This window comes from Arvicola amphibius, chromosome 9, assembly GCF_903992535.2.
Source record: "Arvicola amphibius chromosome 9, mArvAmp1.2, whole genome shotgun sequence".
Lineage (NCBI taxonomy): Eukaryota > Metazoa > Chordata > Mammalia > Rodentia > Cricetidae > Arvicola > Arvicola amphibius.
Genome location: NC_052055.2, coordinates 116,738,900 through 116,881,138, shown reverse-complemented (window position 1 = coordinate 116,881,138; position 142,239 = coordinate 116,738,900). Strand labels below are relative to the sequence as shown.

The 142,239-nt window shown below is 51.0% G+C and overlaps 1 protein-coding gene across 4 annotated transcripts; it reads left to right on the top strand.

Moving 5' to 3' along the window:
* The first annotated feature begins 80,105 nt into the window (after window positions 1-80,105).
* Col18a1 (collagen type XVIII alpha 1 chain) lies at window positions 80,106-141,053 on the top strand. 4 transcript variants are annotated; one of them, XM_038341170.1, is made up of 41 exons: window positions 80,106-81,837; window positions 99,349-99,893; window positions 106,936-107,022; window positions 108,965-109,021; window positions 110,677-110,806; window positions 114,726-114,796; window positions 115,055-115,240; window positions 116,318-116,344; window positions 117,088-117,150; window positions 117,254-117,331; window positions 117,587-117,640; window positions 117,790-117,948; window positions 118,389-118,451; window positions 119,215-119,241; window positions 120,879-121,010; window positions 121,542-121,604; window positions 122,445-122,471; window positions 123,624-123,659; window positions 124,184-124,255; window positions 124,534-124,569; window positions 124,829-124,918; window positions 125,837-125,866; window positions 125,968-125,994; window positions 126,306-126,368; window positions 126,608-126,682; window positions 127,551-127,577; window positions 127,769-127,822; window positions 128,178-128,252; window positions 129,410-129,478; window positions 129,877-129,919; window positions 130,407-130,469; window positions 133,336-133,379; window positions 133,712-133,840; window positions 134,306-134,450; window positions 134,532-134,605; window positions 134,866-134,994; window positions 136,154-136,186; window positions 137,175-137,420; window positions 138,002-138,199; window positions 138,701-138,816; window positions 139,815-141,053. In XM_038341170.1, the coding sequence occupies exons 1-41, from the start codon at window positions 80,397-80,399 to the stop codon at window positions 140,026-140,028; spliced, it is 5,298 nt and encodes a 1,765-aa protein (XP_038197098.1). In that variant the 5' UTR covers window positions 80,106-80,396; the 3' UTR covers window positions 140,029-141,053. The 4 variants fall into 4 exon arrangements, with proteins under 4 accessions (XP_038197098.1, XP_038197097.1, XP_038197100.1 ...); XM_038341169.1 differs by having other exon boundaries at window positions 80,107-81,837; window positions 134,863-134,994; XM_038341172.1 differs by having other exon boundaries at window positions 80,116-81,093.
* Window positions 141,054-142,239: the final 1,186 nt, after the last annotated feature.

The following is a 142,239-nucleotide window of genomic DNA, read 5'->3' as shown; positions in this document are numbered from 1 at the left end:
GGTCTTGTCCAGGCTCGTTCACATCCAGGGCTGGTTGGCTGGTGACTCACATGGCAGCATGCACTCCTTCTCCTCCCTCAGACTAGCCTGGGCATGTTCTGATGGCAATGGCACAGGCAGGGGAGGGAGCAGGTTAGCTGCTGGTCTTCCTCAAAGCCTGGAGGTTTGCTGACATCATTTCAAAATAGAACCACACAGCTTGGTCAACATGAATAAGAGGAATCAAATTCCGCAAAGGTGGGATTCGGGGAGTAGGTCCCAGTCCTCATTCCCAGCTTGCCGCTGAGAATGTGCACCCCCACGCCCAGGGCCAGGCGTCAGAGACATAGTGCTTGGTTGCTGCCCTGTTGGTTGTGGAGCAGCTCTGTCTCTTCAGCACCAGACCACATCCCCTCAAAGCGACGTCTAGCGAGCATTCCACTTAATAGGGAAGCAGGTTCCACTCTCATCATCCCCTCCTACAGACACTGACAGCAGAAGCTCTGGTGATCCCTGTCTGGAATCTCCGGTTAGGGGGCATGCATTCCAGAGAGCCCACCATCGGTGGCTCCTCCCCTGGAGATGCCTGGGACCACACCTACTGGCTATTTAAGACCTGGCCCATAGCTCTGCCACGTGTGTTCTCTTTTCCTGCCTTCTTGAGAGTCTCCCAGGGCTGCTCTGCTTTGCACTGCCCTATTTATTAAATTTGGATTTATCAATTTGGTATGGTTTGACTTACTGCATCAGCAGCCGAGGAACCCAGGAACCAAAGACCTACCAATTCCCATGTGAGGGGGTTGCCTCTTGGCAATCTGTGAGGTTGTGGCTGCTGAGAATTTGACCCCAGGGTCAGAATCAAAAGTTTGAGAGAGATGGGTGCCTACCACCTCCAGGTCTGTGTTCACTGTCCCACATAACCTGAGTGGTCTGTGGGCAAAAAACCTTGGCGTGAGATTTTGTTGTGGACATTCCCCACAGGCATCTCTCTGATGGATGAAGGACTAAAGGAGGAAGAGTCATTCTGAACGAACTAGATCCTCATGTCAAAGCCAGAGGAGCCATTTGATTCAGTAGGTAACCAGGGAAGGACCCAGGTTCCCCAGGCAAGGGTATTATCAACTCCTGCTCCTCTTCCTGAAGGACCCCTGGATTAGGCCATCCTCCTCCTGGTCATGCTCCAACCCCTCTGCAGATGAGACCTGGCCAAGCCCCTATCTTTCCGCTGATAATCCATGGTTAGCACCCTACCCTCTCGCTGAGGGTCCCTGCTCATGTTCTCACCTACCTATTGGGGCCATTGGTCAGGTTCTCTTTCTGGCTGTCCGAACATTGGTGCATTAGGTGCAATAGTCTGAAACAGAAAGGTACCTCAGTGGGTCTGCCTTGGGGGGATTTGAGGGCCCCTTCCCACCCTCCAGGCTGCCATGGAGAGCAATGACGTCAGCAATAGGGAGGGGAGGGTCTTACCCACAGACCTCATCCAGCACCCACTTCCCAGTCACACTCCCACAGTCGCCTCCCCCTCCCCCAGGAGCCTGACCTCTCTAGCACTAGTCTAGGGCTTCCCTGCTGTTTATCGCTCTCGATGAAGATGGTCTGTAAGGCCCAGTATCAGAACTTCTTTGGGGTTTCACTTACTGTCTGGAAAGCACCCACGCACATCATAAAATTTAAGTTAACTCTGTCTGCCCTTGTCAATCCGACTTTTGTGAGTTTAACTTGTGGACCTCTGCAATAGAACGCAAAAAGGCAGAGGCCACGCTCTTTACTATGCAAGGGTCCTAAACAGCTGTGCCAGCTTGGAAAGCCCACCTTGGCCCCACACCGTGTAACAGGATTGACTAATGCCATGGGTGTGTGTGTGTGTGTGTGTGTGTGTGTGTGTGTGGTGAGGGGGGTGTCAATATGACAGTCTTGTATTTTTTTAAAAGCATAGCTAAAATATGTGGTACTGGCTTTGTACAGAGCCTTTTCCTTGGAGCTGAGAGTGGAGAATCAGACTCCAGATTCCCACTTTACCAGACCCTCCAGGGTCAGAGAAAAGAACTCAACGTCACAAAAACTCAGGACCGTCCTGGTTTTCCAGGGATCTACAGTGAGCCTAAGTTCTGAGACTTTCGGGAGAGTGAAGAGCGGTTCCTCCTCTCGTCACCAGTATGTGTGTTTATTATTGTAGTCTTCCTCAGACATATGTTGGAGCTGGTGTTTATTTGTTGAAGGAAAGCACACATTAAAACATTTGCTTTGCTACAAAATAAAAGCGGCGTTTCCAGGAGGCCCCCCACCAATGTCTGCACAGTGGTAAAGCAATGAGGGGCCTCCCCTTACCCTCTAGGACATGGATCTCTGGAGGAAGCCCCCAAGCTGCTCTCCTGACTTCATAAATAAACCAAATCCTAAAGCTAACCTCCTGCTGAACCTCTACAGCCAGCCACGAAGAGAATCTCAAACCCAGGCTCAGCCATTTGTCTAGGCTGGGAAGTTGGTTTGGATGTATATGCTCACACTCTGTGCTACGCACAACAACAGCAGGCAGCTGCTGGGTCTCACTTCTCCACGCCCTCTGTCCATGACAGCAGGACTGGGGTCTCAGGCCCAAGGCATTTAAAGTCGGCTACCTACCAGGTGTTTTCCCTCCCCTTCCTTCCTCTAGGTAGGGGCTAGAGCAGCGGCTCCTTCAGCAGCCAGGACACCTCTCCTTTCTTAGCAACACTCATGGAAGGGAACCGCCTGGCTCACTGTACAGCCTGTGGCAGTTTGAGTGAAAACAGCCCTCATAGGCTCACGGGGAGTGGAATTGTTATGAGGTGTGGCCATGATGTCTCTTCACAGTAATAGAACAGTGGCTATGACAGATTCCATCTATCTCAGACTCTCCTGTCCATTCACCCACCTATACCTGTCTGTCTATGCTCGCTCTCCCCGCCACACACACTGACACTTGTTCATATACACGTTCCTTTTTTATAGCTGTTGTACCACCATGTGAGAACTAGCAGATGTTCCCCCCAGCATGTCCAGCCTGTAGCCCATGGACCACATTGACCCAGGTCAGTTAGGAATATAGCTGAACACAAAATTGTAAACTTAAAACATCATGAATTTTAAAAACACGTTGTATGGTCTGTTCATTGTAGGTGGAAGTTTCCTGTCTCAGAGGCACTCAGTCTCAAATACCCAGCAGCCACTTCTCAAATTACCACACAGAGGCTTAATCTTACTTATAAATGTTTGACCAATAGCTCAGGCTTATTATTAACTAGCTCTTACATCTTAAACTAACCCATAATTCTTTTTTTTTTTTTTTTTTTTTGAGACAGTGTTTCTCTGTAGCTTTTGGAGCCTGTCCTGGAATTAGCTCTTGTAGACCAGACAGGCCTCGAACTCACAGATATCTGCCTGCCTCTACCTCCCAAGTGCTGGGATTAAAGGCGTGCGCCACCACTGCCCAACCAACCCATAATTCTTATCTATGTTTAGCTGTGTGGCTTGGTACTTTTTCTCAGTAAAACATTCTCATCTTCCTCTGCGTCTGGCTTGCGACTCCGTTTCTGCCTTTCCTCTTCCAGAATTCTCCTAGTTTGATTGCCCTACCTGTACTTCCCGCCGGTACTGGCCAATATTTTATTAAACCAATACAAGTTGCAAATCTTCACAGTGTACAGGAGCACCATCTCATAGCATCTTCCTCTGGGAAGACCATCACTAGCAGATCAACCAGCTCTCTAGTGGAACCCCACCCTGACTGCACCAAGCCTTCAGTGGCTCTCTGCAGGGCCTGGGCAACAATATTCATCCCACAAGAATGAGTTCTTAGAAGGCCACAGTTATCCACTGACCTGCTTATTCTGCCTTGCAGGGAGAGGGCCATTCCTTTGATGGCATAAAACCTAGGTCCTAGTACTCCTAGAACTGAATTATGGGAGGCCCACTTAACCAGGATACAGGGGTTAGCATGGGCCCCTGAAGTAGAGAATGTAACTCAGGGTGATGGCCACAGTGGTGAAATCTGAGACACTCCAGAAATGGATTCTTCACTGAGTCTGAGCTTTGCCCTCAAGGTGAGGCCAACTCAGACAGTCTCACATTCTGAAAGCCCTCAGGGGCTAGTGGAACACATAATTAAATGTTTAGGACTTCCCTGTGGCCCTCATCCTGCCCTCCCTAGAATCTGTTGGAAGCCTCTTACAAGTGAGAATTCTCACATATTAGATTAGCACCATTTGCTATGATGATGCTAATACAGCAATAGCATTCCTTATGTAGAAAAAGATTTCTTATTAAAATAGCAATGATCTAGGCCTAAGTCCTGAATGGGTAGCATCTGGGTAGGACACCATCCCTCCCCAGACACTTTCTGGGAATGTCACAAACAAGACTGTTCACTTGTTTACATTGGAGATATCCTAGCTTCCTGAACTCCTAAGATCTAGGGTTTGAATTTAGCGATTGTAATCATGTCAGGTGCCTTCGGGAAAGATCCTGTAAGGATCTCACTTAAATTCCTTAGAAACCCTTGAAGATAATAACTTTAATTCCTATGTGTGACTACAGTGGAGGGCGGGGGAGATGGCTCAGTCAGTAAACGTGTGTGCCATGCAAATATGAGGTCCTGGGTCCGATTCCCCAGAACCAGTGTAAAACAAAACAAAAAACTGGGCAGGAGGATGCGCACCTGTAATCCCAGCACGGAGGAGGTAGAGACGGGAGAATCCCTGGGGCTCAATGGTCAGCCGGTGGAGCCAATTGGTGGGGGAGCTCTCGGTTCAATGAGAGACCCTGTCCCAAAAAACAAGGTGGAAAGAACTCGAGGAAGACAGTAAATGTCTCTCTCTCTCTCTCTCTCTCTCTCTCTCTCTTACACACACACACACACACACACACACACACACACACACGTATAAAGTTCTAAATAACTCTGCTTCATGCTGAAATTCTTTTCTGCGTGGAAGCCAAAAGTCTGGGTTTGATGTTAGTAGAACTCTCTGTACAGAACCCCTCAGGCTGCTTGGGTGACAGCGTTGAGCTGTCCCTCATCCCTGCCATCGCTGGCAAGACGAGCAATCTGCATCTAGCACAGTGGACATTCTGAGAGTTAGGGCAGCTATCAGCAGTTCTAAGAGGGAAAACATTTTAGTGAAGTAAAAAGTCAAATAGTGGTGCTGACATACTCACTGAAATGACGTCTCTGACTGGATGCGAGCCACGCCAACAAGAGCACAGCCACCCGTGATGTGGGTGTCGGGAAGCTGCACTAGGGGAGCAAAGGGGAACCAGGGATGCTGGAAGAAGCTGAAAGCGATGCCAGTCACTTAGATGAGTGGCAGTTGCCAGGTGTGGACAAACAGAGCTCCTGTGAGTCCCGCAAAGGCTTGCCTGCTTTTTGTTTGTTTACCTATAGCTCTTAATTGACTTAATCCTCTGCCTTCATTTTTTTTTTCTAACCAAATGTGCTTTCTTAGGAATGAGAAAACAGACTTAAGTTTTGAGGCATCAGTACCTCTAAAAAGAAGAGGGTTCTGCCTTTGCAGCTTGGCCAGAGCCCCATCTCCTGCAGGGAGGAGTCTTTAGTGGCCCCATCTGTTCTCCACAAGTTCTGTTTCCCATACTCCAGAAGCAGAGACAGGGTACAGAAATCAGCAGGGAGGCTGGCAACCAGGCTCTGTCCCTTTGGAGTTTGGTGACCTGGTCAAGCCACAGTGGCAGGACGAGTGCAGGTCCCCTCACTCTGTGTAGTGCGGTTGACCTTGTAGACCATCTCCGTGTCCTGCAACCTTCTAAGCCTTAGAATCTAAGGGCTTGTGACCATCTCTTTGTGTCTAGGAAAGAGAAGGGTGAGAGATGAGGCTGGAGGTAGGAAGGGGTGGAGACGGGGCGCCGTTGGACGGACAGAGATGGGACATGCTTGGATGGACAGAGACGCTGCTGGACCTGAACTGTGAGGAGAAGGGATGAGTGGAGCTAGCACAGGTGCAGGGGCAGGGGGCTGGTGAGAGCCTGGGGTGACGTGTCAGCTAGTTTTGTTTCAACCAGACACAGCTAGAGTCATTTTCGAAGAGGGGAGTTCAATGGCTAAAATGCCCTCACCTGATGACTCCAAAGCAAGAGTGTGGTTCATTTATTTGATTGACGCGGGTGTGGGAGGGCCGATCTTACTGTGGGCTGGTGGTCCTGGGTGTTGTTAGAAAGCAGACTGAGCAAGCCTGTCAGCAGCACCCGTCCTCGGCCTCTGCATCAGCTCCTGCCTGCAGGTTCCTGCCCTGTGTGAGTTCCTGCCCTGACTTCCCTCAGTGATGGACTGTACTGTGGAACTGGAAGCTGAAATAAGCCCTTCCCTCCCTAATTTGTTTTTGGTCATGGTTTATCACAGCAATAGAAACCCTAATACAGGGCAAAAACTTTCAGCTGTCCCTGTCCGGGGGTTAGGAAGGTGCGAGACACAAGGTCTTGTTTTCTGCTGCCTTGTGCCCTTCCAGTTCCAGGAAGGTGACCCCTGACAAGTCACAGAAGAAAAGAATAGGCATGGTGGCCTCTCTACAGCCCTCCAGGGCTGCTTTAAGTCCGTGCTCTTGGAAGACCTGGGATTAGATTCTACCCATAGTTGAATGCCTTCGCAGCAGCCAGGAGGGCAGTGTGCCTGCCTCTTCACAGACAGCTGAATCCTGCTCAATTGGATAGCAAGGTCTGTGACCAAGGGACCTTGCAGCCCATCCATGTAGTCTCAGATGGAGAGAAACTTCACTTTCTACATATCACACACACACACACACACACACACACACACACACACACACGCCACACCACACACTTCCGCATTTCAACCCCAGATTTTATCTATTCCCATGTCTGCCAGAGCTGAACTGGGCATCAAGTAGGGGAAGGGCAGAGACTGAGGTGGAAGAGTGGGCAGCCCGTGCTGTGTTCTGAGAAACCACATTCTAAGTGTCCAGACTCCAGCCACCCCCACCCCCACCTGGGTTCCCAGCTATGTCAGGAATCCAGCCCTTGTGCAGCCCACCAGCATGGGGTGGCTGCCATGGCAACGGGCATGCAGGGTCAGGCGCATCCCTCCATTGTGAATTCCCCAGCCAGCAAGCCAGGGCTGGACAGAGCTGCTCAAGTGTCCAAGAAGGTGGGTGGTCCCTGGCTCCAGGGCTCTTCCCCCTACCTGTTCTGTGCTCATGGGTTCCTGCGGGGAAGAGCTTTACCTACGCAGCTACAAACGTGGTTTGTAGCTGCAAGTCTCTATGAATGCCACAATCTCCACACCAACTCAAACTTCAAGAGCGCCAGACTATGTAGGTCTCTGTTCTGTGAGGTCCCACACAGTAACATAGCACTATTAGCTCACAAAAGTCACAGTGACCTTGAAGAAATCCTGGCTACTTAAAAATGATCTATCCCCAGGGACAGTGGATGATTCATCCGGGGACAAATCACGCCTTTGTTTCTCATTTAAAGATAGCATTTAGCATTGGGCAATGAGGGGATGCTTGGAACCAGCCCCATTAACTCAGGGTTTATGAGATGGGAGCAACATACCTGTAACTTGAAGATAAAAGCTATCTAGTGTTACGCCCAAATCCGTGTAGTCCCCCCACCCAAAAGCCAACAAGGAGACCGAGTCCCGCATGAAAAAGCAAAGAGACTTTATTTTAAAAAAGTTTGCAAACTCGGTCTCTCAGGATGTCTAACGTATTGGAATAAACGGAGAGCCCTAAGCTCAGTTAGAGTTGGTTTTTTATAGTAGTAGAGGTAGGGATGAGGGGTTTCTGAGGTTCAGGACTCCTGATTGGCTGACATTTGTCTAGGGGTGTCCTGGTGAGTATGCTAGCAGGTGATCCTATCTACAGCAGTTGGAATGTTAGACATTTCCTTTGCATGGTCTGTTCTTGGGTGGTGCTCAGGTAATCTCAGTTTGTGGTTCTTCCTGCAGCCAGGTATTGCTTCAGGGTAAACTATTGAGACTCGGGCCTCTATATTGATGGCTGAGTCCTACTCTGGCAGGTGATAATGGTTGGAAATAAAAAACTTCCTATGGGTGATCTGTTTATATTTATCTTATCATGGCTGGCTCCTTCCTCTAGAAAACACTGACCTGACTAGAGGTGGCTGGCTCTCTTCTCCCTGCCCTTCAGTTCTGGGCTATGGACTCAGCACTAGGGCCATTCCCTAAAGAATTAAATTCTACTGCGTCTCTGAATGGTCAGAAGGGTTCAGTTTACCTCACATATAGCAGGAATAATAAAAACTCAGAAACAGATATTGGGGTTCTCAAAAAAGTAAAACAGCCAGCCACTGGCTCTTACCTCTACCTCAGTCTGAAATGGCGATCCTGCCTCCAGGAATCTCAGAATGGGACTGTGACTGAGAGCTGTCTCCTCCCGTTTTATAATCCTCTCTAGGGCTGCACCACTGGGATTAAAGGCATACACTGCCTGGTTTCTATGGCAAACTAGTGTGGCTACTGGGATTAAAGGTGTGTGCCACCACTGCCTGGTCCGTCTGGCTGATCAGGGTGGCTGTTTTACTCTCTGATCTTCAGCAAGCTTTATTTATGAAAATACAAATGAAATCTCACTATACTCACAGCCTGCTGCACAGCACCTGGGGACCCTGTGGCAGCAGAAGAGACGGACAACCTTGCTTTCCCACAATCCTCTGGTCTCTCTGAAGTTTCCTTTAAAATACAGTCAAGTTTCAATGACCACAGTCTCATATTTGTGCATTCCCATTCTGGATAAAATTTACTTTGCAAAGCAAAATTTACTTGCAAACTGCAAAGTCAATTGCTGTAGCATTGTTATGGTTATTCATAGACAAAGGTCTCTGGGCAATGAAGCATGCGAACCCACACTCTTGGCTAGGGCCACAGGCAGTACTCTGCCTCCTTGTATGTGTGAGACAGTTTGTGGTGTGCCAATGCGTGTGACTGTGTGTATAAGTGTGTGGCTGTGTGTGTGAGAGAAAGACTGGGAGTGTGTAAATGTGACTGTAGACACCCTCACCATGACAGTTCCCCAGGGACTCCCCCAATGGCTGTATTGACACTTCAGCCCTGGGGGCACATTTGGACACATTAAGGCTCCTGCTGAGCTGGAAGCTTCCTCAGTAAAGCTGTTGCTCATTTATCAAACTTCTACTGAACAAGAAAGGAAACGGAGACAGCAAAGTCCTGGCAGTCCCTGACTCACGTATAGCCAACAAAGAGGAGAGAAGTCAGGTGGTGCCTGGCTAAGCTCTGACCTCCTTCCCTTGCCTGTTTGGAGATGGTGCCTGTCTCGGGGTAGTGATGGGTGGTAAGACATTGTTGCCACACTCCTTCTCCTGACTTGGATTTTGGACATGGTCTAAGCTCCCAAAAAGAGGGAAGCCCAGATCTCCAACCCTGCTCATGGAATGCTAGCTGCTTGCACCAGAACCTCACTGCTCTGAGAAGAGCTCCCAATTCCAGCATGATACCCTAAAAGGAGCGTTTCCCTAGAACTCTTGTCTAGGCATTTCCAGGCCAGATATCAGAGACAGACCCTGCTCGGGAACATCTGTACAGTCCCCAAAGATCTGGTGGCTTGAGGTCGTAGCTTTCTCCAGCTCTGAGGAATTCACAAGCTATTTTGGACACTGTCTTTTCCAGGATGGCCGAGATAGACCAGCGGGACTTCTAGAGTGGGGAGGAAGCTGGACCCAGGCTGTAGCCAGGAGATGGAGCCCAGGATTCCCTCCACAGGAGATAGCTCTCTTCCTTCCAAGCGTAGGTTCTCAGCCTCCAGGCTGGCCTGCTACAGGCCCTGAGAGGATTACTCCCTCCGCCTGTCCACATAGGGAAGCCATGTATATTTTTTTACTTTATTTTCTGTTCTCTTAAATGATGTGACAAGAGACCAAGGTGCCAATGAGACTCTGGTTGTGGCCTGCATTGACTTTGATTCCAGCCAAGTTGCTGCCTCCCAATCAGGGACACCCTTGGCTATTCTCACCTCACCCACTTGCTCTCCCCAACTGACTTGCATGGCTCTGGTGGGTTTGCATTGTGGCGTCTTCAGTGGAATAGAAGGGGCCATGGGCTTCTGCTGCTTTTGATTGCTGGCCTTCCCTTTTCTCCCTTTCTCATGGAGGTGTGGAGTCCTCACGGCTGCTGCTTTGTGTTGATGGCTGTATACTGCCTCAACAGTGCCGCTAGGTCCAAAGCGCTGGTGTGAATTCTTCCCTGGATCTCATGCGTGTGAATCGTGGTGCCATGGACAAATGCATACACACCAAGGAGTCCAGTTGTAGCTCCTAGGGTTCAAACTAATGGGGCAGTCTCCAAACTGCTCCCAAAGTAAAGGTTCATCTTTCTCAACTGGGCCCAAAGCTGTGCATTACTCCCTTCTGTTTTGTGGTCTCCAGTTGCCCTTGCTTGTGGCTGATCTCCATCCCCTGCTTCCATCGGCAACCATGTGAGTTTCCTGTTCTGTTTTCCCACTTTTCTGAGATGCCTGCCAGCTTGCCGGCCACTTGTAGATGTCCCCTACACAACCTCCTGACCTGACTTTGAGTGTTAAACATTTCTCCCTGTTGACAATTTTCTCGCAAAGGACAAACATCCTCCAATTAAACCTTTCTTTCCCGCTTCCACAGCCACCCCCTGTCCTCTGCAACCCCCTGGGCCCAGGACTAGGATAGACTGGACTCTTGAGGGGTTCATCACAGGTTGGCTCTGGGCAGAGCCTGGAGCAGGATGAGGGGGATGCGATCGTGGGCTTCCTGGAGGACAGCTGTTCTTGCAGGACTCCTAGGCAGTGTGCTCCGGAGCTGCACATGCTGTGTGGGGCTCTTTAAATCCTGCACCGGCCTTTACATAACGTCCCTTTTAACTTCCCCATAAACATCCTCCTGTGTCCTCTGCTTCTTGCTGGGACCCTGATCTAAACCTCATGTGCTGTGTTTATGAACATTTTGCCCCTCCCAAACTCAAAGGGAGAGTCACTTGTGTTTCCCCCTTGGAATTTGTCTTTCATTTCTGACATTGAACTTGATCTCCTACAGTGGCGTTCACTTTTCCATACAATGCCCACCCCTTTCCTAGCTCCATCCTATCCGTTCCCCTCACCCACTGATAGACAGTCCGCGCCACCCATACACAAGCCGCCTCAGTTCTCTTCCCCACTCAGGCACCCACTTGTCTAACCAGTCCATCTTACATCACCCTGGTTGTACGATTTTGTGATGATCCCCTCGTATGGGCTTCAGTTCCTTTTCTCATCGCTATAACAAAAGCCATGACAAAGGCAACCTTAGGAAGGAAGGGTTTATTTGTCCAGTTTGAGGGTATACCATAGTGAGGAAGACATGATGTCAGGTCCATGAGGCAGCTGGTCACATTGCATCCAATCAGGAAACAGAAAGACATAAAAGTTGGGACTTAGTTCACAGTCTCCTTTTTCTTCAGTCTGGGACCTCAGTCCATGGAATGATGCTACCCACATGTAGGATAAGTCTTTCTACCTCGAGGAACTCAATTTAGAAACTCCCTCACAAGCATGCTCAGAGGTTTGTCTCCAGTTGATTCTAGAACCTTCTTGGAAAGTTGACAATCAGTATCAACCATTATAATGTATTACATTACAATGTAATAGGAAGATTTCCCTCCCTACCTCAGAAGTGTTGGCTATCCTTGGTCCTTCACTTTCCATGTATGGTTTAGAAAACTTCCATCAAATTCCGTGAAATTTGGGCTGGAAGTACACTAGATCTATGTAATTATTTTGGGAGAATTGAACTTATCACAGTTACCCTATCCATGAACACGGTACACCGCTTCATTTATGTCTTTGACCTGGTTAGATTTAATCCCATGATTTTGTTGTCATTGTTAAGGCTGTGGTGAAAGGTTTGTCTTCTTGCTATGTGTGTTGTGAGAGAACATGCAGGTGGGGTGGTCATTTTGCCTTTGTTTTTAAGGGGATCCCCATAAAGCCTGAAGACATCCTTAAGAGTAGCCTAGACCAGAAGTTCTCAACCTCTGGGTCTCAACCCCCACAAGGGTTGCATATCAGATACCCTGCATATCAGATATTTACATTATGATTCCTAACAGTAGCAAAATCACAGTTATGAAGTAGCAATGAAATTATTTTATGGTTATTTTATGTTGAAATGCCTTCCAGTCACACATGATATTTTAACATTCTGGTTTACTCCTTCCTTTTTTTTTTTGGTTTTTCGAGACAGCGTTTCTTTTTTTTAAATATTTATTTATTATGTACACAATATTCTGTCTGTGTGTATGCCTGCAGGCCAGAAGATGGCACCAGACCCCATTACAGATGGTTGTGAGCCACCATGTGGTTGCTAGGAATTGAACTCAGGACCTTTGGAAGAGCAGGCAATGCTCTTAACCTCTGCGCCATCTCTTCAGCCCCAAGACAGCATTTCTCTATAGCTTTGGAGCCTGTCCTGGAACTCAGTCTTGTAGACCAGGCTGGTCTTGAACTCACAGAGATTCACCTGCCTCTGCCTCCCAAGTGCTGGGGTTAAAGGCATGCACTGCAACCACCGCCCAGCCTACTTACTCCCTACTCTTGAGAGCTAAGAAGTGTTTCTAAAACTCCAGTGTCTGGAGGCTGGACAACCTGCCTTACTTCCTGTCTGAGTCCAGGTTCTTTATGCCCAAAGTTGGGTGGAAGGCTCAGAAGTGACCTGGAGACTGGCTCAGGGCACGCTTGTCCGAGGCTGTACATTGTTCCCCTTGTCCGAGGCTGTACATTGTTCCCGTCTCCTGCTCCCCTACCCCCTGTGCTTGGATGCCAGCTCACCAGGCTGACCCACCATGGGAATCACACATAGCTGGGTCCTACTGCAGACTCTGATGACCACCTGGGACATGTGTGTCTGAAAGCAGCCGCCACAGGTGACACTGAAGTTTCAGAATCAACCCCTGGCTTCCATCTCTCACAGACCAGCCCACCTTGCTGGTGTGGGGCCAAGCCTCCTACCTCACAAGTTGTACCTGTTGAGGATATGGGCCACACTTGCGTGTGTGGCTGAAGATCCATGGCCTCCTGGCTGGCTTGAGGAAGAACATGGAGTGGGAGTTTCAGGAATAAGAAGGTCAATTAGCTACTTTGTAACAGTTTCCTCCAAGATGGAAACATTGTATCTTTCGGGGAAGCCTCTTAAATAGGACGTTAACCCAAAATAGCTTCTGGAAGTCCCTGAAACTGACCAGCTTCTCTAGGCCCTGCCTCCCTGTCAAGAAATCTATACAAGCTGGAGTCAGCAGATGGATACACCAACTTGAGTCTGTGACCCTGTTCAGGCTCTTTCTGCAAGGGGGAAACATGTCTGGTGGCTTTAGCACATCTGGAGGCTAGATGCCCTGGCTGCCCACTGAACTTCAGGCAGAAACTGACCCTATAGTGGGGTCCTCTTAGGAGACACTCCTGGATGAGGCCAGTTTGATGTAGTACAGAGTAAACTAGAATCTCTGAGGTGTCAGGAATGGGGAGGAGCTCCATCTGTGCTCAGCCTTTGCCTCAAACGTCACACAAGCCCTAGGCACACTTCAGACTGCCTCTGTCCAAGTCCATAGGCAAGCGCTGGGAGGGTAGAACTGACAGCTTGTGTAAGGAGAGATGGCTCAGAGGTTAAGAGTACTGGCTACTTTTCCAGAGGTCCTGAGTTCAATTCCCAGCAATCACGTGGTGGCTCACAATCTGGTGTGCAGGTATACATACAGAGCACTCCTATACATAAAGTATAAATAAAGCTTTAAAATTAAAAAAAAGAATTTCCATTCTGGAAGTTCCTGTAACTAGAACAAGAGAGCCAGGGCTATAGTCAGTGGTAGAGTGCTTACTTAGTATGTGCAAGACCCTACACAGTAAAATAAACAAGAAAACAAACACAAGGAAAGAGCAGGAAAATACTAATTACGACTCTGTCCTGTAATGTCCCTGGTGCAGGTCACATACTGCTCATCCATCCTGTTGCCACTTCCGTGTATTTCCAGGTGTCCTTACTGACAGAGAGAACACCTTCCCTGCTTATAAGCTCGCAGGCCTCTTCCGTATTTAAAGCCCTTGCTAGTTCCACCAGAATTGAACTCAGACCTTTGTTGTTGTTGTTTTGTGACAGGGTTTCTCTGTGTAACAGTCCTGATTGTCCTGGAACTTTCTTTGTAGACCAGGCTGCCCTTGAACTCGCTGAGATCCACCTGCCTCTGCCTCCCAAGTGCTGGGATTACAGGCGTGTGCCACCACCACCAAGCAAACTCAGACTTCTTGGCAGCAATCACGGATACTGCAGAACCGGACTCTGCTTCAGTCACAAGCTGTGCAGACTCCACTTGCCTCATTCTTGGTCCTGGGCAGGTCTCCAGCCATAGGTACATAGAACCATGTGAGAGCTAGCAGGGGCTGTACTTCCTAGGTCAGAACCTGACCCATTTGTCACAGTTGCTAGACACTGTCAACCTCCGCACTGGCTGTCGTTGTATGTGTGTGCTGTGTTCATGCATGTGGGTATATGCATGGAAGTAAATATATATGTACACAGGTGTGCACGTGGGAGCCAGAGGACAACGTTGTCATTTCTCAGCCGTTCACATCATTTTTGGAGACAGTCTTTCACTGACCTAAAACTTGTCATGTCCACTAAGCTGGCTGGCCACCGAGCAACAGGGATCTGTTTATTTTGCTTGTGTGACACTAGGATTATAAGCACACACCACCACATCCAAGTTTTTGATTTTTTTTAAAAACATGGTTCTGGGTATTGAACTTTGGTCCTTGTGCTTGCAGAGTAACACTTCATGGACTGAACTAGATCCCTAAATTCTCTAGAGTAACTTTTAAAAATGCTTCTTTACTCCCAAGGATATCCCAGCTTAGATGGGAAATTACATCTCAATGTAACCATGCCACCCCTTGCCCTTCCATTGGGAACTCACTGTATGTAGATCCCTTTGGTCAGACCCTAAGGGCCACTCTGGGTAGACAGTCACCATCACCAGTGACTTCTCTAAGGGCCTGACAGAGGATTTTTGTAGGAGCTACCTCCTAAAACCCATAGCAAGTAACTAGCCACATTACTACTCCAGCAAAAGTCCAGGGGCTCAGTTCCCCCCACTCCTTTTACCAGGACAGGGGACTGTCCAGAAGGAAGCTCCACCCTAAGCCCCCTCCCCATCTCTCTCCAAACCCTGCTGCATCTCAGAAAGCCCTTCAAGTGATGACCCCTCCCCCAGAGTTGCTCAAGACCACTCCCACAGGGTATTTAGACTGCCCAGCAGGAAACATGTGTAGCTTTCAGACTTCCTTTCCAGTCTTCTCTGGTGGTGGTGGTGGTGGGGAGGTCTGGAAACCTACCCAGGAGCGTTGTATCCATTAAAACTGGGTTTTTTCGAATTTGGTTTAATTTGGTCTGATTTGGATTGTTGCATGGGCGGAAAGTCTTATGGGGTACAGAAACTTTTCAGGGACCATGCCCCAAGACTAGATAGTAGGAAGGTGGACGGGTGCAGACCTTCCAAACACTGTTTGTCTGGTGCCTCTCAGGTGGGGCCTGCATCTCTCTGCTATTGTGTGCTTCGTAGTCCAGCACATGCAGCAGAGCTGCCGGCTTCTGGAGGGTTCTGTTGTCCATCTATACACTCACCTCTGGGTACAATAGCTGGTGCTCAGCTCCGAGTTAGATCTGGGAAAATAAACTTCAGGCTCTGAAAGGACTCTTCAATAGTTATGTCGTGTAACATACGGGGCCTGAGAGAGTGACAGGCCACATCCGCTGAAAGGCCATGCCTAGCCAGGTCAGGTTTGGCCAAGGCCATGTGGCCTGGCCTGAGCTCTCCTTGGGCTAGCCCCTGACTTTGTGTTTCCCTCTTCCTCATTCACAGAAACCCCTAGAGGGAGGCAGGGCTGAGGGCTGGGCAGAAAACAGGAAAGGGGGAAGCAGATGCGGAGGCAGGGTGGAGCTGGAGGAAAGAGGGAACAATGTGAGAGGGGAGGGGGTGGGGAGGAAGGGGAGGAAGGGGATGAGGTGCAGACAGGGCTGAGCAGCCTCAGAGCACAATGAACTATACAACAATGCAGCCCTGGGTTAGGGAGGGCACCTGGGCAGCTCCCTAGGCTCAGCTCACTGAGTCCTGGACTTCCCAGTCCCTTGTTTATCTCACCATATAGCCCCTTCCTGTACCCCCAGGTCTCTCCTTGAGCTGGGGTGGAAACAAGAGCATTCCAATGTCTCCAGGGCTCTCTGAGGACAGAGGGAGTTTTGTCTGCATGGCCTGTCTTCCACTCAGAACTTTGCTAGAGAGTTCAGTTTCATGGGAGAATTTATTCGCGTTTGTCTTTCTGGTCTTAATCATTGTTTTCTCGTTTGCTTGTTGTAATGTACTTCATGTGTCCAGGAGTGTTGTTACTGTCCATATGTGTAATTTAAAGAACAATAACATAAAAATCACCCCCAAACACAATGCAACAACAGTATAGGTTGTTCCAGATGCTCACTGTAGATGAGGTTTCCTGACAGAGAACCTATCTTTGAACACGCAGGCAGAGGGGTGGAGAGTGAGGTGAGGCAGAGAGGAGCCACCAAGGGGCGGCATGCTGGATATTCTGCTGTCTTAACTTAACCTAGATTCAGATATCTCTTTCATAGGCCATGCTGGAGAGCCAAGCTGGGAGCATCTGTAGACCTGGTAGACCATTCTAAAGACATCTGTGGATGAGACTGAAAACATTTAGTAGAAACATCTGGTAGACCAGTATGGGACATCTGGTAGACCACTCTGGAGCCATCTGGTAGACCATTCTTGAAGCATCTGGGAGGCTACTGTGTAAACATCTGGTAGACCACTCTGGAGCCATCTGGTAGACCATGCTCGAGAGCTGTAGTTGACTACTCTGGAGACATCTGGTAGATCACATTGGAGCCATCCGATAGGCCACTCTGGAGACATCTTGTAGACTTCATTGATGCCATCTAGTATACCAGGCTGGAGATATCTAGTAGACCTCTCTAGAGCCATCTGGTAGACCAGGACCTTTTAAACTTTTCCACTTACAACCTCTTCTCATCTGAAACATTTATGTAATGCTGGTTGTGTGGGTATGTCTGTATGTATAACAGACATACAAATCAAACATTTATTGTTAATATATCTTAAAAATGTTTACAACAATTATTTGCTACACATAAAATTTTATAGTATATTAACATGAAGTCAAATTTGTATATCAATGAGATAGATGTGCTTGCTTATATTTACATGAAGAATTAAATTTGGGCTGAATATTTAATATTTTGGAACATAACATCTTTAACCTTTTTCAGAGTTGATTTATATTTTGATTTTATAATTGTCAGTGCTAGGAAGGTCATTTTATATACACATACAGAACAAAATGGCCTAAGTATTCTTAGGGCTCTTTGAGAAGTTGTTGGACATTCTGTCTTGAATTGAATTTGATTTCTTCACCCTTCTTTTGCTTCTCCCCTTCCTCTTTGTTGATGTTTACTAAATGTATAGATGGCTACCACTGTAGAGGACATTATACCTCAATGTATAGGTGAGATATACCTTTTGTGTGCATGTGTGTGCTCGTGTTCACATGTACACATGGTATACATGTTTGATATAGTTCTGGAGGACATAGCTATCTTAAATACTTAATTGGGGGAATTTCCCAGTTTACTATGATCCACAATAATGCCTTTCAATACATTTGACCATTACATAGTGAAAATTTGTGTCCATGGAATCACAGAATACGAACTCTTTTAGCATCTGTGCTATGGTGGTATTTGTGTGCCTCGCCCACCCTACTGTGTGTTACCATCTTCACGTTGAAGCTCTTTACTTGTGGATTTGACACAGCTTTTGCACTGTGCTGTGGATGGGCTTTGGACTCTGATGACCAGTTCTGTTGTGAACATTCTTGTCCATGTCTTTAGGGGATATGTATAGCTATGTCTGTTGGATGTGTTCCCAAGGGAAGGATTGGCATCCTTCACTTTGCTCGATATAGCCAGTTTTCCAAAGAAGTTCTACTAATTTACACCCCTACTAGCAGGAAGTCAACTTTCCAGATGTCTTTTCTGAGACTTGACACCATCTGCACTGTTCTTTTCGACAGTTCTACCAGTAAGTAAGAAAGAGATGCATCCATCTCTCATCTCTGTGGGCAGGGTTTGGTTTGGGTTTAGCTTTCTCACTCTGTTGCCATAGAAATCTGATGAAGACAGAACTTTAGTTTCTAGTGCTTTAATCATTGGTGCTCATGGCAAAAGTGATTCCTGTGTGCCTCACTGTTCCTGGAACTGCAGGTCTCAGCATGCTCTGGAAACGCCTGGAGGTGATGCCATGGATACGGGCGCCTGGATGCATGGCCTGCACACAAACTGGCTCCTTCCTGGAAATCATTGCTGCCTCAGAGCTGCACTCAGGGTGTGGGGTTCTGAGTGGTGTCATCGTCCATACAGGGCTTGCTCCTCACATCTGAGCTGATACTGGTAGAACAGGAAATTCTGGGTATCTCTTTGAAGATAAATTGATTATGTTTATGTAGATTTGTCTCTGGATTAACCCCCCTCTTTCTTTTCTTCTTCTTCTTCTTCTTCTTCTTCTTCTTCTTCTTCTTCTTCTTCTTCTTCTTCTTCTTCTTCTTCTTCTTCCTCCTCCTCCTCCTCCTCCTCCTCCTCCTCCTCCTCCTTCTTCTTTCTTTCTTTCCTTTTTTTTGTTTCTTTGAGACAGGGTTTCTCTATGCAGCCCTGGTTCTCCTGGAACTCGTTCTATAGACCCAGGCTGGCCTCGAGCTCACAGAGACCTACTTGCCTCTACCTCTTGAGTACTGGAATTAAAGGCATGCGCCATCACTGCCTGACATAGTTTACTATTTTAATCTCTTATAGTCACTGGTATTTCTACCCCTCTTCCAATACTTCTCTGTTTTGGTTATTATGGTAAATTATAAAGTATAATTTTATAGTGAAATATTGAAAAAAATTGAACACATTTCTCAACATGTTTGTTGTTGTTGCTGTTGTTGTTGTTGCTGTTGCTGCTGCTGTTGTTGATGATGTTGGCGGTGTTGTTGCTGCTGCTGTTGTTTCCCAATAACATAAGCTCCTCTTAGTCCCTTGTATTTTTGTATAAGCAGCATGCTGGCAGTTACAAAGCAAATTTGCTTGAGCATGACATGGGTTTGTATTAATTTCCACATCAATTTATGGGAAAACAGAATTTTAACAGCTTTTCAATCTTCTGACTTAAACACATGCTATAACTATGTTTTTATTTACAGCTTCTTCAATATCAGTAATGTTTTATAGGTTTTCGGCGCAGAGATCTTAGACATATTAAGTTTATCTCTGGATGGCTTGTGTTTGTTAGCTTCAGCTGTCAACTTCACACAAACCTGGAGTCATCTGGGAAGCCGAAACCTTAACTGAAGGGCAGCCTCAATCAACTGGGGCCCAAGGCCATGTGTCTGAGGCATTTTCTGTATTGCTCATTGATGAAGGAAGGCCAACCCCAGTGTAGGTGGGGCCATCCCTAGGCAGGAGGTCCTGGGCCATATAAAAAAGTTAACTACACGTTACTGAAGCAAGCCAGTACTCAGTGTTCCTCCACAGCTCCGTTATGGTGCTTACCACAGCAACAGATAAACAACTAGGTTAGTGTTTTTATTCTTTTGGGTATGTATAGCTTTAAACAAAACAAAACAAAAAACTTGTCTTTTTACATCCTTTAATCCCTTAGCAACCACCATTCAGCTCTCTGCTTCTCTGGCTGGGTTCAGCTAGATTCCATGTGTAAATCAGGTAATACAGCGTGTGTCATCTGTGCCTGGCTTATTTCACTGCGTACAATGTCCTCCACACTCCGCTCTGCTGTCTCCTTTTTCAGTGGCAGACTGGTATTTTCTTGGGTTGTACCAAATATATCTTCTTTACCCGCTCATCTGTTGGTAGACACATGGATTGACTTCCTTTAATTACAAATGGTGCTGCAGTGGACACGGGAATTCGGATGTCTCCTTGGCACACCAATTCCATTTCCTTTGCATAAGTATCCAGACATTGGATTGCTGAGTTATATGTTGGCTCTGTTTTTACTTCTCTGAGACATTGCCATGCTGTCCTTCAGTGGTTGTGCCAATAACATTTACACCAGTGGTGTGCAAGAACTCCCTTCCTCCCAATATCCTTGCTTGTACTGCCTTTCATCTTCGTGACAGTGGTCTTCCTTGTAGGTGTGAGGTGACATCTGATTACATGTTCCTGATGTTTAGTGTTGCTGGACACGTCTTCGAAGGCCTGTGGGTCACTTGTTGCATCTTCTGTTGAGAGCTGGCCTCTGAATCCCATGCCCATTTCTGGGGTGGGCTACTTGTTTCTTCGCTCTGGTGTTGTCAGACTTCTTGTCTACCTTGGGTTCTCACCCCTTATCAGATGTACACTTGGCAGGCTTTTTCTCCATCTCTGCACCTGTCTCTTCACTTTGCTGATTGTTTCCTTTGCTCAGCAAGAACCCTTTAGCTTGATATAATTTGTCCAGAAAAATGATAGTCCAAACCCAAGTATGGAGCTTTGTACGGATCCATGCCCAGCTTTGCCCAGACTCAAGGATGGAGCTCAGTTTTCTGGTAGTTCAATATTTTAAGGACCTACATGTAATTCTCAATCCAGTCTGAACTGACTTTTACAGATAGTGTATCTAAGGTCTAGCTGACTTCATTCTTTTGTACAAAGATACAGTTTTCCCCCACGTTACTTGTTAAAGGGATTGTCCTTTTCTTACCAAGTGGTCTTGGAGCCTTCATTAAAAAAAAAAGTCATCATAAATGTGTGGATTTATTTCTGAGCCCACTGCTCCGGTTTATTCCAAGTATCATGGTACTGAGATTTCTACAGTGTTATAATGTACTTTTGAGTCAGGCAGCGTGATGTCTACAGCTTTGTTCCTATTCAGGATTGCCTTGGCTCTTTGGGGTCTTCTGAGGTTTCCTATGAATTTTAGGTGTTTTTTTTTCCTTCCTAGTTCTATTTTTAAAAATGCTCTTGAAGTTTTGATGGGGATTGTCTTGCACCTGCAGACCACTATGGGTGCTATGGGAACCTTCAGAATATTAATTTTCCTACTAGATAATCACAGGCTATTTTCCATTTGTTTGTATCTTCAGTGTCTTTTATCCCTGATTCCCAGTCATCAGCAGCTAGCTCTTTTGCCTCCTCATTAAAATTTCCTCCTAAGAATTTTATTTGTGAGGATGCTACTACAGGTGGAATTTTCTTCATTTTTTGGGTGGCTTTGTTGATTTTATATCCCTTTAATAAGGAGAATTTTGGTGAAGACCTTGGAGGTTTCTAAATATGAGCTTAGGTCATCTGAAAACAAGTTATTTAGTTTCTTGCTTTCCTTTTTCTCAATTTGTGTGACTTTTTTTCCTCTTTTATCTAATACTTCTCAAAATACGATTTTGAATTTTTTTATTGTCATCAAGGACTCTATTTGTTTACTTATTTATTTATTCTTGCCCTTACATTTTCAATTGGTATAACTTATACTGAGCTTACCCTCAAATAGCCTTTGTCCACATAGTGTGAGGATCCAGGACAATGTTTTCCTAGCTCATTCCTCCTGACATCATTACCTTATGTTTTGCTAGCACATACACTATCAACATAGAATGGTACCATTGAGTTTCTTTTAAACAGCTATCATTTGCAGCAATTAAAATGCATCAGAAGTGGGGCATAGTGGTACATGTCTTTAGTTCAAACATTTGGGAGGCAGTGACGGGTGAACACTGTGAGTTCAAGGCCAGCTGGGTCTACTTAGTAAGGTCAAGATAACCAAGGCTACATAGTGAGACTCTGTCTCAAAAAACAGCAAACAAACAAACAAACAAAAACAAAACAAATACAATGTATCATAAATAAGTTTCATTTTATTATTGTTGCATCTCATACTCATCAGTCTTTCCAGAGCTAATGCTACCTGATACAGTCTTTCAGCCGAAGTTCATCATTGGTCATTTCTAATAAAGCATGAGCTACACAGCTCTTGTTTGTCTGGATTTGTCTGTCTATTTTTAATATTTAAAAAGATATTTTCAGTGAACAAATGAGCCAAGCCCAGTGGCACAGGTCTGTAATCTATCTCCTCTGGAAGTTGAGGCAAGGGGTTTGCAGGTTCAAGGTTTGCCAGGACTACAGGGTTCAAGACCAGCATGGGTAGCTTAGCTGAGGCCTCATCTCAAAACAGAAAGACAGGCAGAAAGAGAAGCCATGAGATAGAGAAGGAAAAGGGATGGCCGGGAGAGGGTGTACTGTGTTGTGTTAGAGTACTTTCCCAGCGTGTGTAAGGTCATAGAGTTGATCCCCAGTACCATGCAATAAAGTAATTTTAAAAAGAACTCTGAGTCAGTACCTTCTGTTAGCGACACAATGGTGCTGCTCTGCTGTGATGAACTGATTGCTTCTGGGGGACCCTGGTGTGGGTCCCTGTTTCTCTCAGGTATCCCTATGTCTTTCTGATTGCCAGCAGTGGTTAAACGACATCAGTCAATTTGATGGAGACTCTGGGATGGTGAGCAGAGCACTTGTGTGTGACGGCAGAGTTCTTGGACTGATGACTATGGCTTATGGACATCACTTGAGAAAAGGCTTTTCCTGGACACGATTGCCTCTGCCAGTGGTGAAGTCAGGAAGCTATACAAGCTCTTTTTCCTCAGCCTGTGCCTCTGTGCCTGCTACCATTGCCCATGGACACCAGGTTCCAGCTTCTTCAGCCTTCCAACATGTGGTCATACTAGGAGATTCCAGCGTTCATACTAGGGGGTCCCAGCGTTCATACTAGGGGGTCCCGGCGTTCATACTAGGGGGTCCCAGCATTCATACTAGGGGGTTCCGGCGTTCATACTAGGGGGTCCCGGCGTTCATACTAGGGGGTCCCAGGGGCGCTTCCAGGCTTTCATCCTTGAATAAGTCCCGGGTTCTCACAGTGAGCAGCTACTAGGTTCTCTGGCTCTTCTGCATTATGGCCAACGTTGGACTATCCAGCCTCCAACTGTGTAAGCTGAGCTGATGGTTCCTGATTAGCATCTGTATAGATACATATGTATACACACAGACCCACGCACACAGGTTCTGTTCCTCTACAGAAATCTGACAAACTTTCTCTGGTTTGTTTTTCTTCTCTAGTTTGAATACAATATGCATGACTTCCTTTTTCTGTTTTATTATGTTTGTTTTAATTTTTTGGCATTTGTTCTAGTAAATGTTTTCTAAACTTCTTCAATTTATGGTTTTGTGTCTGTCATTAATTTTAAAATTCTCAAACACTATTTCTTCAAATATTTCTTCTCCTCCCCCTGCACGTGGGTGGACTTGTTGGAAGCTGTCCTCTATCATGGGAGAAAACTTGCATCATCCCCAGTCTCTGTGTGTGTGTGTGTGTGTGTGTGTGTGTGTGTGTGTGTATGTGTATGTGTGGGTGTGTGTATGTATGTATGTGTGTGTGCATGTGTCTGTATGTGTGTGTATGTTCTGTGTGTATGCGTGTGTATGTACATGTGTGTATATGTGTGGGGTGTGTATATGTGTGTGTGTCTGTGTGTATATGTATGTGTGTGCACGTGTGTGTATGTGTGTGTATGTGTGGGTGCATGTGTGTGTATGTGTGTATGCGTGTGTATGTGTGTGTGGATATGGGTGTAAAGGTGGGCAGCCCCTGAGGAGCTGGCTTCATAATCATTGCTTCTCCCACTCAGAGGTCTAGTTGACTGCTGAACTTGCCGGAGCCACGCCTCAATCCTTACATGGTGGTTTCCATTTTGGGTGCTGTATTTCTGTCCCTTCAAGGGAGTATATTATTTTAAGCAAAAGTTTAAAAATATCTTCCAACTCATTAATTATGGGATGGCTAAGTCAGGTACACTGGTTTCCTGCCAGCCGTTTAAGAGCTGGGATACTCTATGAATTTTTAAAAAAACAAAGACATACATACAAAATGAACAAACAAACAAGCTTTAGGACCATGGGTATTTTTTCTTCTGTTTTCTTTTTCTGAAACTTCATGAAACAACTGTATGTTTCTAGAAGAACACATATCTCAAGAACGATCTGGATAGTAAGGACCATATCAGGTAGGGAAAGAGAGCAGAGAAGGGGGCAGGCCCAGAGACCATTAGCCCCAGCAGCAACATTTGGGCTTTTAACAGGAAACTGTAACTATGGTCAATCTATGCCTTCAGGTAGCCCACAGTTGGCCTGGGGTAAAAGGGTGGCACGAGGCAGTACACACATAGCAAAGATGCAGGTTACCAGGAAGGGACAAGGCGAGTGGGGCAGGGGCACAGGCCAGCCCTGTCTCTTAGGTTCTACAAATGGCTGCAGCGAGAGGCACACTGGGACTCCTGCCTCAGCGGGACACAGCTTTCCTGGCCTCCTAAGACACAGCTTTGGCTGGCCTCACCCTAAGCACAGCTGTGGGCACTGAAGACCGTGGGCCCAGAGCAAGGACATCTGCACACAGGGCCAGGGAGGAGGGAGAGCCAGAGCATGGGGCAGGAGAGAGGAGGCCTGGGTCCCAGAGCCTAACTGGCTGCAGGTGGGATCTGGGTCTACTCTGGTGGTGAAAGCTGGTGAGAGGCAGACAGTGAGGGAGGGCGGGAATGAAGGTCATGTGAAAGCCAAGGGGCAGAAGGAACAGAAAAGTGAATGTGGCTGGAAATCTTTAATATTGCTCTGAGAGTCAGCAAACCCAGATTTTGTGGAGAGAGAGAGATGGTGTGTCTGGTTGTATGTGTCTATGGTGTCTTTGTGTGTAATATTGTGTCTCTGTAATACTGTGGTGTGAATACTTGGGATAGTTTTTTTTTAACATTTGTTTTATTGGAATAAAGGAAAACTATGGTTGGGATGGAACAAAAAATAAAAAAAATTTATTTTATCAGTATTTATGTGTATATATCTATGATGTGTGTGGGCGCCCTCAGAGGTCAGCTGTTGTTACAGGCAATTAGGAGCTGCCCAACATGGGTGCTGAGAACCCCCCAACTGACCTCCTGGAAGAACAAGTGCTCTTAACCACCAAGCCCTTTCTCCAGGGCTTGAGCTGCTTGGGATAGCTTTGAGCTGAGTGGTCCTCCCAGCTCTAGGGAGGCACCCTGTGGACTGGAGTGAGGTCCATCAGGCCATTACCCACTGGTCAACCTTCCTGATTCTGCGACCCTTTAATACAGTTCCTCACGTTGTGGTGACCCCCCCAACCATAAAATTACTTTCATTACTACATAACTAAATTTTGCTACTTTCATGAATCATATGTAATGATCTGATATGCCAAATATCTGATATGCAACCCCCGTGAAAGGGTCATTGGACCCCAAAGGGGGTCCCAACCCATGGGTTGAGAACCATTGCCATTAACTGAGTTACACCCATGAGGAGAGCATGAGAAGAAGACCAGACACGGATTTCTCTGCTAATGGTTCATGGCAGCTGCCCATCTGGCAGGAGAGTCAGAAGCCACTTGGAATTCCTTGTTTCTGAGCACCAGCAAAGATATGAATGCTTCCCTTGGAGGCTCAGCCCTGTGGGAACAGAAGCCTTAGGTCTTTGTGTGGCATCCTCTGTGAGGCCCCTTGCTTCAGGAAAGTAAACAAACGGGGGGCCCGGCACATGGCGTAAGACGTGGTTACTCCAAACCTTTGCAACTGTGGACCGTAGAAAAGCAAAGTCTGAAGTTGTGCAGCTGCCCCGCTCCAAGACCACTGCTTCTCACTGCAGACCCTCTTCCCGTGAATGGTCCAGCCCCATACTTCATGTGCTGTTGGACAGGGCTTCTTCCACGGCAGCATCTTCAATTAAGGTCTCCTCCTGGGGATATGATGCTTTGCTTTGGGAGTGTCCTATTGTCCACTCACAGTGACCAAATTCTGCCATGATGCATCCACGCACAGCTCGGGAGGTTCAGCTGCCCAGCCCAGGGATGCTTGTCAATGACCGCACATTGCTGAGCCCTGGCACAGTGAGAAGGGCTAGCGGGCTGTCACCCTCAGGCGCATAGGTCCGAAGTCTTCACCCAACAGCTATATTGCCTTCCTATGGAACTATATACCAGGACCAGGCCAGGAACAGAGCTGAGGGGCAGACATAAAGGGGCCAGATGACCCTACAGGATGATCCTGTAGCATCACAAAGCAGTGGAGGTGTGGCTATGTAAGGAAGTAAAAAACATGGTCAAAGGACAGCTCACACGGTCACCAGTGCCGTGCGGAGATGGACTGTCATAGAGCCAAGGGACATAGTCCATCCAGCAGGGGCCAGAGCACAGGAATTCTCTGCTGCTCTCAGGAGGGTGCCTGTAGCCTGACAGGAGCAGCCTCACTGTGTGCTCAGGTCTGAGGACTCCAGGGTGGGGCGTGGCTGAGACTAGACTTCTGATATACACTTGTGCTTTATCCAACTCCCCAGCCCATTCTGTGGTGTCCCCCTTCCTGGTGAAAATTTACTTTGGTGGTCATTGTAATTTGAATCTTACATGTTTGCCCAAAAAGCCATGTGTTGAAGGTTTGATCCCAAGCCTCTGTGCCTTTGGGAGGTAGAGGAAAATGAAGGGCCTGGTGGAGAATTAAGTCATGGGGCATGCTGTTGGAGCGACTGTTTGGACCCCCACTCTTCCCAGTTTCTATCTCTCTGCTTTATGACCATGAGGTGGGCAGTCTCCTCTGCCATAGACTTCCTGTCACGATGTTCTGCCTGGCCTAAGGCCCCAAGGTGACTGGGCCAACCATAGTCTGAATTCTAAGAAATTACAAGCCTAAACAAGACTTCCTTCCTTATAAGTTGATGTTTTTCACGTATTTTGCGACAGCAGCAGGAAGCTGACTCACATGTGGTCCACATCCAACTCCACGGTGCCTCTCTGGACACAGGAGGAGCAGCAGAACCTGCGCCTGATCCCATTGTGCTAGGATAACCAGGCACCATGCTGAGGACTCATCTCCCTCCCTCCCTCCCTCCCTCCCTCCCTCCCTCCCTCCCTCCCTCCCTCCCTCCCTCTCTCTGTCCCTTCATCCGTCTCTCCCTCCCTCCCTCCCTCCCTCCCTCCCTCCCTCTGTCCCTTCCTCTCTCCCTCTCTCCCTCTCCCTCCCTCCCTCCCTCCCCCCCCCTCTGTCTGTGCCTCTCAGGATCAACTAACGGCAGGAGGTTGAGCCCTGCCCCCTGAGCAAATCCCATGTTTACGTGAAAGAGGAGGGCACGCAGCATTAACTGAGAATTCCCTAAGTGCACATCTGTATTTTCATCACCCATTCCCCCTTCTGTAGCAGTTACTTCTTCCTTGTGTTTATGAAGGGAACAAAACTCTAATAGGAGAAAACTGTGACTATTATGGGAATGATGGGGACACTGTGAGGACCCGAGGGTAGGATAGTGTAGAATGTGTTTAGCATCCAGCGTTGCATCCCAGCACCATGCTGACATCTGAGAGCTCGTCTTGGTGCTTTCCCTTGTCTGCCACCCTGTTTATCACTCAGGCCCTTTTTTATAGAATCATCTTCCCTGTGTCTGGGGAAGACAACCAGGCTTGGGGTCTCCTGCTACTCCCTGTCCACCCCCACCAAATTCCCCCCAAATGAACTCATCTTTGCCCAGAGGTGTCCAACAGAGGAAGGAGGCCATCAGCAAACTCTGAAGCCCAAGGGTGACTGGGACTAGCATGGCCCCCATCCTTTTCCGGGGTTCCCCTGAGAAACTGCAGACAGCCTGGGGGGCTCCATCCTGCCACCTGCAGAGACCTGCTCTTTTGGACACATGGTTGAGCTCTCACCAGCTGTCCTGGTGGAAGTAGACGGGCCTGGGAGGTGGGCAGAAGAGCCAAGAGCCCCCTCCTCACCCTGCGTGCCTCAGACTCCTCACCTGGAGCATGGCTTCCAGATAGATAAACACGTTAATAAAGAGAGACAGGATCACTGAGATCCAGGACTTGCTCCTGCATGTATGCATACATGAATGCATGCCAACCAACATACATGCACATACTGTGTGTAACTGTGGAGACACACACACAGGGACTTGGGATACTCGGAAACACGAAGACCTGTCAGGCGCAGCCGGTGCCTAGATTTATCCTCCCCTGAAATAGTTTTGAAAATGAATGCGGGACCATTAATCATCAATCTGTAACACTGCAGATCACAATTCTCTAGCTTGCCGGCTTCCTCTCTGTGCCCTTTTCACCTGGACGGGGACTCCAGGTTTGAAGGCAGATGAAGTGGGGATGTGGGCCAGGTGGATGGGCGAGACCAGGCAGGCCCTGGGTCCGGGGCAGGATCCGGCCTTTGAAGCCTGAGGATGATGTGAGAGGATCAGAATCCCAAGCAGGCCTCGGGCTGCAGCTGCAGAGCAGCGGGCAGGGGGAGGGCAGAGCCAGGCTGGGTCAGGAGGTAATAATGGGAAGGCTAGGAAGGGAGACCTGAGAGGGGCCTGGGAGGTTTAGGAGGGCCTGGGGTGGAGCTCAGGAGTGCTAGGGAGGGACTTGGTCTCTGGTCTACAACAACAAAAAGGAATCACTTCAGGTGTTACAGGCTGGGGGTTGGGCTGTGAGAGGGGCTGGGGAGTCAGGCTGTGGCTCTTCTCTGTGGTCCAGAGGAGTCAGGCCAGGAAGGACAGTGGGGGATGGGCAAAGATGAGGTCCAGGAGTTTGGGGGAATGTGGCTAGGTTAGTGGGAATGGCTTTCTGGAATCTCAATTTGTTGTGTGATGGATGTGAGTTTCTTTGGTTTTGTTAAAGGCCTTGCTGGGAGGGTCATGCTGTCCAGTTGCTGGAGGAAGGAGGTAGGTAGGGCGTCAGGAGTGCCAAACTGGTGGGAAAGAAACAGGGTCGTGTGTGTGTGTGTGTGTGTGTGTGTGTGTGTGTGCGCGTGCACGCGCGTGCATGCGTATGAGTCCTTGAAAGTGCTTCCTCGTCTCCGTCTCTGGGTGTACCAAGTGTGGGGGTGGAGGTGGGGGCAGGGGTCACCCCTGGGCATGGCAGGCTTCATAACACCTGTATACCTGCAGGAGATGGGTAAGGAGTGACCAGTGTCTCTCTCCAGTGGCCACTGGGGGTAGATGTCTTTCTTCAAATAGCCTGCCTTCCTGGCAGTCCACCTCACGGACTGAGCATATGTCCTGCAATAGACTGGAATTAATGAATGTGAGTTGTCTCTACACTTTGCTCGGGATTTGAGCCTGGATCTCACATGTAGCCTCTGGCAACTTCGCGAGGCAGCTTGGTATGAGGAAGAACACTCATTGAACACATTGAGGAGAGGGAAAGAGTGCCATTCAGGGGCTACTAGAAGCTGGAATAGATACCTGTCCTTGTCCACCCTGCTTGTCCCTAGATTCCCAATCCACCGGACCACTCACCGGGCTCTTCCTGGCCCAGCCCAGCGCCCCGCGCCCCGCCCATTGAGCTGTCTCCGCCCCGCCCCGCCTCGGCCCGCCCCTGCTCGTCCCTGCCCGCCCCTGCTCTAGCCGGCAGCAGCGGTCGGAGCGCTGTGGGCAAGCGGCTCACCGAGGCTCTGGGCGCAACATCAGGGGGGCGCAGACCGCCAGGCTTGCGGAGATGGCGCCCAGGTTCGGGCTGCTGGCGGGTGCAGGGCTAAAGGGTGCGAGGGGGTGGGGGACGCCCGGGGTCCGCTAACCTGTGGTTGTTGTCCACAGGTGGCACAGGCTCCGGAGGCGGCACCTTCTGGACGTGCTCACTAGTTTGGTCTTGCTGGTGGTGGTACGCGTGGCCTGGGCAAAGCCAGGTAAGCTCGGGTGGAAAAATAACTCGGTGCCCCAGTGCCCGCCGGTGTCCCGTGCCCTTTGTGCAGGTCTCTGGCTTATGCTGGCGATAGCCACCTTTTACTCTGCGCTTTCGGCAGGGAGGCAGCAGGGACCGAGTCCCTGCCTATACGCAGGTGGCGGGTGCTGGCTGGAGCGCGCAGGAGTCTCGCGGTGCCCGCACTTTCAGCTCTGTGCCGCTCACTTATGCTAGCCATTCATTCTCTAGGCTTCGGGCGCCTGGGGTTCCCGGGGTGCGGTTGGGCCAGGGTGGTGCGAGATGTCCGCCTCTGGAGTCCCTCGTGGAATGACCAGACTTAAGCGGCTCTGGGGAGAAGTTTGTGCGCTTCGCCAGTGGCGCGCTGCCTGCGGCCAGTAAGGAGCGGAGGCATCCGCCAGTGGCCCACCTCGCCATCGTCGCCCTCCCTGGCCTCATTCTCAGCAATGCTTGAGCTAGCGGCTGCCGCGGGGTCCTTCCAGATTCTCAGGAGGGACCGTGGGCGGGATTTGTCACGGCTGAGAAAGACCGAAGAAGATCGTTAAGTGCATGGCGTCATCTTTTGAGTTTCCAACCTGCTGAGGCAAAACTGCGCGCGTTTGCCCAGGGCCGGACTTCGGTGGCTGGCTAGTCTTTGTGCGCCGCTGCTGCGCAAGGCCCCTGTTCCCCGCGCCTGCGGTGGTGTCGGGTTGCTCGCGGTCCTCTTTGATGCTGCTGAGCGCCAAGCGCAGCCAGACCGGCAACAATACTCCTAAACCCACGGAAACGTTGCCTTCTCCGCTGTCCCATGTGCGCAACCTAACCAGCAGCTGGCTGCTCTTCTGCTCAGCATGCATGCCCACAAAACCCCTGAGTAGGGGGCTGGTGCAATGCCAGACTGCCAGGCTGGAAACCCCCGCGCTTTATCACAAAGGCGCCCGCGGGTGACCTCCCCAAAGAACCAAATCGGTACTCGGCGTACTCTCTGGTTAGCGGTGTCACCTGCGGTGGTCACCGGCCTCTTGTCACGGTATCAAGAAGGATAAAAGAGGAAAAGAGGAGGGGAATCACTCTGGGAGGGAAAAATGACTTGGTTCATTGCCTCTGTGGCTTAGTCACTTCTGGCTAAATAGCAGTCCAGGATCTTTTAAACAGCAGATCTGAAAAACACCTGTTGGTTGGTAGCAGCTAATTCTTCATTTATTTGTATTAACTACGGCCAGGCCGTTCTTACTGACCACATGGCACTTGGGGCTATTAATCAAATGAAGGCCTGTCAGGGGCTGCAGACAGGGATTTGTAAGCTTGGGGCCTCTTCTGTAACCACTGATGACGAAGGAAAGATGCTGGAGAAACCAGCACACCCCTGCCCCCAGCTAGACTTGATTTCAAGCTTAGAAAACAAAGGTGTGATGGGTTTTAATTTTAGCCTTTGGGTGGAACAAACCTGTGTGTCTGTAAGCTTTGGTGAGATCTAAGGATAATGCTTGGGGAAGGTGGCGCGTCTCTGGCGCTGTGGCTGTTGTTAGAGTTTTCAGTCTTGTACCCCCCGGGCAGGAAGGTCCCTTTAGAGATGTCCAAGGAATGCGGACTTCTGTGTCCTGGAGGTTGAGCCAAAAGCTGCTCAGCGGGAGGGGGGGTTGTGTTCTTGCACCGCCCCCTCCCCCAACAGGGCCAGGGCTCCTCATCCTTGTGGGGGCTGAGTCCCCTGAACCAAGATAACTAGTGAGCTTTAAGTTATTGGGGGAAGAGCTAATAAGCCTGAAATCCGGATGGCAAGGTGCACAATTTGCTTGGGATATGTAGAAATTGCCCCCACCTACCTGGAGGCCTCGCTGTGTCTCCCAGTGTCTAAGCTGAGCAAAGCCCTCTTCTGTTTTTTCACTAGTCCTGTGGTCCTGTGATTCTGTGGTTCAGATGCTCAGATGGTTCAGAAACAGCAGATTGTACATTTACCCTTAAACTACCTTTGGTGTTGGAGCTGCCACACCACCTGTGTTTCCTAGGGTATATAGGGTCCCCATCTGTCTGCAGTTTCTTCTCTTGTGGACTTACATATGTGCCATTTGGTTATGGACTTTTGGGAGGGGTCTGTGAGGAAAGAGGACATGCCAAGGGGCATCTAGGGGATGCTCACAGCCAGTCACACTGGAGCTATCTTTATACTTGCTTGTCCCCAGCTTTTCAGGTGCTTGACTCCTCCACCAGATTCCAAGACATCCCACTGTCCAGGGGTGTTTGCTAGCGCACTGCAGTGCCCAGCAGTGCCCTTGAGCATTCCCACTGTAGGTCTGCAGAAACAGAGCACCTGGGCACTGGTAACACTAGGCTTTAAGTTAGTGGGAAAGGGCTCTCGTTCAGGCTCACCCACTGGGGAGTCTTCAGGATTCAGATGCAAAGTCCTCAAGATAGTTTTGAATTTCAGCAAAACTTGTTTTTCAGGGTACTCTTGTTTTCCTTCAAGGGAAGGAGGACTGAGAGAGGGGAAGCCCTCTTCAAGGAAACCTAGAAGGAGTGAGCCAACCTCCCCAGAGTGCAGGCTAATCAGGCCAGAGTGCTGCCTCTCTCTCCACTGTTCCACTTGGAAAATGTACTATACAGAATGAATATTCATACATATGTGTGCTCAGGGCTCCAGTGCCCATAAGTTCATACATAAATGTATATGCAGAAATGTACAAACAGATAGCATACATGTTCACACAATGCAAACCACACATGCACTCATACACATAAATTCATTTACATTTGTGCCATGCCCACATGTGCATTCATACATAAATGTGCACATGAACTGGGCAGTGGTGCCTCTTACTTTTAATTCTAGCACTCAGGAGGCAGAGACAGGAGGATCTCTGTGAGTTTGAGGCCAGCCTGGTCTATAAAGCGAGTTCCAGGACAGTCAGAGCTGTCCTGTTTCAAACCCCCGCCCCAAAAATGCACATGAACAGGCACACATTCCCACAATCACACACAAATACACACCATACCTACACACACACACACACACATGCAAGCCCCCCCCCCCGCCAATACAACTTCATCCACAAAGGGAAACACAATATACACTCATGCATGGAAGATCATGGGGCATGCCAGAACAGTATGCACACGCATGCATACATGCACACACACATATTCTGTGTTCATGTAAAGTGCTGAGTTCTGTCCCCATCTGGGGTGGGTTCCCTGGGTCAGAGTCCTGTGTGATTTCATGGTGTGAGGACCATTACTCCATGAACATCTCTTGGACCAGAGATGTAGACTCAGGGCTCAGAGCTTTATGTGAGGCTCTCTGTTAGGGGTAAAGCTTCAGTTTTTCAGTAAGAGAAGAAACAGGCAGCAACAGTAGTGTCTATCTCAAGGGTGAACCTGGTACTCTAAAATGGAATGGTGTTTCCTGGCTGCCACCAGATAGACCTACTGCATAGGGCCTAGCAGAAATTCCCAAGATTGGATGCTAGAGTGTGTGTGTGTATGAGCATGTGTGTGTGTGTGTGTGTGTGTGTGTATGCATGTTTATGAGCATGTGTGTATTTGTGTGTATGCGTGTGAGCATGTGTATACACGTGTGTGCATACATGTATATGCACACGTATGGGTATAGTGTGTGAGCATGTGTGTGAGCATATGTGTATTGTGTGTATGTGCGTGAGCATATACGTGTACGCATGTGTGTGCATGCATGTGTATGAGCATGTGTGTGCACACGCGTGTATGTATACTTGTATGTGAGTATGTGTGAACATGTGTGTGTATTTGTGAGCAAGTGTGTATGTGTGTGCACGTGCACATGTATGTGTGAGCATATGTGTGTGCATGCGTATATATATGTGTGAGCATGTGTGTGTGTGAAACACTAGGAAAATAAAAATATATTTGGTATGCTATGAAGTTTAAAAATTTGGTACACTTTAAAACATAAGTGGGATGGCTAGATAATAGAACAGTTTGGGGGTACCTAGCATGCACCCCATGGCCTGAACGGCCCTGTTCCTCTGGCCAGGCCAGCTTCTTCTCTAGATCTATCTCCCACCCTAGTGTTTCAGGGCTTGGGATTCAGCTTTGGTCAGGCCTGGATTCCTCTCCTGGAGCTGTCTTAGCCAGCTCCCTGGCACTGTAGTGAGGTCATGCAGGTCTGTTTTCTGAGGCAGCAGAAGATGGGGCAAGCTTTGTGCTGTGTGTCAGATGGTATGGTGGCTGTCGCCTATCCTTGAAACATGGATTCCCCATCCCTCACAAGAGAGAAGAAAGAGCTCCTTGCTACATGTCCTGGGCAGCTGAGGACCCTTGGTCCTCATTCACACTGCTCTGTGTCTTCCTATGATTCAGCGTGTCTCCCCATCTCACTGTATGGCTGTTTTCACGACATACAATGTATCTGTGCAACTTACACTGTGTCCCTCCTGGGATAGGCAGCCCCTTTAGGCAGGGACCCTAGATTTTTTTTTTTGTCTGTAGCACTAGCATGTGCGGGATGGGGATGTGGGAGTCAGGTTGCTGGCTGAGAGATGCATGTCAGGTTGGTGGGTCTGTGCTCGTGTGGGGTGGCTTTTGATCACAGATGCGCTGAGTCAGGTCAGCTTCAGGCTGCAGACGCATGTCTAGTCCTTGCCTGTGGGAGCATATCTTCTCCCTGGCTCTTCCACATGGACAAGCCTAAGCAGAGTATCCTGGCTGCTGTAGTCAGAACCCTAGTGTGGAGAAGCAGTCCACAAGCCTATACATCTCTCTGGAATTCCATGCTGGCAGATGGGGGTCACTACCAGGCTGATCCCCTGTGGATAGTTTGTATGTGTGGGGGAGGTGTTATAATTGGTCAGGTCAGGGGTACCTAGCATCAGGCTATGGCAGTCCTCAGCTATCCCCAGCTTCCAGAAGGTCAGGATGTTCTGGAGGTGTATGCAAGAAGTGCTGGGGTCAGCTAGTTAGCAGCACTGGCCATGGTTAGAAGGTGCTAGATAAACAAAAGGCTCAGAGATGCTACAAGAAGATGAGATTAGGCTACCTGTGGAGGGGGATCAGTAGTAGGTTAGGTTTAAATTCCTTCCTCCCCACCCAGATAGGGTTTCTCTGCATAATAGCCAGGGCTGTCTTGAAGCTCATTTTGTAGAACAGGCTGGACTCGAGCTCACAGTGATTCACCTGAAAGTGCTAGGATTAAAGGCATGTACCACCATACCCTGCTAAGGTTTAAATTCTGCAGGTAGCGTCACATTGTTCATCTACCCATCCTTCTATCTATCCATCCATCTACTTATCCATCTGTCTATCCATCCATCCTATCCATCCACCCACCCATCCACCCACCCATTCATCCATCCACCCACCCACCCATCCATCCATCCACCCATCCATCCACCAACCCACCCACCCATCCATCCACCCACCCACCCATCCATCCATCTACCCACCCACCCATCCATTCATCCATCCATCCACCCACCCATCCATCCATCCACCAACCCACCCACCCACCCACCCATCGATCCACCCACCCATCGATCCACCCACCCACCCATCCATCCATCCACCCACCCACCCATCCATCCACCAACCCACCCACCCATCCACCCATCGATCCACCCACCCACCCACTCATCCACCCACCCACCCACCCATCCATCCATCCATCCACCCATCCATCCATCCATCCATCCATCCACCCACCTACCCATCCATCCACCCACCCACCCACCCCCCCACCCACCCACCCACCCACCCATCCACCCACCCATCCACCCATCCACCCATCCATCTATCCATTCATCCATCCATCCATCCATCATCTATTCATTAATTTTGGTTTAGAACCACTCACTGTTTTTGTTTGGTTTTTGAGTAGCTTCTTAGTTAGCAGCCGCCTATTTCAAAGCTGAGCTTAGATGTCTTTGAAACAGTATCAGATTTCTGTAGCAGGGTCCCCAGCTTCAAAAAGCCTGCCAGCACAAGCCATTCACTATGAGCAGGAGCAGTGACGGGAAAGCCAAGTGAGAGCTTGCCTTGGGGTCATGATAGTTAGCCTTCCACTCGGCCTCCACGTGGAGGGCTCAGGAAGAAGAGGGGGTTTAGTGCCCAGGGATGTGACACTGTGAAATCCTGCAGACCGGAATCCAGATGCTTCATGCCTCTAGGACAAAGGCAGCCCTTTCCATGTATCAACTAGAGAATACCTTCTGGGAAGTCACTGCCTGCACTTGGATGGCTGTGCTGCTCTGCTCTGGTGGGGGTGGGGAGGGCTGGGGGTGGGGGTGGTTGTGTATTGATGGTGTTTACCCTCCTACTGAGAGCTTGGATGGATGAGGGGAGAAAGTGCAAGTCTTCCAGGGCCTTTGGTAGACAAAGCCCCAACCCGTTCAGATGGCCCCATGCAGGTTGGGGCCTTGGGAGGAAGGGGTCAGCTGAAGTAGTCCTGCCTTCTCCTAAGGCCCCTCATCCTAGGTAAGCCAGATGTCTTCATGGGAACAGCACCTGTGATTTCTAAGGTGGCTAAAGAGGCCAGCCAGCAGAGTGGCTGCCAGCATTAGAGGGCAACCTTAGTGGTTTCCCTTCACCTCTGGCTCGTCCACACCTGGAGACGTGGGGCAGAGAGGCCACACTGGTCACCTGGCAGGTACCTTAGGGTAAGTGCCAATCCACTGCTGTCCCATTCAGCCATTGATTTTTCTCTTGTGTGGGTTTCTGAATGCCTCAATTGCCTGCTCTGAGAGACAGAAGGAAGGTAGACAGCGTGCTTGCGTTTGCAGACGGCAGGAGTCTGGGGGCTGAGGGAAGAGTGAGTGGTGACGCCGGGGAGCAGGGCCTTCTCTTATCTCTGTGGAGGCAGAGTGCCAGGGGCCTGGGTTCCATCCAGCTCCGTGTTCTCACGGTCCTTATCTTGGATGCTTCCAGTCAGAGCTGGGGCTGGGTGTGGGGGCTGTGGTTGGGCCTTCAGAGAGGTAGGGCCCTTCCAGCTGGGTAGAGCTGATTTTCCTCAGGTCATGCCAAAGCTAGCTACTGGCACTTCAAAAACATTGCTAATTTTATTTTAGCAAACATTTTGAAATTATGCTATTTTAACCATTGTACCACCGCCTTCCTCTCTCGGGGGTATTTCTTTGTGTCTGTTTGTGGCAGTAACTCTGCATGCCACACTTGTGTGTTGGCCTGCTTGGTGGTCAGCCTATAATGCATACATAGCATTTGTCATGACTTCTAACTCATCCCTGGTGGTGGAAGCCTAGACCGGCAGACTCTTTTGAAGGATGGATTCAGCTCAGGGAGGTCGTCTTGAGCGGGTTTGCTCATTTTGCTCATCTACAGGTAAAGGACTACATGAAGCTAGGTGCCTGTTCTGGAAAACATTGAGTGAAGCCAGATACCCACACAGGGGGCTGGGCACTGATGTAGGAGAGATGTACAGTGTGTGTCTATTGCTTTCTGCTGGAGCCCAGTGTGTGTCTATTGCTTTCTGCTGGAGCCCAGTTCTTGTAGCAAACCCTTGTAGAGTCAGCGATCCCAGGGATTACATCTGGCAGGAAGCCTGGCCATCAGCTGTGCCCTCATACGCGGAGGATGATATGGTGGCTCTGTTCCCAGTGTTGCGTGACATTACGTGGCTTCTTGACCCTTTGAGTGGGCTGTGATGGTTCACTTGCCACGAGGCAATGTGGAATCTGTGGCCTACCCTAAAGAAAGTACGGTGGTGGCACACACCTTTAATCCTAGCACTTGGGAGGCAGAGGCAGGCGGGGATCTCTGTAAATTCAAGGCCAGCCTGGTCCACAGAGTTCCAGGATGTCCTGACAGTCCTTGGCTGGCTTCAGAGGACCCATAATGCCCTGTGGGGGTCTTGTCCTAGTTGTCAGGCAGTGCCTTAGAAAAATTGGCATCCACGAGAGTAGGAGGTGTGTCTCTTACCCAACTGTCCGTTGGACCTGCTACTGTTACACATCACATTAGGAAAAACAGCCACTTCTGCTTCCCAGAGTTCTTCCTAGACGACCCGAGGTACCTGGCGTCATGACATTTACTTTACATTTCCTTTTAGAGAGATTCTAGGGCCACCTGCCTGCATCTACTCACCAGGCATTTTTCTAGGGCTGGCATAATTTAAGAGAAGGTGCCGAGAATTCACAGAGCCATCAGGAGACTCCTGTGGGCTGGTACTTCTTCTTAGCGGAGGTTTCTATCCAGAGCTTGAGTTCTGGACTCAGGCGCTATCTGAGGAATGAAGAAAAAAAAAAAAAAAAACCCTCAGCTTCCTTTCCCTCGTCACCTTAGCTTTTCATTCAGGAACTGAACCTTTGATTAATCCCTGTCTGTGCAAGCCTGGGGTCCAGCCCTGCCTGTGGATCTGGGTAAAGCCAAGGCCTCTGTCGTCCAGAGCGTCCCTTTGCCTTCTCACTGTGAGGTGGCCCTGGTTCCTTTATGGCCACCTCCTTCCTCTGCAGAAACATCTGTGTCTAGCCTATGCCCGAGGGTCTGTGAAGGCAGGTGACGAGGACATTTCCAAGTAGGCAAAGGGTTCTAGATGAGACAAGGAGGTCCAGGACAGGGTCCTGTGAACAGTGAGGTGTCCCCCATGCTGGGAGAATTCAGAGCGGAGAGCCCACAGCCTCACTTGTATGTCTTCAGGAGCTACCACCGTTCTCTGAGCCACTGACCCTTGGAGGAGGAGGAGGAGGGATTATATTGAGCCCAATGGTCTCTGAGCCCAGACTTCAATCCCCCGCCACATGACCCCCTCTCTGCTTGTCCCTGTCTCTCTTTCACTTCCAGCTACGCATTAAGACTACATCTTGCTGGTGGGGTCTTAGGTCACCTGCTCTTGAGAGGCAGCATTAGTGATGACTTCTGGTTCCTTCTGGGTCCTTGGAGAGCAGCCCTGTCTCCTGGAGCACCCCCTTCCTCAGGCTCACCACAACTTAATTATTTTCTTGATGAAATGACTCTTTACCCCAAAGGGAAAGCAACCCAGTGGAGTGCCAGGGGAGATTTGTAACTGAAGAGAAGACCACCCACCCATTCTGCATCTCCCTCTCCTGTCGTTGTTGCAAGTGGGAGAGGGGAGATGCCGGTCCTTTAGACCGACAGGCCAGGCTTGAACCCTGGTCCTGATGCTGGCCTAGGCCTGGCCCTTTGTGGACAGCTCCCCGGTTAGTAGTCGGGTCTGTGCCACAGCCAGTCGACTAGTGAGGAGAGACACCAGACTCTAAGGATGGGAGACTCATCCGTCATGTATATTAGGTTGAATAATGAGTGTCCCCCAAAGTGGTCTTCATCCTCATCTGCAGACTGTTTTGAACTTCCAAGTTCAAAAGCACATTGCACCTGGGCTTAGAGTGAGGATTTTGAGGTGGGAAGATGACCAGCCTTTGTGGTTGATGAGATTGCAGGGTGGGCACCTGAGGTAGGTGTTTGAGGACACACAATTCAGAGAATGCTGTGCCGCTGACCTTGAATACAGAGGCAGCAGGTAGGTGACATACCTGCCTCTTGACACCTTCTGGGGAAGTTGGAGTGGTCTGCCTTAGAGTCTGGAGACCCCCAACTCTGCCAGTGCCTTGATTTTCTGTGTATGACCTCCAGAACTGTAATAGAATACATTTGTGTTGTGTGTTGCTTACTGTGGGCGTTTGTTCGCGTAACCCTTGGAAACAGATGTGGAAGCTCATTGGCTCGCTGAAGGGGAGGAAGTAGCAACCTCAGTGGAATAAGGTGTCTGCCATGGTGTGAGGACCTCTCAAGTGTTTTAAGGTCTGGTTCTTTCCCAAGCAGGACGCTATGGAGGGTGTCTAAGGTCCCCAGGGTAGGATGCTGCTTGTTCCTTTCAGCATAGCTAGGGACTAGCATAGCACTTGAGCCTGAAGGTGCTCCACCAACTAGCTGAGGATGAGCCCCCACCCTGAGGACACTCCCTGACCTTCAGCGGACTTTTCGTTGGCAGGTCTCCCCAGCATAGCCTGCACAGCAACCTCTAGAGCTGCTGTACCTCAGGGCTTGTGCTTAAAGCCAGTTGGCCAAAGTGGGAGAATGAAGGACGACTGCCCCTGAGCAGAAACCCCCTTTCAGGGAGTGGCTGCTGGGCTGCCGGGAACTGATGACCACGAACGCTTTCCCTGCTGTCCCTGAGATATAGTGGGAGTTCAGCTAGACAGGACTCACAAGCTCGGGCTTTGCAGAGTGGGTCAGTCTATCCCAAGTCAGACAGACAACTGCCTGGGACAATGAGATACTTAGTATAAAAGCTAGCTCCTTTCCAGTCTGCCTATCAGTCTGGTACCTTCAACCCCTGGAGAGCAGCTCATGCCAGCCTCGGAGATGTAATGGCAGTGGGACTGGCAACATTTTCCAAAAGGAAAGCAGATGGCTGTGTGCCCAGCAGGCTATCAGTACTCCATCAGCTTATCTGTGGACCAGCGGCTGCCAGTCTCTGGTTTTCTGAACACTGCCCGGGCCTCAGCTGTGTTGATTGATTCATATGTCCTCAGTTATCCAGAATTAACCTGACAAACCCTTAGTCCATTGCAAAGACACGGTGGCAGATGTGGATCTAGGAACTGGACCTTATTCCTTATGAAAGTGACCAAATTGCACCTACCACCTCGCAAGTGGGCTTCTGGAAGTTTTAAATTACGTCTTTCATTTGCATTGAACCAAGTTGGCTGTGTCAGGCTCTCCTGGGGTCTGCAGTGATGAGTCAGCCATGTTGGCCTGGACTCAAAAGTCAACCAGTGCTGGCAACTCTCCTGGGGGCCACGAGCGGCTGAGGACTGAGCCACATGCAAACTTCGGAATAGGAATGCTGTCCTGCTTGGGTGTCAGGGAAATAAGCACAAGGCTTGAGGCTATGGCCTGAGGACAGCGGGGCTTTTTCTCTTCAAATGCAGGAATCAAGGGTGAAGATGCCGAGCAGTGTGTATTAGATTGAGGTGCTGATGCTGAGCTCCAAATGTCTTACCTGCTAGCCTCCTAACATCCCATCACTTCCCTCTCTGCCTTCAAATATATCCCCTCCAATCCCTACCAGGTTCCCATGATCCTCCTCTCTAGCCTTCCCAGCACCCCCATTCTTTCCTGGCCCTGTCCTTCCGTCATCCCCATCCCTTCTCTTCAAGCCCCCCCCCCCCCAGTGTCCCCATCCTTCTCTAGGGCCCCTAATGGCTTCACCTGTCTTTCCAAGCCTCCTAGTACCCACCCTTCCCTCTATCCTGTGGCCAGCCCATCTCAGCAGGTGTTACATTCAAGCCAAATTTGTTTCTGAATGTCAATTATTTCGCAACAGTTAATAGTTGAATTATAATGCCATAGCCAGCCCCTCCTCACATTGTGGCCTATTTGCCCCCCAGCCCCTTCTGAGACTCCATTTCCTCCTTTTGCTTTTCATTGTCCTGGTCGGCCAGCATTCCTTCTGAGATAAGATGAAAGATACAATTCTTTCTTGTGCTTTATCTCTTGAGTTCTCAGCCGCTCCATTTGACCTTTGCCCTCTAGTTTCAGTGAAGGGTTCCAGCCGTTTTCTTTCCTGTCAGGGACTGATTGCTCTGTGAAGGATGCTGCTGAGATGGAGAGGCCCATTGCTCCACACCTCTCAGCTGCCTTCCTTACCCTGCACACACGCTCATCTCTGTCCCCCTGGGCTGTGTCCTGACTCACTCAGACCTGACCAAAATGTCACCAAATGGCATCATCTAGTCTCTGGGCCACTTTAACCTCTCCTCACGGGGAGCTGTTGCAGTCTGGGCTCCCTTGAGACCTTCATTGGGGCTCCCCATCCCTTGTCAGCAATCACCTGGGGTTTGGTTTGTTCATTTGATTGAGACAGGGTTTCTCTGTGTAGCCCTAGATATCCTGAAACTCGCACTCACTATAGACTGGGCTGGCCTTGAACTCAAGAGATCTCCCTGCCTCTGCCTCCACCTCCTGGGTGCTGGGATCAAGGGCATGTGCCACCACTCCCAGTTCACCTGAGGTTCTTTACTTTCCTCTTTGGAGCTGTCCCAGAGCAAAGCTCTACAGACCTGGCTTGCCTGCCTGCCTGCCTGCTGCCCTGTGGCTGGGCAGTTTGTGTTTCTGCTGTCACTGTGGCTCTTGGAGGGCCCCCCAGCCTTTGTTTAACATGGCCTATGCCCACTTCTGATTCCTCCCACACTTAAGGGATATGTAAAACACCTGACATCCCACGCTGAACCTGTTATTAGTGACCACACAGCCTGAACACCATTAATCTGATCTCAGTCAGCAAGGCTGTTGTTTGGACTGATTTTTCTGTGTCGGGCAGAACTAGGCCCCTTCCATGAGGAATCCTATGCTAAGCCTCTCCCAGACCTGCCCCCTATGACTCTTCCTCAGTACTTCCCACCCTCCACCCCAAGCTTTTCCTGTAAGTCTTGGTGACCTCCGTGTTGGCTGATGAGTCCTGCTCCTGAACCAGTGACACCCAGTTGTGTCCTTGGCTGCACTTGGCCACACAGGCCAAGAGCATCAAATGACATGGTTTCCCACATTAATACTTGTGTGTTTGTCATTGTCACACGAGGCCTGCAGCTACATAATAAACGAATGGAAGAAACACAACACATGTACCACGGAAAGGAGACCACCCACCAGCACTGAACCTGTTTGTTGGCCATTCTGTATGTCACCTTCTTTCATGAAAAAGGAAAGAAGTGACCGAGGTGTGTCTGCAGTTATGGGACTTGTGTCTGACTGACCATTCGGAGATCTGTGGTCTCAGTCTCTTCTGGCCCTGTGCATGACCTCAGACGACAAGTACTAGTGACCATGTGTTTCCTCCTGGGCTCTGTTATCTGCTTAGAAATGTGAGTTTTGGTAGGACCAATGCCTATTTGAACAATTCACCTTCTCTTCTACCTCAGGGATCCTCACATCCTTAACATGGCCCACAGGAGGTGGTGCAAACTCCATGTGGTGCCTAGAGTCCAAGCTAGAGATCACTTCCTGAGGCATTTGTATGCACAGTTGATATTGAATAGTTAATATTTAAAGTATATATATATAATATATGTTTTTGCAGACATGGTTTTTTCTGTGTTAACAGTCCTAGCTGTCTTGAAACTAGCTCTTGTAGACCAGGTTGGCCTCAAACTCACAGATATTCTCCTGCCTCTGCCTTCCAAGTACTAGGATTAAAGGCATGTGCACCACTGCCTGGGCTTTTAAAGATGTATTTTGAATAAAATACTTGGAACAGGATTTCACGTCTCAACCATGCATGAACTCTATGACAGAGCAGCCCTAAGTGGCCTGCTGCTGTCCAGCCATCTCCCAGTCTCCCTGCAGAGCTGCCAGCTTTGTCAGGGAAGGCCAGGCTGCAGAGGCGCATTTGGCACAGATACTCCCTAGTGGGCACTGGACCAGCAATCTTCTGGTCCTTTTCTCCTGACACTGGGAGACACTGGTACCTCCTGCTGAGCGGATTGCTTACCTGTGACTTACTCATTCCTCTCTCATATCCCATATCCTCCTCTGCCTCTTTCCATCCATGACTCTGTTTTCCTTGGCTCGTGGCTATCTAGGCTCAGCACCATCACCTCCCAGGAGAACCAGTGTATCTCTAAGACTGGTTCCCTATTAACACTGGCTCTCTTCTGCAAACCCTCTGCATAGCCCCTCCCCCTGTGCATCCTCTCTGTGTAGCCCCCTCCCCTGTGCATCCCCTCTGTGTGGCCCCTCCCCTATGAGTCCCCTCCATGTAGTCCCTCCCCTGTGCATCCCCTCTGGCATCCTCTCTGTGTGGCTCCTCTCCTGTGCATCCCCTCTGCGTGGCCCCTCCCCCCCTGTGCATTCCCCTCTGTATAGCCCCTCCCCTGTGCATTCCCCTCTGTGTGGCCCCCTCTCCTGTGCATTCCTCTCTGTGTTTGCGTGCCCCTCCTTATGGCCTGCCACTTCTGGAATGGCCAAGGACTCCACCTTTTTGGATACCTACAGAGGGGCTTTGTGTTGCACAGACCACACTAAGGCCTCCTGGACCGCTCACAGAGCCAGGGAGGGATGAGACGTAACTGCTCTCCACGGAAGTTAGTAGCCAAGGCCGTGGTCTTTTGGGCTTTGGCTTTAGCCTAAGACAGGGGGGGGGTTGGGTTGCCACTAAATTGGCTTCGTTCTGTCCTTAAGAGATGGGCAGGTGGGAAGCTGGATTGCCTAGGCACTCTCCTGTTCTCTCAGAGATAGGTCAGACAGCTTCTGGATCCCTGGAAGGCCAGTGCTCTGGTTTGTGACAGGTATACAGAGTGCCCAGCAGGCTGTTCTCTACCCGTCTGCTGAGCCTAAGGTCCTCTTGGTGGCCTGCTCCATTCTTAGGGCAGAGAACAGTGAACTGAGTTCACGTGAGCACTCTCCCTGGGGCCACTGGGTGCCTGGCTGAGGCCGCCCTTCCCTGTTCTTGTCGCGTGGTGGAAGCTGGGTTCTAAGTTGGACTTGGTATTTTCCACCAGGTGCACGTGCTTCTTAGCAGGTTTACTGGACATTTCAAATGAAGGCCAGCAGCACAGGCTGATAGAGGAAAACCCTCCTCAGAGTCTCAGTGAGCTTGTGCTTGTAGGAGGAGCTGTCACCAGATTGCACCCTGGCCTCAAAGACTTGATCCCTCTGTCTCAGCCGCTGAGTGACTCGTGTGTGCTCTGCTGTGCTCTGTTCCAGCGTTAGTTTCTTCTTTGAGACAGTGTAGCTTAACGTGGCCTTGAACTCACCCTTCCCTACCCCTGCCTGAGCACAGGGACGACCAGCTCGCATTGCCATGCCTGACTGAGCCACCAGTATCCAGATGGAGTCTGTTTAATCACATCCGTAACCACATTCTTATTATGGGCCTGGCTGCTGGTCCCAGGTAGGTCTGACTCAGATGCTCAGATGAGCTGTTTCGATCCATGTATGGGCACACAGGAGCTGGAATCAACTTCTGGAGGACCATGAACAGGCAGAGGTATGTCCTGTTCCCCCCCCCCCCCCCCCCCCCGACCTCATGTTAGGAATAACTTCTCATGTGCTTGAGCAGCTGTGGAAGAGCAAGGCTTCTCTTTTTCAGAGCTAGCCTTGGCTCCATAGCCCACGCGACAGTCGCCAGCTGAGGTAATGCTGTCCTAGGCTGGTAGCTGGAGAATCCCTGCCTGAGTGGCCTCGGGCGCCTGTTGGACATGTTTGTAGTGTGAGGTGGGATACCTGGTCATTAGCTCCAGTGCCTATTTGCCCAGCAGGACTGTGGGCAGCACAGGGTTAACAGACAGGCTCCCTGCAGGCGAGCCCAGTGCTGGGAGACCACGATTACCAGTTCTTTCTTCTTCAGCTCTTTCTGTGCTAATTGAAGACGTGACATTCCGGGGGATGAAAGCCTCTTTGTGTGGAGCCGGCAGGCAGCTGGGCTCACAGCCCTAGGTCGGCCTCGGACAGCAGCCCCCAGAGCAGGTAGCACATGGCCCTGGCTGAGGAATGTCCCCACGAGGCTCCAAAAAACAACTTCCTCTTTTATTCCCGCTATCAGCTCACAGTGCCTGCCGATTTGGGTCCCAATTGTAGGTGGAGAACCCGGGGAAAGGTTGTGCCGTCTAGACACTAATCCTGAGATCGGGTTTCTTCTGCACTGTATCCCAGCAACAGGATTACAATTGGTGGGAGGTGGGGGTGAAGTCTCTGGGGCTGGGCCAGGGGACCCCAGAGCCTTCTATTCCATACAACTTTCTGGTGTGGGAAGTAGGGAAGAGCCAGTAAGGGAAGCCCCTGTGGAGAAGGCTGGCAACCAAGAAGACTCAATCAGGTCTAAAGTGAAGGTGGGTTCACTGTTCCCCAAGGTCTGCAGTGGAGTGGGGGAGGCTGAACAGTAACCCGAGGAGCCATGGGCAGCAAAGACCTTGGTGGGGTCCACCAGTGGTCAAGGGCAGGCCCCTGCTCTGCTCTGTCCCAGGCTGCTCATATGTCCTGACTGCAGATTGCTGTCTTTTCAGGGACTGGAGGGCAGCCTCTTTCGGCTTCTGCCTGTGGTGTGCTCTACTCCACTAGACTTGAAGACTCCAGCCATGCACCCCCCTCCCTGCCTCTTCTGATTGGCTTCCACTATGACTGCATTAACCCCTGCAGAGTGCCAGGGGATTTGTGTCTGCCTGTCCACTCCACACTTTGCAGGCTCCTTGGAGAATGATAGGCTGGCTTTATGTGGGATGGGACTGCCTCAGGACTGGACTCCTCCTCAGGCAGTGTGGCCCTCACAAGTGTTTGTTTTGCCTTTATTACAGGAGGGCTATAGTTCAAATCGGTTGTCCGCTATCTGTGCCTCTTATATAGGGACTTCCTGCTGTGTTCACAGCCAAAGAATTTCCCTAAGTAGTATGTTGTCCTCATGCATGTCCTGGGTGAGAGTCAGCATCAGTCAGTGAGATGTACAGAGCCACAGAGACACACAGACCAAGCCGTGAAGCTCACATCATCCCCTGGAAGGCAAGGAGGAGGCAGCTTTGTAGATGGACAATCAGATGTGGGTATGTGTAGATGAAGCCGCAGTAACAATCAGACCCCATGCTTCGCCGGTGGAACAGCAGAGGTGGTTGGTGGTTAGCTGTTGGCTGGAAGGAAGGCCATGCTGTTTGGAGCCAGCCAGCTATAAACATTCTCATCCTTTTGTGGAGACCCAGATTGTTTTCACCTCCCAGGAATCACGTAGCCAGGTGGATGAGCGAAATGATGGCAGCTTTAGAACGCCGAGGCCCTGTCATGTGGGAAGGAGCTCACTTATCGTCTCTGTTCCTGGAAGGTTGAGACAGGAGGATTGCTTTGAATTTAAAGCCAGTCTAGGCTGCATAGTGAGTGTCTCAAAAAAAAAAAAAAAATCAAGAATTAAACCAAGACAAAACACAAACCTCAGGCCCCAACATTTCAGGCTGTCCCGTAGCACTTGGTCTTCGGCACCCACTGGTCCTTCGGTATTCTTCGTAAGACTGTGGGTGCACATGTGTGCATGGGTGTACTCATGTATGCAAGTGTACATGCGTGTGTTGATGCTTGAGAGTGTGCCTGTGAAGACCAGAAACCAAGCTCAGGTGTCATTTCAGGTGCTGCCCACCTTTCTTAGTTCTTTTTTTTTTTTAAAGATTGATTGATTTATTATGTATCCAGTGTTCCACCTGTATGTATGCCTGCTCACCAAGAAGAGGGCACCAGATTTCATTATAGGTGCTTGTGAACCACCACGTGGGTGCTAGGAATTGCACCCAGGTCCTCTGGGAGAGCAGCCAGTGCTCTTAACCTCTGAGCCATCTGCCATCTTTCCAGACCCTTCTTACTGTTGTTTTTTTTCCCCCTTTGGTTGGTTTTTTATTTGTTTGCTTTTTGAGATAGGGTTTCTCTGTGTAACAGCCCTGGCTTGTTTCTGTTTTTTTGATACGGGTTTCTCATTGGTTTAGAGCTTAGCGACTTGGCTAGATTGGCTGACTGGTGACTCCCAGGCACCCTGTCTCCCCAGCACTGGCATTAGAAGTGTGTACCCCTGTGCTTACATTTTTAGTGGTGTTTTGGGGACCAAGTTCAGTTCCTCATGTTTGCATGGCAAGTACTTTACCAGCTGAGTTACCTCCTCAAGTCTCCTGCCTCTGGGATCTCTAAGTATTGTATGTCATGTACATAAAACCTATAGGGCTTTTGTTCATGCTCCATGCTGTCCATGGCATGGTAGCCCCCACGTTAGCACGTGTGTGCCTACGTGTGTACCTGTGTATGTATGTACGATACGTATGTACAGTCAACCCAAGGCTTAATGAACCCTGAATCCCTGGGATTTTCCGGAGACCACCTCCTTTCTCCCCTGTCTCTGCAGAGCCTCAGCTGCCTTGACAGCTTTTACAGCCAACTCAGAGCAGACAAGGTTGGCGCTCAGTCCCTGTGGCAGGATCGGAGACTGTCGCTGTATGGATGGCTGTCTCAGCTCAGGATGGACACACACTGGCTCCATCACTCAGTGCAGGGTAGGGGTGAGAGGCAGAGGGTGGGGAGGCGGTAAGGGCTGGGCTCTATTCATGACAGGGTAGCAGTTCCGGGACGCTGGCTGAGCACCTTAGGCAGATGTAGCTACTTGGTGGGGTACTGTTCTCTAGAACCCTTGAGAAGGGAGTCTAACTGCGTGTAATCCGACCGGCACTTAAATCACCTGCACAGCGGCTCCCTTTTCATTATCCACAAGGCAAATTGAATTTGCAAATGGCCTCTGAGCTTAGGGGAATTAAGGAGGGCCATATGCGCGTCTGCTATCATCCGTTTCTTGAGCTGGGCTGTCATCTTTTACTGAAATGGGTGCCTTCTGGAGCTGCTGATGCTTGGCAGAGAGAAAGGTGTGGGAGCCGGCATGAGTCACACTTAAGCTGGGCCTTTGACTCCTCTGGAATGTGGCCTCATTCTCTTGAGTCTGTGTCTACCTGATATCTCCTCCCCCTCTTCTCCCTAGATGTGGCCCAAAGCTGTGGGCTCTGGGCCACTGAGTCACCATTAGCGCTGACTTCTTGACTTGAGTTCCTGTCAAACATTAACAGCTGAAGCTGCCCCTGTTGAAGAATAACCCGCTTACCCTCCAGGCTATAATGTCCCAAAAGGCACGGCTGACTGTGCCCTGGAGCTGGCCGGTTTGGGTTCTCCTCTGATCAGTAGCGTGCGTGGTCCTTACAGGCAGTGGGTGGGCACACCCGGCTCCCCTGGCCAGACACCAACTTCTTCTGTTTGTGTTTGGATCCCTGTTGGAATCTGAGATGTGTGCGGTGGCTTGCTGGGTTGCAGTTGTTTTCCGACGCGATTCAGAATGCGCAGGGCCGAGAGCCATTGGTGCTGGGTTATCGGCCAGCTGTCACGCAAGACAGCCAATCTGAAGAAGCCCAGCATTTGGGGCTTGGCGGGAACAGTTCTAGGGGGATATGGCACTGACCCTGTGGGCTCTGGAGAGCCTCCTGGTAGCATCTGACCAGTCAACCTGTGGTTTTCCCAGGCAGCTGAACAGACTTACACTGATGGGTGTTGATGTGGCTGGCAGGGCCGCACAGTGCTAGCCGCTTCTCTTTCCGGTAAAGAAGCAAGCTTAGTTGTCTGGGGGCCTGTTCTGTGGACTTTTCACCCCTTAAACCTTCTGTTCCCCCATGTGGATTCTGCCACCTTTCTCTATCACTGTCCTGTGGGTCACTGTGCAGCAACATGAGGTGTCCTGGAGAGAGGGAGCCCAACCACAGTGGGAAAAAGTCTTACCGGCACCCTCATCTGGCACCCCTAGCTTCTCCACCTATCTAGATCTGGCTCCAAGGAGGACGGCAGGCTTGGGGTTAGGGTGACAGGAAGGAAGTGTGCCTAGAGCGACCAGACGGAGACCCAGTGTGAGGGTTCTTCTCAGGCCCCAAAATAAATTGACTGGGCTTCGATTATAACTTGGGTTTCAGTTTTAAACCACTGTTCATATCCTAAGATGCAGGGAGGAAGATGGAGTGGATGACCGAGGAGGAAAGACCGATGCTAAAGGTCCCTCAAGGCATCTGTCCTCATTGGAGATCACAGAGCAGTCGTTAGTACCTGCCATCTTGGTGTGAGGTCAAGGACCTACCTTGACAGTGGACCTGCTTGCCCGGGCCTGGACACAATGTCTGTTCTGGTTGACACTGTGTCCTCTAATGTGGGAGAATTTAGGAAAGGGTTGCCTCCTTCCTGGTCCTGACCTGAGTTGTAAGTCATGGTCCGTTTCTTTTCTCCCCTCCCCCCCCCCCCCCCCCCCGCTTCTTAAGCCACTTGTTTTGCATGGAACCCCTCTGAAGACTTGAGTTTCTTATGCACTGAAGCAGGTTCCCTGTGCATCCTTTCATGTGCTAACACAAGTTCCAAACGCGTGATTGAAGCAGGAGCTGCACCGGGAGCCTACAGAGTCCCCAGGCCAAGGTTTCACCTCCTGACATCTGCCAACGTGGTCGAGTCTGAACTGACTCTAGGATGCTGGGGAAGGGAGGGAGGGGCTGGATCCCACCTCACTTTCAGGTAAGGAGTGACCGTGCCCTGAGACCACAAAGCAGGGAAATCTCCTTCTGCCCTGGACCGACCAGTGTTCTGGGGAAGGCCAGTGATTCACCAACGATGGGGTGAGGGACCCATGGTAGCAAGCCGAGCATGTGGCTTTGGGGCCGGGCGGTGGTAGCACAGTCCTTCAATCCCAGCACTTGGGAGGCAGAGGCAGGAGGGTCTCAGTGAGTTCGAGGTCAGCCTGGACTACAAAGTGAGTTCCAGCAGCTAGGACTGTTACATGGGGAAACTCTGTCTCCAAAAACAAAAACCAACCAAACAAACAAAAAGCAACAAAAAGAATGTGGCTCTGAGTATCTTTTAACAGGGTCACATCTGGTGTAAAAGGCTTGCAGTGGCAGCTTTGACAGCGTACCTACCTAGACGGCAAAGGAGCCTTAAAGAACCCTGGAAACATTGAGAGAGGTGGCCGTGTCCTGATAGGTCAATAGGCGCTTCCTGGAGTAAGTTCCAGGGACTTTGCAACTTTTGAGAACACACCCCTAAGTCTGCCTCCACAACTTGGCCAGCCACTGGCTACTCAAACTGGCTCACAGGGGAGCAAGTGGACACTTTGGCCCTAAGCCTCAGGTCCCCAAGAGCACCTTAGGGCTGGAGTTTTCAGGCAGACACGTTTCCTTTGGTTGGTTTTTGTGGCCCTGAATGGTGGGGATCAGTATCAGGAGATGGCACTCATGATGTCATGACAGAGCCCCCATGACAGAGGAGGCATTGTATAGAGGGGAGTCCTTTCAGTGATGCTCCCAGGCTCAGATCTCACTGCTTTCATGATGAGCCAGAGGAAAGCATGGGCCTGGGTACTTGCTGAGCTGCCCAGACTGGCCCTGCCCGATTCCCGTAGCAGCTATGATCCTGTCTTGTCTGAGAGAGCTGGCACACCCTTGGAGTGCTAGCTGCTGAGGAGAGACCTGGCCTGTGGGTCTGTAGCATCTGCTGGGAACATGGGCTGCCTCTGTCTTCTTCTGGATGTATAGGTTGGCTGGCCATTCTTTACCGGAAGTTTGAGGCTTTGCTCAGCTCGCTCCAACTCAGGCTATAATAGTCTTCACTCAGGCTTTGGCTCTACTGGAGATTCAGCTTGGCCTGGTGTGAGCTCAGCTCAGAGGGCTCCGGTCATTCTGTCCTTTTCTCCCACGTTCAGGGTCCATTCCTGAGACCCATGCCTTTCCTCTGTGGATGTGGTCAGGAGGTTGCCATGCAGGTGGGCGGTTGTTTTGGGGAGTTACGCCCTGCTCTACCTCTTGGGGGCCAGAGACTGGGGTAGTAGCTATTGAAAAGTTTCTACACCCTGATAAGCCTCTCTGCCAATGCAATACTCCAAATCAGACCAAATCAAACCAAATTAGAAAAAGCCCAGGTTTAATGGATAAAATGCTCCCGGATGGTTTTTCAGCCCCCCCCAGAGAGGGGATGAAGAAGAAATACCCCCAAAAAGTGTCTATTTTCTGGGGGGGGTGTTAAATACCCTGTGGAAGTGGTCTTGAGCATCTTTGGGGGAGGGAGTCATCGTTTGGTGGGCTTTCTGAGACACAGCAGGGTTTGGTGAGAGATGGGGAAGGGGGTAGGGGGTAGAACTTCCAGAATAAGTATATCTGCACAGAATCTCTTGGGGCCCTGTGTGCTATCGTCCCTGAGGCCAAATGCTGCCTGCCTTTCTTACCTCTGCCTCAGCCAAGGAGACTTGAGAAGCTGTGGTCGTCTATATGTGACCTATCCCCCCTTCCCCATGCCCTCCCCCACCCTCTGCTTCCGCTGCAAGATTCCTTTGGCTGGGTGTCAGAGCATATTGGAAGCTATACCAAACTGGAGCTGATGTGCCCCGCGGTATGGGTACTGATTGTGGGCTGCACTTCTGGCCTGCTGGGGTGGTGTTGTTTATCCATGGGACATGGCTTGATAGCAGAGAATGTCGTTTGGGTGATAACTTGGGTTTGCCATAGGTTCATCTCCTAATGGCTGTGTTCCTTGGCATTGGTGCCACCTGCCTCTTGCCTGGCATGCTCTTGTTCTAGGGCGGCCTCTGTCCTTTCTTAGGGATCTGTGGTTCATTCGAGGGCTACAGAAACTAAGACAGACCAAGTGTGTGTGTGTGTGTGTTTTCTGTGTGTGTGTGTGTGTGTGTGTGTGTCTGTGGTGTGTGTGTGTGTGTGTCTGTGTGTGTGTGTCTGTGTGTGTGTGTGTGTCTGTGTGTGTGTGTGTGTGTGTGTGTGTGTGTGTGTGTGTGTGTGTTTTGTGACACTGAAACTCTCACACATGCCCATGAATGGGGATGAACCGGGGTGGGAGGAACCGTCAGGCTGGATGTTGCTCCAAAACCCTGTCCTATTGGCTGAGAGCCCACCCAGGAGGATGGGCTCCTAACAGCACCAAATGCTCCTCACTTCCCTTTTAACCTTTTTTTTTTTTTCTAAACTGTGCTTATATATTTGCTGTTTCTCAAGCCAGGTTCTCAGGTATGCTCTTGAGGATCCTAGTCAAGTAAAGTATGCAAAGTCCACGGTCATGAGTGGGCTGCCCACGGGCCAAAGGACCATACTTCCTGTTTATGCTTTCTTGTGTTGCATCTCTGTTCATCTCTTCTTACTCAAGGTGGCCATGGGCCTGGGAGGCTGAGGGAGACCACCCATAGTTCACTCTCTGCCCAGGGGTGTTTCCCCCAGCCCCCATTTTCATCTAAGTGACCAGAATCTACAGGGCTCAACGCTGCGTTCTCCAGCTTCGTTCACCCCCCCCCCCCCCCCCCCTGAAGAGGCCCCTTCTTGCTCCACGCTCTCGCCTGATTTCAAAGCCTCTGAAGCTGTGTGGGTGTGGGCAGACGGGCTCAGACTCCAGGTGGGGAGGAGAGCTTCCTGAGGCTCTGCATCTGCAGTGACCATGAACTCAGCTGTGGACCGCCGACCGTGCCGGCTCTCGCTGTCTGGACCTGCGGTTACTTGATTTGGTCCCTTCTCTGTCCAGGGAAGGTTCCCTGGGGGATTCTGAGCATCCAGCTCTGGCGGTTGTCACACTGAGCTCCCTTCTCTGTTTCCTCTACTCCCATTTTCTTGTCATCGGTCTGCTGGGGCAGGCGCTGGGCCCGTGCTGGGTCTGCAGGCTGAGAGCGCTGCTAAGCAGGAGGCTCAGGAATGCGCTGGCACCTGGCCACTCTTGGGCTCTGAGCTCAGGTCTGACTAATGAAGTGACTCACCTGAGCAGCCTGAGAGCCCGAGGCAGCCTCCCTGATAGTTTGGTCCCTTCCCGCAGAGAGCTGGGTGGACATGAGGCGTCTTGGATGGTGACCCTGGGGGGCCTCCTCAGAGTGAGGAGTCAAGGCCATTAGCACCACCTCCTACATGGTTCATTCTCCGCAGCCACCCTTGGTCGCTGTAGGGCACCATGACTGTGCACCTTGCTATGTTGTTCAGGGTGGTGCCCTGCACCTCCTGTGGGCTGGATTGGGTCCGCTTAGGTTGGAAGGTGTTAGGGTTTGGATCTGAGCTGTCCCCACAGGCACATGTTTTGAATGCTAGGTCCCCAGATTTTGGTGCTACGTGGAAGGCTGTGGAGCCTTTCGAGGGTGGGGACAAGCTCCTGGGAGTAGAGCAAGGTAGGGGGAGGAGAACATTGAGGAGTCTGCTCCTGCTTGTCTTGACTGGCTGCTTGTGTCTCGTGGGTAACCAGTGCCTCACATTCCCACCACCCTGAACCCCGTCATGTCTCCTTCCCTGAAACTGAGTCAGAACAAACCTTTCATCCCGGCGTCATTTCTGTCAGGCCTGTGGTCTATGCAAAATTAACTGAGCAGAAACCCGCACCTGGGAATTGGAGCCATCGCTGTGGTCTGTAGGCCGTGACTGATTTAGGCTGTGGTTGGTAGAAGACTGAGAATTCAGTAAACAGACAGTAATGGACAATTCAGGTGGGAGCACGGAAGACCCGTACACCGACTGATAGAGAAGCGGGTGGTAAATACTGTGTTCATGAAGTTTCAGATGGGAACAAGGATTTCACTGGGAGCCGGGTCACAGGACCGGGAAAGGGATAGGATGGCCTTCTTCCTATAACCTGAAAAGTGGAATAAGGTTGAACTGAAAGTAATGGACTGATGTGCATGGCAGAGAGCCCTCCCATCGAAGGCTCTGGGGTTTCAAAATACAGATGCCTTAGAACTGCATCTAAAAAGCAAGAGCTAAAGGGTGCCCAGCCAGGAGCTACCAAGGGAAAGGTTTGTTCAGGTTTAGTCAATGACAGAAGTCTTTGCAGCTGTGGTTCAGTGGTTCCGGCCGCTTCTTGAGTAGGGCAGCAGAACTTGGTATTGTCTGTGCAGTGCTGACTTTACAGGCATGAGGAGCCTTTAAGAGTTGAAGTTAAAAAAAGAAAGGTGGAGTGGTGGCTCACACCTTTAAACCCAGGGAGGCAGAGGCTGGCGGAGCTCTGAGTGCCATGTCAGCCTGGTCCTGGACAGCCAGGGTTACACAGAGAAACCCTATCTTTAAAAAAAAAAAAAAAAAAAAAAAAAAAAAAAACCCAACCGGGCTGGAGAGAGGGCTCAGAGGTTAAGAGAACTGACTGCTCTTCCAGAGGTCCTGAGTTCAATTCCCAGCAACCACCTGGTGGCTCACAACCATTTGTAATGAGATCTGGCCTGAGGGCATACATGGAGGCTGAACACTGTGTACATAATAAATAAATAAATCTAAAAAAAAAAAAAACAAACCAAACCAAAGAGTTGTGAGGTATTGTTCTAGGGCTTAAAAACAAACAAACAAACAAACCCAACTGGGAGGCCAGGCAGTGTGTAGCAGGGTCCGAGCACCTATGGAGTCCCCCAAACAGGGTGATGATGCAGAAGTTTTGAGGGTGAAGCCCAAGTTAAGTGGAGACCCCAAGACATCGACAATGTCAAGAACATGAACTATTTGCCAAGGAAAGCTGTAGGTACTTGGTAGAGCTAGTCCAAGTACTTGAGGCTGTGTTTCCTGACAGTGACAGGCCCTTAATGGAACCACTATTGCTAGGCCAGTTGGAGCTCACAGCCCAGCGTCCCACAGATGCTGGACACGAAGCTGCAGGGATTGGTGTTTGCTTGCTTTGGCCAGGTCTTCCCTTGCTATCCCCCACATTCCTCCCTCTGGGAGTGGGAGTGTTTATTCTGTGTATTGTGTCTTGTAACTATGCAGTTCCTTTCCGATTTTTACTGAGACTCACCGTTAAGGAGTTTGCCTTGTGCTTCAAGAGATATTTTGGACTTTGGAACAGTGCTAGGGCTGTTAAAACATTTTGTGTTATGAGAGATGGCTGGGAGCCTTTGTGGGGCCGAACAAAGAAATGTATAGTGTAAAATGGAAATATCTCCTCTGGACTCATGTTTTGAGCATGTGGTCCGTGGATTGTGATGCTTTGTAGGAGGCCATGGGGTCTTGAGGAGGTAGGGCCTGCCTGACAGTTGAGTTTTAGAGGTGAACCTCTGGAAGTTTGGTCCCTGATTCTGTCCCTTGTTTCTCTGCTTCCTGACCACACCTGGGACACAAGCCTTTGCCTCACACTCCCACGGCCATAAACTTAACTGTGCTTTTCCCCCTCCTGATGGTCTCAAGCACCTCAGAATCCCGAGTCCAGATGAACCTTTTCCTCTTTGTTTCTGTCAGGTATTTGGTGAGGCAAAAGTAACTAACAGAGATGGGCTGAGGAAGAGGAGGTTAAGGTATCTGGGGCTTCAGGCAGTGCTATGTTTGCTGGGAGACTTGACTGTGCAGACTCCAGGGGAAGGCAGGTTGGGAGGGGCCACCCGGGCTGACTGGAATGCTGGGTGTGTGCAGAAAGGGTCTACAGGCTAGGAGACTTCCAGAGCAACCGTGACACATGGTGGTGGCTTCCTCAAGTGTCCCGTTGCTTCATCTTCTCAGCGCGGGAACAATAGGATCCTTTTACTTTGTCATCGAGGCAAAGTTCTCATAACAGAAAACTGAGCATCTCACAGTAAATGGTTCAGGGGTATTTGATGTTGTCCAGTAATCAGTGTGATCTAGTTCTAGAACATTCTCATTGTCCCAAAAAGAAAGCCTGCATCATTGATGGTCCCAGGAAACCTCTAATCTATGCCACCTCTGACTGTCTATTGTTGACTCCTGCTTGGGCAGAATATTCCAGGGGGAACCTGTTTGTGCTCTTGGAGACTGGCTTCTTCATGACCGTAGTGTCTCTAGGTCTGCTTGTGAAGTGAGCGTCAGGCTGCACTCTGCCTGCTGCCTGGTGATCTATTGCACTACTGTCTCTTTGAAAATCTGTATTCTGAACTCCATGTCTCTGGAGACTGTGGCCTCTTTACAGCCCTGATTTCTCCTGGCTTCCTTCTCCACATGGCTCCTAAGTAGCAGCCTTTGAAGATCACAGTGAAAGTCCCAAGGCACAAAGGCTGTAGGTGCCTAGGAGGAATAGAGGACCTCTGTTTCCTGGGTTGGAGCTCATCCACACTGTGGGAATCCATGTCTTCTGCTGTGCCCCTGTGAGAGAGGGGTAGTTCCCTGTGGAAGAGAAAGGAGAAATAGGGAAGATTGTCAATCAAGGACAGTTCTCAGGGTGTATTCATTCACTGGTGTGTTTGCCCATCCATCCATCATCCATCCACCCATCCATCCATCCATCATCCATCCACCCATCCATCCATCCATCATCCATTCATCTACCCATCTTTCTATCTATCTGTCCATCTACCTATCTATCCATCCATCCACCTATCCATCCATCCACCTATCCATCCATCCACCCACCCACCCATCCATCCATCCATCCTTCCATCTATCCATCCTCATCCCCCTGTGTCTGCTCTGGATCCATTCCCTGTCTTGGTGACACCAGCTCTTTCTGCCCATCCCCAAGGTTCACTAAGGGGATGGATGATCCTTCTCTGGTTCCAGGCTCACACATCCCACACCTAACAGATCATGTGACTCCCTCAGGCTGCAGGCTCCCCCACAGGGATGGACAGTATTAAATGTTTTCTTTCTTCCATGGTCAGGATGTTGCTTTCTTTTCAGGTCATTATCCCCATTGTTAATGTCTCTTGGACCTGTGGTTTCAGTTTCTTGGTAAGGTATAGGATGGCCACCTTGCTTGACACTGATGACAACTTTGATATTAAGTTCTGCCTTCCTGGAGCGTCTGCTTTGGCACTTGGGCCAGCACTGGCCACCCCTGACACTTCTTTCCTTGTTTTCCCAGCATGCTCTACTGCCTAGATAGATCCTTATGTGGGGATAAGAGTTGTATCCATGTCCAAGGGTGTGACTCCATGGCTAGGGGTATCCTGTATCTCTAGTGGCCTCCTACTTTCGTTGTGTGTGCTGGGCTCTTCCTGTGGGTCAGAGCTATAGTTCCTAGCCAGTCGAGGCCCCTAGCCCATGACTTGCAGTGCTTTGGTGGTTGACAGGCCTTTTGTGGAGAGTCACCAGCAGGAAGAGGGCCTTTCTGCTTGCCCTGGATCTCCGCCACCTGTGTGTTTGAGTGGCTCACTCAAAATGAACATCCTGGAATGATTCTCCACCTGAGCCTGGACAAGCAGTCAAGGAGGGAGGTGGGCTTAGGCCCACCCAGGGCAGGCATGGGGTCATTCTTTGTGACCCTGGATCTGGTTACAGAGGCAGATGGAGAGCGTGGGTGGCTGGCTAAGTCCCTGGAAGCCCAGGAATGTAGAGCAGACTCCTCTCAGCCTGGGGTCCTAGGGTGGGTAGTGTGTATTTACTTTCATTCTTGGTAAAGAGCTGAGAGTGGGAGCTTTAAGGGCAGCTGGCAGCTACTGCGGCAACCCCGGGCTCAGGGCTCCATCGGCCGAGCACATGTCCAGAAAGGCAGGTTCGGTCAGGTGGGCGAGCCTGTCAGATCCATAGATAAGCAACAGAATCTAAAAGGGCAGGGATGGCCCCCTGCAGAGAACAAAACCCAAGGGGTCCTTCCATATCTAGTCCACAGCCAGCCCTAACTACCTGCCCACAGGGTGTGTCTGTATCTGGGTGGCTGGCAGGGGAGAGTCACATTCTGGTCTCAGTGGCTTTTCTGGTCTATAAGTTGTCCTGGGAGGGGTGTGGCACAGAGCAGGGCGTAGGCTCCTTGTCCCCTCCACTATGGACTAATGGATGCTTTCACTGAGGTCCGAGAGCAGGAGGGAGGAATAGTGACTCCCACCGAGAACCTGTTGGTACAGGCACCAGGGAGGCAACAGGCATCACCTGCCCTTGTAGTAGCTGTTGTGAACCAGGGAGAAGCCAGACTGCTATGGCTCAGAGGGAAGATTGTGACTTTCTCAAGGCCCCTCAAGCCCTGTATGATTCTCCCCAAGGTCTTGGATTTAGAGGGCATTATGTGGTCACTAAGGCTTTCAGTGTCTGCCTTTGATGTGGTTTAAATGCTGCTCTGGATGCCTGAGCCCTGAGTGGTGCCAGGGACGGTGGAGTCACTGCCTTTGGTCTCTGGGGCCACAGCAGAGAAACACCAGCTGCTCCTACTTTGGGTACCCATGAATTCACATGGGAATGGAGAAGGGTGGTGTGGCCAGCATGCTTCTGTCCAATGGTTGCTTTCCAGCCCAGGGTGCCAGCCATCTTTATTCTTCCCTTACCCAGGAAGTCAGAACCCATGGATACCCTCTGTGGACTTCTGCCCCCATAGGCCCCTCCCGCCATGCCCACTGGCTTCCCTCCCAGCACTTTAGAGCAGACCCCAGGTTGGGAGGAAGGAAAGACCGTTGTAGAGCTCCAGGCCTCTTCCTGCCACCTTCAGTAGGATGGCTTAGCTAGGGTTTTGGGAGGATCCCAGCAGGGTCCTGCCAGAGCTGGGCAATTGGTGCCCTCCACAGAGTCTTGCTGAGGTAAGGCTGCAGGGCTGGTACTCCAGGAGAAGGTAATATCTAAGATGCTACCCCCAGCCTCCATGTCTTAAGGCCACTTGGTCCAAGTAAGTTACTGTAGGGTTTAAGCTGAATAAATACGAAAGGGGTAAATGGTGCTTAATCTGGGGGGGGGGGACACCCCCCAACACACACACACTCGTGTTCTACTGATGCTACCTCTGGTCACACAGGCTTTGGAGAGAGCCACACTGGTCACTTTCCTCATCTACACTTACTTTTGTGTTAGTGACCCTGGTGTTCCAAACACCGGGTCCTGTTCTTGGACTCTAGGAGGCCTGTCTGGGCCACACAGCTCGGGGAATAGCCGGGACCAGCAGGCAAACAGTTGCTTTCTGTTTGGTCTAGTGGCAGAACCGCCTTCTAGTCTATCACTATGGATGTGGAAGCTTCCTCGTGCCCTCCCTGGGCCTGAAGCATATCTTTTAAGGACGCGGTACAGGGCATGTGCAGGACGAGAGGTACAAACTGAGCCCTGAGACCTCAGGGTGAGGTGATGGGGGGGGGGGGAGATCTACAGCTTCTGCTTGAGACCCATCACATTCCCCATGACAGAAACCGAAGAGTGAGAACACAGAAGGTTCTAACACCCTGCCTAGTGCCCTCACCACCCTCTGGACTTCCAGAGTGACTGAATATGCCATAAAAGTCTACCCGGAAATGTCTCCTGCTGGCAGAGGCCCCTGGGCCCTTCCCTGTACTGACTGACAACCCTTGACAGGGTCTGAAAGCCAGCCGTTCCCACAGATGATTGTCTTCTTTGGAACTCTGAAATCAGCTCAGCCAAAGAAAATAACAACAAACCTTCCCTCCTGAAAGGGTCCGGGAACCCTTTAATGTTTAACTTTGTTTGACCTTGTCAGTATCCAGAAGGACAAGGAGGGGGACCCTGCTGTTTGTTCAGATGGCGATAGACACTTGGAGGATAAAGAGACATTTTATTCAATTTTTAAACTGGTTAAAAAAAAGAACTCTTTATAGTTGACATTCTTAGAAGATTTTAAAATACTAAGTCCACAGACAGGAGGCCAAGGACCTGAGTTTGCTCACCTGAGAATGCCCCTGTCTGGGGACCACTCCTCAGAGAGCAGGAGCCCGGAGTGCAGCAGTGTGCACAGGGTTCCAGTCCCCAGCCTGGTGTGAGCTCTCTCCTGTCCTCTTTACCCTGACCATCAACACCCTGTCTTCCCTCAGAGGCCCACTGGGTCACAACACCCCGTCTTCCCTCAGAGGCCCACTGGGTCACAACACCCAGTCTTCCCTCAGAGGCCCACTGGATCACAACACCCCGTCTTCCCTCAGAAGCCCACTGGGTCACAACATCCTGTCTTCCATCAGAGGCCCCACTGGGTCACATGCCCTCTTTAAGCCTAAGTGTTTCTCTTCTGCAGATGTGCAGAGAGAGGGATAGATAGGCACAGCACCCCTGCAGAGGTAGTGTCCTTTGTGGACAGGGCTCTGGGAGCCTCTATGGGTGGCGTTGCTGGGTGTGGGTTTGGAGGAGCATCCGTTTGATGCCCCTTCAGCGTCTAATGCTCAGGCATGTCACAGAGTCCTGGCAGAGACCCATTGAGACCAGGCAGCCATACCGGTTAGCTTGGGAGGTAGGGTTACCGACTTTGAAGAGGGAGACCCCACTGAGCTCATATTTGTCAAGTGGAAGGAAGAGGTGGCTTAGTCAAGAGGTGGAGAGGTTTGGTGAGTTGCATGTGGGATGGCCATCCTGTTATTGTCAAGGTAGTTTGCTACCCAGGGCAGCCATGAAGATGCTGCCTTCCAGGTCCCTCTGCTCCTCCCTTGAGCCCCTCTGAGCAGTATGCGGGTTCCCAGGCCTTGTCTGTCTGTCCTTCACACCAGAATAGGACGTGCTAGCCAGGGCAGGCCTGAGTTCCGCTCTCCTGAATCTGGTTGGGAGGGAAGGCTCTGTGCACAGGGGGCCTGTGGTCTTCTTGGGGGATGTCCCTAAGGTCAAATGATTTGGTACCCTTGAAGACAATGCTTAGAAAGATTTTAAAGACATTTAACGGTCTCACCTACAAAGCCTCCTCATTTCTCCCGCCATCTGTATGAGTGATGGTGGTCTTAGCAGTTGATTTCTTCAAGCTGTAATGGGGGTCAGGAATAGAGGGACAGTAGATAACCATGTCACCTTTAACCTTTGTGGTTAGCATGCCCTAGAGGAAGCCATCCCTGTATCCTTTACGGGGTCCATGTGATGAAACGCTGTCCGTGATGCCCCTTATAAAACATGTCCTTCTTGTGTGTCTTCTGTAAGTCCCTGAGACTACAGTCCTTGTGATTTTGAAGCTCAGTGTAGAATCCATTCCTAGCTTCCATTACCAAGTGAAACAACTTTTAACTTGGCAGAATGGGCTTTGTTGAGGCCTGCAGACCGGGGCTAGCAAGACATGGGCAGCTCACTGTCTCACTGTGGGGGTTGCAGACTGGGAAGGTAGTGGAGCTGCGCGGACCCGTGGCCAGCAGCCAGGCAGACACACAGCCTCTGTTTCATAGTCCTGTCTGCCTGAAGCATGATGGGCCAAGTCTCCAGGGTTCCAGAGGGGTGTGTGTTCTGCATCTTACACGCTCACATAGGCACACACTCAAAAGTATGTCCCTTGGGCTCTGGTCTTGCGTGGGCAGCTTCTTCCCCACAAAGGGAAAGGTGGGTCCCTGGGTCCTTTGATGGCTGCTGATCTCTTGTGTGCTTCTGAGGCCTCTATGTGGAGCCAGCCCACAGTTCCTGCACCTCGTGTGGGATGAAACCTCCGTTCATTTCTTTTGGAGGACAGCGTGTTTGCCGAATGGCATTAGCAGACCCGTCTGCAGCTGGAAGATGCTCCGTGCTGGCCTGTAACGATGATTTCCAGATGGAAACCCAAGGCTCCTCAGGATGAGGCCTGAGCCTAGGGCAGTCCACAAAGTGCTTGTTAGAGATTAGTTTAAAAAGTGACATGCTTGGCCGGGCGGTGGTGGCACATGCCTTTAATCCCAGCACTCGGGAGGCAGAGGCAGGCGGATCTCTGAGTTCGAGGCCAGCCTGGTCTACAAGAGCTAGCTCCAGGACAGGCTCTAGAAACTACAGGGAAACCCTGTCTCGAAAAACCAAAAAAAAAAAAAAAAAAAAAAAAGTGACATGCTTGAAATCTTTATGGCTACTTGGCGTGGCGGAGACAGTTTTATTGTGTTTTTCAGGATTACTTGTCAATTACAGACAAGAGGCAGGACCAGCCCTTCCCATGATCAGAGAAGCCGGGGCCCAGAGTCCTGACATGAATAGGAAGTCCAAGAAACACTCAAATCTCATTTAGGATATCCCAGGGCCTCACACAGAGACGTTCTTGCAGATGAGGCCTCAGAAGACAACAGGGAGTCACTGGGACAGGGGACAGGGGACGGTGGGAGTGGCGCAGGTGGAGACAGGCACAGAAACTCTGGATCCCAGAGATCGGTCAAGGCTGCAGAGGAGGCTCACGCAGCCTCACGCAGGTAAGACTGGGCCTCCTGAGGCTGCTCTAATAAGCAACCTTGAGTCCTTGGCTTAAGTGTTTATCAGTGCCCAGTTGGAAGCAGGAAATATGTGTGACTGGCTACAGTCAGGAAGTGTGGCAGGCAGGTTCCTGCTGGGAAGCCATTCTGCCTTTTCTGTCACTTAGAAGCCACTCACCCCCTGTGATTCTTCTGCCTTGAGGCTAGTGTGGCCTTGGAGGGGGTCCTTCATACTGGACCTCTCCTCTCTTCCCCCCCACCACCAAGGGAACCCTGTGGGTTAGGCTGCCTCATCTCCCTGGCTTCCAGAATGAAGACCCTGGCAGTGTCCCTATGTCCCCTTGCAGATGAATTGCTCCCACGAAGCACAGCAATCATAGCTCCCAAGGATTAGGACAGGCCCCCGTGGGCATAGTTCTGCTGAGCTCACAGAGGAAAAGATAAAGTGGATCATTTCAGACCAGGCAGGGCTGAGCTGTGGCTCAGTCAGAGAGCGCTTACCCGGTTAGGTGGGCAGGAGGCCTGGGTTCCTCTGCAGCACTGGTGGAGGGGGCAAGTTCTCTCCCAGTGTGGAGCGTAGGGCAAGGGAGCTGCTCTGTGCTTTGCTGTCCGGATTCTAGGGTCTCCATGCCTTCACCCCAGGGTCCCACCCACTCTTGGAGTTTGCCCTGGGCATGAAGGGAAATGCCATCTGCCGGAGACGGCACAACACCATACTTGTAGCTCTGTGATGTTGGACCAGGCTGTGATGCAGGTGGGATGGAGGCTCAGAGCTGCTGGGAGGACTGGAACTGCCCACATGCCTTCATCTGAGGGTGGCCCGACACATCTTGGGTAAAGGCAGGGCTTACCGTAAGGGTCAGGCTCCATCTCTGCCTATGGGCACCTTCAATGTGCAATGGGCCTGTGTCTAGTGTGTAGGTGTGTTCATGTGTGTTTCTAGTATGTGTGTATGTGCCTGTGTGTAGTTTGTAGGATGTGTCACTGTGTTCTGTGAGTGTATCTGTTGTCTGTGTGAGCGTGTGTTGCTCTCTGACACATAGGTGTGTGTATGTGTGTGTGTGAGTGTGTGTGTGTGCAGAGGAGGTGTGCACAGAGGTGCTATGTGTGCGTTGTGGGCTGAGAAGTTATTCTCTCACTTTCTGAATTACTGTATGAGGTTTCTTTCCTGACACAGTATCCCACAAAGAGCTTAAGCAAACACGGTATTTGAAAAGCTTGCAAGTGGCTGAGAAATGCTGGGTCTGCAGCTCCCTCTAGTGGCTGGCGTGCGCCTAGGTGGAGAACCTGTCCCAACAGTCTTCCCTGCGGGACTGCACCTCCAGGGGCTTGCAGATCCAGTGTTTTCCTGGGGTCCCTGCCTCAGTGGACATGTGGAGGCTGTCACACTTCAGGATGCCCAAGCCTGACTTTGAAGATTTCTCAGAAGAGACTCATGTGGGCAGCTCAGTGCTCACTAGGTCCTGCTCAGTGAATCATGGCGTGCCTGTGGTTCAGCAACCTCAGTGGTGTGGGTGGAACTTGGAGAAAGCCCCTGGGAAATGTTTGGGTGAGGGCCTGGGCCACCCACCCACTTCTCCCATGTTGTCAGTGACCCAGAGCTGGTGGAAAGCAGATTTGGGGTGCCAAGGCTGGGCTGGCTGATGCCCAGGTGTCTCCCACCTGGCTTCCAGGCTGCAGGAGATGAAGAATGGGGGTGTGTGGCCCGGCCCTGCTGGGTTGCTTGGTTTCTGGCATCCCTGAACCTTCCTAATTGCATTCCAGGGATTCTAGGTGGAATTATTTGTGTTCCTTGACCATGTGCCACCCGGCGAGGTGCCTAGTGACCAGACAGGAAATCAGCTGCCAGCGTTGGCTTAGCGGGCCCTAGGTGGGTTTCCGAGCTACCACTGTGAGGAAGTGGGCTGTCCAGGCTGGGGTCCAGAGATAACTGTCCTCCAGTAACCAGGGACCTTTGTCCCTACCCTCCTGCTGAGGCTTCAGGACAAACCCAGCTGCTCTTGAGAATCACCTGGACGTTTTCAAAGAGTCGGATGGCCATCCAGGAAAACAGAACTGACCATTGGCCATGGGCCCAGGCACAGCGTGGTCTCTCCCTCAGGAGATGCTTTCTTCCAACCATGCTAAAACAGCAATGGGTCTCCAGGACACAGACTGCCAAGGACCTCCTGCCCTCATCCTGGCCCTGGGAATTTCCACAACTTCCTGTTGCTGGATGAGGGCAGAATTCTCCACAGCTTCCAGATCTTTGTTGTCAGTCACTGTCTAGCAAAGAGTTAGTGCCATCAGATGCCCTTCGTCTCTCTGTGCCTTTGGCATGTCTCCCCACCTGATCCCTTATTAGGCCAACGGCATTCCCGGCCTCTGTTGCGTGAACAGTGTGGGAGGCCGAGCAGAACTTTTGTGCCCACATGAGCAACCTATGTGAGCATCTCTGGAGAGCACAGGGGACTCTCCAGGGGGAGACGCTGTGGGCCCTCAGGGTCTAAGTAGCTCTCAGGTCTGTGTGTGGAGAGGCCTCAGACTTCCCTGCGGCCAGTTGAGGGGGATTATGGAAGATGGAGGAAGGGTATTGTGGTTTTGCCTGGAGATAGAATCCCAGGGTAGCATTTGAGGGGACCTGGCCCTGGGGCCATATTGACGTGTGGTTAAAATGCCAACACTGAGAGCGACTTGTCAGGGGAAAGAACGCAAGAGAATAGAGAAAGGATAGATAGTGAGAAAAACCCCAGCCCTGCTGTTAGCTCTGGCATGGGCTGGCTAGTAGGTGCCTCTGCATGGAGGATTGGCACTGTGCAGGCACGCTCAGGTGGTGACAGCTTAGCCCTGTATTTTCCCTTCCTAATCTTCCAAGTCCCATTCTTGCCTCTGCCTCTTCCGTTTCTCCACAACTGAAAGAAGAAAGGGAAAGCCCGCTGTGGCCCCAGCTGTGGGGTCCCTGGATATTTTTCTGTTCTCACCATGTATCTGCCCATGCTACTGTCGTTAAGTTTTCAAACAGAACGTTCTGAGGAATAAGATGTGCAGAAGCCTTTGTTTATGGCTCTGGGGTATGGAACCTCTGACCTAGGTGAGGTACCAGGGCTGGGCTCCCCGTTGCTTAATGAGCAGCCTGGGACGGTGGCCAAGGCCTAAGGAAATCAAAGGGCTGCACTGTGTGGAGCGGAAAGGAGGCTTGTGGACAGCGAGGCCCAGCCTGACACCAGGCCCCTCCTTGGCCAGGACCCCTGGAAAGATGAGATTACAGTCATGTGATGTGAATTAGCCATGACCACATGCCAGCCTGGGCTGCCTCCAGCAGGGGCCACTGTGACCCTGCAAGTTCAGCCTTTTCTTCCTGCTCCCACTGTGCCTTGGGGGCTGTGGGAGTCTCTGGGGCCTCATAGCAAATACCACATCCTAGACAGCTGCAAACAGGACTGAAGGCCTCATCCTGGCTGCCTCAGGGTCCCTGGGATGTGGCCATGTCAGTGTAACCCTCTGCCTCCATTCTCACGCGATGTCCTCTTTGGTCTGCATCACCCTCAAAATAATGATTGTCAAATCCAGGCCCAACCTGGTCATCCAGAGGGTCTCGTCTTGGGATCATTGAGTGATTACACTTGCAACGTTCCTTTGTCCTTGCATGGCTGTCCACAGGTCCTGGGTGTGACAAGGATGCTCGTCCTCCACAGTGTCCCAGACGCTTTCCTCTTTCCCATTAACCCCGGAACGCTGAAGAGTGATCAGCTCCAGCCCCAAGTTTGTCCTTCCATACCTGCTATTAAAGTCAACAGACCCAAGGTCCAACGTTTATCTACTCACCATGGGCCTGGAGGCACCAGGTGTGGGAGTCTCCAAGGGGAGGTTTTGGTGAGCATAGGAGGGTCCCACCATAGATAGAGTGAAGAAAGAGCCCCCATGTGGCCCCCCGGAGGGAATAGACAGGATAGGGAGGAGCTGGAAACATCCTGCACATTAGTGGCTCCCTTGCAGCATCTGGCTGGTCTCCATGCTCCTTACCCGCTTTGGATCCCCTACGGAATGCAGGGGAGAGTGATGTGGATGCAGAGGGACAGGTGAGACAGGGCTGGGGCAGGGTCCATCTAGAGGAGAGGCCAAGCTTTCATGGGTGCTCCCCAAAGCTGTCCTCAGGAACACCTAGCATCGTCCCCAGAGGGCTGTGACCAGCTGCCCAAACAGTGCTACTTTGTGTGGACAGGCTTTGCTTCCAGCTATCTGGAGGAGCAGCCTGTGCCTGGATACTGCTGTGCATGACCGGCCACTGCCCCCCTGGCCACTGCATGTGATGGATGTGAATAAAACCAGAGTCTCCTCCCATATCTGGTTCTTTTTCTCCTTGAATCTAAAGTCTGCTTGGGGGCTTTGAACTCGTGATTGTAAAGAAACCATGGGGCTGTGTAGTTTCTGACTGCATCAGCTGTATCAGCTGCATTGCCCTGGCCCCTCTGGCCTCCAGTCTATCCTCACTTGAGCTCTTAGCCTGGCTAGGTGATAGGGTTCCCACGCTGTGCTGTGTGTTTCCCCCAATAGATAGACTTGGATATATCCCAGGCACTGGGGTAGTCTTGGAAGAGAAAGGGGCTAGATGGATGTGGCTATATGAGGGATTTGTGGTTTCTTGTAAACGGAGACTGCACTTTAGTTTCCCAGCTGCCCAGACCCGAGTAATCAAATAGAAATTATATTAATTACAACACTGTTTGGACAGTGGCTCAGGCATATGTCTAGCTAGCTCTTACATCTTAAATTAACCCATTTCTATTAGTCTATGTATTGCCATGAGGCTCTGGCATTATCTCATATTTCTGCATGTCTTGTTTCTTTGGCAGCTGGCTTGTATCTTTCTACTTTAACAGCTACATGGTGTCTGCCTTACTCCGCCTTCTTTCTCCCTGCCTTCAGTTTAGTTTCGTCCTAGCTCTATTCTGCCCTGCCATAGGCCACAGCAGCTTCTTTACTAACCAATCATACAGAGGGGAATTCCACATCAGCTCCTGTTGCTGCGCCCTCCCTGCCTGCTACCACTGTCCTGATTCACAGGGACTTCTCTCTGCCCTGACTAGCTACAGGTCAGGTGTTTGGGAAGCCTTGCTGACAATGGCCTTGACAGGCAGCCACAGACTCTGGGTCCCTACTCCCATTGTATGTGTACACAGGAAGAAGACACTTGTCTTGTGCCAAGTGATAGCTATAACTCCAGGCCAGATCCAGTTTCTTCAGAAGCAATAGCGTATATGCTTAGCATAATCTTGAGGTTCTCAGGCCCCAGAAAGTCTCACTCTAGAGCCAGCCAACCTTCTGGACAGCTGAGTGGCCCAGGCAAGCCCAGGCCATGGCTGTGGGGTCACAAAGGTATTCGATTTGCAAGAGAATGTGGGTAATGCAGTGTGGGTCCTGGCTCCAGGGTATGCCTGACCCCAAGGCCTTACTGAGGCCCCACTAACCCAATTACGTCTCCCCACCCTTGGGAATCTAGTAGCGTGAATATGTGCTTCATCCTTCCGTGAAAGGATCCAGTTAATAAACAACTGTTAAAGCCTTAAAAGCCAAATGGGGCATTCACCAAGGCTGTCTAGCCAGGGCATCCTGGAGGCCTCTGTGCTATTTACCATCTGCAGCCCACAACTACCGAGGACCCCCACCCTGGTCAGGAGGCCTCAGGCTCCGGCCTCTGCTCTGGGCCGTGTGTTCTCCTAGGTACTCAGGTCCTGGAAGTGAGGACGGTGCTGTGCCTATACTTGGTGCGTGTGAGTCACGCCCCACGAGAGCCGTTGCCCTCCCATGTGAAGGATGAGGTGATTGTGTCCAGTCAAACATTAATTTGCTGGGTCAAGAGTCTTGGCTTGGGGAAAAGCCCAGGCTCCCTGTGTGCAGTCACAGAGAGGGACAGTTGATTCTGGGCAGCAGGGGTAGTGCCCTTGGTATGTGCCTAACCTACCGTGCATCTCACAGGGCCCTGGCGTCACTTAGCCCCAGGGCTCCTAAGAAGGAAATGTCGTCCCTGCCTAGGCTGTTGTGCTCCCTCTGCTCCCATACTCGTCCTGATGTCACCCATAGTCACCTTTCTGCATTTTGCAGTGGGCCTCTCTGGATCTGGCGCTCCAAGGCCGCGATACTGAGATCCTCCATTGTGTGGTACATCCCAAAACCCAGAGCAGCCAGGGTGCTGAAGGCTAAAGGAAAATGTGTCCACATGACGGGAGGAGGAGAAGGGCACAGAATGCTACTGAACTCTCTGTTGTCTTGGTATAGGGTCTATGTGATGGTGGGTGGGAGGACATACTGACCCCGGCAGCTATGTCTAAAGCAAGCCTCAAGCGCTGGGAGCCCATGTTGTAGCTTCAGGATGAGGCTGGGTGGGGCCGCAGAGTCCCTTAGCTGCAGTCTGGTTCCTGAAAAGGCTGCTGTTGCGTTGGGAAAACCTGTTAACTGTATCACTAAGGGAACTTGTAATTTAAGGACATTATGAATAACTTCCTTAGAAAACGAGACCGAAGAGATGTGAAAGAAACATTTTGTGAAATCCTCGAGAAACACCGGTCTCATTAAAGACCAAATACATGCAGATTAAGGATCTTGGGGTTTGGAAATGAGGGTGTTTTCTTGCTTTTTACAGCTTTGTTGACGTCATTCACAAGCCTGCAACCCACTCATTTAGAGATATAATTCATTGTTTCTGGTGCATTCCGAGGTAATACTATCAACTTTAGAACATTTCCTTAAACCATTTGGCTTCCAGCCCCTTCCCCAGCTCCTCCCCTCCCCTCCCCTCCGCCAGTTTTTGGCTTTCTGCCGGAGTATTGCCAGTCCTGGGTATTCTGTGTGAATGACTCATGGCGTCTGGCTCCTTTCACTCAGCAAGGTGTTTTGGGGGGAGTCTAAATCGTCTTCATCCATAGCATAGCACATGCCAGTGCTCCGTTCTTTTATGTGGCTGAATAATATTCCATTGTTGGACGGACCACATTCATGCCAGTTGGTAGTGGATGAGTAGTTTGCTGTTTGCACTGGGCCATCTTCCCGGCTCTGCTATCTTTCTGCCTTTTGACTGGCAGCCTCAGTGGGTGAAAACTTGCGTTTTCAGTGGCTGAGGGTTTAGTGTCTTTGACTGTACTGGTAGTTTATCTCCTTTGAAAATGGTGTTTATTTGGATTCCTTGATACTAATAATAGAATTGCGTACTACTCTTGTGTTGTGAGTTCTTTGTATATCCCAGCTACAAATCCTTATCAAGTACACAAATGCAAGGCTTTCTTCCATTCTCGATGCCATTTCACGGTCCTGAGGCATGGTTTGCCTTTCTTTCCTTGTTGCTCAAGCTGTCTGTGGTCAATCTAGGAATTTGCCACATCCAAGGCCACAAAGGTTTATTCCCATCTCCTCTCCCAAAAGTTTTGTGTTTTTAGCTCTTACCTTTGAGTCTTCTTTGGTAAACAGTGTGAGGCTGGGGTTGGCATCGTCCCTGACACATGTCTACCTTATTGTACTATCTGTTCAAAGGTGACTCCTTCCCCACTGACCAGTCTTGGTGCACACGTCAAGAGGCAGCAAACCATAGACGTGGGTTTCCCTCAGTTCTGCTGCTCTGATCTGTACACCTCCGCTTGTCCAACTCTATGGTGCCTTTGCAGTTAAATGTGGAAACTCAGACATCTCGGTCCTCCAGCTTTGCTCTAACACAGGGCTGCGAACAGATGAAGTCAACTTATGTGATCAGTGAAATGAATACGTTCCTAAAATGATACTAACTAGTTAAACTGAGCCAGCAAGAAGTAGACACTCAATTGACATATGTGTGTGTTAACTCTCAACTGGACAGAATCTAGAATCACCTGAGAGACAGGTCTCTGGGCATGCCTGTCAGGGATTGCCTTGACTACATTAATTAATAGGGGAAGACCCATCTTCAGCTGGGACTGTTCTCTGGGCAGGGGATCCTAGACTGTATCTCTATCGGAGAGAGGGTGAGCTGAGTGTTTGCAAGCATGCGCACTTCTGACTTGGATATACTGTGCCCAGTTGCTTCTGATTCCTCCATGGTGCCTTAGCTTTCCACAGTGAACTAAAGTCAATCTCCTCCCGGAAGGAAGGGAGGGAGGGAGGGAGGAAGGAAGGAAGGAAGGACAAACTACAGTCACAAACATACAAACATGAACATGGAGACAGAAAAATTTAACAAAACGATAGCAAATCAGGCTAGACATGGATGGTGCACACCTTTAATTTTATCATTTGGGAGGCAGAGGCAGGTGAGTCTCTGAGTTTCAAGGCAGCCTGCTTTACAGAGCAAACTTCAGGCCAGTCAAGACTGCAAAGAGAAACGCTTGCTTAAAAAAAAAAGATAGCAAACAAATCTAGCAGCACATCAGAAAGATTATATACCCATGACCAAGTGGGATTTACCCCAGCAAAGCAAGGTTGTCTTAACATCTTGAAATTAATACAATGCATTATATCGATAGAGTAACAATATCTTGTGGGTTTCTCAACAGATCCAGGAAATGCATTTGGCAAAATTCATACAACCCCCCCAGAAAAAAATTTCATTAACTTATTAAATGACATTTATGGAAAACAGAGCTAATCCAGCTAAGGCTGGACACTCCCTCTGTGGTCAGGAACAAGGCAGGGTTGTCCTCTCTCACCCCTCCTATTCACCATTCACCATGGTCCTGGAGGAGCAGCCAGGCCAATTAGGCAAGAAAAAGGACATAAAAGACAGCCACATTGGGAAGCAAGAAGTGAAACCATCTCTTTTGTAGATGCTGGGCCTTGAATTATAAAAAGTCTCAAGGAATCCAGCAGAAAGCAGTCAGAACTAGTGAGTTCTGCAAGCTTACAGGACACCAGAGCCATAGTCTAGAGCCAGCGTGTGTGTACCCTGGCAACAGACAGCCCACAAAAGTCAAGAGAAAAAGCCTGCTTATAATAGCTTCAAAAATTCACAAAATATCAAGGGATAAAGTTAACAAAAGAAGTGTAAAGTGTATTTTGAAACCATTGAACAACACAAACATTAAACAACAGCAATCAAGGACCTTCTGAGAAGGCGTCAGTAGTGCAGCCCAGCTGCTTACAGATCCACGCAACTCTCACCAGAATTCCAGCTGTACAGAGCCTCGTGGGACCCAAATAGCCAAATAATCTTGGTTCTTGAAGGCTGTGTTTGGGACAGGTGTGGATGGTTCTGGAGTCTGCAGTCATCAGGGAACACTCAGATCGGTTTTGGGCAGTGAACGTTAAATTTCAACTCTGAGAGGTTAGGTCCCTTGCTGGCCCCCACCCACTGCTCTCGAGTTTAGCTGTGAGGCAGTGCCTCACTCTTCTCCTGGAACCTTGCCTGGTGGTTTTGAAGGCTCTGTAGGAACAATGTCTTGAGCCCCGGCGGGGGGGTGGGGGGTGATGCATCTCTTCCCACTTCTGCTGAGTCATTTTGAGTCCCTGAGGTGAAGAGAGGAAGGAGTGTCCCAAGAGGATCAGAAACCTGTTTCCCTAATAAACAGTTACTGCATTCCTTTGAATCCACGGGAAATTTAGCCACATTTCCTACAGGTGCCCCCTTCCCTGTGCACACATCCACACATATCCATGTACATGAATATCTGTACACAGAAGTATCACCTGTGCATAGCATATACTATACCATTCTGCCAGGGTTTCTATTGTTGTGAAGAGACACCATGACCACGGCAAGTCTTGTAGAGGAAAACCTTTTGTTGGATCTGGCTTACAGTTTCAGAGGTTTAGTCCGTTATCACCATGGTGAGGAGCACGGTGGTGTGCAAGCAGACACGGTGCTAGAGAAGGAGCTGAGAGTCCTACATCTTGCAAACACCATGAAGTGGTCTGTGACACTGGGAGTAGCTTGAGCATAGGAGACCTCAAAGCCCACCTCCACAGTGACACTCTTCCTCACAAGGCCACACCTACTCTAACAAGGCCACACCTCGTAATAGTGCCACTCCCTTTGGGGGTCATTTTCTTTCCAACGACAACACATATATATTCATGAACATACCCATACATGTACACATGCAGTCCACATACACAGAACCACACATGTCTCTCTGTACATTTCTGTTTAAATGGAACCCAGGCACACAGAGCCATATGCATCTCTCTGCACACTGTCATTTACTTGTAGTTCATGCACAGAGAGCCACATGTGTCTCTGTATACTGCCACTTACATACAATCCAATGTATGCATATCCATGTCTGAGTCTGTCTCCGCATAGCCGTGGGAGTCCACATATGGGCTCACATCCTTGTATGTCCACTTGCAGGCCTTTTCCTGTGATAAGCTGCACCCTTAGCACTCTTGCTTGTGCCCTCTGAACATTCTCTTTTCTGAGAAGCTTATGACACCTGTCTGCCATGCAACAGAGAGGACATATTCAGATGTTCCCATTATCCCAATATGTGCTATAGATGCTTTAAATATTCCTTTTAAAATATTTTATTATTTTAAAATTTGTGTATGTGTGCAGTGCCTGTGGAGGCCAGAAGAGGGCGTCAGACTCACTGGAATGGGAGTTACAGGCAGTCCTGAGCTGCCTGATGAGGTTACTGTGAACTGAACTTGGATCCTCTGGAAGAGCATTATGTGCTCTGAACCACCAAGTCATCTGTTTTTTGGCCTCCTAGAACGGCTGCGTGGCGGCATGTGTTGGTGACAATGACTGGGAGCCTCCTCCTTACCGTGACTTGGTAGACACAGGCATCTTTAGATGCCACGTATCTGGGGGAGTGTGACGCTCTCAACACATCCAACTGATTTTTTCTGTTTGACTTTACTCAGGCTTCTGTCGAGATCCCTAGACAGATGACCATGTGTCTTTGCAATGCCTGCTCAGGGGAAAGGACTACCTAAAGGGCTGAACAGCTCTAGAAGCTTGGTCATGTCGTGTGTCCCCTTCCACCCCTCACCGACCCCTTTTGCTTCTGTCCATCATCCTGATTACCCTGGCTGCCTGCCTCAAGGAGGCTCAGTGGAGACCCCATTGGACACATCTCTCCTGTGTATTCCTAGACACCCTCAGCCTGTGGGTGGGACTGGACACTGCTTGGCCTTTAATCAGGAGCCCAAAGTGTATCACTGGTATATCACTAGTGAAGAATCTGGATTGAGGACTGGGAGTTTCTCCTTCCCACCTGCAGTCTCCCATGCTCTACCAGGTGAATCCTGGGCCTGGGTGATGATGATGGGGGTGGGGTGGGGTTGACTTGGCCTCTTGCCTGGTAGGGGAAGGGTTACAGAACTGAGTGGAGACAGAAGGAGGGTTCTAGGCTGGTGGTTAAAAATTAGATGGGATGTTGCAACGTGCCCTCTTTTGCCTTGGATGCTGGGTTGTGTGTTTGGTGTGGGGGTATATGTATGTGTGTGGGGGTGTTGTGCAGACTTCTCTGGTGACTGAGCTACCAGGGAGGGAAGAGCCTGGAGCCTTGTGCAGACCTGGTCACCTGGCCTCTCATTGTCTAGCTGCCACTCCCACCGCCGCCACCACTGCTGCCACTGCCTCTTCTTCTTCTTCTTCTTCTTCTTCTTCTTCTTCTTCTTCTTCTTCTTCTTCTTCTTCTTCTCCTTCTCCTTCTCCTTCTCCTTCTCCTTCTCCTTCTCCTTCTCCCTCTTCCTCACCTTCTCCCCCTTCTCCTCCCCCTCCTCCCTTCTTCCTTTTCCCTCTCCCTTCTTCCTTCTTCTTTCCTGAGACAGGGTTTTTCTGTATAGTCTTGGCTATCCTGGAACTCGGGCTATAGACCAGGCTGGCCTTGAACTCACAGAGATCTTCCAGCCTCTGCCTCCTGAGTGCACCACCACCACCCAGCTAACTACCTCATGTTATGCTCCAGCAAAGTTCCAGGTGACTCTAATAGCCAATCAGGGACCAGAAAAGGCACTGCCTGACTGGTGTGGAGCCCGGGCTGTGAAGCCCATGGAGCTTCTCCAGCTTGTCTGTGAGTTCTTTCCAAGTGGAGGAGCCTTGAGGGGCATCACCAGAGCATCCGTCCTTTATCCTTGTGTGGAAAACTGCCATGAGTGCAGTGCCTGGGAGAGAGTTTATGGCTGTGCTCAGATGGTGGGGTTGTTTCTGGCACAGAGGAGAGTGGAGAAGCAGTGTTTCGGTACATTTTGGATGAATTGTCTCTTGATGGAATGAAGTGTCCCCTCAGAGGCTTGGGGACACTTGCCAGGGCCTGGCTGGGTCGGTGACTGAGACCAAGACACTGTTCCAGTGCTGACTGACCTTCTCAGGCCCCCGTGTGGCCTCTGTTTCCGAAGGAAGGAGTCCACAGAAGACCTGAATCTTACCAGAGTGGTCTAGTTCACACGGGCTGGTGGACACGGGGGAGAGCCACGAGGAATGCAGGCAGCGGGCTGTGGCGACTTCTTGGCTCCTCCACCACTGTTTTTCCCTACTTAGCTTTGGGACAGGCAGTGGCTAGCCCTGAGAGGCCCATGGAGATGTATGGACTCCAGAGATTACCATGGGCTAAGTCTCAAGGTGTCTTCAGCACAAGATATGACCCACCTGGCAGTGTGCTTCTGACCCTTGAACTCCCAGCTGTCTCCCAGAGCCACCCTGAGGCTCACAGCCTCTTCTGTCTTAACGGCTCACTCTGCTAAGAGCCAGTTCCTGCTCAAATGTGGGTGTCTTGGAGTTTTTAATGAAAATAAAAGACCGCATTATTCAGGAATCCAAACCAGACCAGACGGGCCAACAAGACAGAACAAACCCTTGCTTGGGGCAGGGGTGCGTCTTGCTGCTGCAGCGAGAGGGTGGAACCTTCTGGAAGGGATTGAATGCTGGGAGGAATGATACACACAGAGCTAATGACTCCTTTCAGATGGGTGCTTGTCCCCCCCCCCCTTGTCCCGGTGGTGATGGGAGGAGGGTGTGGCCCCCAAGGCAAAGTGACCCTGGCCTACTGAAGATTTGGTGTTTGCTGAGAGTGTAGAGGTTGTGCTTAGCTGAGCTATAGGGATGCCCCAGGGCACACAAGGAGGACCAGGGGTTTGCAAGTAGGAAGTAGCAGAGTAGCAGGGACAGTCTGGGCTCCTGGCATTGGTGGGGGAATTTGCCAGATTGAAACACAGCTGAAGTGATGCCTTTAGCTTCCCGATTTGGGAGCTCTCTAGTTCCCAAGAATCCTCGTGCCCCTGTCATTCCAGAGCTGGGACTGATGGTGCAGAGGGAGTGGCTTTTTGCATGGCAAGAACTTGCTGTGGCACACCCAAGGAAGGACCTTGGCAGGCAAGGGTGAGGGACGGCTCGTGTCTTGGTACCTTGATTCTGAAACTGAGATAAACTCATTTGTCCTCCCAAGTGCTTCTAGGTTCACTAGAGGTGACTGTTCCCCAGAGTTTTGCTACTGTCCCCTTTGACCAACTCTTGAGCCCTGTTGGCAGGAGGAGTCGCATGTGACTAGTCGCCAAGGGCCAAGAGAAGACTAGCATTGACTGTCCGCTGTTGTAGGAAAGCTTGCACCAGTCCTGGAGGCCACGTAGGCCCCTGACTCAGGAGGCCTCTGCGCTATGCTGGCTACTCAGTTGACTCATAAGTGAGCTGGGCAGAACACGGCTCTCTAGAGGTCAGCACAAGTGTGGTCCCGTGGAATGGCTTGTTTCCAGGTTCCACACTATGGTAGCTCTGCAAAAAGGAGCCTCAGCTATGGCTTCCGGGATGGTTAGACTTGACAGTCTACCTGGGCTATGTCAAACAAGTCAGGCACGGGTGCCTAGGGATAGAAGTGATGTGTTTCCTCACAAGGTGATGGGCAACAGCAGGAGAGCCAGCCCAAGGGCAGACTCAGGCGTGGTCCAAGAAGGCCTCAGGCTTTTCCTTAAGTCACGGGTTGCCAGTGGACGTGGACTTCTAGGAGAGTTGTTCTCACAGCTTCCAGAAAGAAGAAAGGGAGCTGCAGTCCGAGTGTTGGGAATCTGGAGTGTGCGGGAGGCCTGCTTCTGTGGCTTTGCTTTTCCTGGGGGACACTGTGTGTTGATCCCTAGGTTTTTGACCAATTCTTCCTGTTCTCTAGGAGTTGGAGTGGGGGCTGATGGGCAGTACTCTCAGTGGCTGCCGGGGGGAGCAGTGTGACTGAGCTTGTGATGAGTTAGTTCCTCAAGGACTCAGTGTTTGCTCCAGGGCCACAGTCCCCCCTCCCCAGCCCCCATGTTCAGCCCTCAACCTGCACCTGCCAGGGAATGAACCTGAGTCAGATGGGCAGGGACTCCAGCCTGGGCTTCTCTCCTCCTTGCCAGGTTCTTAACCTTAGACAGTGCCCCCTCTACCTTTCCTTGGGTGTAGGGATCTCTTTCTCTTTAGCTTGGGTTCTCTCCCTGGCCTTGTGGCTGCTATCATCTGGGCCAGGCAGTCTCCATGCCTCTCACAGATCTTGCATCCTGCGTGACACTATGCTGTCCCTCTCCAAAGGGCCTGAGGTCTCCCTTGACCAGGCAGTGGCAGGGAAGTAGGTTGGTGCTGCTCCCAGCTCCTCAGTTTCTGTCCTCTCTCCCAAAAGGGTGCTATGGCATTTGAAACCCTGACCTGGTCTCGTGTGGGCACACAGAGTGATACCAGATGGGACCCTTTACACAGGACTTGGTGGGGCTGGGTGGGACAGAGACGACAGCCTCTGGTAGGCTCGGGCCTTGGCTCTCCCTGAATACACATGTGTTTTTATGAGCATGTCAGTATGTGTGACTGTGTGAGCATGAGCATGTGTGTTTGAGTGTACTGAATAGGCATGTACGTGTACGTGTGTAAGTATACCTGTGTGGGAATGTGTGTCCGTGTGTGCACATGTGCATGTGTATGGATTGTGCAAGACTCCTGATGGAAGGCAGAGCTTGGGCCTGAGCTATGGATTCATCCATGGTGCTCATGAGGGAACTGCTGAATATTTTATGTTTCTGAAATGAGCAGCAAGGTCAGGGAATGTTAAACATGAGTGAGTGCTGGGCACCGTGGGCACTCAGGACCAGAGGGCCTCTGTCCTCCTACACACGTCCTTTGAAATAGGAGCTGCCATTGCATTGCCTCCATCCCTGGCTCCTGGCTTTGCCTGGGAATTTCTTGCTGAGTCCCTGGGTGCCCAGCCAGCCTGCCAGGCAAGAGGTTCGAGGGATAACGATTTGAATGAGACAGGGGATGAGGACATGACCTGAGTTAGGGTCCTCTTCCCTGCTATGTGGCTGAGTCCCTTCTCCCCGTACATGCAGAGGAGGGTTCTGGACTCTGTCCTGGGATTTTCCACCGACACTTAGAGGCATGAAATCACATTAGGGAATTTTCAAGCAGACTGTTCACTGGGCACTTCTACAACAGATGTGAGCGTCGTGGGGGATTAACTTGGAGAGGCACAGATGTGTGCACATGACTGCCCGACTGCTAGAGGGGGACTTGGTCTCCAGCTGTTTGCAGCTGAATTCTGATCCAAACAACACAGCCCTGCCCTTTAGACAGCCATTGATCGATGACTCCCCACATTTGATGTGAGGACAGTTGGGGACATGCCTTGGGGCTGTTTCATCACAGGGCAGCATTGCCACTGCACTCAACGTTGGGGGAGGGTGGCAGTAACTGGAGACAGCGTAGAGACAGTAGGGCCAGGAAGGGGCCGCTGGCTGAGGCTAGAGAAGTCACATAGTGTAGACCCTGTGGTAAAGCTATGGCATCATTACACAAGAGTGGATGTGTGTGCTTTTGTTCCTGCCCAGGCTGCCAGGTGCCATTTCTTCTCTCTTATAGTTCTGGGCTCTTGAGCCAGGCCCATGGCCTCTTTCTCTATTTCTTCACTCTGCTGAATGGGCTCTTACAGGGTACTAGCATGTGTCTGGCTGGTGTGGGGATTCTGCTGGGCCCACTCCATTCTCTAGGATTGCTAGCCTCGTGGAGTACGGATAGGAAGACATTTCTGTCCACCTAGATTCTTTCGTTACTGGGGAAACTGAGGAAGGAAGGAAGCCACAGAATCTATCGAGTGACAGCTGGAAGCAGTGCTGGAGTAGGGTTTGGTCCCACTTTGAATTTTTGCTGGGAACCCCAGGCCGAGGGCAGGGAAGGGATGAATGTAGGTGAAGCCAGTGCTGGGGAGAGAGTGGCTGAGCTCTGTCCCCTCTGGTGGGCCCTTCTGAATGGGACTGAGGGTGGCCATCCATGGCACCGGCTACTCTCCAGTGTTCATCTCAGGGTAACCCTTGCTACCTTCCTGCCTGCTGGCCGTTGGGCACCTGTTTTGATGGTGATGTTCTGGCCTCTCATTCTCAGGTATCTGCCTGGACCGAGATCCTGCCCTTCCTCTTCTGTAGCTAACTTGTTTCTGTTGGTCCAGTTCCTTCCCATCTACTGAGGCCTACCTCCTGCCTCCAGGCTCCTCCTGGTCCTGAGACTGCCTTCCATCTTCCTTTAGGATACAGGCTCCAGGCACCGTGCCCTCCACCTCCCTCACTTGGGTAGGGCACAGGCTCCAGGCACCACGCCCTCCACCCTTCCTTAGGGTACAGGCTCTAGGCACCATGCCCTCCCTTGGAGTCACTCATTCAGCATCCTGCCTGGACACTGAGGGCCTGGAGGAAGCCTGAGCAGCTGTCCCCCCTGCTGTCCCAGGATAGCTGGGATCCATACTGGACTTGGTGCAGAGCTGGGAAGGAGAAATATTCTTGGATAAATGCAGACCTTTCCTGGGTTGGGGTCCTAGGTGCTGCTCTGGTTGGGAGGGTTCAGATAGATATGGGGTACCTACGACATCCTAGAGAGAGGCTAAGCCCGTCCCATCAGACCCAACATCCACAGAAATGAAGCCAAGGAGACAGAATGCCCTGCAAGCCCCCACATTCCATCGTCCTGCTTCCAGGACCCCGCAGGGCACAGCTCTCTGCCTCGCTCCCATCACGACTGAAATGGGTGAAACATGTACCCCAGCCGTACCCAAGATGGGGTAAATGCAGTAGAGTAAGGAGCAAGGGCGCTGTGAGTGGTCCTGGTCCCACTTCTCATGGAACTAGAGCAAACTACAGGATTGACAAGCCACCTCCAGCTCCTGGTTTATTCTAGATAAAGTGAGGTTTTATCTGAAGCCGTGGGAAGGAAAGGATCAGAAACGGCACACAAAGCACGGAGCTGCTGACTGACCCGGAGAAGTGTGCGCCTGAGCTATGCTGGAGCAACCTCAGTGTCCTGACTCTGTCTCTCCCGGAACATAGCCCGAGGGGATGCCTGAAATGGTGGCGCCCCAAGGCACAAGATCTTGGCCCCTAGCTCTGTTTTAGCCCCTGGACTCCACTGAAGCTGTGGGCAGGACTCTCTCCCCAGCCTCACTTTGAAGGACTTGGGGTGATTAGAATGTCCCCACAGGCCACTCAGCAATGCCATGCCCTCTACACAGAGCTGGACTCCATAAGACAAGAGGCAGAAGCCTACCATTGACAACATATCCCTTGGATGAACTCCATACATTTTTCTTTACCTTCTTCTTGAGGCTTAACTGCTTCTCCAGTCTGTCAATTGGAAGCAACTGCCAAGGGTTAGTTTTGAAACACTTGCAAGGACCTAGAGACACCAATGAAAAACAGGGCAGGTCACGTGAGAGAATTTAAGAATAGAGAAAGAAGTAATATGCCCATCAAGGCTCCAGTGGGGACTCTTGGCGTCCAAGGGACAGGAACTGATGGCTGAATTGATGGATTTAGGGTTTGAGCAGGTTAACTGGGGGGCTGGGGTGGGGACGGGGTGAGGGAAGGAACAGACACCCACCCTGTCTCTGAAGCAACAGCTGTAACAGCTGTAAGCTGAGCATTCTTCCAACTCCATTTCATCACAGAATGGTGGCCAGCCGCCAGGACTTCCGGGTGTTCTCCAATGCAGGCAGTAGAAGCTGGGGCGCGGCCTCCGTGTCCCCAAGGACCCTGGCCAGGCCCCCCACACCCACACTCTCAGCAGAAAACTCAGCCGCTCTAAGTGGCATAAACTGGAGTTCCACCCGGTGTCCCTTGACTGCCTTTCAGCTCTGTGGGTGCTCCTGGAGGTGCAGAAAGGAAGGAGTTAAATGGAATCTGAAGGTACCAGTTGGTGGGTCACCTTGATTCTCAGGCTGGGTTCCTTCCCTTCTGCCAGAGGGAAGTGGCAGAGGAGTGAGACTGGGAAGCCTGCATGGGGGAGGGTGGGGACCTGGCAGGCCCCACCTCCAGGACCACAGGAGCCGCCCCAGCTCTGAGGCATGCACTGCTCTGATGGCTCCCGACCCCAGCAGACGCCTCTGGCTGCTGCTGTTGCTGCTCTCCTGCTGCCTTGAGCCTGCCAGGCCTAACAAGAATCCCCTGAATCCCTTGAATTCCCTCAGGCCTCTGGTGTGGCTGTGGCCCACCAAGACCGAAGATCCGGTCTCCAAGCCCCAGATCAGTTCACCTGTGCAGTCTACAGGGAGCCCCACCACGCACGTGGTCCACCAGGATGGCCTTACAGATCAGCAGACAACTCCTGCCAACCCCAGGCTGCCCCTGGAGGATCAGGAAGCTGGCCAGAGTGGGACCCCTACAGCTCCTGCCCTCCCCATTCCCCCGACGGCCTCTGCCGCGAGCCCGGACATGAAGGAGGAGAATGTTGCCGGCGTTGGAGCCAAGATTCTGAATGTGGCCCAGGGCATCCGGAGCTTCGTTCAGCTGTGGGATGAGGACACAGCTACCGAAAACTCTGCTGGGACGGAAACCCCGGCTTCCTCGATCCCTACGGTCCTCCTCACTCCTACTGAGTTCTCCAGCGCTCCCCAGGAGGATGAGACCACTCTCTGGCAAAGCGGAGGCGTTTCAAGTTCTCCAGATGTTCAGACAACCGAGGCTGGCACCCTGGCTGTGCCCACCCAGCCACCTCCCTCCCTGAACAGCCTCCAGGCACCACTGAGAAGACCCCCAGGGTCACCAGCACCCCCAGGTAGAGCTTTCCTCTCTCCTACACGAATCAGGGCTCCTCCCTGGGGGAGCCAGAAGCCCCCCAGGCAGCCCCGGCATCTGGAGGGGAACAGACTCTTGCCTATGGCATCCAGGCCCAGCCAGCAGCACCAACGTTCTGATGTCCACTCTGACATTCACGGGCACATACCTCTTCTGCTTCCCCTGGTGACGGGTCCCCTGGTGACGGCTTCTCTGAGTGTGCACGGTTTACTCTCTGTCCCTTCCTCTGACCCCTCAGCCCAGCTCTCTCCAGTAGCAGCTTTACCTGGGCTCCCTGGTGCTTGGGTTTCCCACATGGCTACCTCTTCAGGCTCTGAGCTTTCCAATGACTCTGCAGTGCTGGGAACTGGCTCTCTGACCTCTACCAGCCGATGCCTGCCTCTGCCACCCACTTTGACCATCTGCAGCCACTTAGGTATTGGACACTTCTGGCTGCCTAATCATCTAGACCACAAAAGCAGTGAGGAGGTAGAGGCCACTGCACAGGCATGGGGGCACCTCCTCCAGACAAACTGCCATCCCTTCCTTGCCTGGTTCTTCTGTCTGCTGCTGGCTCCCTCATGTGGCCCAGGCCCACCACCTGCCCTGCCACCTTGCCGTCAGTTCTGTGAGGTCCTGGAGGATGGATGCTGGAACCACCTAGACGGGGGCAGGCTGCCTGTCAACTGTGCCTCGTTCCCTTCTCAGGAGGATGGGTACTGTGTGTTCATTGGGCCAGCTGCAGGTAACCAAGTGGCCACCATCCTCCCTTTTCCTTCTGGCTTTGTCAAGAGAGCTCAGCCAGGGCTGATGAAAGCTTGACATAGGATCCCCGCCTCTGCCTTGCTGAGCCTGGTAATGGCACTGGAGAGGTGCTGGGGTATGGGGTTCTGTGAAGGGAAAGAGGCTGGGGTCTGGGTGTGGCTATGCCCACAGGTTCTATGTTTGCAGAGACAGAGAGACAGTTCTCACAGAGTTAGCCAGGTGCTGCCTCAGTCACAGGCTGGAAATGGAGAACCAAAGCAATAGTGTGATGGAGGAGCTTTGATTCCTACTGAATTCCAGTTGCTCCGTCCTTGTTCCTAGCCTCTGAGCCACGCTGTCTGAAGTTCTCCCTGTGGCCCCAGCCAGCCTAGTCAAAGGGCTGAAAAATGCCAGCCACACAAGGAGGATCATGGGCCCTGGCCTCCTATACAACCCACGTGCTTCTGCCCGGCCAAGATCTGAAGCTCTGGGGTACAATGCTATGTGATAGGTAGAACGGAGGAGGGGGCCATTCTTCAGATTATCCCAGGATCAAGGCAGGGCAGGGACAGTTGGACCAGGTCCCAGGTAGCTTCCTTTTGTGTCTGGTCAGGGACCACAAGCTGTGCTCCTGGCTCCCCAGTTACTGTTTGCGTTGGGAGGCCTTGGCCAGCCTGCAGAGCATGACATCTGTCCTCTGCAGGAGGGGAAGTGGCCTTGCCCTTTAGTCAATGGGCTCAGGAGCTGGGAGGCTATGCTGGGCTCTCAGGGGTGTCTGCTGTAGGTATGTAGGCATGCAGCCACGAGGGTTCCCTGGGACTCTGCCGGGAATCATCTTGTTGGATGCCAGCAGGATGAACTTGGATGGTTCCTGGCAAGTTGCTGGCTCAGAGCCTGGTATGGCAAGTAAGGGGCTACAGGTAGGGCAGGGTCAAGCCCTAGATAGATAGTACTCATTCCCAGGGAAGAGGCACATGGGGAACTGCAATGGAGGAACAGGTGTGTGTGGGATTCATTGTGACATCAGCTGGGTAAAATCTGAGCCTATAGTCCTGGGGTAGCCTCCCAGAGGACGAACAGGACTCTGGCTGAGAAGATACATACAGAGGTTGAGTGACAGGCTACAGGCAGAGGAGCTGGATGTGTGGTCCCGCTCCAGGAAGGACCTGAGCTGTGCAGAAGCCCAGGGGATGCTTAAGGCTTCATTAGGGGCCACAGCTGGACCTGAGAGGGTGGGGCTGCCCCAGGGCTATGGGCTCAGATTTTTACCCAGCTGGTGTCACAATGAATCCCACACACATTCCATCCTTGAAATAGCTGAATGTGGAGTGGCTTGGGCCACCTCCCGGTGGAGGCCCGCACCTGGCCACAGCTGGCAGAGCTCATCCTGCACGGTCAGCTCCACGGGGATGTGTCTTGATAGGAGAACAACCTACCACATCTTCTGTTGGGGCCACGCAAGATGATGGGGAATCATGTGGGCTGCTAGCCAGGGTTAGGAGGGCCTGGCCATGTGTCTGCTTCAGGGGCAGCCAGAGGCTATAAAGGCATAGGTCCTGTTAGGTGCTGGAAGGAAGGCCACGCCTCCTTTGGGTGAGGGCTCAGCCACATGGGGTGCAGGGCCAGAGCTGGTGCATGGGGTCCTTATATGGGACACTAATGTCTTTAACTGCGGCTGCCTAGTCAGCCAGTGGCTAAACATCTGGACACTTTGGGCTGCATCCCCAGCAAGGTCCTGAGGACTGGTCCATCAGCACTCATGCTTCCCATCCCTGTAGGCCACATCTGGGTGCCAAGTCTCATTGAGCAAAGGCTCCTTTCCAGGCAAGGTGGGTAGGGGAGACTTCATGGAAACTCAGGGGTCAGAGTAGAAAAGTCCTTATCTTCTCTGGCCTCTTAACCTCTCTTTCCTGGGCTCCTCCACTCCAGGGTGAGCCCCACTCCTGCTGGGCCTCTGTGGCAGGCTGATCACTCCTACCCCAGCATGGAATAGGACAAGCGGAGTTCCCTGTGGCACCAGAAAGAAAGACAAGGATGAAGACTTCACCCCTCCCCGACAGTGTTTCCCTAACCCCTTAGTGGCAGCTGTAAGCTTATAGAGTGCTGGGTTTGGATCTTGGCCCCATGACCATCTAGGGGCAGGGACAGTCCTTGACTACACCAGCGGGGACGGGGATTGGTAATAAGGAGTTCCTACCAGGGAGCATGCACTTCCTCCTCAGGGTCTGACCAGATCCATGGTGGGTGCTTCCCACTATAAAGTGGGCCCTGCCCCATTCCACTCACCCAGGCCAGTAGGGTGTAGCCTAACCCGAGCTCTGCAGTCACCCTGAGCCCCTGGCTTTGCACACCTGGCCTTGTACTCACACTTCAGCACCCCCACACGCCTGGATTTACACACCTGACGTCAGTTAACTTGAGTTTCTGTTTAACTTTGATCTGAAGAGACAAGGTGTTTCTATGGAAAAATACCTAACCACCTACCTATATACGCCTGGTGCAGCAGGCCTGGCCGTCTGCGTCTACACACCTCGCCTTGCACACCTGGCTCTGTCTAGCATCCTGGGCCCTCTGTGCTCATTTTTCTAGCCAAGCTTGTAGCTCCACACCCTCGTCTTTTCCTCTGACCCCCGAGGGAGACCAGGAGGGGAACGACTGGTGCCAGAGTATCAGCGGAAACATGACAGCATTCAGCCGGTATGTGAGGTGATAGCTGAGAGTTAGGGTCACTCCAAGGGAGCGCCTCCACATGGCTAGATCTGCTGGTCACCATGCAGCTGGGTCCCTGGGAAGGGTCCTAGATATATCAGCTTGTCCTTTGGGTATATGGGGGGAGAGAATGAGGAATGTGCAGGGGTACAGCACCCAGGGTCCTCGCCCCTGCTCCCACTAGTACTGACCTCCAGCCGCCTATGAGTAGGGCTACTGCTGGGTCTGCTGCCGCCTCCAGGAAACCCTTCGGCTGAGTGGGGTCTGGGAATGATGCAGAACTTGAGTCAGGGGCTACACAGACCCAGGCATTTGACCTCGCTCTCACCCCTCCGTGTCTACCCTGTGAATGACAACAGAGACAGGTATAATTTCCCAGGGAGCCTGAAAAGCTCTTGGGAGAAAGCAAGGTCTGGGTGGGGGTGGGGAGGTTCAAATCCTGCACCTGCAACAGGCTTGTAGACATACTAGGTGCAACTAAGAATCACCCAGTGTGACTGAACCTCTGGTCTTCGTGGACCATGCCGGCAGGTCATAGGAGTATGTTGTGGGGGGCTATGCGGGGTTCATCACTCTGGAAGTTCACAGATGCCCCCGGGCTCCTTCAACCCAGGACCCCATGGGCTCCCAGCTATTCTCACCTCGGTTTTTATCTGGCTCCTTAATCAAATGTGAGTCTTCAAAGGCTGCTGGTCTTTAGGACGCTTCAGTTAACTCGGGTTTCTGTTTAACTTTGATCCAAGGAGACAAGACCCCTCTGTGGAAAAATACCTGAATGCTTAGCTTTCACTCCTGGTAACCTGCAGATAAATACTGTGTGCATGGTGCTAGCTGAGCTATCCACAGACCTCGCTTCCTCACAGATTCCCTGTGCAGCTTGGGAATCTCCAGGCTTAGGGCCCAGGTGAGCTGCAGCCATAGAAGGGCAGGAGACTGGAGAGCCTCTTGGAACTGATGAAGATCCGAGGATTAAAGTGTGCAGTGCAAGGGCTTCATATGCGGATATGAAACAGTGACCACTGAGTTATTTGGCATATCCTTCACCTGCCAGGGTTACGTTTAAAATCCGCTCTCTCTGAGCAGATGTGTGTGTGGTGGGGGGTACTGGGGATTGAACCTAGGGCCTCACACATGTCAGGCCGGGTCTCTGAACCACACACCAGCCCTCTCTAAGTCTCTGCACATAGTACGACTGTCCTCTGTAGTCACACACTGCACACCAGGTCTGTGAACTTGCCCAACTACCAGTCTGGAGCTCCTTCCTTGCCTTGGATTAATGTCTCCCTGTTTCTACATCTCCACCAGCTGGAAAGCCATCCTTGTGTTCAACGTCTTTAGGTGGTGAGAGTCCACCTGGGAGGTTACATGGTGTTTGTTCTGTGACCAGATTGTTTCATTTAGCACAGTGCTCACCAGGTGTCTCTATGTTGACACAGGACGGGAATTCCTTCATGTTCAGTGTTGTGTGTGAGTACAACACCTTCTCTTTCTCATGTCCATGAACACCCCTGTGGGTTCTGTGTCATGGTTGCTGTGACTACCGAGGGCTGCAGTAAAACTGGGGTATGGGTGTGTCTTCCACAGCCTGGCCTCAGTCCCTTTGGATGCTGTAGATCACAGTGGCTCTATTGTGTGTGTGTGTGTGTGTGTGTGTGTGTGTGTGTGTGAAGCGTCATCACGTCTCCCCTGGTGACTGACCTAGATTCCACTCCCACCAGCAGTGGAAAGGGTTCCTCCTTTCTCTCCACCACCTGTTGCTTCTTGCTAACAGTTGTGTGGTGGCGTTCTGTTGTGGATTTCGTCTGTGGCTCTGGTGACCTGTGATCTGGAGCAAGTGTAGACCACTCGTGTCTTCTCGGAGAAGTGTCTGCCCGGGTCTTTTGTCCATTTTAAAGTTCAGTTACTTGCTTTTATATTGAGCTGTGTGAACTCTGCACCAGCTCTGGAGATTTATCCTTTCCTCCCGTGCTGTTTGGCTGACAGACTTCCAGTCTGTGGGTCATCTCTTTCTCTTGCATTTTCTTGCATTTTCTCAATGCTGTCAGCATTGAGGTGTTGGCGTCTTTGTCTACAGGGCTTACCTATGGGGGTAGCTTTCTGTCACCGTGATGCTTTACCTGTTAAAAAGCTTAGGGGAAGAAAGAGTTGCTTTGGCTCATGGCCCGTATGTGTCTGGCTGGATTACTTATGGTCTGTGGTGAGGCCCAGTCAAGGGCATGGCAAAACAAAACTGCTCACTTTATCTAGGAATAGTAAAAGCAAGGGACCAGGGACAGAGTGGCCTTCAGAGACAGACCCAGCGCAAACCTTTCTTCCGGGCTCTATCTTTAACAGCCCATTCCTGGATTCACCAACCACAAGAAGTGACTCCCTTCATGACCTAGTCACCTCCCTGAAGCAGCACCATGTGGGGGCCATGCCTTAACACAGGAACCTTTGGGGGACATTTTTCATTCAGAGCACAACACTTGCTTCCCAATGGGGACAGCTGAGATGGGATCCAGCCCAGAGGGCCTGGTCCCGCTGCAGCAGCTCAGGCAGGTGGGGACGGTGTGTGTCGTGATTCTGGCCTTGGCCAGCTCTGGGAGAAGACACTTGAGGAGGAATCAGAGTACGGCCTCTGCACATCTCAGGAGCCAGCAGAGTCTCCAAGTGAGCCCTAGGACTGGCTCCTTGATACCATCCTTTCCGTTGGCAGATAATCCGTCTATCCTCCTGCCTTGGGGAAGTCACTGCTTTCACCTATTTTTATGGTGATAAAATGTACTCAGCATAAATCACACTGCACAACCACTAATCCATATAGAGGAGAGTGCTGTCACCCCCAACCATTTATCTCCAGAGCGCCCATATCCCCAAGCTGGAACTCCATCTCGCTTAAGCACTAAACCCTCCCCAAGCCCTGCTATCCATGTATCCGCCTTTGGGGAGAATTGTGTGTTCAAGTCCTTGGCTCTGTTTTGAATCAGTTTCCTCTGTTGTCAAGTCTGACATGCTCTCCTGCATGCTGGGTATCAAACATTACACTAGTTACTACTCATGTTGCTAGGGCAACACACCTGTCAGAAGCACCTTAGGGGAGGAAGAGTCTATTTAGGATCATGGTTTGAGGGTGCAGTCCACCTGGCAGGGGAGGCGTGGCAGCAGGAAGGAGTTGCACCACCGTCAGGGAAACAGAGAACTCAGGTTGCCTTTTCCTTTTTATCCAGTCTGGAGGCTCCAGGCTGCTGTGTGTGAGCTGCAGCATGTGTAAGCCATACAGCCAAGATGCTATACAGTGAGGAAGCTATACAGTGAGGATGCTACACAGCCAGGATGCTACACAGCCAGGATGCTACACAGCCAGGATGCTACACAGCCAGGATGCTACACAGCCAGGATGCTACACAGCCAGGATGCTGTGGGCAATGGCAAGGTGGGTGCAGCCCTGATGGTAGAGAAGGTATGGGCTTTGGGATTGGGAATAGCTCTCCATCCATTTGAAACCCAAATGTATGTGTGTGTGTGTGTGTGTGTGTGTGTGTGTGAGAGAGAATATATGCTTAAACTGTCATAGTATGAGGAGGACCTACCAACATTAAAGCCTATAGCTTTGGAGCAAGTAATCATCTGGTCATATGTGTGGTTTCTGGGTGCTGATACTATCTCATTGGGCTGCGGGTTTGTCTGTCTTTTTTCTTGAGAGAGTCTAGTATAGCTCAGGAGATCCTGCTTGGGCCTTTCTGGTGATGGTTACAGGATACTACAGATATGCAACACTACACTGGGTCCACATATCTGTCCTTATGCCAGAGAGACAGTGTTGGTGAGTGTAATTTGGAGGAAGTTTTAAAACCAGAGATTGTGAGTCCACCAACTTTACTCTTGTCAAGAGTGCATTGGCTACTTTGTGGTGTGGGAGGTCCTTCTGTCTATGTGTTGCTTTTATTAGTTAATGACTAAAGAAACTGCTTTGGACCTATAGCAAGGCAGAATTTAGGTAGTTGGGGAAGACAGAACTGAATGCTGGGAGGAAGAAGGCAGAGTCAGAGAGACGCCATGGAGCCGCCGCCGGAGATAGACATGCTGAAACTTTGCTGGTAGGCCACGACCTCACGGTGATGCACAGATTAATGGAGATGGGTTAAATTAAGATGTAAAAGTTAGCCAATAAGAAGCTAGAGTTAATGGGCCAAGCAGTGACTTAATTAAGACAGTTTCTGTGTGATTATTTCAGGTCTAAGCTAGCCAGGCCGGCGGGATGAACAAGCAAGCCCTCCTCCTACATCCTTGAGATTTGGGTTTTTTAGCTTTGAGTTTCAGGATGGGTTTTTCATGTTTTGTAAAAGCTTTCATTGGGAAGCCTGAGGCTATAGCTCTGTGGTAGAGCATTTCCCCACATGGGCAACATCCTGGGTTCAATCCCCAATGGTGCCAGAAACCAAAACTATCATTGGGATTTTGATAAGGATTGCTTAGAATACATAGGTCACCTCAGATGGCTTTTATGCTGACTGTAGTCTGAATGTGTCTCTCCAGAATCTGATGCCGCCGAGGGATGTGGTCATGGAGAGGTGACTGTGGGCTCTGGGCTCCCAAATGAGCTTAACACCCCCATGAAAGGAGATGGTGTTTGTGTGCTACCCTCTGTTCTTTACTTTGTGTGTGCAAGGACACAGCCTTTTGTCCCCTCCTGAGGACACAGTGAGGTGGTGCCATCGTGGAAACAGAGACTAGGTCTCAAAATGCCTTGGGCCTGGCGTCCAGTGCCGGGAGAAATTTGTTTCTGTTATGTGTAAGTTGCTTAGGCTTGGTTTGCTTCAGCAGAACCGTGAGTGGGGGCGGTGTTTTATTTATCTGCCTTTAATGTCTTTCGGCAATCTTTTGTGGTTTTCACTGCACAAGACTTTCCCCTTCTTGGCTAAGTCAGGATCTAAGCATTTTATTCTGCTCAGTGTTACTGTGTTGTGGAATTTTCAGACAGCTTGTTGCTGTGGATGAACACAGTGATTTCTCTGTTAGCAGGGGTGTCTTACTGTCTCGTCCCTTTGTTCTGTAATCAAACTTGGAGGTCACAGCTTGTGCCCCAATTCAGGTCTGGTCACCCATCCTCAAAAAGCAATTAAAAGAGCCAAATTAAAAATAGAAAGCATGAAAAGGAGATTTATTCAGCGGCCACATTGGGAAGAGGGAGAAGGAGGAGATCCAGCAGACCACATAAGTCTGTCTTCATGTGAGATCAAAGTTTAACAGAGAGCCAAGGAAGCGCACATCTAAGCAGCCCCAGTCAAGATGTGGTCCTTCCAATCACTGGATCACTAGTCCTGCCAATCACTGGGCCATCTGGGATGGATGCTGGGCTTCTGTCTCATCCTGGAAGGTGGTCTGACAAGATGTGAGGACCTTGTAAAATCTCTTTCCAGGAGACAAGTTCCCCCTTTGGCAGGTGCCTTTTCCTTCTCCCAGTGTGGGATTCCTGGGGGGGGGGGGGCGGATTCCCATTTCTTTGGGGCCCTTTGTATCAACAGCTTGACAGATTAAGAAACAAAAGGGTCTCTTTAGAGTACTTTCATTTCTGCAGACTGATTATAGTCCTAAGAAGCTTGTAGAGTCTTTGGGTGTTTGATATTCAAGGTTGTGCTGACAACTTCTTCCTTTCCAACCTGCCCTGCCTTTGCTGTTGCTTCTTCTCCTTTTCCGCCTCCTTATCCCCCACCCCCACACACACACGGACGCACCATATACACACACATTACACCATACAATGGCTAAGAAGATAGCTTGCCTTGCTTCTGCTTCCTATAGACAAGGCTTCTATCTTTTTGAGTCGGGGACTCATGTAGCTCAGGCTGGCCTCAGATTTACCATGTAGCCAAGGATGACTTTGAGTTCCTGTTCTCCAGTGCTCAGCTGAGGAATTCTGCAATTTTAGGGATGTACTACCATGTCCACTTGGGAATTGAACCCAAGGCCCCATGCATTCTAGGCAAGTGCTCTACCAACTGAGCTATATCAGCAAGCCTGTACGTGGTGCTTGTTGTGGGCTTTTCACACATGACTCATCTGATGCTGAGATCTCTAGTGTTTTCAATGGGGAACGGTGCTGCAGCTTGCCCAGTGCTTGTCTTGCATCCTCTGAGATGTTGGTTATTTATGCATTCAGCATGCAGCATGATTGCACTGATGGAGCTCATGTGCAGGCTGCCCTGAATCCCAGGAATACACTCACATAACCAGCATGCACGGGTCTTTCAACATACTGAAAGGATTTGCTGGTAATTTTTGTTGAGGATTTTTGAGACACCCTTCATTGGGGGACACTGGCCTGTAGATTTTTTTCCTTGTTTTTAGCATCTTTGCCTGGCTGTGGAATTGGAGTAGTACCCGTCTCCTAGAATGAGATAGAAAGTTTTCTCTCATCAGTATTTTGGGATAAGTTTAGAAGAATTGATGTTATTTCTTTGAATGTTTTGTAGACTTCTCAGAGTAACACCTCTGGGCCCAGGGCTTTTGTTGGAGATTTTAAAAAAGTATTCTTTCAGTCTCCTGCCTAGCTGTAGGTCTGCCAATCAGAGTGTCCTCATGGCTCAGTCTGGTAGCTTTTGTACGTCTAGAAATTTGCCCCCTTCGTTTTAATTTTGCCATGGTCTCTCATAGCCCATTTCACCCACAGTTAGTGATGGCCTCATTCTCCTGACCTTTGCCATGGGTCACTTTCTTTTCTGGGTCTGCTTTACAAGGTCCATCAGTTTTGTTGATCTTTCCAAAGAGCTGACTTTGGTTCCATTGATTTTCCTCAGATGTGTTCCCGTTCTTCCCTTTGTTTCGTTCTCCCTTATTTTTCCCCTTCTGTTTGCTGGAATAGGTTTGTTGTTGTTGTTTTGGTTTTTCCTTTTTTTCTTTTTCCTAATTATGTATGCACAATGGGTTGTTCATCTGTGACCACTTGTCTCTTAATGAATGTTTATAACTACATATTTCCCCTTTCAATGATTTTTTTTTAAAAAATTGCCCCGCCAGGTTTTATGGGGTTTTGTTGCTGTTTTTTGTTGGTGTGTGTGTGTGTGTGTGGTGTGTGTGCGCGCGTGCGTGTGCACGCACACGCAACATTCTGATTTTTATCATTTCTACATATTTTCTCATGTCTTTCTCGATTCTTGTATCCTAAAATGGCTGTTTAGGATAACAAATTTGTAAGTATTCCAGTTTTACTTGTTTTTTATGTCTAACTTGATCTCAAAGTGGTTGGAGAGTATATGTTATATATGTTGAGGCTTTTAGTGGCCTGACATGTGCCTGTCTTGGACATGTTACATCTGCACCAGAGAGGAGCCTAGGTGCCACTGTGGCTGGCAGTGCCCTGTGCACGCCCACAGAGATGAGGAGTTTTTCCTTATCTTCCTTATCTGGTTGTTCTGCCCTTTAGTGAGAGGGGGTGGCAGTTACTGCTGTTGTAGAACTGTCTGTTTCTCCCCTTGTTCTGTCGTTTTGCTTCATGTATGGTAGAGGTCTCTTATGTCATAGCACCCTCCTATATTGGTTCCTTTCTGTTCCCTTCCCCTTTGTAAGGCATTGGTTTACATTCTATTCTGTCTGATATCATAGTTACTACCTTGTATTCTCTTCACACAGGTGGTTCTTTCGCTTTCAATCTGTTTGGATCGAAAATGTTTCAGCAGACAGTGTATGACTGTGTTTTTTTTTTAATTACTTGCCCAGGTTCTGTCTTAAAATTTTAAAATTATGTCTATCTATTTATATTTATATTTATTTAAATAATTGTGTGTGTGTGTGTGTGTGTGTGTGTGTGTGTATGTAACACATGCCTGTAACATGGTTTATATGTAGAAATTGGAGGAGAACTTACAATTACCAGTTCTTTCCACCGAGTGGGTTCCTGATATCAATAGCAGACACTTTTACTTGCAGAGCAATTTCACGGGCCCAAATCTCTTCTCTTTAGATCAACACCCAATCCGTTTACATTTATTGTAATTGCTGCCCTTGAGGACTTCACTGCTGTTGATAATACTGCTTTGTGCTAATACTTCTGTTCCTCATTTCCTGCTCTAGTCTGTTAGGTGATTTAAAAAAAATGATTTGTTTTTATTTCATGTGTGTGTTTTGTTACATGTATGTATGTGCACTATTTGTATACTTGGTGCCTGCAGAGGTCAGAAAAGGGCTCAGGATCCCCTGGAACTGGAGTTAGCAGTCATGAGCTGCCTTGTGGGTACTGGGAATCAAACCCAGGTTCTCTATAAAGATCATCTGATACTCTTAGCTACTGAGCCATCTCTCACTATCCCCTTTATTTGATATTTTAATGAAATGTTTAAATGTTTAAATGCCTTTTTATTTTATTTTTATGAATATTCTGTATTTGTGTGTGCGTGTGGTTACCATGTATAGTTTTACACTTGTCATCTTCAAACTCTATATCTACTTTATCTTTTATCATAACAATGGAAAACTATAACTATTCTTCAACTCCATCAAAGACTCCAGAAGGATATAATATTACCTAGGTGAACAAGAAGTAAGCTACTTCCAAAACTCTAGAAATCACAGAGATATCTCGCTGCCTGGACAGTCACCCAAAGTTCTATATTCTAATCTGAACATACACTAGGTTAATTCCAGTGGTATTCAAATGTGCTACTCCCTTGTAGCTCTGTCTCCAACCCTTTTTATTGTTGAGATCCCTTCATGAGTGTCTTGCTGTTTTTGAGGCGGAGTTTCTCTGTGTAACAGCAATGACTGTTCTGGAACTTTCTTTGTAGACCAGGCTGACCTTAAACTCACAGAGATCTGCCTCTGCCTCCCAAGTGCCAGGATTAAAGGCGTGTGCCAGCACTTCTGGCTCCTCAGTGACATTTCTGTACACAGGCAACCCAAAACAAAAATGTGATAATCCCTTGATTATGTTTAAATTAGGCAGAAAACAAAATGTAGAGTAGCCTGGTGTTCTTAAAGCAATACAGCTTCAGTGATTGATTGTGGCTCATCATTTATGAGGATCTTTGCTCCTTCATATGGCCATGTGACGACTTATAATCCCTGTCTGTCCCTTGATTTCACAGTGTAGTACTTGAAAGTTCTGGTGGAAGGGAACACTGTGACAGATTGTTAGGGGTAAAGAGTCTCTTAGAGGCGTTGTTGGTGCCATGGACAGACAGCCAGATAAATACCAGTACGAGGTGAACTCTGAGAGGGAATCAGGGTCCTCAAGGGCTCTCTGAGGAAGGAGATTTCGCAGCTAGGCTTTCTGATTAATCTACAGGATCAGGGAAGGGAGTGGAAAGTCGGCCTTGCGTAGATGCCCCATTCCCAGCATTGTGTATCTGATGGATTTAGCAGCACCCTTCTCTGCTCCAAAGAGACCATTTCTGGTTCTCTCTGCTCAGAGTCTTCCAGGAACTCACTTGGAAACATTTCCTTCAAAAAGGCAAATCTTAAGGCACCATTAGCTCAGATTATGTGTCTAGCCTAGGTGACTAGCCTAGGTGCCAGAAGGCTCGAGGCTCCTGCAGTCAGCATCTCTGGCCCAGAGCTCAGCCTCCCCACCTGAGCACGTGCCTCTAGCCTGGAGTGAGGACATCCATGAACGTGTGGATAGATCTGGTTCATCCCCATCTCAAGCCGTGCAACACAAGTCCCACTGAGCATCTTTGGGAACCTTGTTCTCTCCACTGAAGTCTGTGCCTGGATGTGGTCACACACAGGAACAGCTCCTGCCACATAGTTCTGGTGTCTTAGGAGCTGTCCTGCCTTTTTTTCCTGTGGCTGCCTGCTTCTGGTATTTTCTCTAACACCCAGGGATAACTCTGCCCACTGAGCACCTTTAGGTGTTTCCCGCGTCTTGTCTTAATGGCCTGCTTACCCATTGGCTCATTGGATTATCTGCCTGTGTAGACTAAACCCTGGCCCAGCATCTTAAGCAGGTCCTGATCCGGGTCTCTGGGACAACCCTTCCTAGGCACTGCCCTATTCTCAAGACCCAGGATCTTTTTCTTCCAAGCAGGATCATACTGGAGCATATCCTCCTCACCAGAAGATTCCCACCAGGGCCATTGGTTTTTTTTTTTGTTTTTTTGTTTTTGTTTTTTTTTTTTGGTTTTTTGTGACAGGGTTTCTCTGCAGCTTTTTTAGAGCCTGTCCTGGAACTAGCTCTTGTAGACCAGGCTGGCCTCGAACTCACAGAGATCCACCTGCCTCTGCCTCCCGAGTGCTGGGATTAAAGGCGTGCGCCACCACCGCCTGGCTACCAGGGCCATTGTTGAACCACACTGACCATGTGGGGTTTGGAATATCATGGAGGGGCTTAGGCAAGCAGGTCAGCCCAAGCCTTCACTTACTCAAGTCAGTTTTAATCTTTCCGTCAAGGTGCAGTGCTGTCTGGGAATGTTTCATTCTGTGTCTTTTTCTTTTGATATGACGGCCAGGCGTGTGCCCACTCTGGGCTTGCGCACTCTCTAGTTGCTACTGGGTTACAAAACAGCCTTAGGAGACTTTGTAAAAACACTCTGGAGGCTCAAGACCTCCCATCTTTCGTTTCTTTCAATTTCAACAGAAAAGGTGCCTAGGGGATGTCATTAAGACACACCATTTTGCTGTGTATGCTGAGGCCACCGTTGCCAGATTCATGTGTACCTACGTGGGCAGTTCCCAGACAAAGGTCAAAGGACGGCTTCAACCTGACCCTGTTCTAGGTTGCAATGCTTGCCTTGTCCCTGTGTTCTGCATCTTTCCCCTCAGGCCTCCTGTGCAATTTTTGCACAATTTCTTCACTGTGCCATTGTTTGTATTAACTTCGACACTTTTGGCCTAACTCAAGACTGTCTTCCACCCAAGAATTTACAGTATATATTCAGGTTGCTGGTCCACCTGAACCCAAACCACCCTCTTATTTTATGCTTTTTATTGATCATGGTATGTTTCCCCCCAGCTTTTGCCTTTTCCCTGCTCTGGCTTGGTTATAGTTTCTCAATTCCACAAGGACTCTGAATATCTCTTCAAATGGCTCCATTCAAGGCTTCACAAAACTAGCCCCTAAGGCCTCATTCCACAATGAATCTAGTGCAGCTCATTGCCTATAGCTCAGTGGAGCCAGGCCTGGGTGGATGTAATAAAACTCTCCATGCCGGCTGCTTAGTTCAAATAACTCTCTTGAGCCTTTCCCCACAGCAGTGTAGACAGTCACTTGCTGGAATGTTTCTGGAGGTTTCTCTCCCGCCCACTGGTTTTTGAATAACCACTCTGAAGCTTAATAGTAATTACAAACTGTTTGGACTATTAGCTCAGGTTTATTATTAACTAGCTCTTACAACTTAAATTAACCCATTTCTATTATTGTATATTTTACTACAATGCTCATGGCTTGTTACCTCACATCTTGTTTCCCCCGGCAGCTGCTGGCATCTCTCAGACTCCACCTTCTTTCTCCCCTCTCTCTCTCTTGGATTTCCCTCCTGGCTCTATTCTGCCCTGCCATAGGCCCAATCAGCTTCTTCATTAACCAATAGTGATAAAACATTTACAGCATACAGAGGGGCATCCCACATCACTGGACTACTTGCTGGACTTGTACCCCTGGATTCTGCCACTGTGTACTAAGTGACCATTTGGTACCCAGGCTGGGTCCAGCACAGATGTTACTGTCCATCCCATGTCCCCACACAGCAACTGTATGTTTGTGCCTGAATAGACCACAGAATTTAGAAGCAGGGAAGAACTGCCATGAGTTCCTCTGACTCAAGGAAAATGAAGAGCTAGATTTTTTTCCAGAAGTTTCCGCTGCTTGATTGGCAGTTGGGTATCTCAGATATGCGCCCCTCTGGTGCTGGACTGGAAGTTTCTTCATAGTGACATCTCCCTGGACTCTAGAACCGGGACTCAGGCCCGGTTCTTTGGGGCAGGGCTGCCACAGTCTGAGTTTTACATGGTTGGAAGCCCAGAGAGACCAGGGACAGGCTGCCATAGCCTGAGTCCTATACACAGCAGCTCCCAGAGCATATGAGGGGGAAGTGAATGACCAGCCCAGAGATGGATGTGCAGTCTGGCCCCAGGCTGCCTCCCTGGGAGAGCCAATTGGCAAGTTGGGGGGGGGGGGCCCTGGTTGTCAGAAGCCCGGCACATATAGAAAGATAGATCTATTCCATTGCATTGGAGGAGTCAAGGACCCCTGAGCAGCCCATGGGCTACTGGCTTAGCTGGAGGCCGTTCTCCCAGGCAGGCAGACTGGATTGGCCAGGATCCTTGATGAGGGAGGGAGTGTCACCTGCTTAGAGATGCACTCTTGTCCTGGTGCTGATGATCCATCTGCCATGATCCCTGTGAAGGGTCTTTTTCTCATAATGTTTGCCTAACTGAGCCCTTGCCAAAGGGCTATGCCGTCTGCCCTCATGTTCTAGAACTAGGCCCTGCTGCTGAGGTTGGCAGTAAAGATGCCGTGAAGTCAAGGGTCTGGAAAGTTGCACTGGGAAATGGACTGGCTCTTGTCCCGGGAGGGAGGCTGGCAGGGGCTCCTGTACCACCAGGAGCCTGGTCCAATCAGGTGGGAGTACCAGATATTCTCCCTATTGGTCCCTCCAGAGTCAAGCCTTTACTGTTCTTGTGGGGGGGGATGTATAGTGGTACATTATTTGTGTTTTAATAAATAAAGCTTGCCTGAAGATCAGCATGCAAAACAGCCACACTAGTCAGCTTTACAGGCCAGACTGTGGTGGCACACACCTTTAATCCCAGTATCCACACTAGTCATCCATAGAGGCCAGACAATGGTGTTGCATGCCTTTAATCCTAGTGCTAGAGCAGAATATAAAATGGCAGGAGACTGGTCTCACACTCAGTATCAGTCTGAGGATTCATGGAGGCAGAATTCGCCCATTTCGGTCTGAGGTGGAGGTAAGAGCCAGTAGCTGGCCGCTTTGCTTTTCTGATCTTCAGCTGGAACCCCAATATCTGTCTCTGGGTTTTTATTATTCATGCTACAGAGATGCTGGCTGTATGTAATTGGTCCCACATGTAGCTCAAGGGTGTACGTGTTTAAATACCGCCCTTTCAGAACTGTACCTGCTTACTTCAGGGGAGGTGGACTTAACCAGGTAGCACTTCCATTCCTGGATCTGAGGTCAGATGGGTGACTGGAGGAGTCTCAGCTTGCAAAGGGACCACCGTCCTCCAGAAGGGCCTCTGAGCCCTCAGGGCATGGCACAGGCCTTGCTCCTTAACCACAAATGAGCTTCCTGGCCTAGGCAGCCAGGCCCTTCCCCCATCACGATGCTGTAACCAGAGAGCAGAGCCAGTGATCTTACTGCCCTGGCATTTGGCATCTACTCCCAGCAGAGCCGAAAAGAATTTCATAGAAAGGAAATGGAAGGGCTTGGGAAGAGCTAGTTGTAGGTCTCTAAGGACCCAGGGTTCATCATGGCACACACTGGTGCCTTCTAGCCCAGAAAGCCAGCAGCTGTAGAGTCCTGTGTGCTGGGCTAGTAGGGCTCCAGGGATTTTTGCTGTCCTAGAAGGAGGGGCAGAATGGCCTCATCTCCAGCATTCAGGCAGCACGCATGACTTGGCTGCAGAATTTCAAGTGTGAACTCCGGGTCCCAGCATTTCTGGTGAGAAGGAAACACTGTAGCAGCTATGATTGTGACGGATCACTGACCTCCCAAGGCTAGCCCGCCACCCTTCTCTGCTCTCATCTTGAAGGCTGCAGACACTCAACTCTTGCAAGCCATGCCCCCACCAAGCTGTGTCCACTCTGCTCCTGGCCAGCACTCAGGGTTTAAGGAACATGTGACAGGATGAGACTTATGGGGACCCTTGCAGCAGTTCAGGATGTCCACTCGGCACACAAAGCTGTTCTTTGTCCCCTGAGGGATGTGCTCTATGGCGGCTCTTGTCTTCTGGTTTTGAGGGGCTTGGTGACTCCATTTGTCCTGTGAATTTGGGGGTTCAGTATTTCTCATCTCTTACTCAATAGGGGCCTTGTTATTCTAGCCCCACAGCCTGACCTGAGGCATGGTATCCTTACACACTCCATACTACCAAGCACGCCTGCCTCCAGCCGTTCCTTCCTCTTGACTGTGAACTTTCTTGCCCAAGCGCCTCCTCCCAGGCTTTGTAATGCTGGACTGCTTGGGTGTGTTGAGTGGCCCTGGTGGCCCTGGCCTAAAGACGAGAAGGGCTCGTACATCTGTGCCCAACTCAAAATGGTGCCAGGAGTGAAGTCTGTAAGTGAAATGGGTCACTGGCCACCCCGGGGCACTTTAGAAGAGTCGTAAATCCGGGAGAGTCTGTACTGGGCTGCCGCTGCCAGCTGTCATGCAGCCTTCTGCACCGTAGTGTGGTGTTAAGCTTCAGGGAGCAGAAATGGCCACGGAAGAGCACCTAAGGAACAGGCATGTGGGGAACCAGAGTGAGAATTTGATGCTAACTTTAGAAACCATAATGGTGAGATGAAGCCAGGGAAAGCCGACTTTGGAGCCTGGCCATTTGAGTCTCCCAGGTTTGATTTATCTCTAGCTGACTCCCAGACCAGGTGGAGCTTGTATCGCCTCCTCTCTCTTTGCGGTAGAGAGGTCTTACTCCATGTCTGTGTCCTCCTATAGAGTCAGAGTGGGAGACTCCATGCCCCAGCCCCTCACTTCCATCTTGGGATATTTGCTTTGGCCCGGGAATCCATGAAAGCAGGGAGAGACCCAAAGAGATGGCCACGCAGACCCGGATAAGGGGTGGTTTCGTGGTCTGTGTCTCCTTGGATGCCACTGTGACTGAGTCTGTTCCCGTGCAGCCACCTCACCAGATGTCTTTCTCTTTGCAGAGAACATTGCTGAGGAGGTGGGGCTGCCACAGCTCCTCGGGGACCCTCTGCCCCCGCAGATCCAACAGATCGAAGACCCCGACGTTGGGCCAGCCTACGTCTTTGGACCAGACTCCAGCGGTGGCCAGGTGGCCCAGTACCACTTCCCTAGACTCTTCTTCCGTGACTTTTCACTCCTGTTTCATATTCAGCCGGCCACAAAGGCCGCAGGGGTGCTGTTTGCCATCACAGACGCTGCGCAGACAGTGGTCTCGCTGGGCGTGAAGCTCTCGGGGGTGCAAGATGGCTACCAGAACATCTCGCTGCTCTACACGGAACACGGTGCCAGCCAGACCCACACGGGTGCCAGCTTCCACCTGCCTGCGTTTGTTGGCCAGTGGACACACTTCGCGCTCAGCGTGGATGGAGGCTCTGTGGCTCTCTATATAGACTGCGAAGAGTTCCAGAAGGTGCCATTTGTTCGGTCCCCACAAGGCCTGGAACTGGAGCATGACTCTGGCCTCTTCGTGGGTCAGGCTGGAGCAGCTGACCCTGACAAGTTCCAGGTAACCTATGCTGCCCTACGGTGTGCTGAGCCAGGGGAGGAGGGGACCCAGGGGACCAGGGAAAGCAAGTTCCTCTAGTTGATGCTGCAGCCTGGGGCACCCACACTTGTGGCTTCCCCACTTGTGGCTGCAGTGGCTTCTGTTCCAACTTTTGTTCTTTGTTTGGTACCCTGGATGCCTCACACTGGGCTTTTCTGAGTTCTTTGAGACCCCAGGGTCCACAGATGGCTGCTGGAAGCCGTTCTTTTCTCGGGCTCCCATCCTGAGTATGAGCCAGGTATGAGCCAGGGCCTGGGGTGAGCTGGAGGCACCAAGCTTAGGCTAGGAGGGTGTGGGACTTTGTAGGGGCTCAGCTACTTCACCTGAAAAGTAAGTGCTTAGGCATCTTGTGGAAAAGACAGGCTTGGGGCCATACACCTGTAACCCCACCTGAGAGGGGCCATACACCTGTAACCCCACCTGGGAGGGGACATACACCTGTAATCCCACCTGGGAGGGGACATACACCTGTAATCCCACCTGGGAGGGGACATATACCTGTAACCCCACCTGGGAGGGGACATATACCTGTAACCCCACCTGGGAGGGGACATACACCTGTAATCCCACCTGGAAGGGGACATATACCTGTAACCCCACCTGGGAGGGGACATACACCTGTAATCCCACCAAGGAGTCAGAAGGAGAATGATCTAGAGTTCCAGGCTCATTTGAGACTCTCTCTCAAAACTAATGACCAAAATTACTCACTTAAAGCCAGTCACCCAGAGGGTCTTCCTTTATCTGCACACAGTTGAGGGAGTACCCTGCTGGGAATGGGGACTGGGACGTTACACAACAGACCTGCTTAGGTCAGCCGTTCTGGGGTCTTTATTATTTTAATAAAGACTGAGACTAGCTCCGGACCCATTGGGTGACAGTGAGAGGCCCGTGACTCTCTCCCATGTTCCTACGTTTCTCATAGGAGGGCACTCTTCCTGAGATCCCAGCTGGGAGCCCAGCCTCTTGAGAACAAGTGCGTGGGGACCCTCAGCTGGCACTGACTCATGACTCCTGAATCCAGTACGCCAGCCATCAGCAGCTGGACGCCCCTGCCCAACCCAGACAGGGGTCCCTGTGTGTGCAAGGAAGGACATGTCCCCAGGGACAGACAGTCAATTATGACCCAGACAAGGGCCTGCTGTTGTAAGTTGTTCTAAGTCCTGTGTCCACAGCTCTGAAAGCTGACCTTCTGCCTCTGGCAGGAACTTTTAACCCACGGAGTTCAAGAGCTACCGGGACTTTGGCACCAAACTGGGCCCCTGTGTGTTTTCCTTCTGCTCTTCAAACGCGATTCCCAGAAAGCGGAGCGTCATTGTTTCCAGAGTGGGACATTTGTGCTGTGCTGTCACCATCATTTCTCAAGGGGATGGCAGGCCTCAGAGGTTCTGTCCGTCTCCGACTTCCACAGCAGAGCTGGTGAGAAGTAGGGTATGTGAGACTCAGTGGTGTTAACGAAGAGGCACAGCCCCCTGAGAGAGGTGGGCCTCATCACTGCCTGGGTCTTACCCGGCTGTGTAAAAAAGGTTTGCCGGTTGGATATCTAGACACGCTGTATCATTTTCATTTAAATTTCTTGGTGTGTTTGTGAACGTGAGCTTCTTCCCCCTGCCTTTGGATTTTGGTGGGAGAATTCAGCCATTCCTAATTGATTTATACAGCTCTCCATATTTGAAAGAAACTTAGCCCTGGCTGTGTATGCACACATATTATTTCCCAGCCTGCCATTAGTCTGTTCACTTAAAAAAACACGATTGGGGCATGTAAGGTGTTTGTTTGGTTAATTTTGGGTCTGGGAGAGAAAAACCCACAACCTTGGATATGAAAATTCTTTGGTGGTTGAAGGAGAGAGACAGAGAGCATTCGGGGAACTGTGCTGGTCATTGCAGACCATAGACGCCTCCCCCGCTGACCTCAGCAGTCTTACCCTGCCTGCTGCTGTACGCTAGGTCTCAGGATCCTTTCTGTTTTAAGGATGCCAGGTGGAGCAAGGGAGATGTGCTGGTGGCAGAACAGGAGATAGTTGGATTCAGCACAAGTTGGATTTGCAGACTTGGTGCTGCGGTCTTTGGGGGGAGGAGTCACTGTATCATGTGACTCATGACATGACCAAAGCTAGCCCAGAGCTCCGGGAGTCAGGGAACCAAGGAACTGAAGAGCCAGCTCTCTGGGATGGAAGCCAGCGGGATGGGGAGCTAGGCTTCCTCTGAGTCATCTCAAGTGAGGATGCTCTGCCCTACCTGCACCCACACACTGCCAGGGAGAGCCGGGCTGTGCCTACAGCTACCTAGACCTGGTCCTTGCTGGGTGATGGTCCTCACAGATTGATGTCATTGTCTTCTTGTCTGTCCGTTTGAGTTTGGTCATGAGCGTCATTCTGGTTACCAGTTCCCTCAAAGCATGGCTTCCGGCTGTGTTTCAGTGCAGGTGTTCTTTTGGTTATGTTGTGTGTCTTGTAGTTATAATTTATCTTGACTACTTTTTCCTGTCAGAGGTGCCTCTACTTCTTCTTATTTTCTTTCTTTTCTTTTGTCTTTCTTTCCTAGTGTGGGTGCTAGGGAGGACTAAACCCAGGACCTCCCACATGCTGGGCCAGTATTTCCCATGGAACCCAGCCCAGCCCTGTGTTGTCTTTATGAGGTCCACACCTTGGCTTAAGGTTCCTTTTGTGGTTCTCTTTCACCTCCAGTAACCCCCCCAACCCCTGGTGCCTTTGACCCCAGGAGAGACCCCGCTAAGCGCAGGTTTCCCAGTGTTCTCTTTCAGCTGGGCATCTCAAGGTCAATTTTCATTTCCTTCATCCAGACTTGAGGTTATGAATTTTCCTCAGGGTGCAGCTGTGGCCCCATCATCAGAGTAATGAATGTGTGTGTGGTGCGGAGAGGTGGCCCCAGCCCTCAGGTGTGTGATGTCAGAACAGGCCTCCCTGTATGGGAGCTGGAGCAGGCAGCAGAGACAGAATCTGACCCCGGCAGTTCCGCTCCTGATCGAGGAGAACAGAGCCCTCATGGGTCCACTCTCAGCCCATCTCTCCCGGTGCTTCTCAGCAGTCTGTCCCACTGGCTCCTCCTGCTCAGTGTTCTGGCAAATAAAGCTTCACGGACCCCTCTTCTTGCATCTGAGGTAGCCTGTGGTGGGTATAGTGCCACAGCATGGATGCCATTTTCTTCCTGGGCATTGTAAGAGACCAAAGGAGGCTGGCTGTGATGACGTGGCCTGTCGGGACCTGGTCATGGGAGCTGAGACCTGAAGCCAGAGGCCCGTGAAGCAGGGTGGGGCAATGAGTATGGGGCCCTAGGGATGGATGTCAGGCATTAGCAAACAGCAGGCAGCATGGCTGGGTCACACCGCAGCAGGAACTGGCCATGGGAGGTCAGAAAGGGAGGGAGGGAGGGAGGGGAAGATGGGCTGAGGGGGAAAGGGTGGGGCAAAGAGGCCACCCTGAAGGCCATGGGGAGACTAGGATGCAGCCCATGAGACCAAACTAGCAGGTGGCCCCACTTCATGGCTTCAGCCTCTGACCTCTGCTGGCTAGGACACTGCTTCTGCCATGGCAGGCTCAGGTGAGCCAAGATGGTGCTGTGCCTCCTGCTGACGGGGATCTGTTTTGAGTGACTTCCCCATGGCTGAAGCACGGTCGGTCGGCGTGGCAGAAAGAGTTTCACGTGGCACTCGTCTCTAAATGTTCACAGTCCCCCATTTTCCAAGGTCCAGATTGCATAACTTCTGGGTCCAAGTCCATTCAATATTTGCAGTGGGTCTTATGGTTTTTGTACAACTGACATCGTCCCCATTAGCCATTGGGAGAACTCCAGGCGGGGGTGGAGGAGTCACAAGGGCAGGATACAGAGCTGAGCTCAGCGCAGACACAAGGTTTTTCTGCCCTCTGGAGGCCTTTTCCAGATGCAGGCACCCACAGCCTCGGCAGAGAGTGTGGCACCATCCACAGCAGTGAGCCTGTCTGTGTGGAACGCTGTGTCTGTTGCTGAGACCACCCGAAACGCCCCTGGCCAGCACTGCCCTTAGGAAGCAGTTTTCTAGAGTTTAAACCCAATTCCTCCTGACCCTGGGGGCTCTCCACTGTCACCAAGGGGCTGCAGCCGCTCTGAGCGGGCTTCTGAAGATGTCCATTCTGTCCCCAGATGCTATTGACCCCAAAAGCTGGCTGACAGGAAATGTGCATCTCCCTTCCAGTGAATGTGGCTGGGACTGAGTGGTGCAGGGCTCCTGGGCATGGGTGATACCCGCCGTTACACACACACACACACACACACACACACACACACCATATGCTCCTTCTCACACAATCGTGTGTACTTACTTATATGTTGTCCTGATGTCATATGCTCCTTCTCACACAATCGTGTGTACTTACTTATATGTTGTCCTGATGTCATATGCTCCTTCTCACACAATCGTGTGTACTTACTTATATGTTGTCCTGATGTTATTAGCTTGGTAGAACTCCCAGAATCCCCTTGGACCCAAATACAGGCAGATCATTCTTCACCTGCTGGTCCAATGCTGTTCCTCTGATCTTTTTAGGAGGTACAGATGCCAGTTCTGTATTTCCCCTGACCTAGAGGCCTCCCGAATCTCAGACAACCATAGCACATGGGATAGAGGACACGGAGTCCCCCCTGTCACAGTGTTGGTCCAGCAAGGTCAAGCCCTGTTTCTTGAGGCCCACAGGGTTCACATAGACTAGAGCTTTCTTCCTGTTGCTCCTTGCCAGACACTCTCGTCCTGTGACCTTGGAGAGGGCCTCGGTTTCTTGATGCCGAGTACATTGAAATCTGTGGCTTGTGAGGATGCGCTCTGTTGGCCCAAAGGCTTTGTAGGGATTCTGCCCCTGTCCTCAGGTGCCAGGGACTCTGTAGATTGTGGTGACTTTGGGAGAGAGTGGGGGTAGGCAGGTGGGGATAAAGAGCATGCAGTGGGACCTGTATAGTCTCACTAGTTTGGTTTAAGCAAGGGACACTAGTGTCAGGCCTCAGGGTATGTGTGTATCCCAGCTACTGAGGGCAGTACCTGGGAGAAGGTGGTCCCCACATCCTATCACATGGGTCACTGAGAGCAGCTTCTCAGTCTGCTGCTGTCGAGTGATGTCACCACCTCCCTCTCACATGCCTGGGGATAACCCAGTAGACATCAGTGTCAGATAGCATCAGATAATTGGCAGGATTGCAGGTATCTAAGGACCTGAAGCCACACCACCCTCAGCGTGGGCCTGCTGGGTGTTGCAGGTGTGAGTCCCATGTATGTACCAAGCTTGATTTCCATGTATGTACCTGGTATGATTCCCACATATGTACCTGGTATGATTCCCATGTATGTACCTGGTGTGATTCCCATGTATGTACCTAGCATGAGTCCCACGTATGTACCTGGCATGATTCCCACGTATGTACCTGGTGTGATGTACCCCATGTGTGTATGCTTGTTCATGGCCGATGAAGGCCTTGCCCTGGCTGGAAATGACCAAGTCAAAGTGTTTGTGGTGTACAGGGCTCTCCTGAAGCCTGCCTCCCTCTCCCCTACCATAACCATCTAGCAAGCCAAGCTGTGCATATACGTGTGTGTGTGTGTGTGTGTGTGTGTGTGTGTGTGTGAAAGAGAGAGAGAGACCTATGCAAGCATACATGTACACATACACACACGCATACACATACACTTTGCTATCCTCAAAACTGGGAAGAATTGTGAAACTTGGTTCAGGGTAGACCTAGCCCCAAGTGGCTTTGACCCAATGGGCAGTGTTGGGGGAAATATTTCTCAGAGAATTCAGACTGAAGCAAGCTTTGAGATGAGAAGAGATGAGGGGGAACATCAAGCCTCAGGGACATCCACCTGGGGATGGAGGTGGGACTGTTAATTGTCCCTTGTGGGGGACAGGGAGGTGTGGTTAAGTATCAGCTGATGAAAACATCTGTATTGGGGACATTCCCTGGAATAAATAGGATACCAGACTAGTCAACGCAGCATGGGCCAGCCATCGCTGACTCCTGCAAGGCTCCCAAGCTAGGGTAATGGCTACATTTTCAAATGGCCGGAAGAATCAAGAAGTTGTATTGTGATGTGTGAAACTGGGTATGGAATTCAGATTTCAGTGTCTCCATGCCAAGTTTTGTTAGGACATTCACACCCTTCCCTTAGTGTTGATATGTATTGTTCACACATGCAGGCTGAAAAGCCAGAGAGAGACACTCCCCCTCGGGCCACATAGAAGTCTGCCCACCTCCATCCACTCAGTTCTGGCTGTGATAGGAGTCTAGAAAATCTCTTTGGAAATGAGGAAGTGCGGTCTCTATTTAGTAAACTGAAATTAGCGTAATAGAGTACAATCAAAGTAAGAACATAAACACGGGGAAAGTGCGTGTGAACTCTAGCATATCCTGTGGGAAGCTTTCAGGGTGCCCTCAGACAGACACCCTGGAGCCTGCATAAGAGCCAGCGATCTAGGCAGGAAGTGTGAGATGCGGCCACGTTTGTTGTTGGGTGCATCTGATCCTCATGGCCTCCCTTGTCTTGGCCCAGAAACTGCCACAACTTGAAAGCCATTGAATGAGTCTGCTCCTTAGTCTTCTTGACAAAAGGGAGCTTCCCTGGTAGCATCAGGCTAGGCTGGGGGCCAGCACGAGTCAGAAGCTCTGCCCAAGCACCTGTCTCCAGGGCCCCAGGGTCTTACTCTCTCTCCCTATTTTTGTAACCGAATATCTGACCAGGAACCACTTAAGAAAAGAAGGCAAGTGTTTATTTTGGCTTTGCAGTTTGGGAGGTGTCTGTGACATGATGGGGGAGCAAGACTGAGGCAGCTGGTCACATTGCAGCCAGGAAACAGAGCAGGGCTGGAAAGTGTCAATCCCAATTCAGTGAGCCTCCGCCTCCTAAAGATTCCACCACCTTCCCAAACAGTGCCACCAGCTGGCAACTGAGGGGCCCAACACCTGATCCGTTGAGCAACATTTCATTTTCAAACTAATGACCTTCTGCCTCCCTCCAGGGGAAGATCTCAGAGCTGAAGATACGACAGAACCCCCGGGTGAGCCCTGTGCACTGCTTGGATGAAGATGACGATGATGAAGACAGGGTGAGTGGCTGGGGGCGGGGTGGGTATCTCCCCCCTGTGAGCAAGGGTCCCAGAGTGATATGCTGGGAAAAGCCAAAAGATGCCAGTAGGGTACCAGGAACCTATGTGTTGTTCAGACACCACTCCTTGCCTTAACTTTCGATTTTAGACAACCTGGAGAATGTAATGTCAGAGACCACGTCACAGCGACACAGTGTGATGGACAGGTCACACTGTGGAAAGTGCATACGTGCTTGGTTGTGTGTATGTTCATATGCTATGTTTGATGTGTGTTTATGGGGGTGTGTCTGTCTGTTGTGTGATTGTGTGTAGCTCTTGATGTACTGTGTGTGTCTTTTGTATGGTACAAAAAGTCTTTGTATTTTTTTCTGCTTGCTGTGTATGTGCCTTTGTTTTTTATCTGCTGTTATCTTTATGCTGTGTGTTTTCTTTCTGTACAGTGCAACTATTATATGTGTAGTATATGAGCCTAGTAGTCTGTGTGTTTCTCTGTGTGTTGCTGGTGTGTTTGTTTTCGGTGTGCTGGGCATCTTTCATGTGTGATCTGTATGCACTGTACCTCTGTGTGTCCCTGTTTTCTGTGTGTGCATGTGTACAATATCATGACACCCGAGGAAAACAATCTACTGTTGCCAGAGGACAGGATTGGGGTGTGTCCCAATGGAGATAGCACAAGACAACACCCCAGTCACCAGTTCCTCTTGGGCAGAGCCTGGCTCTATGTTGGAATGCCAAAATGTTGTTTGTCTTGGCTCTTTTGGGGGCCCACCACCCAGCTCCCAAATAAATTACACATGGAGGTTTATTATTGCTTATAAATGGCTGGCCTTAGCTTGGCTTATTTCTAGCCAGATTTTTTTAACTTAAATTATCCCATCTACCTTTTGCCTCTGGGCTTTTTCCTTTTCTTACTTCTGTAATCTCCCTTTCACTCTTACTCCATGGCTAACTGGGTGGCTGATTGGGTCGCTAACTGGGTGGCTGGGTGGCTGGGTGGCTGGGTGGCTGAGTGACTGGCCCCTAGTGTTCTCACCTTGTTCTCTTGCTCCTCCTTCTCGTCCTCCCTAATTTCTCCTTCTATTTATCCTCTCTGCCTGCCAGCCCCGCCTATCCTCGCTCCTGCCTCACTATTGACCATTCAGCTCTTTATTAGACCATCAGGTGTTTTAGACAGGTGAAGAATCACAGCTTCACAGGGTTAAACAAATGCTATATAAAGAATGTAACACATCTTTGCATCATTAAACAAACGTTCTACAGTATAAGCAAATGTAACACATCTTAAAATAATATTCTACAACAGCTATTACCTTTTCCAGGAGAAAAATCAGAGATGTGACTGGCTTCTGTCTAGTACCAGTCTCTAGTGCATGGGTAACGTTCACTCATGAGCATGCCATTCGGTGGGCGTGACACATGCTGCACGTGCTGGGTGTCTGCAAGTCCATCCCTCCTGGGCCACCTTGACATCATGATGTCACTATGGGCTCTATGGGCCCAGGTAGTATTTCTTCTTTGGGTTTATATTAAGTTATCCACCTTGGCAAGAGGAAGGGCTGGCCCCTGGCTTCCCCGAGCTCCTGGAGGCTGTAGGGAAGGGAGAGCATGAGAGCTGCCTGTCCGGGCAGATGATGGGTGGGGACATTATTGTGACGTACGTACACTCCACGTATGCTTCTTCGGTGTCAGCCTGGACTGGGGCAGCTTCCTACCTCCCTTGCCTGTCCCCTAGGGATGGCGAGGACGGGCCAATCATGTCACAGAGCAAGAGTGCACAAGCCTGATCTGCAACCTTCTGGTCTACAACCAGCCCCTCCTGGCTTGCCCGAGCAGCAAGTCTGACTGATTTCGACCCAGGAGGAGTCTTATTTGCTGTCCAGTTGCTATTCTGTCGTGGGACTTCTGGTCCTGACTTCTTCTTCACTTCTCTCACACCCTGTAGGCATCTGGAGACTTTGGAAGTGGTTTTGAAGAAAGCAGCAAGCCACACAGGGAGGAGGTGAGTGCCTGTAGGTGGTGAGGCCATCCCTTGGTTCAGGCAAGGGAGGGGAAATATGGTCTGTGCATAGTGTGTATAAGTGTGCACGACATCCCAGCAGTCCTGCTGTCATGCAAGTACATGCCCAGCAGGGAGGCACCAGTCTGAGGCTGATCTTGTATCCCCCTCTGGCTCTGTTGCCTCTTGTCCTGAGCCAGAAACTCTCCCCCAAAGAGAGCTTTCTCATCAGCATTTTGATGATGCTGTTAGCTGGTATGGGACCATAACTGGTTTGTGTCTAACATGAGGACCAGACAAGTGACATTGTAGGGAAGTTTCTGGACAAGCCACATTGCATGCTTTTTCCAGTCCAGGGTCCCAAGAACACAGAAGGGACTCTAGATAGGAAAAGAATGTTTGAGTGAACTCCCTGGGGCCTCCAGCATCTAGTATGAAGAGCCTGTCTTTAAGGTGGACCTTGGATGTTAGGGCCAAGAAGACTGCAGAATGCTAAGTAGCCTAAGGATGGCCACCACAGCTAGAAGAGGTGCTGAGGCCCCCTTAATGTGTGGACGGGGGTAGGGACAGGCAAGTTTTAGGGATAGGGAATAGTCATCTGGAAATCTGGGACTACATTCTGTGTCCCTTGATGGTCATAAACTCTTCTCCTCACAGATGTGGATTAGATTTGCAAAACTCTGCTTCTATACACGGAGCCCTGGGCATGGCAGATGTTGGAAGCACAAATGTGCCTATGAGTGCCATGTCACAGCAGTACCGTCTTGTCTGTAGTTATTAGACCAGCTAATAACTAGCCTGGGCACTCATATCAGCCTTCCTTGTAACCTGCTCACTCCAGCCAGGAGCCTGATCCTGCTATCACAGGCCGTGACTGTGTGAGGGGTTCCCTGAAGGGCCTAGCCAATCCCTTCAAAGGGTGAAAGCTGCAGACCTCTGGTATCCCATGCCCGCCCTGGTCTGTGATCTCTGTGGTGACAGTGGCATCAAGAGTGTCCAGAGGAGTCCTTGTTCAAGCCCCAGCACTACCCCAGCCTAGATATTTTCCATCTACCTGGACCTCACTGTTACCGATAAGAAGTCATCAGCAATATAGGTCATGCTGCTGTGTGCCACCAGGTCCCCTGAGTGAGTTTGAAACTGGCACAAGGCAGAGGAACTGCAGGGTAGACCAGCAGCCTCCATTAGAACAATAAGAAGTCAATGCTGGGCCAGTGCTTGGCTGGAGCTGAGGGAGAAGTCTCTGTCATGACCCTCCTTGAGAGCACACCTGCTCCATACACCCTACTGTGATACCCGAGGACCCTACTTTAGGCATTGCTGATGTTCTCCAGCCACAGGAAGTATCTGTACTAGGCCCAGAAAGGCTCTTTGTTCCTGGTCCTCTGGCAATGTCAAGTTTTGGGAATTAAGGACTATTGAGGTGTAGGACCCAGCCTCCAGGCTGATGAAAACCTTCAGCAGATAGCTCTGCAGAAAGTCCTGGCGATTCATCTCAACTAGAGTGTGATGGTTTCCTCATCTTCCTCAAAATCCTGTCAAGCAACCCATTTCATAAGCTGTAAACCCCAAAGCCAGATGGAACTGCCAGCTCATACATGCACGGGATAGTTGTGCTTCTGAATAACACAGCCATGTTTCCTGATCTCCTCTTGCAGGATATAAATCTAGCACCCAGGCTCCCCCAGCCACCCCCTGTCACTTCCCCACCCCTGGCTGGAGGCAGCACCACAGAAGATTCTAGAACAGAAGGAACGGAGGAAGAAACCACGGTAGAGTCTATAGGAGGTAAACCTTTTCTAGATGTGCTCTGTGTGTATGTGAGTGTGTGTGTATATGTGTGGTGTGTATGTGCATGTGTGTGTTTATATGTGTGTGTATGTGTGTGTATGCATGTGTGTATGTGTGTGAGTGTGTATGTACATATGTGAGTGTGTATGTATGTGTGAGTGTGTATGTTTGTATGTGAGTGTGTATATATGTGTGTGTGTGTATGTGTATATGTGAGTGTGTATGTATATGTATGTGTGTGTGTGTGTATTAGATGAAGACTGCATCAGGGCCAGCACTGTCCCCACCTGCTGCCCTTCTGCCGTCTAAGAAGGTCCTGTTGAGGCAGGTTTCTGGCTGGGCCCCAGGAGAATTCTGAACTAGGTAGTTGTGCCATGCCCTTCATCAGGCTCTCTCTGTATTGTCTTTGTCTGTCGTGTGTAGGAACCTTTCCAGATGTGCCATCTCCTGGTTCAGGGCCATCAGGTTTGCTAAGCTTATAAATTAGTCCAAGAGAGGAGAGATGTAGGGGAAAATACATCCTTAGTCCAGGCTGTGCCACAGGTCAGTACATAGGGTGATGTATGTCTCACACGGAAGCCACTGTCTGGGCGACGTGCACAAGGCTCCCGGTCTGTCAGCTATGAATGGTGTGTCTTGGGCTGTTCTCTGCGTTGCTGATTACAGACCTGGTAACATAGCAGCATAAGTGCCTCCTTCCAGCTCTGTTGGACTGAAGCGCAGTGGAGTCTATGAAAGTCTCTGGGAGTCCCCAGGGCTTCCATAGGTTCTAAGGAGAACAGGCTCCAGCTCCTCCTGATGCTGACAGTACCCAAGTACTCCCAGTGATTTCCACTGCTTGCCAGCCATGGCTGCCTTTGTTAACCCACAAGTCAAGCAAGGCTGGAAAGTAGCCACTATGTCCATCTTGAGGACCTGGCGATGGGCGTATGCACTATGTCTGGTTTGAGGACCTGGCGATGGGCGTATGCGCTATGTCCAGCTTGAGGTGGCTTCAGAGGATGTTGTTCTGGGTCTTCTGTCTCAGCTGCTGCTGAGCCATTTGTGAATGATTTGTGTGTTTACTACTCACCCCAGTATGTGGGAGTCTCTGCACCTCACCTCAGTGAGGTCATTAGACATGGCTGTTATGGATGTGAGGCGGCCTGCCCTGTGCTCTCGTTTGTTTCTGTGATAACCAGCATCTTTTCATGGCTTATGTCTCAATAGATGTCTAGATCTTATGCCAAAGTTTAATGGGCTGTATGATTTCTCACTGTTCAATTTTGAGAGTTCCTTATGTATTCTGGATTTAAACACAGTCATTGTCTTCTTCATATTATCTCTTTCCCTTTCTTTCCTTTCTTTGTTTTTTTCAAGACAGGGTTTCTCTGTATAGCCCTGGCTGTCCTAGAACTCACTCTGCAGACCAGGCTGGTTTGAACTCAGAGAACTGCCTGCCTCTGCCTCCCAGTGCTAAGATTAAAGGCGTGTGCCACCACTGCCTGACTCCCTTTTTTCTTCATCTCCTCCTACCCTACCCTCTGAGGATATGGATATATACCTATATCTATATAAATATCTATATGTAATACATAAATATATAGATATAACATCTCTCTCTCTATATATATAGAGATAGATAGATAGATAGATAGATAGATAGATAGATAGATAGATGTCTCCATGTACGTGTGAGTGATTGTGTGTGTGTAAGCATGTGTTAAGCCGGTCTTGAACTTCTGACCTTCCTGTCTTTGCTTCTCAAGTGCTAGGATTACAGGTGTGAGCCACAATATTCACCTTCATCTTCTTAACAGCATCTTTAGAAAAGCCCAACTTTCTAATTTTTGCTGAAATTCAAAGATCTCACTTCTAGTGTCACCTGAAACTCTGCCCAAGGTGGTCCAAAGACCTACTTTCAGTCTTTAAAAACCTGTTTCCCAACTTCTGTCACTGTTAAAGCTCCCTTTCCCCTGCTGAGCCGACTCTGAGATGTGCGGCATCAGCCTCCCACACTTGAGTCTATTTCCAGTCTCTCTTCTGTGCTGTAGATCTCCACGCCCATCTTTCTGTACCATCCTGTCTGTTGCCCACCTCTCTGAGCCATGGCTCTCCCTGTCTGTCTTGGCCGCGTGTTGCCACATCGCAGAGAAGAAAAAGCCTGCTGGAGTTTCACTGGGGCAGAGAAATGACTCTTGAGACCTGTTGTTGCCTTTTCTTTGATTTCCCTTAGCCATGTTTGCACAGGTTTAAATGCCCCCTAAGGCAGTGCTTTTTAGGTTTGCAGAACCTGAAGTTCCAGGAAAGCTTTGCTGCTGCACGGAGAGCCCATGCTGCCCTCTTGTGGTCAAACACAGCAGTGGCTCCTGCAGGTGGGGCAGTTTGGCTGTGGTGGTTGGGGAGGCTGGGTCATCCTGATCTCCTTACTATGCAGATGATGAACCCATGACCTGCTGTGGGCAAAGTCCATCAGCAGCGCCCCTCCCCCAGAGAACCATGTCAGCCCTAGAGGCTAGGAGCTGCATTCCCTAGAGCCCTGAGAATGAGTAAGGGGCCTGAGCATGCTGTTTGTGCAGCTCATGGGACGTCCACTAGTTTGACCAATCCTCATTTGTGGCTACAGATCCTATATCCTGCTAGGACTGAGTTTAGCCGTGAATAACTGTGTGAACATCAATTCTAACCCAAGATGGCCCAGCCAAGGAGCACTAGATGCCTCTAAATAGTAGAAACTCTAATTAGAGACCTATTTGGTCTCTAAGAGGTGTGACATGTTGGCATGATAAAAATTTATACTATCTGCTGCTAGTGAGATGTCATTAAGATCTGCCTGCAGGTATCACCCTACAACCCTCTTATTAATCACTAGGGAATGGTACTCCGTATTTTTCGGGAAGGACCTATCTTGTGGTTCTAGTGAGGACAGGCTCCTGAGGGAAGGCAAAGGAAGGAATGACAACTGCTATTGATGGCCAACTTCTATTTCAGGCTTGGGGTCAGCCACGTTTCTGTGGCATTTTCTATCTCTGACCTTAGAAGTGTTACTTGTTTATGCACATCTGTAAGACCCACTCTAAGCTCAAAGGCCGTCCAAAACCCAGTAGCAGGCTCACTGGACCGAACATTGGCTCCAGCAGGGCTTGCGTGTTGGATACATATAAAGACATGGAACCAGCATAGCAGGAGATCCTGGTTTGGCATCTTCATGGTTACTGTTCTCAGAGGAGAAGCCAGGGGAGTGTGGACCATTTATCAAGTCACTGCTCCTTTATCAAGGTTGGATCCCTGAACGTGACCGTGACCGACTTGTGAAGGAGAGCCTTGCCCTCGTGAAACACCACAGTCTTCGAGTCAGAAGTCATAGCAAATGCCACAAATGTCCAGACAGTTCTGCAGAAGAAGTGGCGTGTGTGTGTGTATGTGTGTGAATTCACCACTGTGTGTGTGCATATGTATGTCACACATGCCTTCGTGTGTCAGAGGCACCATGTGGATGGTGGGTTCTAGGTGAGCCTCTGCGGTTCATCTCAGAATTGCTGTTGGCTTTCTGTTTTTCAAATTGCATGTTGGAAGAGGAGAACGTGGTAAGAAGGAGTTTTGCTGGAGAGGTGTTAAAACAAACCCAGGCATCTTCTAGAGGGCTTCGGTTGTCACTGGACTTACTTTAAATGGCTGTAGTGACTTTGGTTCTCTCTCCTGTTGCCCATGTTAGGTGGCCATTGCCACTCACCATTCCCCTGGTCCCTGTCCTCAGGGGTTTTGGTGGGTGGAAAGGCAAATGGTTTTTCTCATAGCCTCATCCCTGGGGCTTATTTTATTTTATTTTATTTTTGTCCCCGGGGCTCTTGCTGGGTAGAGAAGCAAAGCTTGGGCAGTAAAGCCAAGAACCTGGGGCTGCTTGAAGCTTGACCATGCCACCTCTATCTCTTCCCAGCTGAGACCCTTCCTGGCACAAGCGGTACATGGGAAGAGAGTGTCCAGAATCATGGAGGTGGCTTGATAAAGGTGAGGCCACTTCCCCATGACCTTGTCCCAGTGCACCTGGGAGCCCTCAGTGGTTTCAAGGCTTTTCACTGTGACTTGACCTCAGGTCCATACTCCCTCCCCTGACCTGCTGCCCTGCGCTCTACAATGCTTCTACCCCCAACCTGCACCTCCATATTCCCTGGAAGCCTGAGACTCAGTCCCCTGAGAAAGTAGCAGCAGCATGAGGGGGGACACTAGTATGCAGATTATGGCAGCCAATATCCTCTTTGTCTCTAGGGAGGTCTGAAGGGACAAAAGGGGGAGCCAGGCGCTCCAGGCTTACCAGGCCCAGCTGGGCCCCAGGGTCCTGCAGGCCCAGTGGTACAGAACCCCAGTGTACAACCTGTCCCTGGAGCACAAGGACCTCCAGGACCTCAGGGGCCACCAGGAAAGGATGGAGCTCCAGGAAGGGATGGTGAACCGGTGAGTCCTGGCCTCCCCTGTGATCTGGGCTGGAGCTGAGGTCTCTGACTGGGGCTGGTGGGAGAGTTGGTTGGGATCGGAGCAGCAGCATCCTTGGATGCTGGGATTTCTACCAGCCTTCTGCTGTGCACTGGAGCCTGAAGGTGGTTAGAGCCTGGTGGTTAGGGATGCCCAAGTCGACCCTGGGCCTAAACTCTACTGCAGAAGTGCTGGTTGTTGTGGGTCTGAGTCACTCAGAGATTTGCCATGACCATGAATGTATTTTACTAAAAGGAGGCTTTATTAAATAGTGGCGCCGGCTACTCATGGCTCCAGAACTGCAACCAAGAGCACTCCCAAGATGCAGCATCTAGTTATATTAATCCATGGCTTATGAAGTCAGACCTCACGCGATTAAATGTATTCTGTGTACATGTGGGCGGGGTCTAATTTTAACATATATGTCTTGCATTTGTCCTAGTCCTTGAGAAGAGTGAGCAAGTTTGATTACAAAAGCGGAAATAGCAGTTGGTCTTATGACCTATCTTATACTAGAACAACACATTTTACAAGATCAGTCCATTTAAGAATAGTCTTCGGGCTGGAGAAATGGCTCAGCGGTTAAGAGCACTGCCTGCTCTTCCAAAGGTCCTGAGTTCAATTCCCGGCAACCACATGGTGGCTCACAACCTGTAATGAGGTCTGGTGCCCTCTTCTGGCCTGAGGCACACACACTGACAGAATATTGTATACATAATAAATAAATAAATATTTTTTAAAAAAAAGAATAGTCTTCAACCTGTCTTTAATTCCAGCACTCAGGAGGCAGAGGCAGGTTGATCTCTGTTAGTTCGAGGCCAGCCTGGTCTACAGAACAAGTTCTAAAACACCAGGGCTATACAAAGAAGCCATGTCTCAAAAAATAAAAACAGAACAACAAGATACTTTCAATGTCTGGAGGAAAAAGGAAAGTGGGTGGCCAGGTTTACGTGTTAGAGGTATTTTTTTCACTTTTTGGTCTCTTTCTGTGCCCAGTCTTGTGTAGTGGCTTCAGGACAGTTTACATTCATAATGTCTTTCTTCTCTTGCACGTTACAGGGTGACCCTGGTGAAGATGGAAGACCAGTAAGTTGGCTTTTTCTCTGTACCAGACACTGTACCGTGTTTCCATGGGATCCGCAGGCCATCTGTATACACCACAGGGCCATGGTTTCCCAGAGAGGACACTGCAAAAAGGCGGCTTAGCTTGGGTTGTACTTTTGATCTAACTAACTACAGGTGGCTAAAGGCAGGCACAATGTGACTGCTGAAACCACAGAGTGTTGTTCCCAGATTTTCAGAGGGGCTAGGGTAAGGGCTCACAACAAAGAGTGGGGGGAAGTCGGAATGCAAGAGAGGGGCCGCCGCGCTGAGGAGATGGGGTCCCCCACGCTTCCAGAGTGGCCATAGGGAGCTCTTTGTGCCAGACAGAGCTGTGTTGAAAGTACACGCTGTCCAGGCTCAGTGCTAACCGGAGGTTCCCCTAAGCCCAATGTGTCCATTGTGTTTGCACAGACGCATGTGCATCCCATGCACACGCAGTAGAATTACCACTCTGCCACGGAGATCTGTGGTTCCCTTAGATGATTTCTCTCAAGAGGATGTGTGCCATCCATAGCCAGTGGTGTCACTTTTAAATCCTGCTTTCTTCCTCTGGGGTCGTCTCGGTGGCATGGCCTCTCCTGGTTTATTAGGCCTCCATGAATCCCCGAAGGGCTTGGCTCCTATCTAATCTCTGCTCCTGAATGAGAAGCTTTTGGGGCTCGAGATTCATTGTATGAAGGAAGAGAGGTGCTTCCCTCTGCCTAACTCCTATCCTTGTCTTCCAGGGTGACACTGGGCCTCAAGGCTTTCCAGGAACCCCAGGAGAAGTGGGCCCCAAGGGTGAGAAGGTACGTGTGTGCAGACCACAGCATGGCCCCTTTCCTGTCCAAGCTCCTAACTGAGAGTGGGGACCATGTGTCCTCAGTGTGACAGATTCGTCTTATGTCCCAGGGAGATCCTGGTGTTGGAGTTCAAGGACCTCCAGGACCTCCAGGGCCACCAGGACCCTCCTTCAGACAGGACAAGCTGGTAAGTTCCATCCTTGGCCTCCTCCACACCAGGTACCAGTACTCAACCCTACGAACCGGTTCCTGATAGTGCTGGCCCAAGAGTATGGGTACCTGCTGCAGGCTTGGGATGGTGGCCAGTCCATGGGGCAAAGCATGATGCCTCAGCTGCCATCGCAGGCATCTTTGGATGGTTAGGGGACAGCTGGGTGATGCTATCTGGTACTCAGGATGATGCATTTATGTCCTGTGGTGGCTTCTCTCACCCTTCCCTCAGACCTTCATTGACATGGAAGGATCCGGTTTCAGTGGTGATATGGAGAGCCTCAGGGTAAATGGCTGCACCCCACACCCACTGTCACTGGGCAGGATGTCTGAGACATCAGGGGGGACCCTTGGGGGGTGGGGCAAGACTAGCAGGGGATGTGATCATTGCCCAGCATGGCTATGTATTCTATGGACTGTATCTCTCGTGTCCAGGGCCCACGAGGCTTCCCTGGCCCCCCGGGACCCCCTGGTGTCCCAGGACTGCCTGGTGAACCAGGGCGCTTTGGGGTCAACAGTTCCTATGCTCCAGGACCTGCAGGCCTTCCTGGTGTGCCTGGGAAGGAAGGGCCCCCTGGATTTCCTGGCCCTCCGGTAAGTTCTGCTGCCTCCCCTCCCCAGAGCATCCTCTTGGCTAGGAACGGGGAGGGGAGAATCACATGAGGTCTCTCACTGGATCTACCTCAGGACTCCCATGCTCCAGTCTCCACATCTCAAGGTGGAGGCTGGTCTCATTTTGGGTCACTCTCAGGATGGGGGGGTAGGCTACCCTCTAGTTCTAGGGGTACTGACACACTAGGTGACTCTGGGACACACATTTACCCGCTCTAGACCGAATGGATGCATGAGCTTCCCTCCCACCTTAGTTTCCCCAGCATAATCAGCAGCTCCAATAAAGAACACACACAGTGGCTTCTACACTGTACCTTCTGAGCTGTGCATATACCTGGGGGGGTTATATCCTGGCTCTTGGGAAGGCTGAGTGCTCACCATGGATCCTGTTCACCCCATCTCTTTGTTCTTCTGTCCCCCAGGGACCTCCAGGTCCTCCAGGCAAAGAGGGCCCACCGGGAGTGGCCGGCCAGAAAGGCAGTGTTGTAAGTCAACTCCTATGGTGTAACTCAGCACACACTTGTAGCCAGTGGGTGGTGAGCACTGCATGCTTGGGGTCTGTGGAGAGTGTGTGCCATAGGGTGAGCCCATGGACATAGCCTGCATCCTCGGCTTAGGAAGATTCTTAGTCGTGGGGCCAGCAGGGCTCGGGTTCAAGTCAGGGTCTCCATATGTGTCTTACCACTACAGATGGACCACCAACTTAGGGGTCGGCCCTTCATTTGGTTTGAAAGGCTGATTTCAGGTTTCAGCGTAGTTGGGTTGATAGACGTCTTCAAAGGCCGGCCAATCTCTGCTGACCACAATCTACTGTGGTCTCGGGCTGCCTGGGGAGGGGGGTCAGATGGAGAGCTGCTCCCACTACTTCCTGGGATGGGATGAGGAAGACCCACATGCTTGGGGGAGCATCAGAAGGTCCTTTTAAATGGACTATTCCCAGAACTTGTCTCTGCTTTTAACTAAGCCTAACCGGCTCCCCTGCTCGGGAGGTGTTCTGAGAGGCATTCATGGAGCTGGTGGGCTTAGGTGCTCTGGCCTTGGGCTCTCTGGGCTCCCCTCCCTGCTGAGCTTCCCAGGGAGGAACAAGGAAGGGGGCAGGAACAGGCCCAGAGAACACTAGAGTCAGCATAAACCAAAGACAGGACCCTTTGAAGGCAGGCACTCACCACGGGGTTCTTGGTTTGTTTTTCTTTGATTGCTACATACATGTCTGAATTTATTGTCATCCTATCCTTTTTTTCCCCATAGGGCGAGGTGGGCATCCCAGGACCCAAGGTACGAGTCAGTTTTCATTCTGGCAGAGTTGGGGCTACCTGCTTGATAAAAGTATTCAGGCAGGATGTAGGGGGCACCCAGCCAGTGAATGCATAGTCTGTGTGTGTGTGTGTGTGTGTGTGTGTGTGTGCGCGCGCGGCTATATCCACTCAGTTCTGTTCTGAGAATGCTACGGAACCAGAGGTGGGTTTAGAAATGAGCTCCTCCAAGTAGGCAGGTACAAGAGAAGGCTCCCTGGGAACGTCTGGGGTACCTCATCCAGGTACCTCAGGATCATAGCTGCCCAGTTCATCATGGTCCTTAGTGGCACTCCCAGGATCCTCACCCATTGTTGCACAGGGAATGCCATGCTGGCTCTCCTGTGTTCTGAGAGGCATCCTGGCCGGTGTTCAAAGAAAAGGCTGGAGCTGATAGAAGAATCCAGTGGGGGAGAGACGGGAGCAACAGGAGCATCAGAGGGTAGACGAACATGTCAGAAAGAAATAAGAGATGGGCTGGCGTGGGCTGAGTATGTAAATCTGCACGCACGCTTGTTTCTCTGCTGCATGCACGTGTCTCTGCTCAAGACACTGGTATCTGCACTCACGTGCTCCCGTCTGTACACGTGCACGCCCTTGTATCTGTTCACACACACACACAAGAAGAGTCTTCAAGGATAAATAAATGAAGTTTTACTGAGGTTAAAGAGGAAGGTTAAAGAGTGAACTGCTGTACTAGGTACCCACCTGAAATGGAGTAGCTACATCCATAGCTGGAGATCCCACACCCACATAGATGCCTGTATCCTCATTCTTTCCAAAGGTGCCCAAAGGTAGCATCTTGTGTAGCCCAGGCTGTCTTTGAACTCAGCTAGACCCTTTATAAGAAGGTTCATGCCAAGCGAGGCTGCCTGTGTTCCAGCTGGGTTCAGGACATCTCTCATACAGTCACACGTGCCTCTCAGCAGCCCAGGAGAGAATGGTGGTGGTCTCAGTTCCCACTTCATAGAGGTGACTTGGCCGCCAGCAGGGTCCCTGGGGCATGCTGGCCCACCAGGTCCAACTTCAGGGCTAACCTGCTTGGAGTAGGGCTTTCTGAATCAGGGCCTCCCTGCCTGAGCGCCAAGTCCCTGCCTCAGTCTGCCTTCTTGATCTGGTCCCTCAGACTCCTAGACAAGTCCTGTGTTTGCTTCTGCTCCCCAAGTTCTTCAAACTCGCAAAGTCATAGTAACACCTGTGCCTACATTACCCCAAGCACTTGGTGGCTACAGGGTCCCCTGCAGACCCACCCTGAACCTTGCTCTCCCTGTACCTTCCAGTGGCCTGTCCCTCCTCCTTACCTGCTTTATCTGCTTCTTGCGATCCCCGTTTTCAACTGTCAAAGAGCTGGGACCCAAGGTTACAGGCCATGGTGGACAGCCTGCTTTGTGATTCTTGAGCTGTGGCCAAAGCCATGACGTCAGGCTTGTGCGCCTGTGAATCTCACTTGACCGTGTTGTTTTAAGTCAGTGAATTGCCTGTATGGCTTTTGTGGCAGGTGATTTATCTTTGGGTTTTCAGGTTTTTGAAAAGCATTGCAAGGAAGTGCGTGTTCGTTGGGTTGCCTGTAGCTTTGCTGAGGCCCAGAGCCATGGTAACCCTGTCCTTCTGTCTGTGCAGGGGAGCAAAGGAGATCTTGGGCCTGTTGGTATACCTGGAAAGACTGGCATGGCTGGACCCCCTGGGCCAGCTGGACCACCAGGACCTCCAGGCCCCCCGGGGCCACCAGGACCAGGATTTGCCCCTGGATTCGTGAGTCACTGGGGGGCCCCCAGAAAGCCTGGGCCATACAGCTGCCTTCCCTCCAGACAGCTCACAGCCTGAGCAGAACCCCCTAAGCAGGGCCCAGCTCTTGTCACACGTGGGTTTCTCCTATTCCCATCTTTGGGCTCCCATGTCTGATCCCCAGTACCTGAATGGGTTAGCTCAGTTCTGGATTGGCCTCACTGCACTCAAAGCACATGTGTTTAGGCTCAGATGTCACATCGTCTGTGGGTACTGTCCCCAACTCTTCCACGCTGAAAACCTGCCTATGAACACAAGTACAATTTCTCTTGCATATATACAGGCCAAAGCCCTATGACTGAGTAGGATGCGTACCCACCAGGGTTTGAATAACACACACACACACACACACACACACACACACACACACACACACACACTACCCAAGCTCTGTTGGTCATCCACTTCCCTTTCCCCCATCTCCCTTTTCCTGGCCTCAGGGAAGGCTCCTTCTTAATAAGGCTCAGACACTGAGCGTCCCTCTTGTGCTCCCTCCAGGATGATATGGAAGGCTCTGGGATGCCCTTCTGGCCAACAGCCCGAAGCTCCGACGGGCTGCAGGTACTGCCCATGGGCTGGGGTAGGAGGAGGATCCCAGGTCAGTGGTGTCTTTGGGACAGCCTTATATAGGGCAAGGAGCCACCAGAAGCCCGGGGGTGTGAGTCATAGTACCCTCCCACCCTAGAAAGACCTGCTCACAAACAGTTCCTAGGGGTGGGAGTTTGGCGTGGGGTGGTGACAGGTAGATAGGTCTTTCCCTCTCTGATTTCTTCCATGGCTGTAATTTGAAGAATTTGGCCAGAGTAGACTGGAGTTAGTGGGGGCATTTGGGGAAGTCATCCCACATTTCTCTGTTGACCTATGTGCAGTTTGGATTAGGTCAGCAAAGAAGCTGAGGTCCCAGAGTCCCCAAACGGCAGGTACATCAGGGCCCTTGTGTGCAGGCACGCACACTCTACAGCCCTGCCTAGGATACCGCATTTCCCTGAGGAACAGCAGTATGTCCTGGGGGACACCAGGCTGACCTCTAGTCTCTGGGGCCACCACTGGCAGATGCTACCAAGGCAGTAAAGTATCATTATCGTTGCTGTTATTCTTTGTAGCTTTTTCAGTATATAGTTTTATTTTAAAACAATTTCAAACATAGACAGGTTCTAAGGACAACAGAAAGAACTCCCATGTAGCTTTCAACCGGATACTCAGTTAAAGTTCAGTCGTGTCCCCCCCCCCCGCCCCCGTTATAGCTTTTACAATAGAAGGCTCTGCTTAGAGCTCCCTCACGCCAGCCTCGTGCCTCAGTTTTGGTTGTCCCTGGAGTCATGAGGTTTGGAAAGGTCTAATGAATGTGGGATAAAGCAGATCCGGGTCACTCACTAACACTTGTTTCTTTTACTCTGGCAGGGACCTCCGGGGTTGCCAGGACTCAAGGTGAGTGAGGGAGGCCTTTCTTGGAGACCTGCCTAGCAAGTTAATACATTGTGAGCTCAGCATGAAAGTTTGCAAAACACAGCAGGCAGCTTCATGGAAAAATAGTCACATGCCCCTTCCTGTGCACTGAGCATTAGTGGGGTCGTGCCCTATCTTTCCAAGCCCAGGAAATGAGATTCCTGCCTGCACACATCTGAACCATGCTAAAATTTTGAGAAGGAGACCAGAACCTCTCCATGGTTCTCAGCTTTAGGGGCCCGTAGGGTGGTGCCCCCTTCCCCTGGAGGATCTGAGAGTTTTGTTCTCTGCTTCCCACCATCCTTGGGGACACCAGCCCAGACTAGGCCCCGTCCTTGGCCCCCACCTTCCCTTGTGCTCGAGTCAGGCTCCCCAGGGTGGGGGCAAGGGCGGAGAGCAGCAGAATAGTCCCCACCAGGGTGTCCTTACTGCCTGGCTGGCCTCCGCTGTTGCCCTACTTCTGGGATGCTTTTTTGTGACTTACAAAACACTGGATGAACACTTCAAAGGGATGGATTTTTAGATGGGCCCAAATTGGATTTTTTTTTTCTGAGACAGGCTTTCTCTGTGTAGCCCTGGCTATCCTGGATTATGTAGATTAGGCTGGCCTCGAACTCAGAGATCTACCCGCCTCTCCTTTCTAAGTCCTGTGATTAAAAGCAGACTTTTTTTTCTTTAAGGAATCTCTTTAGAGGACTTGTTTCTTTTTTGTCATTGTTGTGTTTTGTTTGCTTTGTTTTGTTTGAGACAGGGTTTCTCTGTAGCCTTGGCTGTCCTGGAACTAGCTCTTGTAGACCAGGCTGGTCTTGAACTCAGCAATCCACCTGCCTCTGCCTCCCAAGTACTGGGATTAAAGGCGTGTGCCACCACTGCTCGGCTAGAGGACTTATTTCTTATAGTGGAGATGGTGGTACTTGCTACCAGCTTCTACAATATCCAGAACTATCCAATCCCCATGATGCTAGGATATATTTTGTACCTTCCACCAGTGTGGGCCCCTGGGTCACCTAGGGTTCTAGAAGGACCCAAGTGCTGGGGCTGGGATATCCTGGGTGATTAACAAAGGAGTATGTAGCTTGGTTTGGCGGTGAGCCAGCTGACACCCCAAGCTCATAGAACTTTTTGTCCACTTAGGGGGATCCTGGAGTGGCAGGGCCACCTGGAACCAAGGTAGGTACTTCACCCAGGGTTGGGTATATTGTCCACTGGGGATGGAGAGGGGCCTGTAAGGACCAGCAAGCATGCCACACAAACCGCATGTGTCGGACACATCTTAGAGGCAGCCTAAGAATAGCAGGCATGGAGTGAGATGCCTGTACAGTCGTGGCTCATTCTTCCTCCCGCCTTGCCCTCATTGTTCCTTATACTTTTGTGTCTTTATAATTTAATGTACCTGATTCAGAGAAAATTACCCAGGTCAAACCTCTGCCTTAGGGCACACCCCCATACACCCACACCAGTTGGGGGAAGTGAGCTTCCTCCCCTCCCCTCCCTACCTCCCTTTTCCTGCCACCATCCTCCCTGTCTTCATATTTCTCATCCCACAGCGAGAGCTATGTCACCCTCCAGGGGCTGAGCCAAGCTAGCAGAAACCTAGGCTACAGTCACATCCATGGTTGCTGTGACCTCCTCTCTGAGAGTCTCTGCTGCCTGGCTGCAGGGCTGACTCTGGCCCTTCCATTTGTCTGTCCCAGGGAGAAGTGGGAGCAGATGGAATCCAGGGCATCCCTGGCCTCCCAGGAAGAGAGGGTGCAGCTGGCCCCCCGGTGAGTGAGAGGCAAAAGGCGTAAAAGAAGCCCCCAGGAAGAGAACTGGCATCTAAAGTGGCCCTTGGGGTGTCCTAGACATCTGTGTCCCCTACCTGCTACACTGTGGCCCCTGGAGCCAACTGCACGGCTGGACAGGGTTTGGGTGCCCATCTCTATTCTCCAAGGTTCAAGGCAACACAGATTTCCCTGTCTGTATTGAAGCCAGGCCCAGGTAGGCTGGTCCCTGAAGGGATTCTGGTTCTGTCTATGATGACCCATTTTCTCTGTCTCTGCAGGGACCAAAAGGAGAGAAAGGGACCCAGGGAGAAAAGGTGAGTGTCTGTAGCCTTAGGTGCGCAGTGAACAGAGTTGAACTGCCTAGGCCTCAGAGTGAGGAATCCCGTCATGCCTCAGCCTCAGGCCCAAGCCACCTGGTCAACCATGAGACCTCAGAGAGTTGAGGAGAGACCCTTAAGTCAGCAGGGGTAGCTCTCAGCTACTGTCAGCAAACCTAGTACCTGGGCTATAGATAGGCTCTGGCGTCCTGGCCAGAGGAACTAGAATGATTACTTCTCTGCGGTTCTCTTCCAGGGAAACCCAGGAAAAGACGGAGTGGGGCTGCCAGGCCTCCCTGGCCCCCCAGGACCCCCAGGGCCTGTGATCTATGTGTCAAATGAGGAGGTAAGTACACCGCGGAATGCGGCAGGGCTCATCCCTCAGTCTAGCGATTGCCCGTAGATGACCTAACTGCCTCATCAGAATGGCGTGAGGAGTGCTGGCTTCTCAAGAGAAGGCCGTGTTGGCTAGAAGCTCTCCCCTTGCCAACGCTTCTTGACCTTCTCGGTTGTAAAGGCTACCACTGCCCTTTCGTGGTGCCTGCAGCAACATAGTCAAGTGGCCTAGCCTCAAAGTCAACGGGTCCCTCCTAGCCCCAATGCAGAACCCGGTGGTCAAGCTGCTGCCTGTGTTCAGTTCTCTTCAGCAAGAAGCCCAAGTCTCTGGTTGTCAGATGCAGGGCCCATGGGAGCAGAGACTGCAGGGGACAGTGCCCTAGACAGAGCTAGAGCTCAGATCCCAGCTACAGTTGTCACCAGTGATCCTTCTGCAGTCCTAGTACCCTCAGTTCTGAGATGGGGACAGTACAGTCGTGGGAGAAAGGCACTGAACGGTCACAGGGCTCTGGGACCAAGGGAAAGCCAAAAGCAACAGCTGGTCCTCTTCATCCAGGGGGCACTGGTATGACAGTGAAGCATTAGAAAAGCCACCAGCAGGTGGGGCTGCTTGCACATGATGGACCAGAGCATATGCCCCAGGCTAAGTGTGTAACAGGACGGGAGAATGATGCCAACCCTGGCCGCTCCATGCTGGGAGGAGGGTCTTTCATGGGAAGGGGACTCCCCAGGAAATGGGTCACTTGTCACCTGGGCACCTGCAGAGAGAACCCAGGCATATTGCTGAAAGCACAGTTTATTTGTTTTTTTCTAAATTCCACTTTGGACGTGCTTTTGTGTGCCTGTGGCTAATGTGATACAGGTGACTTTAAACTCAAATGCAGCTTTCTTTTCCTCTACTTTTTATTTCCTGATGGCATGGGGACAGAGAGCAGTAGTGAGCACGCCAGGACCTGAGGTAAGTGCCATCTTGCTTCCACGGAGGGTTCCGGGGAGCTGGGTTAGAACACCCGTGAGAGCCGTGTGTCCCCAAAACTTACAGTGCCCTTCTTTCCATAGGGCAAGCCAGGGTACGCAGGCTTTCCTGTAAGTAGCTTTGCTTTGGAGCTGCATGCTTGCCCAGCAATGATCTGGCACGGGGAGGTGGGCATGGGCTCTGCTCGGTACACACAGGATGGTAGTATAAGCTTGGGTCATTGTCCTTGAGGACATGATGCTATCAGGAAGATAATGGGGCTGAAGGGTATCGCATGGTGCCCTTGCCATCTATAATTGTGCAGGATGCTGAGGGGCTGCCTTGTAAACAGTGAGCAACCACAGGGACAGAATATGGGGGAACATGGGGTCCAAGGGATATTGGGTCAGGGACCCTCATTTCTATCTGGTCTTCATTGTAGGGACCTGCCGGGCCGAAGGGTGACCTTGGTTCCAAAGGCCAGCAGGGTCTTCCAGGGCCCAAGGTAAGGGGCCGGGGTGCCATGTGCTTCTTTCCTAGGAGCCACAGACCTGCTCCGATGGCTCCTGAGGCAGGCTGGGCCCAGGGGGTACTGGGACATGCCATCTCTATTACCTTAACTCAGAAGGCTCTGGTCACAACCTTCCCACGTAGGCCAGGACCCCCTTACTCTGTTTCCATCTTGAGGGTATCTGAGGCCTTATGGCTGAGCTCTGACCTGTGCTTCCTGTCCTGCCATTTCAGGGTGAGAAAGGCGAGCCAGGTGCTATCTTTGGCCCTGATGGCCGAGCCCTGGGCCCTGCCCAGAAAGGAGCCAAGGTGAGAATGGGGTTGGGGTTCCCCGACATTGTGAAGACAGCACGAATGGGGGTGTCCTGACAGAGAGGCAGGATCACAACACACTCAAACCTTTCCTGAATAGGTTTCCCAAGCTTCCCAATAGCCTAATTCTGTTCCCCTCCCTTTGCCTCTTGCAACCATCCTGGGTTTGCCCTCACAACCCCAAACCTGCCAATGGCTTGTATTGTCCCCTTGCTACTGTTGCCTGAGCTCACCTATAGGAAGGTTAGTGATATAGGCTATGGCCCAGTGTGCTCATTCTTCCGCCTGGCCTTTGCCTATGGGAGATGAAGGAGCCCAAGGCCTTGTGGGGCCACCCCATGAGTACGCAACCATCTACCCTGTATAACTGAGGTATCTAGACCTCCTCTTTCCTGTGGTCCTGAGCTTGCAGCAACCTGAGCCTTTGCCCAGCTGGCCAGGACTTGCTCCTCAGACCGTTTTAAGCTTCCACCCCAATCAGGCCTTCCAAGTACCAGGGGAAGGGCCTTGGGAAGCCTTGGTGGCTATGAGGAATGGATCCTCGTTGGCATACAGTATTGTCAGGGAGTGAGCTGATGATTCCTCAGGCCCAGAGAACCCTCTGCTCACAGAGGCTCTGTAGCTGAATAAGACCCGGGTGACCTTAGCTCAACATTGTCCAAGTTGGATCCCACGCTCACAGAGCCAGGGTGCAACCATCTGTGTCTCAGACCAGACCTGGTCCCAATGCTGGGTTCTGTCCTGTCCTGGCATAGCCAGCAGCCTTGGCTGCCAGTCTAGCACATCCACATGGGTACAGGGACTCCAGAAGGCAGTGGGCAGGGCTAGCCACAGCTCCCTGACGCACCTCTGATTCTTTATTCAGGGAGAACCAGGCTTCCGAGGACCCCCGGTGAGTGACGCCCTTTTGTTTACACTGGGTTTGTGGCATCAACTGCCACATTGAAAACATGGGGTGGGGGTTGGTTGCCTGGATGACAACCGGCAGTTCCTCAGAGATGGCAACCCTGGCTCTTTCCTGGGATGGCCCCTCTCTCTTCTCTAGGGCCTCACCCATCCTCCAACTAATCATTCTCTCTGTAGGGTCCGTATGGGCGACCTGGGCACAAGGGTGAAATCGGCTTCCCTGGACGGCCGGTGAGGATTTGGTGGCCTACAAGTTGGACATAGTGGGTGGAGAGAGAGAGAACCTGGGGCCTGCAGAGGGCTAGGCCCTGGAGAAAGTGGACAGCTGCCCTTCTGTCCTCCCCTTGGGTACAGCAATCATATCTACATGGCCAGTGCCTTAATACTTATCTGGGCTAAGAGTACACCTCATCTGGCACCCCATAGAAGGCCCTGGGCAAAAGGGGGCTCTGACCTGGGGCCTTCTGGTCAGTCTCCTGCCTCCTCTAGCTTCTTGGCAAAAGTGTGAAGGCTTGACCCTTGGAAGGATGGAGCTATGTGCGGGCTATCCAATGCCCAACAAGCCTTATTACTCTATTCTGCTCAGGGTCGTCCCGGAACAAATGGATTAAAGGGAGAGAAAGGAGAGCCTGGAGATGCCAGCCTTGGGTTCAGCATGAGGGTAAGTGTCCTGTAATGGCAAATGGGTGGCTTGGAACACCAGGGAACAAGAAGGGCTAGGTCAGGCCTCGCAGGTCATCCAGCAGGCTGTCTGAGATGGCTGGTGATGTAGCTAGATATGTCTGACCTGACTACACTTGCATAAATACTCATATGTGTTTGTGGGCACACTCACAACTACACACACATATCTGCATGTTCCTATACCCAGAGAGAGAAACATGGGGTCTTAGGGCATACCTTCTCTGGATCCACCAGCACAGGTTTGTGTCTTTTAAAACATCTGCTGCCTTAGACTTAAGGGATTTTGTCTCATGGCATCTCCTGCCTTTCTACTGGAGGCAGCCACTCAGAGACTCAGGGGCTCCCTCCCCCCAGCATGGCTGTGTCCAGCTCTGACTCCCACCTCCCACCTGCTTTACCCAGAACAGAGATAGGAATGGGAATCCAGATATGAATACTTCAGAGAGTTCACATTTGTGATGATCATTGCTGCTGCTGGTTTCTTGCCAGCCACTTCCCCTGTGTACTAGCGCCTACTAACCCCATGCAAAATCAAGAGTAAACTGCAGCGTTTGCAAAGCTGCAGGACCGGCAGTCACGGGCCAGTCACATCCATCCCAGTGGAAAAGATTGGCTCTTGGATTTCATCCTCAGCTAGGATTTTTGAAATCAAGTTAAATACTGTTTACCCTGCGGGAGTGTATCCCTTAGTCCGAGGCACCAGCAAATACACAGATGCTCACAGCCCTCCCCCTCCCCTGTGGAGCTGTCCTGGGGAAGGTGGGCCATGCAAGGTCCCTGGTCATGCCTATTCCTTACGTGGGTCCTCTAGAGGCCTTTTGCAGAAGCAGTGTATAACCGTCAGAGCATGGGCCAGGCTGTCCCTTTCATTCAAGTCATAGCCGTCTTGAGGGACTTAGCTGCTCCTGAGTGATCTCAGGAGAAGTACAGAAGCCCTGGGCCCGAAACAGATAGGCCCAGCTGGCAGGCACATGGACAAGTCAGCAATTCAGTCTTGATTTTTACATGATCAAATGTATTCAGCTTTCTGATCTGACCGCTTCTCAGAAGAATTTCAGCCCGTGTCTGCTGCCCTAGTCTACACTGATGGTTATCTGGGACCTTGACTAACCAGAACCTTCTGTCCCTCCACAGGGATTGCCTGGCCCCCCTGGACCTCCAGGCCCCCCAGGTCCTCCGGGAATGCCCATCTATGACAGCAATGTAAGTGGCCACAGCTTCATTCTCTGGAGGCTTCTCTCCCATTGCTGCCTCTGGAATCTTCTCTGGGTATCTCTGGAATGGGTCTGTTGGGTAGGCTGCACCTGGGGGTAGTGGACAAGCAGTGAGTCCCCACACGAGTAACTCTGCGGCTTGGAGACAGCCTCAAACCCAGCCTTAACAAGGGGGAGAGGTGACCTATGAGGGAAGGTCACTGTGACAAGGACTCTGGACATAGACCCTGCCCCTGTTCAGAGCGCCTATGGAAAGGGTTCTTGTTTGGTTCTGGAGAGGGGCCCTGGAATTTCTTGCCTTGGGAACCCTGGTAGTCTTACTTTCTAGAGCACTGTCCTTCAGCACCCCCTCCCCACCCCCTTACCCTCCCTACTTATTCTTTGTAGGCATTTGTGGAGTCTGGCCGACCTGGACTACCAGGACAGCAAGGTGAGGGCACTGGGGATCACAGTGCATGCGGAAGTCTGGGGCTCCAGTAGGAAGATGGCAATGGGATAGTAACCTCAAACTGATTAGGAAAAAATGGAGCTGTGGGACTTGACTCTCTGCTAACTCTGGGTATCCAGTTCCCGAGTCACCTCCTCAAGCCTACCCTACTCCTGATATCACACACCTGGCATAGCTGTCCAGGGAGTTTAACTAGAGGCTCTGGTGCCGGGCATGACCATCCAAGATTTCTCAGAGTCGGTGCAGGGACAACCCCAGCCGTCTATCAGTAGGGACGTAGAGCAATGGCTCTCCCCAACACACACATTTGCTCCTCATGAGCTCTGAATCTATGTCCCCAACCCCCACATCCTTCCACAGCCTTTCTGGTCTAGCCTCAGCCTATGTACACAATAGCCAGGACTGGGGACATTAGTGGGAGGGGCCTTGTCCAGACTTTCCCTGATAGCCTTGGGGTCTCTTTCCCCAGGTGTGCAGGGGCCTTCAGGACCAAAGGGTGACAAAGGAGAGGTGGGCCCACCTGGGCCTCCAGGTGAGCATACTTTGCATGTTCCAGTCTGAGGGTTGTTGGGTACAGCCAGCCCCAGGGTGGGGCAGTAGAACCGGGGGGTGCTGGATACCTGTTACACCATGGTTGCTGCCCAACGCTCTGGAGGGGCAAAGCACATGCTTTCTCTAAGTTCACTAAGTCCTGAAAAGACCTGGATCTAGGGACCAGTCTCCACCAAAACCATCTGGGAAAGCAGGATTAAAGTTGAGACGCTTCCTGTGAGATGGAGGGAGGACCAGCCGGGAAGAGAGCTGAGGCCACTCCCCTTGAACCACAAAAGCATTAGCACTCATGTGCTAGTGGGATCCATGCTCAATACCGGCCCAATTCTCCCCATCAGTATCACTCAGAGTGTGTGGTGTGGTAAAGAAGACACAGGCACTGGAACCAAGACCGAACCAGAGATGGAGAGACTAGATCCCAGGCCTCCTGGGAAGTGGTCACCAGGCTGGGACCAAGACTTAGAGTGTACCATGCCCCAAAGCTAAAAGGAAAGAGAATTGTCTCAGAGAGCAGAGGGCTCTCTGGGTAAATCCTGGGACACAAGAGTTCAGAGATCTGGGGGACATGATTTCCCCCGAGGACAGCAAGGGTCAGCTGGGAGAGGCCATCTCAGCACCTCACCAGTAGAAGCACAGATTGAGAGATGAAGTCCACAGAGGGAGGACACAGCAATGGTCTGGTGTGCTTGTCACTGGAGAACCAAAGAGAGACAGCAGTTGAGGGCAAAATGGCCCAGAGTTTCGAGACTGAGAAAAGATTTGCAGTGTTTCTCACAGTGAAAAGACGCACAAGAAGACCGGCAGAGGTGAGGAAAGCCAGAAGACCCTGCGTGTTTCAGAACATCAGAGGGAGGCTCACGCCGCAGAATTCCACAGCCCAGGAGCATGACTGCACCAAGAGGTTGGCCTAAGCAGCAAGCAGCCTGATGTGCAGCGTAAGGCTCCTGGGAGAGACAGAAGCGGTGCCCAGAAAGCGGGAGGCAGGCAGCAGCTGACCAACACAGCAGGCAGAGGACAGGCTGCGTGGCCACAGGCCCAGACTCTCTGGAGCAGTCTCTCTGATGTTTAGCTGAAGTCAAGGGTACAGATGAACTTGAAAGAAAGCCAAAAACAGAAGAATGTGCCCGATGAACGGATAAATGATACAAAAACACAGAGCAAAGCTTGGTGCAAATCCAGACAAAGAGGGAAAAGGAGCCCAGAGCAGAGGCATGTAGAAAACAGCGGGCAAAATAGATCTGAACCCGCAGGTTTTTAGCAGCTGAACATGGGCGCTTCTGTTGGTAGTCGGATGGGAGTGGACTGACTCCCCAGAGAGACACAGAGAGACCTCTCCCTTAGGACAAGGGCAAGCTAGAGAGGATCAGGATAGAGGGAATTGTCCCAGGAGAAGGGAGCGAGCAATGGTTGGCCAAGTGTGCGTGTGTGACTGAGTGGATCTTAGGAAATAAGGCTAGACTTTAAGAAGATCTCATCTTGATCCAAGTCCATCTGCCAGAATAATCTGGTAACTGAACTCATGTGCCTACGATAGCAGGACCTCGGGATAGAGAAGACAAGGAAGAAAAACATGCCGTCATTGGAAAAATTTAACCTGGAGTTGGAAGGGCTCAGCAGCCACCAATGCTTGACTACATCATCTCTGGCCATATGCCAGTCACAGGGACTAGTCCCTGCAAGCAGAAGTGTGTTCTGCAGGTTTAGAGTAGTCTCGAGAATCTAGTACAAGCCCATGGTGAGGGAGCACCTGCATTGGAGGACTGCTCCAGGCATCTTGCATGTCAAAGGAAGCAAAAGACCCCAAGGCAGCCTGGGGTGATAATGCTGGCAAAACGTCTCTCAGCTGAATAGCTGGGTCCTCTAAGTCTCCCATGGGCTGGGTCAGTGGGACTCCTTGCTCGTAGGTCATGGGGTCCCATAGACTATGGCCCAGTTCTATATAGGTCCTAGGACAGGTACTGAGGCTTGGGTCCTCCTAGTGGCTACCATCACCTCCAATCCCAGGTGACACACCTGTAAGATGGCTGGGCAGGGGGTGGGCATGGAATCACTGTTCTTGACCATCTCGTGTAGCAGCAAAGGGCCTCCAAGATAGAGACTCCGAGGACATCATCCTTGCAGGGGGACAGAAACAGAAAAACCTGACCCTAGGTTGCTACCCCTGAAAAAAGGGGTTAACCCCTCTTCACAAAATACAGCCTTAAATGGAATGTTACTGTGCCTCCAGGCTGAGGTCCTCGGAAGCAAATATCACATTTGATGAAAACAGGAAGGCATTTTAGAGACAGAAATAAATAAAGTCATGTTTTATTTATGTATAAAATAACAGAGATCAAAGAAAAGTAAAGAAAAAATCCAAAGATGAAGTTAATTCTTTGAAGATGCCGAAACATCTCCCCACCCCTGTAAACTCAGAGACAACAGGGTATGGCTTAGAGGAGGGACCCTGGGCCTTGCTGACTCTATGCCTGCAGAAACAGGACCAGGCCTCTTGAAGCAAGGGGCCTAGGGAAAGAAGAAGCCAGTTTACACAGGACCAAGTCTCCAGTGTACACAGCCCTGAGGATTTGTGGGGTGACAGAAGGAATGACTGCGTCTCTCCAGGCCACCGGACAGACAGCCATTAGAAAAGCCAATGGCTGGTCATAAACATTTACAGGTGTAATTCTGCAGAAACACCACGACAAAAAAAAAAAAAAAAAATCCATTAACCAGGAGTAATTTAAGAAGATGTGTGGTCCTTACACAAATCCATGAGGGCAGGTAGGGCGGGGGGAGGGGAGTACAAACTGTAGAGTCGATAGCGTCATCTCGGTTCGCTTCCAACCTCCCTTTCTACCCTGCAGGGCAGTTCCCCATCGACTTCTTCCACCTGGGAGCGGAAATGAAGGTGGGTGAGATCGCTGGTCAAGTTGAGGGAAAGTGGATGCCGTGATGGGGTGGCTGGTGTCCAGGCAGGTGCCTCTGTCCCTGGTGACAAGAGTGTACTGACATTCAGCCAAGCCGCTTTTCTTTCTTCTGGTTCCATGAGGAACGCTGGCCTTGCGGTAGTGTCCTTCCCTCTGGACACTCATTGTCCCAGGCTGGTGGGGGTGGGGTCGAGACAGCAGGAGGTGGGAGCCGAGCTGGATCTGGAAGGGGACCAAGGAGGTGCCCATGACTCATGGGGCCAGTACCAGCCTGTCAACCCCACCTGGCTCAGATAACTATTTCCACCTTTAGGGTGACAAGGGAGACCGAGGGGACACTGGACAGAAAGGAGAGCGGGGAGAACCTGGGGCTGCTGGTGGTGGATTCTTCAGCTCAAGTGTGCCTGGACCACCTGGTCCGCCTGGCTACCCTGGCATTCCGGTAAGCCTGAACCCCAGGCCTCCTGCAGGCACCCACATATCATGCCTGGCTGTGTGCCCTGAAAGACTCAGACCAAACCTTGCAAACTCAGCTGCCTAAGACCCCACATCTATTGGCTCCTCTGGGCACGAAGCTGGGTGGGCACATGGATCCTGGTGGCCTCATTTGTTCCTCGTGGCCACTCTTCCTACTGTCACCTGTCTGCTACTGTCCCTGGCTTTGAGCAGCATTGAGCAGACTCCAAGGGTGTACCATCACAGTTGTCATGAGGGCTGAAGGGAACAAGAACACTGGGAGGCCTTGGGGATGGTTTTGTCCTGGGACCACATCCCCAGCAAAAGGAGCCCCCATGGTAGGCAGGGCTGTACTAGTAGTCTTAAAGGTTCCACCTCTGCGGCTATGAGCAAATACAGTCCCAACCTGGGGCATGTGGGATATAGTGGAAGGTTTTCTTGTTGTTCCTAGGGTCCAAAGGGAGAGAGCATTCGCGGTCCACCTGGCCCTCCTGGCCCTCAGGGACCTCCTGGTATTGGCTATGAGGGGCGTCAGGGACCCCCAGGACCGCCAGGACCGCCAGGACCTCCCTCGTTCCCTGGTCCTCATAGGCAGAGTAAGTAGGAGATGGGAGTGGGCCTGGGTCCCTGAGGGCTACCCATGGGGCCAGGAGTTCCCAGCTTTATTTTTCTTGTAGCTGTCAGTGTTCCTGGTCCTCCAGGCCCTCCTGGCCCTCCGGGTCCCCCAGGAGCCATGGGTGCCTCCGCTGGGGTAAGTGTTCAGTTGGCCAAGGTCTGAGGATCTGGATTAGGACTTGGGAGGTGGGTGGCATCTTGGGAAGTCCTCCCCATCAGTCAACTGGGTGCAGAGACCAGTGTCTGGGATCATGGGGTCCCCAAGGTATCCACTTCTACAGCCTCTACTCCTCCTTCTTGGGGAAGTAGCCCAAGACAAAGGTCTCCCAAACCCTGGGAGCTTTGGGTGCTCGGGATAGTAGGTCCGACATTGGGCTTGGGTTGGGGTTCCAGCAGGTGAGGATCTGGGCCACATACCAGACCATGCTGGACAAGGTACGCGAGGTGCCGGAGGGTTGGCTCATCTTCGTGGCTGAGAGGGAAGAGCTCTTCGTACGTGTTAGAAATGGCTTCCGGAAGGTGCTGGTGAGTTCTCAGGGACTATCCCCCCAACAGTCACAAGAAGGATGGAAGGTTTTCTTAACTTTAAAGAATAGTAAACAGGTTCCTCTGCACTTTGGGGGTTAGCAGTAAATGAATGTTTATTAGTTACTTTTATCATTGCTGAGACCAAATTCCCAGCAAGAAGTATCTTAAGGGAGGACAGGTCACTTTGGCTCATGGTTTGAGGTATGGTCCTTGGCAGTGACGAAGGCGCAGTGGCAGGGATGTGTCAGACAACTGGTCAGATGGCTTCTGTCGTCAGGCAGCAAGCAGATAGGAAGTGGGGCTATGACCTACTTCCTCCAGTGAGTCTCTACCTCCTAAAGGTTCCACAGTCTTCCCAAACAGCACTGCCAACTGGGGACCAAATGTTCAACATAACCCTGGGTTAGGTCGGGGGCAGAGGGGGGGTAGAGTTCACATTCCACCCACAGCAGCGTAACATGAGGTAGGGTCCTAACTCTAGAGCCCAGGTGGCTCATGACCAAGGTCCTTAGCTGTCCTCTACAGGGCATGCAATGCGACAGAGCATCAGGGCTCGTCTTGCCATGGTAGCCTCAAGATGCATGGAAGCTACATATGCTCTGGATCCCAGCACTGTGTTATGTAAGCACCACTGTGGGGCCGGCCAGATGGCTCAGTGGGCATAGACACATGCCACACAGACCTGTCAACCTGAGTTTGATTTCAGAATCCACAAAAGGTGAAAGGAGAGAACCAGTTCTACAGAGCTGTCCTCTGACCTCCACATGCACATCATGGCATGCACACATGTATATTATGCGTAGACACATACAATAATAAACACCACTGTGATGAACATCCTTAGTACTGGTGGGATGCCTCAAAATGCATGATGGCTGCTGGGTGCCAGCTTTTGGATTCTGCGTCTATGGGCCTGGCAGGCCTGTCCTTCAGTGCCTTCCTGACTACCAGCCCTTTTGTCTGGCCTGGGAGAGTCTTTGGCGTCAGCAGTAGGTCTAACCAGTGCCCACTGTTCACTTAGTGCCAACCAGTGAGGTATAGTCACATCCCTCTTTCTACAGGCCTCTTCCAGAGGGAGGGGCCGTGGGAAGAGGGGGACAGATGAGAGGCTCTAGCCCTGAAGCCTGCTGTAGTAACCCCCACTGTTGCCTTTCAGCTGGAGGCCCGGACAGCTCTCCCACATGGGACGGTGAGGAACCTTTTCTCTCTGTATGGCTGTTAGCATGGGTAGCAGAGCTCGGAAAGGTCACATGGTTCCTTGAAGTCCAGGAGCCAAATGCATGTGGCTGGAGGTTTGTGATCATTCTGTACAGTGCGAAGGACAATCTATGGTAGCTTTAGTTTTCAGCTTGGAATGAATGGATTTATAAAGTATACAACAAACGGAAGTAAAAGAATAAATAACAGAGTATAGATAGATAAATAAAGCATTTTCCAATTGGGTACTCAAAACATTTGGCAGAAATTGATGAGCCTGCTGGAGTTCCCAAGAGAGTTCTGGGGAGGTGACGTCACCAGGCTGGACATTCACAGCAGCCAGCAGAAACTGACTGGGGAAGTTGGGGTATCAGCTGGAACTCCTGACTGAGCTTTCTCCCCATGGCTGAGCTTACTGCTGAGCTTCCCACAGCTGACCGGCAGGCGCATTTATGCCGTGGGACAAACAATGGTCACCTTGGTTGGAAATGGCTCGCCTTCTAGCTGTCCTCGGGGGCACCGTGTTTTACTCTTGGGCTGTTCTGTTCCTCTCTTCCCTCCATGCCACACAGTCAGTGGGGCCATCTCCAGTTGAGGGACCTTGGAGGGTACTTTGAGACAAATATGCTTGGGTGTGAAATGGGGAAGAGGGGGCAACTTCACTTCCAGAGCCAGCTTCTCAGTGAGTTCAAACATGTGACGATTGACTAATACTAATAATGTAGGGTCTTAGCCTGAGCAGTAGCCAGGAACCCCAAGGAGGCTGTGATGAGTGACGACTGTCTTCCAAGCACAGGGAGGACTGGGGACCTGCACAGAGGGCAGTGCCACCCACTCAAGTATCTCGGGCTGGCTCAGGGTCCAGCTCCCTTCCCATCACCTTGGGCCCAGCCCTGTCCTACCCAAGAGCATAGAACAGACACGGGAAGGGATCGTACCAGGTGAGGAGGTACCCCAGGCACTGTGCACTTCCTTCTCAGGGCAATGAGGTAGCGGCTCTGCCCCCACTGGTGCAGCGTCATGAGGGCAGCCCGTATACCCGGCGGGAGCACTCCTATTCTACCGCTCGGCCCTGGCGGGCAGATGACATCCTAGTCAACTCACCACGTCTGCCGGATCCACAGCCTTACCCTGGAGTTCCACACCACCACAGTGCCTATGTGCACCAGCCGCCAGCCCGCCCCACAAGCTCACCTGCTCACACGCACCAGGACTTCCAGCCAGTGGTGAGTGTCCAAGGTTGAGGGGCATGTGTTCATCTAGCCCTAGTCCTGGCGGGATGGAGCGAATTCCCCCAGAGCTGCCAGAGGAAATACTGTGGACCGTGATCTATGGGTGAGCTTCTGACTAATGTGGGCTACGCATCTCTTAGGCCAGGGACTTGCCTTCCCTCTGGTGCCTTATTGACTGTCCATGAGATCAAACACCTAGGAGGCAGTCCCTGCTAGTCCTTAATATGGCAGAGGAGAGAACACTGGATCATGTGTGTGCTGTGCCTCTGCCCTAGAGGATGCTGGGACAACCAGGGATGGGCAGCTGCTCCAGTCCCAGCAGGCTGAACTGGTCCCTGTCACAGCTCATAGCTATTAACGGCTCTCTTAGGGAGCTGCTGGAACCACAGTGCCTCAGGCATCCTTTGATATCTTGGACTGAAAGGGGCCAGATAGGGCTGCTTGAAGGCTCTCACTGAAGTTACTGCTGTCTTGCACACTCAGTGGAGTCTGCCTGTGTGCACTGTGCAGCCTAGAGGCTAGAAGATTACATGTGACATTGCTTATGATGTAATCCTACGTGACCTTTCCTGCAGCTCCACCTGGTGGCACTGAACAGCCCGCTGTCAGGCGGCATGCGTGGCATCCGTGGGGCCGATTTCCAGTGCTTCCAGCAGGCCCGAGCCGTGGGGCTGGCTGGCACCTTCCGTGCCTTCTTGTCCTCTAGGCTGCAGGACCTCTACAGTATTGTGCGCCGTGCTGACCGGGGGACTGTGCCTATCGTCAACCTGAAGGTGGGTGGAGTCTGTTCTGAGAAGCCCATAGCATGTCCCCAGATGTATCCATGCCTTATCCTTAGGTGTGAAATCATAGCGGGATCTCAAAATGCCCCCAACAGTCCCCACAAAGCTCCTCTTACTCCCGCACTTCCCAGGGCCCTGGTTCTTGTCCTATGGATATTTCTAGTGGTTCCTATGCTACTGACCACATAACTCAACTAGCCTGGCCCCTTGCCAGAGGACCTATCGTGTGGCTTTATTCCTGGGTCTTTATGATAAAAAGAGCTGGGATTCTTGATGTTCTTATAGCAGTATTTCCCAGAACCAGTGATGTGGACTGAGAGATCCCAGTGTCTCAGGCTCGGGAGGGCACCTACGGGTCTCACCCACTGTGATGGGGTGTACCTTTGGAGAAGGTCCTCTGCCTCAATGTGTTCCTTGGTCTCTTGTGATCTCCCTAATACTCATTCCTCTGGCCTGATGTAACAGTGACGGAAGTCTGTTTGTCTCCTGTAGGATGAGGTGCTATCTGCCAGCTGGGACACCCTGTTTTCTGGCTCCCAGGGACAACTGCAGCCTGGGGCTCGCATCTTTTCTTTTGATGGCAGAGATGTCCTGAGACACCCAACCTGGTAGGTTTCCCAGCGTTAGATGGAGGGTATCAAGACCTCTATCTCTAGACTGACACAGTCTATACAGAAAATCACAGGGCTGGAGAGATGGCTCAGTGGGTTAGAGCACTGGCTATTCTTCCAGAGGACCTGTGTTCAATTCCCAGCACCCATATGGCACCTTATAACTGTCTGTAACTCCAGTTCTAAGGGATCCCATACCCTCACACAGACATCCATGCAGTAAAAACACCAATGCACGTAAAATAAATAAATAAACCTTAAAAAAAAAAGTCACAGACCCTTAGAAGACTGTGAGACTGGCTGGCCACAGTATGTTCAAACACTAGCCCGTCAGCACCCTCAAAGCCATGGCAGGCATGTTTGTTCATCACCTGTGACTACTTAATTAACTCTACTGCTCAGCCATGTAAATGTCATGGAAATTATGGATTCTGCAAGGGCTCCCGTGCCCATAGCCCTTGGTCACAGAATGCACCGAAAATGCTGACAAACGGCTGGGCTATCTTCAGAATGGCGTCCTACCCAGGGTCTCTACACCTGGCAGCTCAGACACCTGTTCCAATGACCGTGCTCTCTGAAGGGTGGCTTGGGGAGCTAGACAAAAGTCCCTAGGTGGCAGTTGAGTCCTGACCATCTGCTTTCCCCACTCATGAGGGCCCTCCTGGCCCCTACGTGAGCTGTGGGCAGAGCTGAGTGGCTAAGCCCTGGCAGCAGGGTTCACTCCTAGCATTTATCAAACAAGAGTTTCAGAAGCCAGGTCTTGTCGGTGGGTTAAAGGCTAGCCCAGAGGTTCCCTGGCTCAGGCTACACCCCAACACCCTCTTCCTCTGCAAGAGTACACATCTGGGAGGTGACCTAAGTCCTTAAGGGGCCCTTCACTGTCCAGTCGTCCCGCTGCCCCCAAATATAGCGGCTGGCCTCCCACCTTCTTTGCCCCAGAGGGCAGACCTGGAAGGACAGGCCTGCAGGTTGCTGACAGTCTCTATGCCTTGCAGGCCTCAGAAGAGTATATGGCACGGCTCAGACCCCAGTGGGCGCAGGCTGATGGAGAATTACTGTGAGGCATGGCGGACCGAGGCCGGCGAAGCTACAGGTCAGGCCTCCTCCCTGCTGTCGGGCAGGCTGCTGGAACAGAGAGCTGCGAGCTGCCACAACGCCTACATCGTCCTGTGCATCGAGAATAGTTTCATGACCTCCTTCTCCAAGTAGGGCCTCTGCCAGCTAGAATGGTGGACAGGGAGGCCCAAGGATGGACACAGTGCAGGGAGCATCTGGTCAGCGCCCAGGGCCTGGCTGGAATACGATCCTGTATAGTTCACACTTTATGTAATCCTCGAGAAATAAAAGGAAGCCAAAGAGTATATTTTTTTAAACATTTAAAATAGACTTCCTGCTCTTCCTATCCCACTTGAACTGGCCAGGCTGGTGTCATAGACCTTCCTCCATGCTTGCTGGAGCTCTATGGCGAAGTCAGGCCATAGCTGGGTGTTAGCAGGGGGCTGCCCTAGGGTTGCCACCCAAAACCTGCTGACTTTCTCTAACCTGGCATCTTTCCATGCACAGAGCCTTTAAAAGGCAGTCCCATGTGCGTGCTGGGGACAGACCCAGGGACAGCGCAGGGCAGCTGGGACTTTCCTCTTAGCACCCAGTGACTGCCAACAGTACAGGCAGGCACCTGCTCACCCAGGTGCTAACGATTGGTGGGAACCACCTCTCCTGCTTCCCCCTCTCTCCAGTAACAACACTCCCCGCCAGAGCAGGTTTCCAAGCTTAGTACTCACTGTGACAACCGGATCTGAACCCTGTCCCCTGTCACTGTGCACAGAGGCCAGGAGTGTGGTCAGGCTTAGCCCGCGTACTCATTTTGCTGGGGGCCAGACGTGACATGGGGCCCACCCTCAGGCTTGTCTCTCAGACTGGCCTCCCTGGTGACCCATGAGATCCCATCCAGAGTGAAACCCAAGCCCAACCAAGGCCAAGAGCCAGGTTCTGAGAGCACCCTGTCCTTGCTCACCGGCCCGAGGTCCACGAATCTTGCAGCAGCTGCACAAAACACCTCTCTGACAGAGGGACATGCATGCTCAGGGCCACAAGTGGCCAATCAGAGCCACTATGCCTGCCTCAGGCTCTGCTGTTCAAGGATGGGGGCAAATCCAGTGGGGCTAGTTCTGTGACTCTGTGTGATATGAAGCCATTTCAAAGAGGTACCAAATAAAAGTGACCTTTTATACAGACACTTGGTTTATAGCTGCCTTCCCTGTTATGAAAAGGACAAATCATCCAAAATGAGACCTGGGAGCCTCTGAGGCCCACAGAGGGAGTACAGGTGAGTGTGGATAAAGTCATGTGTCTAAGGATATGGGCCTCTACAGACAAACATGCATGTGTACATGTGGTGGCATATGTGGTCAGGTGTGTATTTGTACAGGTTTGGATGGGTAGGGTATACAGAGACTAGGCACATTTATACACAAATGTACATGGCTGTCACAAGGGTGCATAGGCATACAATGGCAGGCATAAATGTGTGTGTTGTGTATGTATGTGGTGCATGGTATGCCTAGTTACACAGATGTCTGTGTGCACATGTGTACAAAGGCATATGCAAGTGTGTATGTACAAGGTGTGCAGGCATACACAGGTATACAACGTATTGCACAGATGTGTACAAATGCGGTCAGTACCCACCACCTGGTATCCAGCAATGCACATAAGGTGACTTTAAAATCATGTCGAGGAGGCTAGAGAGATGGTTCAGCAATTAAGAGTACTTGCTGGTCTTGCAGGGGATCAGCGTTCAGCTCCCAGTACCCCCCATGGCAGCTTAAATCCCATCCATCCATCCATAACCCCAGTTCCAGGCAATCTGACACCCATTTCTGTCCTCCATAGGCACCTGGCACATATGTAACACACACACACACACACACACACACACACACACGTGCATGCACAAGAAAACACTCACATGAATAAAATAAAAATAAATCTCCAAATTTTGCAGAGATCTGTTCACTGGGCCCAAGACCCACCTCTTGTATTCACTATTTCGTCCTGAGGCTGACTCTTAAGAGACTGTGCTTACCAAACAGAGAAGGCCATGTCCAAAGCCTCCAGCCAAGTGGAGAACAGCTGGTGCTGATAGAATGGCCCAGGATAAGAGAGGTAACCGTCCTCAGCCAGTATGGGTTACCAGGTGAGGGCTAAAGAGCTGCAGCCCAGGGTGGGCAGGTGCTGCGGGGGAGGACTTTGGCTGAGAGAGGCTCATCTTGCTGCCCCGGGGTGAACGGGCATAGCAGGGGTGGCCACACATTATTTCTGCCTGTGGCAAAGGACAAGCCTTGTGTCCATCAGTCGTGTCCTACAAGATCCCCAAGCCCAGAAGGGATGGAACTAGCCCTCCCCAGTAAGGCTCTCAGG

Bases quoted from the DNA above. Each gene is read 5' to 3' on its own strand.
- Col18a1 (XM_038341169.1), top strand. From the start codon at position 80,397: ATGGCTCCCGACCCCAGCAGACGCCTCTGGCTGCTGCTGTTGCTGCTC. The intron at 81,838-99,348 runs GTAACCAAGTGG...TTCTCTTTGCAG, and splicing joins GTTCATTGGGCCAGCTGCAG to AGAACATTGCTGAGGAGGTG. The intron at 126,369-126,607 runs GTAAGGGGCCGG...CTGCCATTTCAG, and splicing joins AGGGTCTTCCAGGGCCCAAG to GGTGAGAAAGGCGAGCCAGG.